Source organism: Oncorhynchus gorbuscha, linkage group LG16 (genome assembly GCF_021184085.1).
Source record: "Oncorhynchus gorbuscha isolate QuinsamMale2020 ecotype Even-year linkage group LG16, OgorEven_v1.0, whole genome shotgun sequence".
Taxonomy (NCBI): Eukaryota; Metazoa; Chordata; class Actinopteri; order Salmoniformes; family Salmonidae; genus Oncorhynchus; species Oncorhynchus gorbuscha.
In genome coordinates, this window is record NC_060188.1 from 2,547,202 (window position 1) to 2,691,380 (window position 144,179).

At 44.8% G+C, this 144,179-nt stretch overlaps 3 protein-coding genes and 1 long non-coding RNA gene across 8 annotated transcripts in view; all 4 read left to right on the plus strand.

Annotated features, from left to right (window-relative positions):
* The first annotated feature begins 4,906 nt into the window (after positions 1–4,906).
* On the plus strand, positions 4,907–61,370 carry tfap4 (transcription factor AP-4 (activating enhancer binding protein 4)). Its single transcript, XM_046305271.1, is given in 8 exon segments — positions 4,907–5,305; positions 7,371–7,578; positions 51,431–51,529; positions 51,870–52,058; positions 56,570–56,668; positions 58,252–58,305; positions 58,307–58,420; positions 58,714–61,370. Coding segments are annotated over 8 exon segments (1,005 nt in total). The 5' UTR covers positions 4,907–5,216; the 3' UTR covers positions 58,867–61,370.
* Positions 61,371–61,376: 6 nt separating this feature from the next.
* On the plus strand, positions 61,377–64,540 carry LOC123999454. The gene is made up of 2 exons (XR_006832456.1): positions 61,377–62,917; positions 62,984–64,540. It is a non-coding gene; the product is annotated as an uncharacterized LOC123999454 (long non-coding RNA).
* A 7,456-nt stretch (positions 64,541–71,996) lies between these two features.
* Positions 71,997–121,367, plus strand: srl (sarcalumenin). 4 transcript variants are annotated; one of them, XM_046305273.1, is made up of 8 exons: positions 71,997–72,106; positions 96,796–96,900; positions 99,454–99,537; positions 99,706–99,801; positions 101,994–102,023; positions 114,668–114,784; positions 116,660–116,893; positions 117,704–121,367. In XM_046305273.1, the coding sequence occupies exons 1-8, from the start codon at positions 72,049–72,051 to the stop codon at positions 118,516–118,518; spliced, it is 1,539 nt and encodes a 512-aa protein (XP_046161229.1). In that variant the 5' UTR covers positions 71,997–72,048; the 3' UTR covers positions 118,519–121,367. The 4 variants fall into 4 exon arrangements, with proteins under 4 accessions (XP_046161229.1, XP_046161230.1, XP_046161231.1 ...); XM_046305274.1 differs by lacking the exon at positions 101,994–102,023; XM_046305275.1 differs by lacking the exon at positions 99,454–99,537.
* Positions 121,368–128,667: 7,300 nt separating this feature from the next.
* LOC123999196 (adenylate cyclase type 9-like) overlaps positions 128,668–144,179 on the plus strand; it is a 101,579-nt gene continuing 86,067 nt past the window's right edge. The window contains exon 1 of one of the 2 annotated variants that reach the window (XM_046304726.1): positions 128,668–132,459. In XM_046304726.1, the coding sequence (XP_046160682.1) occupies positions 130,626–132,459 (1,834 nt within the window). In that variant the 5' untranslated portion in view covers positions 128,668–130,625. The remainder of the gene's footprint in view (positions 132,460–144,179) is intronic. The other variant, XM_046304725.1, reaches the window with a different exon arrangement.

The following is a 144,179-nucleotide window of genomic DNA, read 5'->3' on the forward strand; positions in this document are numbered from 1 at the left end:
TTAACCCACTTTAACTCTTAAAATGAACCATACAGAAAATCATAAGGGATATTTATGTGTTAGGAGACAATTGGTTTGCATGTTTTTAACGCATTTGTGTTACTGGACACGTCTCTGTTTTCCCAAGTTTAAACAGGAAATTGCTGAGCTTCTTTAAAAAAAACTCCTTGCCACATATTTGGTGTTCATATTTAACCCGTTAACTTCTTTATATTCAACAAACGTGTTTCTAGTTGTTTTGGTGTCTTATAAGTGACATTTGCTTATTTTCTATTCATTCGCGTTCAGTTTATTAGAGATGATGGCAGAATATAGTACTATTATAAATATACCTATATAAATGCCTATCTTTTTGTCTATTGTTATTCAATTACTAAATTAATTTAGGAAACGACAGGGACCAATCAATATACTTAGGCTACCTACCAAGTCAATTAATTCCTAATGCAATAGGTGGCACATACCTAGGCCCATAGCCCTAATAATTATTGCAGTGCACCATTAGGTATAGCCCACTTGTGTTGCTTAGGTGGAACTCCGATACACTGCCTCGGAGTACCAAAAACCGCAGAGCAATTATGGTGTTTCAGGTAAGTGCTGAACCAGTAACATTGTTTTACCTCATCCAACCACCAGAGGTCGTGTCAGTAACAGTAAATTGTGAATTTTGACTCTCCAATCTGGTCATGAGCTACAAAGTGAGCAGGTTTTTGTTCCAGCCCATCATTAATACGCCATATTATCTTGACGAGTAGTTAATAATGATACATGTTTAATTGTCACATGCAGTGAAATTGGTTGTTTTACAGGGTCAGACATAGTGGTACAGCACCCATGGAGCAAATTAGATTTAACTGCCTTGCTGAGGAGCACATTGACAGATTTCTGATTTTTCACCTTGTCGGCATGGGTATTCAAACCAGCGATCTTTCGGTTACTCACCCAACACTCTAACCGCTAGGCTACCTGCCGCCCAGTTGTGTCTGGTGTTTTAGTGCTGGGTTGCACATATGTCTAGCTCTCCCAAGACTAGGACTAATGATCAAGTCCAACATAACTTTATAATTGATCATGTAAATTGTGCATGATATTGGGTGAATACGTCTGTCTCTGGGAACATATGGGTGAATACGTCTGTCTCTGGGAACATATGGGTTAATACGTCTGTCTCTGGGAACATATGGGTTAATACGTCTGTCTCTGGGAACATATGGGTGAATACGTCTGTCTCTGGGAACATATGGGTTAATATGTCTGTCTCTGGGAACATATGGGTGAATACGTCTGTCTCTGTCTCTGGGAACATATGAGTGAATACGTCTGTCTCTGGTAACATATGGGTGAATACGTCTGTCTCTGGGAACATATGGGTTAATACGTCTGTCTCTGGGAACATATGGGTGAATACGTCTGTCTCTGGGAACATATGGGTTAATATGTCTGTCTCTGGGAACATATGGGTGAATACGTCTGTCTCTGGGAACATATGAGTGAATACGTCTGTCTCTGGTAACATATGGGTGAATACGTCTGTCTCTGGGAACATATGGGTTAATACGTCTGTCTCTGGGAACATATGGGTTAATACGTCTGTCTCTGGGAACATATGGGTGAATACGTCTGTCTCTGGGAACATATGGGTTAATACGTCTGTCTCTGGGAACATATGGGTGAATATGTCTGTCTCTGGGAACATATGGGTTAATACGTCTGTCTCTGGGAACATATGGGTGAATACGTCTGTCTCTGGGAACATATGGGTTAATACGTCTGTCTCTGGGAACATATGGGTGAATACATCTGTCTCTGGGAACATATGGGTTAAACGTCTGTCTCTGGGAACGTCTGTCTCTGGGAACATATGGGTTAATACGTCTGTCTCTGGGAACATATGGGTGAATATGTCTGTCTCTGGGAACATATGGGTGAATACGTCTGTCTCTGGGAACATATGGGTTAATACGTCTGTCTCTGGGAACATATGGGTGGGAATGGGTTAATACGTCTGTCTCTGGGAACATATGGGTGAATACGTCTGTCTCTGGTAACATATGGGTGAATACGTCTGTCTCTGGGAACATATGGGTTAATACGTCTGTCTCTGGGAACATATGGGTTAATACGTCTGTCTCTGGGAACATATGGGTGAATACGTCTGTCTCTGGGAACATATGGGTTAATACGTCTGTCTCTGGGAACATATGGGTGAATATGTCTGTCTCTGGGAACATATGGGTTAATACGTCTGTCTCTGGGAACATATGGGTGAATACATCTGTCTCTGGGAACATATGGGTTAATACGTCTGTCTCTGGGAACATATGGGTTAATATGTCTGTCTCTGGGAACATATGGGTGAATACGTCTGTCTCTGGGAACATATGGGTTAATACGTCTGTCTCTGGGAACATATGGGTTAATATGTCTGTCTCTGGGAACATATGGGTTAATACGTCTGTCTCTGGGAACATATGGGTTAATATGTCTGGGGCATACGTTAAGTAACGAGGAAGTTATGCAAGACCTATGTTGTGTACAGAACTCTTTGGACCTATAGTGGCTGGTACCTAGTGGTACAGGCAAAAATGTTACATTCATAGGCAAATATAAACATAGCCTATATTAATGTGTACATAATGATTATTGATGAAAACAGCCATGCAAACAGGTTATTTAAGGTGAAGGGTAAGTCATGTGTTGCACCACAGCCACCAGACAGACAGTTATCACATAACTCTAAACAGAATGGCAGGTCGACAACATTACTTGACTGTATAGCCTTTAAGTGTAGGCCTACGTGCATAAATCAGCTTGCGTGAACCTGTTATATTAGAAACTTTGAGATATCAGCTGATGTACGAAGGGCTATATAAATAAATTTGATTTGATTTGATTTATATTAGAAACTTTAAAGTAAATATATGCAAAATACTTGTAACAGATAGCATTATAAATCTGCAGTATAACATATATATATATATTTATATATAACATATACAAATACTTATTTTCCACCATCATTTGCAAATAAATTCATAAAAAATCCTACAATGTGATTTTCTGGATTATTTTCCTCATCTTGTCTGTCATAGTTGAAGTGTATCTATGATGAAAATTACAGGCCTCTCATCTTTTTAAGTGGGAGAACTTAAATAGTTTTTTGCCCAACTGTAACAATAGCCCCCAAGCAACATGTTCACACACATATTACGTTCATGTTAGACTGAAGGGTATGAACATGACACTTAACTAATTCATTATATTCCTGTTCAACTGTGTTGCCTTCGTCCTTTTGTGGTATTATGCCAGTATCCCTGGCTGTCCTCCGGGGCCTGTGTGTGTGTGTGTTACCAGTGTACTGGAGGAGAAGTGTAGCCCTATGAGCAATGATGACTGGTGCAAAAACATGTAGTAACAGATTCATTGCCACCTTTACCGATGTACAGTATGATAGATTTGTTGCAGAGGTTTTTTTCCTATAAAACAAATCTAGTTGTTCATTTGTTTTATGACTAGTTGGACTACTGAATAAACACTGTTGGGAATGCTCAGATTCAGGTGTGAAGGGCAGAATCAGAAATTAGACTGGAGGCACGAGTTTAGGCTCTTAATGGTTAACCATATTAGTTATGTAATAGGCTACTTTGCTTATAATGATGTGTATAGGCTATGCAATTAACAATGTTCTCTGACATAATGCAAAATGCTCTAATCATTCCTGCCCTCCATGTATTACAGGTATGTTATTCAGACCATTCAGATCATATGGGCACACTATTAAAGTTACATAGGAATGTGGAATAGCCTCCCTAGATGATGTCTCTTTAGTAGCTGAAAATAGTTGTGTATTGTCAATGTCATCTGCAATACTGTGTATGTTGCATGGTGCATCACGCTGCAGGACATGCGCCAGGTCTTCCTTTTCCATGGCAGGATCTAACCTGACCACCCAGTGAGCTCCTTTAGCCTAGAAGCAAAACCAGCTGACTGCAGGCTTTCATTTTTTGTCAATGAATCTAGGTCCAGCCTATCTATGATGTCATGTAAAAGCTATTAATCGCGAATAGCATAGGAAAAGCAATAGCTGGGGCGTGTCAATAAGTAGCTAAATGATCCTGTGCTAAACTTGCAGTTTGGGGAGAAAGATGGCGCTATACTATAACGCCGTAATAGCCTTGCATGCAACATTGTACACAGCAACAGCAGCAAGTGTAACAATTGTTGCAGCAGCGACTGATCAGCCGTGAAATTGACCAACATTGTAACATTGCTGCACACGCTTATACTACACACATTTCCGGGTGCAAGGGTAGTGCTCCCATTTTGTGGCTTGAGTTCTGTTCTGCTCGCACAGCACGCACCAACAAGGCAGGAGTGGCGATTAGGTAACTCTCCTCTCCTACACCCAAAATGGTGAACACATTCAGCTGTTCAATGTCAGCCTCTTTCTCTCGGCGCTGTTTCCCTTCGCCCCTCTCCCCACTCGAGCCCCCCACAGTTTGTTGCTGTTTTTGTGAGCCCTGCCAACTCGTCAGCTGATCCCGCTTGTTCGCTTCATAGTGAGAGGAGACCAGTGCCCCTACAACAGACTGGTTTCCTCCGCTCTATCGTTAACATTTCGAAAAACATCGTAGATTTAAAATAACTAAGTGACGCATGCAAAAAAAAATGTTTTTCCTAATTTACGTGGAAAATCCTCATAAAATAGATAATGTCATAATAACTGTAGATTAGGCTACTAGGATTCGAGATATATAGTATCAGTGATCGGTATCACTCAATGGAAACAATTCTACATTTGTGGCTCTCGTCTAATGAACCAGACTCGTGCCTCGCCCCCTCCAGTGTAGATTGAAATAATCCTTTGTTTACATGATGCAGTCCCTCTGTCCGCGGAAGGAGGCTTTTGGTAGTGCTGTGTGATTCCTACCAGCTGTTTCCCGCCTTGAAAGACATCCGATCAGCTGCAACTACACACATACACGTACATGCAGAAGGAAAGAGAGAGAGAGATTGAGAGCGCCACACAACGAGGGAACCCTATCAGCTGGAAGTAGAGTCACGTTTAGATCTCCGACTGCTCTGCTACTACATAAGGAATTTTACGAATTATGAAATTATTCTAGATTTATGAGCAAGGGAATTTGCACCTGAAACTGGAACATATTTTGTGCGTTAATTCGTTTGAACCGGGGGACACAACTGGAGAGGAAAGCATGGAGTATTTCATGGTACCAGCACAGAAGGTGCCCTCCTTGCAACATTTTAGGAAAACGGAGAAGGAAGTGATTGGGGGTCTTTGTAGGTGTGTGTGCACTTTTACTATTTCGCCCTATTGTATACGATAACAATTTGTTTATCTCTGCTGGTGGTGCGCATTTAGCGACTGTGGCGTGGCAACATGCTTGATTTGATCGGTATGTTATTGTGTACTGTACACGACCCACTGTCAAAGAGCGAGACAATTACCTTTATTGAATATCGATTAAGTACTCATATGAGGTAGAAGACGATTCAGTATATTCATATATAACTTAATTTACCGTTACTTTAGCTAAATCTAGACATTTAGTAGCTAACAAACATACCCCACGTGGTTACATGCACACCACGCTGCTGCTCTGTTCCGATAGATCCCTGGCTATTTTGATATTTTCCCAACGGTTATGTTTTGGATAAGTATACTAATTTACATATGAGCAAGAGAGGTAGTACATGTATAACAAAGGTGTCGCACCTTTGTTATGAATGTTTCGTTCACGTCCTAGGGGGTACTGTTTGCTCAGTTCGTTGAGGAGCGCGCTGAAGTTATTGTGGGCAGTGCGGCCATGCTTGTGCTACAGTGGTGAGGGATCTGTCGTAGTCTTCCCTCCAGTATCTTCACATTTCCTGATAATTTATGTAAAATTCACGGTGAAAGTTTAAGTAATCGCATTTCTGCAACGAAATCACAGTTTCGCTGGTATTCTTGGCCACATTTTGGTGCACTCTGGTACCGTATGCACTGCGTCTTTTCTCCCGCAGCTCAGCAATGCCGCCGCATGTAGAGGAAGCAGTCGCATTGTTGTAATGGCGGAGGACTCGATGAGAGGTTTTGAACGCAGCAGTGTGGCGGCGCGACGCATTCTAAAACAGATTGGACCGTATGAAATAGATTGTGACGCCGCGAGGCATTCCGCAACCGATTGAGAAATTAGTAGTGGTCTTTTTAATTAGGGGGTGTGTATAGTGGAAGGCCAGTCGATGCATTTGCAACCTTTAGTAGACAGGGAGGCGGAGATGAAGGATAAAGTGTGGTCTGCGCACGTGGTCTGGGACATGTAGTTCTATTTTCGAATTGTGTAAAAATCCGATTGTAGGATTTTGCATAAAATTGTCCAAGCAACACTCAATTCTAGTCTTTGATGTGCACATTTGGCCATAATACATTGTCAAACATGATTTCTCACTTACAAATGTGTATTTATTATGATAATACTTGTTTATTATGTTGATGTTGCTATAATTTGGGGACTCTGTTTAAAGCAACTCATCTAATATACTGTTCCTAGTCTGTCAAGCTATGGTGGTTGTATTTGTGACTGGGTTCGCTATTCGCTACCACCCAGTCGTGATTTGGCAGAGGCTGTGTTTGCTGGTTTCTGGGTTGTAAGGAAACAGCAGACACGGTCTCTCTCCCCATCTGTGTCTGCACAATTGTTCCCTGTGTTTGCTCTGAGGCAGCTGAGTCAGTACTGATAAGAGCCTTGCTACTAGAAAGCTTCCCAGTGATACTCCCATTAGATACAGAGGATGTGGAAGTTCAATTAGACATTTCCCATCCCAAATGGAATCGGTGTGGGAGCCATGCTGAACAAATCAGGATGACAAACACTTTTATGGTTGGAATTCTCACAGGCTGTGTTCTGTGGGTTCAGAGGTCTGAAACCATGGGGTTTGGCCAGGGGTTCTCGCAGGAACGTCAGCATTATGTTGTGCAGTGGGCCACGTGAAGCGTCTGCTAGGGTGTTATAAGAAAACAGCATCAAAGCCTGTTCTGCACTTTCATGCTGTTTTCTCGGGGCCCAGTCAGCTTGGTAGTAGGAAGCATGGCGGCACATGACATGGTTGTTACTGTATTTTTAGCATCGTAATTGACCATCACAATAGTTCTGTTTTGAAAGCTCAACAAAGCTTTGTTTTCTGGCTTGTTTTGATAGTTCATACATAGCTGCGCTGTTGCTCACAGTAGGTTCATTCATGTTTTGAGTTTATACTCCATTCAAAACTGACCAATAGAGGTCAACTTTAAGATCTCGCATGATATCTACTCTGTGGACCTTTGACCCCTATTGTGTAACCTTACGACCTCTCCCCCCCCCCCCCCCCAGCCTGGCGAACATTCCTCTGACCCCCGAGACGGCGCGCGACCAGGAGCGGCGGATCCGCCGGGAGATCGCCAACAGCAACGAGCGGCGGCGCATGCAGAGCATCAACTCCGGCTTCCAATCGCTCAAGACGCTCATCCCCCACAGCGATGGAGAGAAACTCAGCAAGGTGGGTCCGAGGGAGGAAAGGAAGGGAGAGAAACTCAGCAAGGTAGGTCAGACTTTGACTTGTTTATTACACAATAACAAATTAAAACCGCATTGCAAACTACAACATGCATTAATGAAATTATAAGAGGACACAATAAAGGCAGAAAAGTCCACCACACATTGTGGTCAGCGAGAGAAGGAAATGGAGGGGGAACATTTAGCATGGTCAGATAGGAGGGAGTTGGAGAGAGAGATCAGACAGACAGGGATATTGGGTTAGTAGGTTAGTCTAGAGAGATCAGACAGACAGGGAGATTGGGTTAGTAGGTTAGTAGGTTAGTCTAGAGAGATCATACAGACAGGGAGATTGGGTTAGTGGGTTAGTCTAGAGAGATCAGACAGACAGGGAGATTGGGTTAGTAGGTTAGTCTAGAGAGATCAGACAGACAGGGAGATTGGTTTAGTAGGTTAGTCTAGAGAGATCAGACAGACATGGAGATTGGTTTAGTAGGTTAGTCTAGAGAGATCAGACAGACATGGAGATTGGGTTAGTAGGTTAGTCTAGAGAGATCAGACAGGGATATTGGGTTAGTAGGTTAGTCTAGAGATCAGACAGACAGGGAGATTGGGTTAGTAGGTTAGTCTAGAGAGATCAGACAGACAGGGATATTGTAGGTTAGTAGGTTAGTCTAGAGAGATCAGACAGACAGGGAGATTGGGTTTGGGTTAGTAGGTTAGTAGGTTAGTCTAGAGAGATCAGACAGACAGGGAGATTGGGTTAGTAGGTTAGTCTAGAGAGATCAGACAGACAGGGAGATTGGGTTAGTAGGTTAGTCTAGAGAGATCAGACAGACAGGGAGATTGGTTTAGTAGGTTAGTCTAGAGAGATCAGACAGACATGGATATTGGGTTAGTAGGTTAGTCTAGAGAGATCAGACAGACAGGGATATTGGGTTAGTAGGTTAGTCTAGAGAGATCAGACAGGGATATTGGGTTAGTAGGTTAGTCTAGAGAGATCAGATAGGGATATTGGGTTAGTAGGTTAGTCTAGAGAGATCAGACAGACAGGAGATTATTGGGTTAGTAGGTTAGTCTAGAGAGATCAGACAGACAGGGATATTGGGTTAGTAGGTTAGTCTAGAGAGATCAGACAGACAGGGATATTGGGTTAGTAGGTTAGTCTAGAGAGATCAGATAGGGATATTGGGTTAGTAGGTTAGTCTAGAGAGATCAGACAGACAGGGAGATTGGGTTAGTAGGTTAGTAGGTTAGTCTAGAGAGATCAGACAGACATGGAGATTGGGTTAGTAGGTTAGTCTAGAGAGATCAGACAGACAGGGATATTGGGTTAGTAGGTTAGTCTAGAGAGATCAGACAGACATGGAGATTGGGTTAGTAGGTTAGTCTAGAGAGATCAGACAGACAGGGATATTGGGTTAGTAGGTTAGTCTAGAGAGATCAGACAGACATGGAGATTGGGTTAGTAGGTTAGTCATTGTAATAAGCCTGCCACACACACACTATACAATGTGTTTATTAAACATAAAAATGGGTGTGGAGTTTTTGTCACAACCAGCTCGTGGAAAGTAACAAACAGCTCTTATAGGACCAGAGAACAAATAATAATACAATAATAATCAATCATTTTGCTCTTTATTTAACCATCTTATATATAAAATATTTTTTGTTCATTGGAAATTGTGAATAACTCACCACAGGTTAATGAGAAGGGTGTGCTTGAAGGATGCACAAAACTCTGCAACGTTGGGTTGTATTAGAGAGAGTCAGCCTTAAATAATTTTCCACGCACAGTCTGTGCCTGTATTTAGTTGTCATGCTAGTGAGGGCCAAGAATCCACTCTCACATAGGTACATGGTTGCAAAGGGCATCAGTGTTTTAACAGAGCGACTCCTGGCTTGGCGATATCTAGCAGTGGCTTCTGATTAAATTACATTTTCATAGAACCGCTTGTTGCAATTTCGTTGAGGCTCTTTTGTTCAAGCTGTCAGGCATTCCCTTGGCAGCAAGAGCCTCTCGGTGGAAGCTGCAATGTACCCAAGTGGCGTCGGGAGCAACTGCTTGTACACGCATTACCACTCCTCTATGTCTCCCTGTCATGACTTTTGCTCCATCAGTACAGATACCAACACATCTTGACCACCAAACTGCATTAGATGTCACAAAGCTGTCCAATACTTTAAACATATCCTCTCCTGTTGTCCTGGTTTCCAGTGGTTTGCAGAAGAGGATGTCTTCCTTAATTGACTCCCCATAAACGTAACAGACCAGGAGCTGTGCCAGGCCCGCCACATCTGTTGACTCATCCAGCTGTAACGCATAGAATTCACTGGCTTGTTTGCGAAGCAGTGATTGTTTCAAAACATCTGCCATGTCACTGATGCATCGTGAAACAGTGTTGTTTGATGAAGACATTGTCTGTATCATTTTTTTGGGCCTTTTCCCCCAGCATTGTCCCAGCCATATCCGCAGCAGCAGGAAGAATTCAGTCCTCCACAATAGTCTGGGGCTTGTCTGTGCTAGCCACTCGGTAGCTCACCATATAAGACACTTCTAGCCCCTTCTAATTAATGGTATCAGTTGCTTTTATACATGTCTTACTACTCAAAAGTTGTCTATTCTAGCTCAAACTCCTGTGGCTTATTTTTCAAGTTGACATGTTTTGTTTCTAAATGTCTGCGCAAGATTGAAGGTTTCAACGAGTTGTGAGATATTTTATGACATATAACACACTGTGGCTGAGGAAAGGCACTACTCCCAATTTAAGTGAACCCCAAATCAATGTAGTTCGATGATCCAATGTCCCTGTCTGTTGTTCGGTGCTTTCCCAGGTAAGGAGTCAGTAGCTTTTCGTCTGCATCAGATTCACAACTGTCAGTGTCCATCCTAGCCTGGCTACAACAAATGTAGAATTGCTGATGATGCTAAGCATTGGATGTGCTCGTGGAAGCAGAACAGCTTGTCGTCTACAGGTGCAGGTGTAATACTGCTGGTAGTAACAGTACTACCAGTAGAGCTGGTATGTGTCTCTATGGAAGCAGAACAGCTTGTCGTCTACAGGTGCAGGTGTAATACTGCTGGTAGTAACAGTACTACCAGTAGAGCTGGTATGTGTCTCTATGGAAGCAGAACAGCTTGTCGTCTACAGGTGCAGGTGTAATACTGCTGGTAGTAACAGTACTACCAGTAGAGCTGGTATGTGTCTCTATGGAAGCAGAACAGCTTGTCGTCTACAGGTGCAGGTGTAATACTGCTGGTAGTAACAGTACTACCAGTAGAGCTGGTATGTGTCTCTATGGAAGCAGAACAGCTTGTCGTCTACAGGTGCAGGTGTAATACTGCTGATAGTAACAGTACTACCAGTAGAGCAGGTATGTGTCTCTATGGAAGCAGAACAGCTTGTCGTCTACAGGTGCAGGTGTAATACTGCTGGTAGTAGCAGTACCACCAGTAGAGCAGGTATGTGTCTCTATGGAAGCAGAACAGCTTGTCGTCTACAGGTGCAGGTGTAATACTGCTGGTAGTAGCAGTACCACCAGTAGAGCTGGTATGTGTCTCTATGGAAGCAGAACAGCTTGTCGTCTACAGGTGCAGGTGTAATACTGCTGGTAGTAACAGTACTACCAGTAGAGCTGGTATGTGTCTCTATGGAAGCAGAACAGCTTGTCGTCTACAGGTGCAGGTGTAATACTGCTGGTAGTAACAGTACTACCAGTAGAGCAGGTATGGTATGTGTCTCTATGGAAGCAGAACAGCTTGTCGTCTACAGGTGCAGGTGTAATACTGCTGGTAGTAACAGTACTACCAGTAGAGCTGGTATGTGTCTCTATGGAAGCAGAACAGCTTGTCGTCTACAGGTGCAGGTGTAATACTGCTGGTAGTAACAGTACTACCAGTAGAGCAGGTATGTGTCTCTATGGAAGCAGAACAGCTTGTCGTCTACAGGTGCAGGTGTAATACTGCTGGTAGTAACAGTACTACCAGTAGAGCAGGTATGTGTCTCTATGGAAGCAGGCCTTACTTTTTAAAAACCATTTATCCGTTTGGAGCAAACAGAATGAGCTGCAGCTGCGTTTGGCTACATGTGTACCGTTAGTTTAATTCCGCGAGAGAGTAAAGGTTCATGTGATTGGATGTTAATTATTTGACTAGTCTGCCTGTATTTGACATTGTGTTGTTATTTCACTGATGGCTTCATTTGATTTTTTGCAGTGAAGCGAGGCTACTCAGACGAGAGAGAAAACCTCAGCTACATGTATAGCCCCGGTGGAAAATGAGCTGTTTGAAAATGTGGGAAAAAATTGGTCAACATTTTTATACATGTGAATCACATTTTTATTTGGTGTACCCCAGTTTGGGAATACCTGGTCTAGAGAGATCAGAGAGATTAAGATACTAGGTTACAGTCTAGAGAGATCAGTCAGACAAGACAGAGAGATTAAGATACTAGGTTCAAGTCTAGAGAGATCAGTCAGACAGGTATAGTGGGATAGTAGGTTCAAGTCGAAAGATTAGTCACACAGACAGGGATATTGGGTTAGTGGGTTTGTCTAGAGAGATCATACAGGGATAGTGAGACAGTGGGTTAAAGTTATAGAGATCAGACAGACAGGGATATTGGGTTAGTAGGTTCGTCTAGAGAGATCAGACAGGGATAGTGAGACAGTAGGTTAAAGTTATAGAGATCAGACAGACAGGGATATTGGGTTAGTAGGTTTGTCTAGAGAGATCATACAGGGATAGTGAGACAGTAGGTTAAAGTTATAGAGATCAGACAGACAGGGATATTGGGTTAGTAGGTTCGTCTAGAGAGATCATACAGGGATAGTGAGACAGTAGGTTAAAGTTATAGAGATCAGACAGACAGGGATATTGGGTTAGTAGGTTCGTCTAGAGAGATCAGACAGGGATACTGGGACAGTAGGTTACAGTCTATAGAGATCAGACAGGGATAGTGGGACATTAGGTTAAAGTCTATAGAGATCAGACAGGGATCGTGGGACAGTAGGTTACAGTCTATAGAGATCAGACAGGGATAGTGAGACAGTAGGTTAAAGTTATAGAGATCAGACAGACAGGGATATTGGATTAGTAGGTTCGTCTAGAGAGATCAGACAGGGATAGTGAGACAGTAGGTTAAATTTATAGAGATCAGACAGGCAGGGAGATTGGGTTAGTAGGTTCGTCTAGAGAGATCAGACAGGGATAGTGAGACAGTAGGTTACAGTCTATAGAGATCAGACAGGCAGGGAGATTGGGTTAGTAGGTTCGTCTAGAGAGATCAGACAGGGATAGTGGGACATTAGGTTAAAGTCTATAGAGATCAGTCAGACAGACGGGGAGATTGGGTTAGTAGGTTCGTCTAGAGAGATCAGACAGGGATAGTGAGACAGTAGGTTACAGTCTATAGAGATCAGACAGGCAGGGAGATTGGGTTAGTAGGTTAGTCTAGAGAGATCAGACTATTGGGTTAGTAGGTTAGTCTAGAGAGATCAGACAGACAGGGATATTGGGTTAGTAGGTTAGTCTAGAGAGATCAGACAGACAGGGAGATTGGGTTAGTAGGTTAGTAGGTTAGTCTAGAGAGATCATACAGACAGGGAGATTGGGTTAGTGGGTTAGTCTAGAGAGATCAGACAGACAGGGAGATTGGGTTAGTAGGTTAGTCTAGAGAGATCAGATAGGGATATTGGGTTAGTAGGTTAGTCTAGAGAGATCAGACAGACAGGGAGATTGGGTTAGTAGGTTAGTCTAGAGAGATCAGACAGACATGGAGATTGGGTTAGTAGGTTAGTCTAGAGAGATCAGACAGACAGGGATATTGGGTTAGTAGGTTAGTCTAGAGAGATCAGACAGACATGGAGATTGGGTTAGTAGGTTAGTCATTGTAATAAGCCTGCCACACACACACTATACAATGTGTTTATTAAACATACAAATGGGTGTGGAGTTTTTGTCACAACCGGCTCGTGGGAAGTAACAAACAGCTCTTATAGGACCAGGGAACAAATGATAATATAATAATAATCAATCATTTTGCTCTTTATTTAGCCATCTTATATATAAAATGTTTTTTGTTCATTGGAAATTGTGAATAACTCACCACAGGTTAATGAGAAGGGTGTGCTTGAAGGATGCACAAAACTCTGCAACGTTGGGTTGTACTAGAGAGAGTCAGCCTTAAATAATTTTCCACGCACAGTCTGTGCCTGTATTTAGTTGTCATGCTAGTGAGGGCCAAGAATCCACTCTCACATAGGTACATGGTTGCAAAGGGCATCAGTGTTTTAACAGAGCGACTCCTGGCTTGGCGATATCTAGCAGTGGCTTCTGATTAAATTACATTTTCATAGAACCGCTTGTTGCAATTTCGTTGAGGCTCTTTTGTTCAAGCTGTCAGGCATTCCCTTGGCAGCAAGAGCCTCTCGGTGGAAGCTGCAATGTACCCAAGTGGCGTCGGGAGCAACTGCTTGTACACGCATTACCACTCCTCTATGTCTCCCTGTCATGACTTTTGCTCCATCAGTACAGATACCAACACATCTTGACCACCAAACTGCATTAGATGTCACAAAGCTGTCCAATACTTTAAACATATCCTCTCCTGTTGTCCTGGTTTCCAGTGGTTTGCAGAAGAGGATGTCTTCCTTAATTGACTCCCCATAAACGTAACAGACCAGGAGCTGTGCCAGGCCCGCCACATCTGTTGACTCATCCAGCTGTAACGCATAGAATTCACTGGCTTGTTTGCGAAGCAGTAATTGTTTCAAAACATCTGCCATGTCACTGATGCATCGTGAAACAGTGTTGTTTGATGAAGACATTGTCTGTATCGTTTTTTGTCCTTTTCCCCCAGCATTGTCCCAGCCATATCCGCGGCAGCAGGAAGAATTCAGTCCTCCACAATAGTCTGGGGCTTGTCTGTGCTAGCCACTCGGTAGCTCACCATATAAGACACTTCTAGCCCCTTCTAATTAATGGTATCAGTTGCTTTTATACATGTCTTACTACTCAAAAGTTGTCTATTCTAGCTCAAACTCCTGTGGCTTATTTTTCAAGTTGACATGTTTTGTTTCTAAATGTCTGCGCAAGATTGAAGGTTTCAACGAGTTGTGAGATATTTTATGACATATAACACACTGTGGCTGAGGAAAGGCACTACTCCCAATTTAAGTGAACCCCAAATCAATGTAGTTCGATGATCCAATGTCCCTGTCTGTTGTTCGGTGCTTTCCCAGGTAAGGAGTCAGTAGCTTTTCGTCTGCATCAGATTCACAACTGTCAGTGTCCATCCTAGCCTGGCTACAACAAATGTAGAATTGCTGATGCTAAGCATTGGATGTGCTCGTGGAAGCAGAACAGCTTGTCGTCTACAGGTGCAGGTGTAATACTGCTGGTAGTAACAGTACTACCAGTAGAGCTGGTATGTGTCTCTATGGAAGCAGAACAGCTTGTCGTCTACAGGTGCAGGTGTAATACTGCTGGTAGTAACAGTACTACCAGTAGAGCTGGTATGTGTCTCTATGGAAGCAGAACAGCTTGTCGTCTACAGGTGCAGGTGTAATACTGCTGGTAGTAACAGTACTACCAGTAGAGCTGGTATGTGTCTCTATGGAAGCAGAACAGCTTGTCGTCTACAGGTGCAGGTGTAATACTGCTGGTAGTAACAGTACTACCAGTAGAGCTGGTATGTGTCTCTATGGAAGCAGAACAGCTTGTCGTCTACAGGTGCAGGTGTAATACTGCTGATAGTAACAGTACTACCAGTAGAGCAGGTATGTGTCTCTATGGAAGCAGAACAGCTTGTCGTCTACAGGTGCAGGTGTAATACTGCTGGTAGTAGCAGTACCACCAGTAGAGCTGGTATGTGTCTCTATGGAAGCAGAACAGCTTGTCGTCTACAGGTGCAGGTGTAATACTGCTGGTAGTAGCAGTACCACCAGTAGAGCTGGTATGTGTCTCTATGGAAGCAGAACAGCTTGTCGTCTACAGGTGCAGGTGTAATACTGCTGGTAGTAGCAGTACTACCAGTAGAGCTGGTATGTGTCTCTATGGAAGCAGAACAGCTTGTCGTCTACAGGTGCAGGTGTAATACTGCTGGTAGTAGCAGTACTACCAGTAGAGCTGGTATGTGTCTCTATGGAAGCAGAACAGCTTGTCGTCTACAGGTGCAGGTGTAATACTGCTGGTAGTAACAGTACTACCAGTAGAGCAGGTATGTGTCTCTATGGAAGCAGAACAGCTTGTCGTCTACAGGTGCAGGTGTAATACTGCTGGTAGTAACAGTACTACCAGTAGAGCAGGTATGTGTCTCTATGGAAGCAGAACAGCTTGTCGTCTACAGGTGCAGGTGTAATACTGCTGGTAGTAACAGTACTACCAGTAGAGCTGGTATGTGTCTCTATGGAAGCAGAACAGCTTGTCGTCTACAGGTGCAGGTGTAATACTGCTGGTAGTAACAGTACTACCAGTAGAGCAGGTATGTGTCTCTATGGAAGCAGAACAGCTTGTCGTCTACAGGTGCAGGTGTAATACTGCTGGTAGTAACAGTACTACCAGTAGAGCAGGTATGTGTCTCTATGGAAGCAGGCCTTACTTTTTAAAAACCATTTATCCGTTTGGAGCAAACAGAATGAGCTGCAGCTGCGTTTGGCTACATGTGTACCGTTAGTTTAATTCCCGCGAGAGAGTAAAGGTTCATGTGATTGGATGTTAATTATTTGACTAGTCTGCCTGTATTTGACATTGTGTTGTTATTTCACTGATGGCTTCATTTGATTTTTTGCAGTGAAGCGAGGCTACTCAGACGAGAGAGAAAACCTCCGCTACATGTATAGCCCCGGTGGAAAATGAGCTGTTTGAAAATGTGGGAAAAAAATTGGTCAACATTTTTATACATGTGAATCACATTTTTATTTGGTGTACCCCAGTTTGGGAATACCTGGTCTAGAGAGATCAGAGAGATTAAGATACTAGGTTACAGTCTAGAGAGATCAGTCAGACAAGACAGAGAGATTAAGATACTAGGTTCAAGTCTAGAGAGATCAGTCAGACAGGTATAGTGGGATAGTAGGTTCAAGTCGAAAGATTAGTCACACAGACAGGGATATTGGGTTAGTGGGTTTGTCTAGAGAGATCATACAGGGATAGTGAGACAGTAGGTTAAAGTTATAGAGATCAGACAGACAGGGATATTGGGTTAGTAGGTTCGTCTAGAGAGATCAGACAGGGATAGTGAGACAGTAGGTTAAAGTTATAGAGATCAGACAGACAGGGATATTGGGTTAGTAGGTTTGTCTAGAGAGATCATACAGGGATAGTGAGACAGTAGGTTAAAGTTATAGAGATCAGACAGACAGGGATATTGGGTTAGTAGGTTCGTCTAGAGAGATCATACAGGGATAGTGAGACAGTAGGTTAAAGTTATAGAGATCAGACAGACAGGGATATTGGGTTAGTAGGTTCGTCTAGAGAGATCAGACAGGGATACTGGGACAGTAGGTTACAGTCTATAGAGATCAGACAGGGATAGTGGGACATTAGGTTAAAGTCTATAGAGATCAGACAGGGATCGTGGGACAGTAGGTTACAGTCTATAGAGATCAGACAGGGATAGTGAGACAGTAGGTTAAAGTTATAGAGATCAGACAGACAGGGATATTGGATTAGTAGGTTCGTCTAGAGAGATCAGACAGGGATAGTGAGACAGTAGGTTAAATTTATAGAGATCAGACAGGCAGGGAGATTGGGTTAGTAGGTTCGTCTAGAGAGATCAGACAGGGATAGTGAGACAGTAGGTTACAGTCTATAGAGATCAGACAGGCAGGGAGATTGGGTTAGTAGGTTCGTCTAGAGAGATCAGACAGGGATAGTGGGACAGTAGGTTAAATTTATAGAGATCAGACAGGCAGGGAGATTGGGTTAGTAGGTTCGTCTAGAGAGATCAGACAGGGATAGTGAGACAGTAGGTTACAGTCTATAGAGATCAGACAGGCAGGGAGATTGGGTTAGTAGGTTAGTCTAGAGAGATCAGACAGACAGGGATATTGGGTTAGTAGGAGTCAGATCAGACATACATGGAGATTGGGTTAGTAGGTTAGTCTATTGGGTTAGAGATCAGACAGACAGGGATATTGGGTTAGTAGGTTAGTCTAGAGAGATCAGACAGACAGGGATATTGGGTTAGTAGGTTAGTCTAGAGATCAGACAGACAGGGAGATTGGGTTAGTAGGTTAGTCTAGAGAGATCAGACAGACATATTGGGTTAGTAGGTTAGTCTAGAGAGATCAGACAGACAGGGAGATTGGGTTAGTGGGTTAGGTTAGTCTAGAGAGATCAGACAGACAGGGATTCAGACAGACAGGGGTTAGTAGGTTAGTCTAGAGAGATCAGATAGGGATATTGGGTTAGTAGGTTAGTCTAGAGATCAGACAGACAGGGAGATTGGGTTAGTAGGTTAGTCTAGAGAGATCAGACAGACATGGAGATTGGGTTAGTAGGTTAGTCTAGAGAGATCAGACAGACAGGGATATTGGGTTAGTAGGTTAGTCTAGAGAGATCAGACAGACATGGAGATTGGGTTAGTAGGTTAGTCATTGTAATAAGCCTGCCACACACACACTATACAATGTGTTTATTAAACATACAAATGGGTGTGGAGTTTTGTCACAACGGCTCGTGGGAAGTAACAAACAGCTCTTATAGGACCAGGGAACAAATGATAATATAATAATAATCAATCATTTTGCTCTTTATTTAGCCATCTTATATATAAAATGTTTTTTGTTCATTGGAAATTGTGAATAACTCACCACAGGTTAATGAGAAGGGTGTGCTTGAAGGATGCACAAAACTCTGCAACGTTGGGTTGTACTAGAGAGAGTCAGCCTTAAATAATTTTCCACGCACAGTCTGTGCCTGTATTTAGTTGTCATGCTAGTGAGGGCCAAGAATCCACTCTCACATAGGTACATGGTTGCAAAGGGCATCAGTGTTTTAACAGAGCGACTCCTGGCTTGGCGATATCTAGCAGTGGCTTCTGATTAAATTACATTTTCATAGAACCGCTTGTTGCAATTTCGTTGAGGCTCTTTTGTTCAAGCTGTCAGGCATTCCCTTGGCAGCAAGAGCCTCTCGGTGGAAGCTGCAATGTACCCAAGTGGCGTCGGGAGCAACTGCTTGTACACGCATTACCACTCCTCTATGTCTCCCTGTCATGACTTTTGCTCCATCAGTACAGATACCAACACATCTTGACCACCAAACTGCATTAGATGTCACAAAGCTGTCCAATACTTTAAACATATCCTCTCCTGTTGTCCTGGTTTCCAGTGGTTTGCAGAAGAGGATGTCTTCCTTAATTGACTCCCCATAAACGTAACAGACCAGGAGCTGTGCCAGGCCCGCCACATCTGTTGACTCATCCAGCTGTAACGCATAGAATTCACTGGCTTGTTTGCGAAGCAGTAATTGTTTCAAAACATCTGCCATGTCACTGATGCATCGTGAAACAGTGTTGTTTGATGAAGACATTGTCTGTATCGTTTTTTTGTCCTTTTCCCCCAGCATTGTCCCAGCCATATCCGCGGCAGCAGGAAGAATTCAGTCCTCCACAATAGTCTGGGGCTTGTCTGTGCTAGCCACTCGGTAGCTCACCATATAAGACACTTCTAGCCCCTTCTAATTAATGGTATCAGTTGCTTTTATACATGTCTTACTACTCAAAAGTTGTCTATTCTAGCTCAAACTCCTGTGGCTTATTTTTCAAGTTGACATGTTTTGTTTCTAAATGTCTGCGCAAGATTGAAGGTTTCAACGAGTTGTGAGATATTTTATGACATATAACACACTGTGGCTGAGGAAAGGCACTACTCCCAATTTAAGTGAACCCCAAATCAATGTAGTTCGATGATCCAATGTCCCTGTCTGTTGTTCGGTGCTTTCCCAGGTAAGGAGTCAGTAGCTTTTCGTCTGCATCAGATTCACAACTGTCAGTGTCCATCCTAGCCTGGCTACAACAAATGTAGAATTGCTGATGCTAAGCATTGGATGTGCTCGTGGAAGCAGAACAGCTTGTCGTCTACAGGTGCAGGTGTAATACTGCTGGTAGTAACAGTACTACCAGTAGAGCTGGTATGTGTCTCTATGGAAGCAGAACAGCTTGGTCTACAGGTGCAGGTGTAATACTGCTGGTAGTAACAGTACTACCAGTAGAGCTGGTATGTGTCTCTATGGAAGCAGAACAGCTTGTCGTCTACAGGTGCAGGTGTAATACTGCTGGTAGTAACAGTACTACCAGTAGAGCTGGTATGTGTCTCTATGGAAGCAGAACAGCTTGTCGTCTACAGGTGCAGGTGTAATACTGCTGGTAGTAACAGTACTACCAGTAGAGCTGGTATGTGTCTCTATGGAAGCAGAACAGCTTGTCGTCTACAGGTGCAGGTGTAATACTGCTGATAGTAACAGTACTACCAGTAGAGCAGGTATGTGTCTCTATGGAAGCAGAACAGCTTGTCGTCTACAGGTGCTGGAAGCAGTAACCAGCTGGTAGTGTCTCTATGGAAGCAGAACAGCTTGTCGTCTACAGGTGCAGGTGTAATACTGCTGGTAGTAGCAGTACCACCAGTAGAGCTGGTATGTGTCTCTATGGAAGCAGAACAGCTTGTCAGTCTACAGGTGCAGGTGTAATACTGCTGGTAGTAGCAGTACCACCAGTAGAGCTGGTATGTGTCTCTATGGAAGCAGAACAGCTTGTCGTCTACAGGTGCAGGTGTAATACTGCTGGTAGTAGCAGTACTACCAGTAGAGCTGGTATGTGTCTCTATGGAAGCAGAACAGCTTGTCGTCTACAGGTGCAGGTGTCTCTACTGGAAGCAGAACAGAACAGCTTGTCGTCTACAGGTGCAGGTGTAATACTGCTGGTAGTAGCAGTACTACCAGTAGAGCTGGTATGTGTCTCTATGGAAGCAGAACTGGTAGTAGCAGTACTACCAGTAGAGCTTGTGTCTCTACAGGTGCAGGTGTAATACTGCTGGTAGTAACAGTACTACCAGTAGAGCAGGTATGTGTCTCTATGGAAGCAGAACAGCTTGTCGTCTACAGGTGCAGGTGTAATACTGCTGGTAGTAACAGTACTACCAGTAGAGCAGGTATGTGTCTCTATGGAAGCAGAACAGCTTGTCGTCTACAGGTGCAGGTGTAATACTGCTGGTAGTAACAGTACTACCAGTAGAGCTGGTATGTGTCTCTATGGAAGCAGAACAGCTTGTCGTCTACAGGTGCAGGTGTAATACTGCTGGGTAACAGTACTACCAGTAGAGCAGGTATGTGTCTCTATGGAAGCAGAACAGCTTGTCGTCTACAGGTGCAGGTGTAATACTGCTGGTAGTAACAGTACTACCAGTAGAGCAGGTATGTGTCTCTATGGAAGCAGGCCTTACTTTTTAAAAACCATTTATCCGTTTGGAGCAAACAGAATGAGCTGCAGCTGCGTTTGGCTACATGTGTACCGTTAGTTTAATTCCCCGAGAGAGTAAAGGTTCATGTGATTGGATGTTAATTATTTGACTAGTCTGCCTGTATTTGACATTGTGTTGTTATTTCACTGATGGCTTCATTTGATTTTTTGCAGTGAAGCGAGGCTACTCAGACGAGAGAGAAAACCTCAGCTACATGTATAGCCCCGGTGGAAAATGAGCTGTTTGAAAATGTGGGAAAAAAATTGGTCAACATTTTTATACATGTGAATCACATTTTTATTTGGTGTACCCCAGTTTGGGAATACCTGGTCTAGAGAGATCAGAGAGATTAAGATACTAGGTTACAGTCTAGAGAGATCAGTCAGACAAGACAGAGAGATTAAGATACTAGGTTCAAGTCTAGAGAGATCAGTCAGACAGGTATAGTGGGATAGTAGGTTCAAGTCGAAAGATTAGTCACACAGACAGGGATATTGGGTTAGTGGGTTTGTCTAGAGAGATCATACAGGGATAGTGAGACAGTAGGTTAAAGTTATAGAGATCAGACAGACAGGGATATTGGGTTAGTAGGTTCGTCTAGAGAGATCAGACAGGGATAGTGAGACAGTAGGTTAAAGTTATAGAGATCAGACAGACAGGGATATTGGGTTAGTAGGTTTGTCTAGAGAGATCATACAGGGATAGTGAGACAGTAGGTTAAAGTTATAGAGATCAGACAGACAGGGATATTGGGTTAGTAGGTTCGTCTAGAGAGATCATACAGGGATAGTGAGACAGTAGGTTAAAGTTATAGAGATCAGACAGACAGGGATATTGGGTTAGTAGGTTCGTCTAGAGAGATCAGACAGGGATACTGGGACAGTAGGTTACAGTCTATAGAGATCAGACAGGGATAGTGGGACATTAGGTTAAAGTCTATAGAGATCAGACAGGGATCGTGGGACAGTAGGTTACAGTCTATAGAGATCAGACAGGGATAGTGAGACAGTAGGTTAAAGTTATAGAGATCAGACAGACAGGGATATTGGATTAGTAGGTTCGTCTAGAGAGATCAGACAGGGATAGTGAGACAGTAGGTTAAATTTATAGAGATCAGACAGGCAGGGAGATTGGGTTAGTAGGTTCGTCTAGAGAGATCAGACAGGGATAGTGAGACAGTAGGTTACAGTCTATAGAGATCAGACAGGCAGGGAGATTGGGTTAGTAGGTTCGTCTAGAGAGATCAGACAGGGATAGTGGGACAGTAGGTTAAATTTATAGAGATCAGACAGGCAGGGAGATTGGGTTAGTAGGTTCGTCTAGAGAGATCAGACAGGGATAGTGAGACAGTAGGTTACAGTCTATAGAGATCAGACAGGCAGGGAGATTGGGTTAGTAGGTTAGTCTAGAGAGATCAGACAGACAGGGATATTGGGTTAGTAGGTTAGTCTAGAGAGATCAGACATACATGGAGATTGGGTTAGTAGGTTAGTCTAGAGAGATCAGACAGACAGGGATATTGGGTTAGTAGGTTAGTCTAGAGAGATCAGACAGGGATATTGGGTTAGTAGGTTAGTCTAGAGAGATCAGACAGACAGGGATATTGGGTTAGTAGGTTAGTCTAGAGAGATCAGACAGACAGGGAGATTGGGTTAGTAGGTTAGTAGGTTAGTCTAGAGAGATCATACAGACAGGGAGATTGGGTTAGTGGGTTAGTCTAGAGAGATCAGACAGACAGGGAGATTGGGTTAGTAGGTTAGTCTAGAGAGATCAGACAGACAGGGAGATTGGTTTAGTAGGTTAGTCTAGAGAGATCAGACAGACATGGAGATTGGGTTAGTAGGTTAGTCTAGAGAGATCAGACAGACAGGGAGATTGGGTTAGTAGGTTAGTCTAGAGAGATCAGACATACGTGGAGATTGGGTTAGTAGGTTAGTCTAGAGAGATCAGACATACATGGAGATTGGGTTAGTAGGTTAGTCTAGAGAGATCAGACAGACAGGGATATTGGGTTAGTAGGTTAGTCTAGAGAGATCAGACAGGGATATTGGGTTAGTAGGTTAGTCTAGAGAGATCAGATAGGGATATTGGGTTAGTAGGTTAGTCTAGAGAGATCAGACAGACAGGGAGATTGGGTTAGTAGGTTAGTCTAGAGAGATCAGATAGGGATATTGGGTTAGTAGGTTAGTCTAGAGAGATCAGACAGACAGGGAGATTGGGTTAGTAGGTTAGTCTAGAGAGATCAGACAGACATGGAGATTGGGTTAGTAGGTTAGTCTAGAGAGATCAGACAGACAGGGATATTGGGTTAGTAGGTTAGTCTAGAGAGATCAGACAGACATGGAGATTGGGTTAGTAGGTTAGTCATTGTAATAAGCCTGCCACACACACACTATACAATGTGTTTATTAAACATAAAAATGGGTGTGGAGTTTTGTCACAACCAGCTCGTGGAAAGTAACAAACAGCTCTTATAGGACCAGAGAACAAATAATAATACAATAATAATCAATCATTTTGCTCTTTATTTAACCATCTTATATATAAAATATTTTTTGTTCATTGGAAATTGTGAATAACTCACCACAGGTTAATGAGAAGGGTGTGCTTGAAGGATGCACAAAACTCTGCAACGTTGGGTTGTATTAGAGAGAGTCAGCCTTAAATAATTTTCCACGCACAGTCTGTGCCTGTATTTAGTTGTCATGCTAGTGAGGGCCAAGAATCCACTCTCACATAGGTACATGGTTGCAAAGGGCATCAGTGTTTTAACAGAGCGACTCCTGGCTTGGCGATATCTAGCAGTGGCTTCTGATTAAATTACATTTTCATAGAACCGCTTGTTGCAATTTCGTTGAGGCTCTTTTGTTCAAGCTGTCAGGCATTCCCTTGGCAGCAAGAGCCTCTCGGTGGAAGCTGCAATGTACCCAAGTGGCGTCGGGAGCAACTGCTTGTACACGCATTACCACTCCTCTATGTCTCCCTGTCATGACTTTTGCTCCATCAGTACAGATACCAACACATCTTGACCACCAAACTGCATTAGATGTCACAAAGCTGTCCAATACTTTAAACATATCCTCTCCTGTTGTCCTGGTTTCCAGTGGTTTGCAGAAGAGGATGTCTTCCTTAATTGACTCCCCATAAACGTAACAGACCAGGAGCTGTGCCAGGCCCGCCACATCTGTTGACTCATCCAGCTGTAACGCATAGAATTCACTGGCTTGTTTGCGAAGCAGTAATTGTTTCAAAACATCTGCCATGTCACTGATGCATCGTGAAACAGTGTTGTTTGATGAAGACATTGTCTGTATCGTTTTTTTGTCCTTTTCCCCCAGCATTGTCCCAGCCATATCCGCGGCAGCAGGAAGAATTCAGTCCTCCACAATAGTCTGGGGCTTGCCTGTGCTAGCCACTCGGTAGCTCACCATATAAGACACTTCTAGCCCTTTCTAATTAATGGTATCAGTTGCTTTTATACATGTCTTACTACTCAAAGGTTGTCTATTCTCGCTCAAACTCCTGTGGCTTATTTTTCAAGTTGACATGTTTTGTTTCTAAATGTCTGCGCAAGATTGAAGGTTTCATCGAGCTGTGAGATATTTTATAACATATAACACACTGTGGCTGAGGAAAGGCACTACTCCCAATTTAAGTGAACCCCAAATCAATGTAGTTCGATGGTCCAATGTCCCTGTCTGTTGTTCGGTGCTTTCCCAGGTAAGGAGTCAGTAGCTTTTCGTCTGCATCAGATTCACAACTGTCAGTGTCCATCCTAGCCTGGCTACAACAAATGTAGAATTGCTGATGCTAAGCATTGGATGTGCTCGTGGAAGCAGAACAGCTTGTCGTCTACAGGTGCAGGTGTAATACTGCTGGTAGTAACAGTACTACCAGTAGAGCTGGTATGTGTCTCTATGGAAGCAGAACAGCTTGTCGTCTACAGGTGCAGGTGTAATACTGCTGGTAGTAACAGTACTACCAGTAGAGCTGGTATGTGTCTCTATGGAAGCAGAACAGCTTGTCGTCTACAGGTGCAGGTGTAATACTGCTGGTAGTAACAGTACTACCAGTAGAGCTGGTATGTGTCTCTATGGAAGCAGAACAGCTTGTCGTCTACAGGTGCAGGTGTAATACTGCTGGTAGTAACAGTACTACCAGTAGAGCTGGTATGTGTCTCTATGGAAGCAGAACAGCTTGTCGTCTACAGGTGCAGGTGTAATACTGCTGATAGTAACAGTACTACCAGTAGAGCAGGTATGTGTCTCTATGGAAGCAGAACAGCTTGTCGTCTACAGGTGCAGGTGTAATACTGCTGGTAGTAGCAGTACCACCAGTAGAGCTGGTATGTGTCTCTATGGAAGCAGAACAGCTTGTCGTCTACAGGTGCAGGTGTAATAGAACACTGCTGGTAGTAGCAGTACTACCAGTAGAGCTGGTATGTGTCTCTATGGAAGCAGAACAGCTTGTCGTCTACAGGTGCAGGTGTAATACTGCTGGTAGTATGGAAGCAGTACTACCAGTAGACTGCTGGTAGTGCAGTACTACCAGTAGAGCTGGTATGTGTCTCTATGGAAGCAGAACAGCTTGTCGTCTACAGGTGCAGGTGTAATACTGCTGGTAGTAGCAGTACTACCAGTAGAGCTGGTATGTGTCTCTATGGAAGCAGAACAGCTTGTCGTCTACAGGTGCAGGTGTAATACTGCTGGTAGTAACAGTACTACCAGTAGAGCTGGTATGTGTCTCTATGGAAGCAGAACAGCTTGTCGTCTACAGGTGCAGGTGTAATACTGCTGGTAGTAACAGTACTACCAGTAGAGCTGGTATGTGTCTCTATGGAAGCAGAACAGCTTGTCGTCTACAGGTGCAGGTGTAATACTGCTGGTAGTAACAGTACTACCAGTAGAGCTGGTATGTGTCTCTATGGAAGCAGAACAGCTTGTCGTCTACAGGTGCAGGTGTAATACTGCTGGTAGTAACAGTACTACCAGTAGAGCTGAAGTATGTGTCTCTATGGAAGCAGAACAGCTTGTCGTCTACAGGTGCAGGTGTAATACTGCTGGTAGTAACAGTACTACCAGTAGAGCTGGTATGTGTCTCTATGGAAGCAGAACAGCTTGTCGTCTACAGGTGCAGGTGTAATACTGCTGGTAGTAACAGTACTACCAGTAGAGCTATGTGTCTCTATGGAAGCAGAACAGCTTGTCGTCTACAGGTGCAGGTGTAATACTGCTGGTAGTAACAGTACTACCAGTAGAGCTGGTATGTGTCTCTATGGAAGCAGAACAGCTTGTCGTCTACAGGTGCAGGTGTAATACTGCTGGTAGTAACAGTACTACCAGTAGAGCTGGTATGTGTCTCTATGGAAGCAGAACAGCTTGTCGTCTACAGGTGCAGGTGTAATACTGCTGGTAGTAACAGTACTACCAGTAGAGCTGGTATGTGTCTCTATGGAAGCAGAACAGCTTGTCGTCTACAGGTGCAGGTGTAATACTGCTGGTAGTAGCAGTACCACCAGTAGAGCTGGTATGTGTCTCTATGGAAGCAGAACAGCTTGTCGTCTACAGGTGCAGGTGTAATACTGCTGGTAGTAGCAGTACCACCAGTAGAGCTGGTATGTGTCTCTATGGAAGCAGAACAGCTTGTCGTCTACAGGTGCAGGTGTAATACTGCTGGTAGTAGCAGTACTACCAGTAGAGCTGGTATGTGTCTCTATGGAAGCAGAACAGCTTGTCGTCTAGGTGCAGGTGCTGGTAGTAGCAGTACTACCAGTAAGCTGGTATGTGTCTCTATGGAAGCAGAACAGCTGTCTACAGGTGCAGGTGTAGTAACAGTACTACCAGTAGAGCAGGTATGTGTCTCTATGGAAGCAGAACAGCTTGTCGTCTACAGGTGCAGGTGTAATACTGCTGGTAGTAACAGTACTACCAGTAGAGCAGGTATGTGTCTCTATGGAAGCAGAACAGCTTGTCGTCTACAGGTGCAGGTGTAATACTGCTGGTAGTAACAGTACTACCAGTAGAGCTGGTATGTGTCTCTATGGAAGCAGAACAGCTTGTACCAGTCTATGGAAGCAGGTGCAGGTGTAATACTGCTGGTAGTAACAGTACTACCAGTAGAGCAGGTATGTGTCTCTATGGAAGCAGAACAGCTTGTCGTCTACAGGTGCAGGTGTAATACTGCTGGTAGTAACAGTACTACCAGTAGAGCAGGTATGTGTCTCTATGGAAGCAGGCCTTACTTTTTAAAAACCATTTATCCGTTTGGAGCAAACAGAATGAGCTGCAGCTGCGTTTGGCTACATGTGTACCGTTAGTTTAATTCCTTGAGAGAGTAAAGGTTCATGTGATTGGATGTTAATTATTTGACTAGTCTGCCTGTATTTGACATTGTGTTGTTATTTCACTGATGGCTTCATTTGATTTTTTGCAGTGAAGCGAGGCTACTCAGACGAGAGAGAAAACCTCCGCTACATGTATAGCCCCGGTGGAAAATGAGCTGTTTGAAAATGTGGGAAAAAAATTGGTCAACATTTTTATACATGTGAATCACATTTTTATTTGGTGTACCCCAGTTTGGGAATACCTGGTCTAGAGAGATCAGAGAGATTAAGATACTAGGTTACAGTCTAGAGAGATCAGTCAGACAAGACAGAGAGATTAAGATACTAGGTTCAAGTCTAGAGAGATCAGTCAGACAGGTATAGTGGGATAGTAGGTTCAAGTCGAAAGATTAGTCACACAGACAGGGATATTGGGTTAGTGGGTTTGTCTAGAGAGATCATACAGGGATAGTGAGACAGTAGGTTAAAGTTATAGAGATCAGACAGACAGGGATATTGGGTTAGTAGGTTCGTCTAGAGAGATCAGACAGGGATAGTGAGACAGTAGGTTAAAGTTATAGAGATCAGACAGACAGGGATATTGGGTTAGTAGGTTTGTCTAGAGAGATCATACAGGGATAGTGAGACAGTAGGTTAAAGTTATAGAGATCAGACAGACAGGGATATTGGGTTAGTAGGTTCGTCTAGAGAGATCATACAGGGATAGTGAGACAGTAGGTTAAAGTTATAGAGATCAGACAGACAGGGATATTGGGTTAGTAGGTTCGTCTAGAGAGATCAGACAGGGATACTGGGACAGTAGGTTACAGTCTATAGAGATCAGACAGGGATAGTGGGACATTAGGTTAAAGTCTATAGAGATCAGACAGGGATCGTGGGACAGTAGGTTACAGTCTATAGAGATCAGACAGGGATAGTGAGACAGTAGGTTAAAGTTATAGAGATCAGACAGACAGGGATATTGGATTAGTAGGTTCGTCTAGAGAGATCAGACAGGGATAGTGAGACAGTAGGTTAAATTTATAGAGATCAGACAGGCAGGGAGATTGGGTTAGTAGGTTCGTCTAGAGAGATCAGACAGGGATAGTGAGACAGTAGGTTACAGTCTATAGAGATCAGACAGGCAGGAGATTGGGTTAGTAGGTTCGTCTAGAGAGATCAGACAGGGATAGTGGGACAGTAGGTTAAATTTATAGAGATCAGACAGGCAGGGAGATTGGGTTAGTAGGTTCGTCTAGAGAGATCAGACAGGGATAGTGAGACAGTAGGTTACAGTCTATAGAGATCAGACAGGCAGGGAGATTGGGTTAGTAGGTTAGTCTAGAGAGATCAGACAGACAGGGATATTGGGTTAGTAGGTTAGTCTAGAGAGATCAGACATACATGGAGATTGGGTTAGTAGGTTAGTCTAGAGAGATCAGACAGACAGGGATATTGGGTTAGTAGGTTAGTCTAGAGAGATCAGACAGGGATATTGGGTTAGTAGGTTAGTCTAGAGAGATCAGACAGACAGGGATATTGGGTTAGTAGGTTAGTCTAGAGAGATCAGACAGACAGGGAGATTGGGTTAGTAGGTTAGTAGGTTAGTCTAGAGAGATCATACAGACAGGGAGATTGGGTTAGTGGGTTAGTCTAGAGAGATCAGACAGACAGGGAGATTGGGTTAGTAGGTTAGTCTAGAGAGATCAGATAGGGATATTGGGTTAGTAGGTTAGTCTAGAGAGATCAGACAGACAGGGAGATTGGGTTAGTAGGTTAGTCTAGAGAGATCAGACAGACATGGAGATTGGGTTAGTAGGTTAGTCTAGAGATCAGACAGACAGGGATATTGGGTTAGTAGGTTAGTCTAGAGAGATCAGACAGACATGGAGATTGGGTTAGTAGGTTAGTCATTGTAATAAGCCTGCCACACACACACTATACAATGTGTTTATTAAACATACAAATGGGTGTGGAGTTTTGTCACAACCGGCTCGTGGGAAGTAACAAACAGCTCTTATAGGACCAGGGAACAAATGATAATATAATAATAATCAATCATTTTGCTCTTTATTTAGCCATCTTATATATAAAATGTTTTTTGTTCATTGGAAATTGTGAATAACTCACCACAGGTTAATGAGAAGGGTGTGCTTGAAGGATGCACAAAACTCTGCAACGTTGGGTTGTACTAGAGAGAGTCAGCCTTAAATAATTTTCCACGCACAGTCTGTGCCTGTATTTAGTTGTCATGCTAGTGAGGGCCAAGAATCCACTCTCACATAGGTACATGGTTGCAAAGGGCATCAGTGTTTTAACAGAGCGACTCCTGGCTTGGCGATATCTAGCAGTGGCTTCTGATTAAATTACATTTTCATAGAACCGCTTGTTGCAATTTCGTTGAGGCTCTTTTGTTCAAGCTGTCAGGCATTCCCTTGGCAGCAAGAGCCTCTCGGTGGAAGCTGCAATGTACCCAAGTGGCGTCGGGAGCAACTGCTTGTACACGCATTACCACTCCTCTATGTCTCCCTGTCATGACTTTTGCTCCATCAGTACAGATACCAACACATCTTGACCACCAAACTGCATTAGATGTCACAAAGCTGTCCAATACTTTAAACATATCCTCTCCTGTTGTCCTGGTTTCCAGTGGTTTGCAGAAGAGGATGTCTTCCTTAATTGACTCCCCATAAACGTAACAGACCAGGAGCTGTGCCAGGCCCGCCACATCTGTTGACTCATCCAGCTGTAACGCATAGAATTCACTGGCTTGTTTGCGAAGCAGTAATTGTTTCAAAACATCTGCCATGTCACTGATGCATCGTGAAACAGTGTTGTTTGATGAAGACATTGTCTGTATCGTTTTTTGTCCTTTTCCCCAGCATTGTCCCAGCCATATCCGCGGCAGCAGGAAGAATTCAGTCCTCCACAATAGTCTGGGGCTTGTCTGTGCTAGCCACTCGGTAGCTCACCATATAAGACACTTCTAGCCCCTTCTAATTAATGGTATCAGTTGCTTTTATACATGTCTTACTACTCAAAGTTGTCTATTCTAGCTCAAACTCCTGTGGCTTATTTTTCAAGTTGACATGTTTTGTTTCTAAATGTCTGCGCAAGATTGAAGGTTTCAACGAGTTGTGAGATATTTTATGACATATAACACACTGTGGCTGAGGAAAGGCACTACTCCCAATTTAAGTGAACCCCAAATCAATGTAGTTCGATGATCCAATGTCCCTGTCTGTTGTTCGGTGCTTTCCCAGGTAAGGAGTCAGTAGCTTTTCGTCTGCATCAGATTCACAACTGTCAGTGTCCATCCTAGCCTGGCTACAACAAATGTAGAATTGCTGATGCTAAGCATTGGATGTGCTCGTGGAAGCAGAACAGCTTGTCGTCTACAGGTGCAGGTGTAATACTGCTGGTAGTAACAGTACTACCAGTAGAGCTGGTATGTGTCTCTATGGAAGCAGAACAGCTTGTCGTCTACAGGTGCAGGTGTAATACTGCTGGTAGTAACAGTACTACCAGTAGAGCTGGTATGTGTCTCTATGGAAGCAGAACAGCTTGTCGTCTACAGGTGCAGGTGTAATACTGCTGGTAGTAACAGTACTACCAGTAGAGCTGGTATGTGTCTCTATGGAAGCAGAACAGCTTGTCGTCTACAGGTGCAGGTGTAATACTGCTGGTAGTAACAGTACTACCAGTAGAGCTGGTATGTGTCTCTATGGAAGCAGAACAGCTTGTCGTCTACAGGTGCAGGTGTAATACTGCTGATAGTAACAGTACTACCAGTAGAGCAGGTATGTGTCTCTATGGAAGCAGAACAGCTTGTCGTCTACAGGTGCAGGTGTAATACTGCTGGTAGTAGCAGTACCACCAGTAGAGCTGGTATGTGTCTCTATCGAAGCAGAACAGCTTGTCGTCTACAGGTGCAGGTGTAATACTGCTGGTAGTAGCAGTACCACCAGTAGAGCTGGTATGTGTCTCTATGGAAGCAGAACAGCTTGTCGTCTACAGGTGCAGGTGTAATACTGCTGGTAGTAGCAGTACTACCAGTAGAGCTGGTATGTGTCTCTATGGAAGCAGAACAGCTTGTCGTCTACAGGTGCAGGTGTAATACTGCTGGTAGTAGCAGTACTACCAGTAGAGCTGGTATGTGTCTCTATGGAAGCAGAACAGCTTGTCGTCTACAGGTGCAGGTGTAATACTGCTGGTAGTAACAGTACTACCAGTAGAGCAGGTATGTGTCTCTATGGAAGCAGAACAGCTTGTCGTCTACAGGTGCAGGTGTAATACTGCTGGTAGTAACAGTACTACCAGTAGAGCAGGTATGTGTCTCTATGGAAGCAGAACAGCTTGTCGTCTACAGGTGCAGGTGTAATACTGCTGGTAGTAACAGTACTACCAGTAGAGCTGGTATGTGTCTCTATGGAAGCAGAACAGCTTGTCGTCTACAGGTGCAGGTGTAATACTGCTGGTAGTAACAGTACTACCAGTAGAGCAGGTATGTGTCTCTATGGAAGCAGAACAGCTTGTCGTCTACAGGTGCAGGTGTAATACTGCTGGTAGTAACAGTACTACCAGTAGAGCAGGTATGTGTCTCTATGGAAGCAGGCCTTACTTTTTAAAAACCATTTATCCGTTTGGAGCAAACAGAATGAGCTGCAGCTGCGTTTGGCTACATGTGTACCGTTAGTTTAATTCCGCGAGAGAGTAAAGGTTCATGTGATTGGATGTTAATTATTTGACTAGTCTGCCTGTATTTGACATTGTGTTGTTATTTCACTGATGGCTTCATTTGATTTTTTGCAGTGAAGCGAGGCTACTCAGACGAGAGAGAAAACCTCAGCTACATGTATAGCCCCGGTGGAAAATGAGCTGTTTGAAAATGTGGGAAAAAAATTGGTCAACATTTTTATACATGTGAATCACATTTTTATTTGGTGTACCCCAGTTTGGGAATACCTGGTCTAGAGAGATCAGAGAGATTAAGATACTAGGTTACAGTCTAGAGAGATCAGTCAGACAAGACAGAGAGATTAAGATACTAGGTTCAAGTCTAGAGAGATCAGTCAGACAGGTATAGTGGGATAGTAGGTTCAAGTCGAAAGATTAGTCACACAGACAGGGATATTGGGTTAGTGGGTTTGTCTAGAGAGATCATACAGGGATAGTGAGACAGTAGGTTAAAGTTATAGAGATCAGACAGACAGGGATATTGGGTTAGTAGGTTCGTCTAGAGAGATCAGACAGGGATAGTGAGACAGTAGGTTAAAGTTATAGAGATCAGACAGACAGGGATATTGGGTTAGTAGGTTTGTCTAGAGAGATCATACAGGGATAGTGAGACAGTAGGTTAAAGTTATAGAGATCAGACAGACAGGGATATTGGGTTAGTAGGTTCGTCTAGAGAGATCATACAGGGATAGTGAGACAGTAGGTTAAAGTTATAGAGATCAGACAGACAGGGATATTGGGTTAGTAGGTTCGTCTAGAGAGATCAGACAGGGATACTGGGACAGTAGGTTACAGTCTATAGAGATCAGACAGGGATAGTGGGACATTAGGTTAAAGTCTATAGAGATCAGACAGGGATCGTGGGACAGTAGGTTACAGTCTATAGAGATCAGACAGGGATAGTGAGACAGTAGGTTAAAGTTATAGAGATCAGACAGACAGGGATATTGGATTAGTAGGTTCGTCTAGAGAGATCAGACAGGGATAGTGAGACAGTAGGTTAAATTTATAGAGATCAGACAGGCAGGGAGATTGGGTTAGTAGGTTCGTCTAGAGAGATCAGACAGGGATAGTGAGACAGTAGGTTACAGTCTATAGAGATCAGACAGGCAGGGAGATTGGGTTAGTAGGTTCGTCTAGAGAGATCAGACAGGGATAGTGGGACAGTAGGTTAAATTTATAGAGATCAGACAGGCAGGGAGATTGGGTTAGTAGGTTCGTCTAGAGAGATCAGACAGGGATAGTGAGACAGTAGGTTACAGTCTATAGAGATCAGACAGGCAGGGAGATTGGGTTAGTAGGTTAGTCTAGAGAGATCAGACAGACAGGGATATTGGGTTAGTAGGTTAGTCTAGAGAGATCAGACATACATGGAGATTGGGTTAGTAGGTTAGTCTAGAGAGATCAGACAGACAGGGATATTGGGTTAGTAGGTTAGTCTAGAGAGATCAGACAGGGATATTGGGTTAGTAGGTTAGTCTAGAGAGATCAGACAGACAGGGATATTGGGTTAGTAGGTTAGTCTAGAGAGATCAGACAGACAGGGAGATTGGGTTAGTAGGTTAGTAGGTTAGTCTAGAGAGATCATACAGACAGGGAGATTGGGTTAGTGGGTTAGTCTAGAGAGATCAGACAGACAGGGAGATTGGGTTAGTAGGTTAGTCTAGAGAGATCAGACAGACAGGGAGATTGGTTTAGTAGGTTAGTCTAGAGAGATCAGACAGACATGGAGATTGGGTTAGTAGGTTAGTCTAGAGAGATCAGACAGACAGGGAGATTGGGTTAGTAGGTTAGTCTAGAGAGATCAGACATACGTGGAGATTGGGTTAGTAGGTTAGTCTAGAGAGATCAGACATACATGGAGATTGGGTTAGTAGGTTAGTCTAGAGAGATCAGACAGACAGGGATATTGGGTTAGTAGGTTAGTCTAGAGAGATCAGACAGGGATATTGGGTTAGTAGGTTAGTCTAGAGAGATCAGATAGGGATATTGGGTTAGTAGGTTAGTCTAGAGAGATCAGACAGACAGGGAGATTGGGTTAGTAGGTTAGTCTAGAGAGATCAGATAGGGATATTGGGTTAGTAGGTTAGTCTAGAGAGATCAGACAGACAGGGAGATTGGGTTAGTAGGTTAGTCTAGAGAGATCAGACAGACATGGAGATTGGGTTAGTAGGTTAGTCTAGAGAGATCAGACAGACAGGGATATTGGGTTAGTAGGTTAGTCTAGAGAGATCAGACAGACATGGAGATTGGGTTAGTAGGTTAGTCATTGTAATAAGCCTGCCACACACACACTATACAATGTGTTTATTAAACATAAAAATGGGTGTGGAGTTTTTGTCACAACCAGCTCGTGGAAAGTAACAAACAGCTCTTATAGGACCAGAGAACAAATAATAATACAATAATAATCAATCATTTTGCTCTTTATTTAACCATCTTATATATAAAATATTTTTTGTTCATTGGAAATTGTGAATAACTCACCACAGGTTAATGAGAAGGGTGTGCTTGAAGGATGCACAAAACTCTGCAACGTTGGGTTGTATTAGAGAGAGTCAGCCTTAAATAATTTTCCACGCACAGTCTGTGCCTGTATTTAGTTGTCATGCTAGTGAGGGCCAAGAATCCACTCTCACATAGGTACATGGTTGCAAAGGGCATCAGTGTTTTAACAGAGCGACTCCTGGCTTGGCGATATCTAGCAGTGGCTTCTGATTAAATTACATTTTCATAGAACCGCTTGTTGCAATTTCGTTGAGGCTCTTTTGTTCAAGCTGTCAGGCATTCCCTTGGCAGCAAGAGCCTCTCGGTGGAAGCTGCAATGTACCCAAGTGGCGTCGGGAGCAACTGCTTGTACACGCATTACCACTCCTCTATGTCTCCCTGTCATGACTTTTGCTCCATCAGTACAGATACCAACACATCTTGACCACCAAACTGCATTAGATGTCACAAAGCTGTCCAATACTTTAAACATATCCTCTCCTGTTGTCCTGGTTTCCAGTGGTTTGCAGAAGAGGATGTCTTCCTTAATTGACTCCCCATAAACGTAACAGACCAGGAGCTGTGCCAGGCCCGCCACATCTGTTGACTCATCCAGCTGTAACGCATAGAATTCACTGGCTTGTTTGCGAAGCAGTAATTGTTTCAAAACATCTGCCATGTCACTGATGCATCGTGAAACAGTGTTGTTTGATGAAGACATTGTCTGTATCGTTTTTTTTGTCCTTTTCCCCCAGCATTGTCCCAGCCATATCCGCGGCAGCAGGAAGAATTCAGTCCTCCACAATAGTCTGGGGCTTGCCTGTGCTAGCCACTCGGTAGCTCACCATATAAGACACTTCTAGCCCTTTCTAATTAATGGTATCAGTTGCTTTTATACATGTCTTACTACTCAAAGGTTGTCTATTCTCGCTCAAACTCCTGTGGCTTATTTTTCAAGTTGACATGTTTTGTTTCTAAATGTCTGCGCAAGATTGAAGGTTTCATCGAGCTGTGAGATATTTTATAACATATAACACACTGTGGCTGAGGAAAGGCACTACTCCCAATTTAAGTGAACCCCAAATCAATGTAGTTCGATGGTCCAATGTCCCTGTCTGTTGTTCGGTGCTTTCCCAGGTAAGGAGTCAGTAGCTTTTCGTCTGCATCAGATTCACAACTGTCAGTGTCCATCCTAGCCTGGCTACAACAAATGTAGAATTGCTGATGCTAAGCATTGGATGTGCTCGTGGAAGCAGAACAGCTTGTCGTCTACAGGTGCAGGTGTAATACTGCTGGTAGTAACAGTACTACCAGTAGAGCTGGTATGTGTCTCTATGGAAGCAGAACAGCTTGTCGTCTACAGGTGCAGGTGTAATACTGCTGGTAGTAACAGTACTACCAGTAGAGCTGGTATGTGTCTCTATGGAAGCAGAACAGCTTGTCGTCTACAGGTGCAGGTGTAATACTGCTGGTAGTAACAGTACTACCAGTAGAGCTGGTATGTGTCTCTATGGAAGCAGAACAGCTTGTCGTCTACAGGTGCAGGTGTAATACTGCTGGTAGTAACAGTACTACCAGTAGAGCTGGTATGTGTCTCTATGGAAGCAGAACAGCTTGTCGTCTACAGGTGCAGGTGTAATACTGCTGATAGTAACAGTACTACCAGTAGAGCAGGTATGTGTCTCTATGGAAGCAGAACAGCTTGTCGTCTACAGGTGCAGGTGTAATACTGCTGGTAGTAGCAGTACCACCAGTAGAGCTGGTATGTGTCTCTATGGAAGCAGAACAGCTTGTCGTCTACAGGTGCAGGTGTAATACTGCTGGTAGTAGCAGTACTACCAGTAGAGCTGGTATGTGTCTCTATGGAAGCAGAACAGCTTGTCGTCTACAGGTGCAGGTGTAATACTGCTGGTAGTAACAGTACTACCAGTAGAGCTGGTATGTGTCTCTATGGAAGCAGAACAGCTTGTCGTCTACAGGTGCAGGTGTAATACTGCTGGTAGTAGCAGTACTACCAGTAGAGCTGGTATGTGTCTCTATGGAAGCAGAACAGCTTGTCGTCTACAGGTGCAGGTGTAATACTGCTGGTAGTAGCAGTACTACCAGTAGAGCTGGTATGTGTCTCTATGGAAGCAGAACAGCTTGTCGTCTACAGGTGCAGGTGTAATACTGCTGGTAGTAACAGTACTACCAGTAGAGCTGGTATGTGTCTCTTTGGAAGCAGAACAGCTTGTCGTCTACAGGTGCAGGTGTAATACTGCTGGTAGTAACAGTACTACCAGTAGAGCTGGTATGTGTCTCTATGGAAGCAGAACAGCTTGTCGTCTACAGGTGCAGGTGTAATACTGCTGGTAGTAACAGTACTACCAGTAGAGCTGGTATGTGTCTCTATGGAAGCAGAACAGCTTGTCGTCTACAGGTGCAGGTGTAATACTGCTGGTAGTAACAGTACTACCAGTAGAGCTGGTATGTGTCTCTATGGAAGCAGAACAGCTTGTCGTCTACAGGTGCAGGTGTAATACTGCTGGTAGTAGCAGTACTACCAGTAGAGCTGGTATGTGTCTCTATGGAAGCAGAACAGCTTGTCGTCTACAGGTGCAGGTGTAATACTGCTGGTAGTAACAGTACTACCAGTAGAGCTGGTATGTGTCTCTATGGAAGCAGAACAGCTTGTCGTCTACAGGTGCAGGTGTAATACTGCTGGTAGTAACAGTACTACCAGTAGAGCTGGTATGTGTCTCTATGGAAGCAGAACAGCTTGTCGTCTACAGGTGCAGGTGTAATACTGCTGGTAGTAACAGTACTACCAGTAGAGCTGGTATGTGTCTCTATGGAAGCAGAACAGCTTGTCGTCTACAGGTGCAGGTGTAATACTGCTGGTAGTAACAGTACTACCAGTAGAGCTGGTATGTGTCTTTATGGAAGCAGAACAGCTTGTCGTCTACAGGTGCAGGTGTAATACTGCTGGTAGTAGCAGTACTACCAGTAGAGCTGGTATGTGTCTATGGACGCAGGCCGTACTTTTTAAAAACCATTTATCCGTTTGGAGCAAACGGAATGAGCAGCAGCTACGTTTGGCTACATGTGTACCGTTAGTTTAATTCCCCCGAGAGAGTAACGGTTAATGTGATTGGATGTTAATTATTTGACTAGTCTGCCTGTATTTGACATTGTGTTGTTATTTCACTGATGGCTTCATTTGATTTTTTGCAGTGAAGCGAGGCTACTCAGACGAGAGAGAAAACCTCAGCTACATGTATAGCCCCGGTGGAAAATGAGCTGTTTGAAAATGTGGGAAAAAAATTGGTCAACATTTTTATATATGTGAATCACATTTTTATTTGGTGTACCCCAGTTTGGGAATACCTGGTCTAGAGAGATCAGAGAGATTAAGATACTAGGTTACAGTCTAGAGAGATCAGTCAGACAAGACAGAGAGATTAAGATACTAGGTTCAAGTCTAGAGAGATCAGTCAGACAGGTATAGTGGGATAGTAGGTTCAAGTCGAAAGATTAGTCACACAGACAGGGATATTGGGTTAGTGGGTTCGTCTAGAGAGATCAGACAGGGATAGTGAGACAGTAGGTTACAGTTATAGAGATCAGACAGATTGGGTTAGTAGGTTCGTCTAGAGAGATCATAATATAATAATAATATAATAATAATAATATATATAATATGATCAGACAGGGATAGTGGGACATTAGGTTAAAGTCTATAGAGATCAGACAGGGATAGTGAGACAGTAGGTTACAGTCTATAGAGATCAGACAGGGATAGTGGGACGGTAGGTTACAGTCTATAGAGATCAGACAGGGATAGTGAGACAGTAGGTTAAAGATCAGACAGACAGGGATATTGGGTTAGTAGGTTCGTCTAGAGAGATCAGACAGACGGGGATATTGGGTTAGTAGGTCCGTCTAGAGAGATCAGACAGACAGGGAGATTGGGTTAGTAGGTTCGTCTAGAGAGATCAGACAGGGATAGTGAGACATTAGGTTACAGTCTATAGAGATCAGACAGACAGGGAGATTGGGTTAGTAGGTTCGTCTAGAGAGATCAGACAGACAGGGATATTGGGTTAGTAGGTTCGTCTAGAGAGATCAGACAGGGATAGTGAGACATTAGGTTAAAGTCTATAGAGATCAGTCAGACAGACGGAGATATTGGGTTAGTAGGTTCGTCTAGAGAGATCAGACAGGGATAGTGGGACATTAGGTTAAAGTCTATAGAGATCAGTCAGACAGACGGGGATATTGCCATGTCTGTTCAACTCCCAGTACATATGATTCTAGATATGTACAGTGCTGCTTGAAAGAATGCAAACCCTACAGGCTGGTTATTTATTCTGCTATAAAATATTAAAATAAACACATTAACCCCATTTCGTAATACATACATTCCATGTAAATGACAGAAACAAAAAATATATATATTTTCATTGTTTATTTAACAAAAGTGGTTTATTTAACAGAAACTCAGATTTGATGTGTGCTCAAATATGTGAGCCCCTTCAGTCAATAGTTATTAGCAGCGATAACTTGGAGTAACTGTCTCCTATAGCCAGTGATCAGTCTCTGACGTCTGTTTTGAGGGATATTTGCCCAATCCTTCTTACAGAACTCAGCCAATTGAGTGAGGTTTGAGGGGTGTCTGGCATGACCTGCCCGCTTCAGGTCCTGCCACAGCATCTCGGTTGGATTTAGGTCAGGACTTGGCCAATCCAAAACACAAATCTTCTTTCCCCTGAGCTATTCTCTGGCAGATTTGCTTTAATGCTTTGGATCTTTGTCTTGTTGGAAAACCCACTTCCGGCCCAGCTTTAGCTCTTTGACTGATGGCATGACGTTCTGTTCCAGAATCTCCTGGTTTACCTCAGAATTCATGGTTCCCTTAGTGATGTGGAGTCGTCCCGGTTCAGAGGAGTAAAAGCAGCCCCAGATCTTGACATTCCCATCACCATGCTTGACGTTGGGATAAGGTTATTTTGGTGGTAGACAGGGTTGGGTTTTCGCCAAACATAGCAGTGTTGATTGTGACCAAAAAGGTCCATTTTGGACTCATCGGTCCAGAGAATAGACTTCCAGAAACCTTCAGGTTTGTCCAGGTGGTCTCTGGAAAAGTTAAGACGGGCAGTTTGGTTCTTTTTTGACAGCAGAGGCTTCTTCCTAGCAACCCTCCCATGAATGGCATTTGGATTCAGTGTTCTTCTTATTGTTGAAGCACATTTACCTGAGATGCAGCAAGGGAGGTCTACAAATCTCTAGATGTTATATTTGGGTTGGTTCTTACCAGATTTATTATTGTTCTTCCCCCCCGACTGATGTGCTCTCAATACCCACGTCCTGATGTCCTCTGAGATCTCATTTCCTCTCAGCATGGCTTGCTTTGACTTCACCTGGTTGGGTTGTCATGCAGGTGAAAGAGGACCCAAAAGCGACTTAACAGAAACAGAGTTTATTTAAGTCCAAACAGGGAATAACAGAAATCCTCTAGTCTGTAGAGGGGAATAACTGGAGAAGCGGCCACAGACTGCAGGTCGCTTCGGGTAGGCGCAGGCCGTAGTAGACAGAGACACCTGCTCACACGCAGCATCTGATGAAGGCAAAAAACACGACAGGACAGGGCGATACACAATCACAGCAAAAACACGACAGGACAGGGCGAAACGCAATCACAGCATGGTGAATACTAAACAAGGAACCGACGGGACAGGAACGGAACACAAAGGAATAAATAGGGACTCTAATCAGGGGAAAGGATCGGGAACAGGTGTGGGAAGACTAAAAGATGATTAGGGGAATAGGAACAGCTGGGAGCAGGAACGGAACGATAGAGAGAAGAGAGAGCGAGAGAGTGAGAGGGGAGGGGGAGAGAGAGGGATAGAAAGAGGGAAAGAACCCAATAAGACCAGCAGAGGGAAACGAACAGAATGGGGAGCACAGGGACAAGACATGATAATAAATGACAAACATGACAGTACCCCCCACTCACCGAGCGCCTCCTGGCGCACTCGAGGAGGAATCCTGGCGGCAACGGAGGAAATCATCGATGAGTGAACGGTCCAGCACGTCCCGAGACGGAACCCAACTCCTCTCCTCAGGACCGTAACCCTCCCAATCCACTAAGTATTGGTGACCCCGTCCCCGAGAACGCATGTCCATGATCTTATGTACCTTGTAAATAGGTGCGCTCTCGACAAGGACGGGAGGGGGAGGGAAGACGAACGGGGGTGCGAAGAAAGGGCTTAACACAGGAGACATGGAAGACAGGATGGACGCGACGAAGATGTCGCGGAAGAAGCAGTCGCACAGCGACAGGATTGACGACCTGGGAGACACGGAACGGACCAATGAACCGCGGAGTCAACTTACGAGAAGCTGTCGTAAGAGGAAGGTTGCGAGTGGAAAGCCACACTCTCTGGCCGCAACAATACCTTGGACTCTTAATCCTGCGTTTATTGGCGGCTCTCACAGTCTTCCCCGCAGACAAAGGCAGACCGGTAGTGAAGCCTAAGGCGATGTGAGACCATGGTCGAGAAGGAATGGGGAGCGGTCTGAGACGACCGGCAGGAGGAGAGTTACCCGACTTAGTCTGCGCGCAGTCCGAACAAGCAGCCACGAAACGGCGCGTGTCACGCTCCTGAGTCGGCCACCAAAAGCGCTGGCGAATAGACGCAAGAGTGCCTCGAACACCGGGATGACCAGCTAACTTGGCAGAGTGAGCCCACTGAAGAACAGCCAGACGAGTGGAAACAGGAACGAAAAGGAGGTTACTAGGACAAGCGCGCGGCGACGCAGTGTGCGTGAATGCTTGCTTAACCTGTCTTTCAATTCCCCAGACTGTTAACCCGACAACACGCCCATAAGGAAGAATCCCCTCGGGATCAGTAGAAGCCACAGAAGAACTAAACAGACGGGATAAGGCATCAGGCTTGGTGTTCTTGCTACCCGGACGGTAAGAAATCACAAACTCGAAACGAGCGAAAAACAACGCCCAACGAGCTTGACGGGCATTAAGTCGTTTGGCAGAACGGATGTACTCAAGGTTCTTATGGTCTGTCCAAACGACAAAAGGAACGGTCGCCCCCTCCAACCACTGTCGCCATTCGCCTAGGGCTAAGCGGATGGCGAGCAGTTCACGGTTACCCACATCATAGTTGCGCTCAGATGGCGACAGGCGATGAGAAAAATAAGCGCAAGGATGAACCTTATCGTCAGACTGGAAGCGCTGGGATAGAATGGCTCCCACGCCTACCTCTGAAGGCGTCAACCTCGACAATGAATTGTCTAGTGACGTCAGGAGTAACGAGGATAGGAGCGGACGTAAAACGTTCTTTTAGAAGATCAAAAGCTCCTGGGCGGAACCGGACCACTTAAAACACGTCTTGACAGAAGTAAGAGCTGTGAGAGGAGCAGCAACTTGACCGAAATTACGAATGAAACGCCGATAGAAATTAGCGAAACCTAAAAAGCGCTGCAACTCGACACGTGACCTTGGAACGGGCCAATCACTGACAGCTTGGACCTTAGCGGAATCCATCTGAATGCCTTCAGCGGAAATAACGGAACCGAGAAAAGTAACGGAGGAGACATGAAAAGAGCACTTCTCAGCCTTTACGTAGAGACAATTCTCTAAAAGGCGCTGTAGAACACGTCGAACGTGCTGAACATGAATCTCGAGTGACGGAGAAAAAATCAGGATATCGTCAAGATAGACAAAAACAAAGATGTTCAGCATGTCTCTCAGAACATCATTAACTAATGCCTGAAAAACAGCTGGCACATTGGCGAGACCGAACGGCAGAACCCGGTACTCAAAATGCCCTAACGGAGTGTTAAACGCCGTTTTCCACTCGTCCCCCTCTCTGATGCGCACGAGATGGTAAGCGTTACGAAGGTCCAACTTAGTAAAGCACCTGGCTCCTGCAGAATCTCGAAGGCTGATGACATAAGGGGAAGCGGATAACGATTCTTAACCGTTATGTCATTCAGCCCTCGATAATCCACGCAGGGGCGCAGAGTACCGTCCTTCTTCTTAACAAAAAGAACCCCGCCCCGGCCGGAGAAGAAGAAGGCACTATGGTACCGGCGTCAAGAGACACAGACAAATAATCCTCGAGAGCCTTACGTTCGGGAGCCGACAGAGAGTATAGTCTACCTCGAGGAGGAGTGGTCCCCGGAAGGAGATCAATACTACAATCATACGACCGGTGAGGAGGAAGGGAGTTGGCTCGGGACCGACTGAAGACCGTGCGCAGATCATGATATTCCTCCGGCACTCCTGTCAAATCGCCAGGTTCCTCCTGAGAAGTAGGGACAGAAGAAACGGGAGGGATGGCAGACATTAAACACTTCACATGACAAGAAACGTTCCAGGATAGGATAGAATTACTAGACCAATTAATAGAAGGATTATGACATACTAGCCAGGGATGACCCAAAACAACAGGTGTAAACGGTGAACGGAAAATCAAAAAGAAATAGTCTCACTGTGGTTACCAGATACTGTGAGAGTTAAAGGTAGTGTCTCAAATTTGATACTGGGAAGATGACTACCATCTAAGGCAAACATGGGCGTAGGCTTGTCTAACGGTCTGAAAGGAATGTTATGTTTCCGAACCCATGCTTCGTCCATGAAACAACCCTCAGCCCCAGAGTCAATCAAGGCACTGCATGTAGCACCCGAACCGGTCCAGCGTAGATGGACCGACATAGTAGTACAAGATCTAGATGAAGAGACCTGAGTAGTAGCGCTCACCAGTAGCCCTCCGCTTACTGATGGGCTCTGGCCTCTTACTGGACATGAATTAACAAAATGTCCAGCAACTCCGCAATAGAGGCACAGGCGGTTGGTGATCCTCCGTTCCCTCTCCTTAGTCGAGATGCGAATCCCTCCCAGCTGCATGGGCTCAGTCTCAAAGCCAGAGGAGGGAGATGGTTGCGATGCGGAGCAGGGAAACACCGTTGATGCGAGCTCTCTTCCACGAGCCCGGTGACGAAGATCTACCCGTCGTTCTATGCGGATGGCGAGAGCAATCAAAGAGTCCACATCTGAAGGAACCTCCCGGGAGAGAATCTCATCCTTAACCACTGCGTGGAGTCCCTCCAGAAAACGAGCGAGCAGCGCCGGCTCGTTCCACTCACTAGAGGCAGCAAGAGTGCGAAACTCAATAGAATAATCCGTTATGGACCGTTCACCTTGGCATAAGGAAGCCAGGGCCCTAGAAGCCTCCCTACCAAAAACTGAACGGTCAAAAACCCGAATCATCTCCTCTTTAAAGTTCTGGAACTTGTTAGAGCAATCAGCCCTTGCCTCCCAGATAGCTGTGCCCCATTCTCGAGCCCGGCCAGTAAGGAGTGAAATGACGTAAGCAACCCGAGCTCTCTCTCTAGAGTATGTGTTGGGTTGGAGAGAGAACACAATCTCACACTGCGTGAGAAAGGAGCGGCACTCAGTGGGCTGCCCGGAGTGTTATGCAGGTGAAGGAGGACCCAAACGCGACTTAACAGAAACAGAGTTTATTAATGCTCAAAACCGAATAACTGAAATCCTCTAGATAGTAGAGGGGAAAACAACTGGAGAAGCGGCCACAGACTGCAGGTCGCTTCGGGTAGGCGCAGGCCGTAGTCAACTGAGACACCTGCTCACACGCAGCGTCTGAAGAAGGCACAAAACACGACAGGACAGGGTGATACACAATCACGGCAAAAAACACGACAGGACAGGGCGAAACGCAATTACAGCATGGAATACAAAACAAGGAACCGATGGAACAGGAACGGATCACAAAGGAATAAATAGGGAGTCTAATCAGGGGAAAGGATCGGGAACAGGTGTGGGAAGGCTAAATGATGATTAGGGGAATAGGAACAGCTGGGAGCAGGAACGGAACGACAGAGAGAAGAGAGAGCGAGAGAGTGAAAGGGGAGGGGGAGAGAGAGGGATAGAACCAAACAAGACCAGCAGAGGGAAACGAATAGCATGGGGAGCACAGGGACAAGACATGACAATAAATGACAAACATGACAGTACCCCCCCACTCACCGAGCGCCTCCTGGCGCACTCGAGGAGGAATCCTGGCGGCAACGGAGGAAATCATCGATGAGCGAACGGTCCAGCACGTCCCGAGACGGAACCCAACTCCTCTCCTCAGGACCGTAACCCTCCCAATCCACTAGGTATTGGTGACCCCGTCCCCGAGAACGCATGTCCATAATTTTATGTACCTTGTAAATAGGTGCGCTCTCGACAAGGACGGGAGGGGGGAGGGAAGACGAACGGGGGTGCGAAGAAAGGGCTTAACACAGGAGACATGGAAGACAGGATGGACGCGACGAAGATGTCGCGGAAGAAGCAGTCGCACAGCGACAGGATTGACGACCTGGGAGACACGGAACGGACCAATGAACCGCGGAGTCAACTTACGAGAAGCTGTCGTAAGAGGAAGGTTGCGAGTGGAAAGCCACACTCTCTGGCCGCAACAATACCTTGGACTCTTAATCCTGCGTTTATTGGCGGCTCTCACCGTCTGTGCCCTGTAACGGCAAAGTGCAGACCTCACCCTCCTCCAGGTGCGCTCACAACGTTGGACAAACGCTTGAGCGGAGGGAACGCTGGACTCGGCAAGCTGGGATGAGAACAGAGGAGGCTGGTAACCCAGACTACTCTGAAACGGAGATAACCCGGTAGCAGACGAAGGAAGCGAATTGTGAGCGTATTCTGCCCAGGGAGCTGTTCTGCCCAAGACGCAGGGTTCCTGAAAGAAAGGCTGCGTAGTATGCGACCAATCGTCTGATTGGCCCTCTCTGCTTGACCGTTAGACTGGGGATGAAACCCGGAAGAGAGACTGACGGACGCACCAATCAAACGACAGAACTCCCTCCAAAACTGTGACGTGAATTGCGGACCTCTGTCTGAAACGGCGTCTAACGGGAGGCCATGAATTCTGAATACATTCTCAATAATGATTTGTGCCGTCTCCTTAGCGGAAGGAAGTTTAGCGAGGGGAATGAAATGTGCCGCCTTAGAGAACCTATCGACAACCGTCAGAATCACAGTCTTCCCCGCAGACAAAGGCAGACCGGTAATGAAGTCTAAGGCAATGTGAGACCATGGTCGAGAAGGAATGGGGAGCGGTCTGAGACGACCGGCAGGAGGAGAGTTACCCGACTTAGTCTGCGCGCAGTCCGAACAGGCAGCCACGAAACGGCGCGTGTCACGCTCCTGAGTCGGCCACCAAAAGCGCTGGCGAATAGACGCAAGAGTGCCTCGAACACCGGGATGACCCGCTAACTTGGCAGAGTGAGCCCACTGAAGAACAGCCAGACGAGTGGAAACAGGAACGAAAAGGAGGTTACTAGGACAAGCGCGCGGCGACGCAGTGTGCGTGAGTGCTTGCTTAACCTGTCTTTCAATTCCCCAGACTGTTAACCCGACAACACGCCCATAAGGAAGAATCCCCTCGGGATCAGTAGAAGCCACAGAAGAACTAAACAGACGGGATAAGGCATCAGGCTTGGTGTTCTTGCTACCCGGACGGTAAGAAATCACAAACTCGAAACGAGCGAAAAACAACGCCCAACGAGCTTGACGGGCATTAAGTCGTTTGGCAGAACGGATGTACTCAAGGTTCTTATGGTCTGTCCAAACGACAAAAGGAACGGTCGCCCCTCCAACCACTGTCGCCATTCGCCTAGGGCTAAGCGGATGGCGAGCAGTTCACGGTTACCCACATCATAGTTGCGCTCAGATGGCGACAGGCGATGAGAAAAATAAGCGCAAGGATGAACCTTATCGTCAGACTGGGAGCGCTGGGATAGAATGGCTCCCACGCCTACCTCTGAAGCGTCAACCTCGACAATGAATTGTCTAGTGACGTCAGGAGTAACGAGGATAGGAGCGGACGTAAAACGTTCTTTTAGAAGATCAAAAGCTCCCTGGGCGGAACCGGACCACTTAAAACACGTCTTGACAGAAGTAAGAGCTGTGAGAGGGGCAGCAACTTGACCGAAATTACGAATGAAACGCCGATAGAAATTAGCGAAACCTAAGAAGCGCTGCAACTCGACACGTGACCTTGGAACGGGCCAATCACTGACAGCTTGGACCTTAGCGGAATCCATCTGAATGCCTTCAGCGGAAATAACGGAACCGAGAAAAGTAACGGAGGAGACATGAAAAGAGCACTTCTCAGCCTTTACGTAGAGACAATTTTCTAAAAGGCGCTGTAGAACACGTCGAACGTGCTGAACATGAATCTCGAGTGACGGAGAAAAAATCAGGATATCGTCAAGATAGACAAAAACAAAAATGTTCAGCATGTCTCTCAGAACATCATTAACTAATGCCTGAAAAACAGCTGGCGCATTGGCGAGACCGAACGGCAGAACCCGGTACTCAAAATGCCCTAACGGAGTATTAAACGCCGTTTTCCACTCGTCCCCCTCTCTGATGCGCACGAGATGGTAAGCGTTACGAAGGTCCAACTTAGTAAAGCACCTGGCTCCCTGCAGAATCTCGAAGGCTGATGACATAAGGGGAAGCGGATAACGATTCTTAACCGTTATGTCATTCAGCCCTCGATAATCCACGCAGGGGCGCAGAGTACCGTCCTTCTTCTTAACAAAAAGAACCCCGCCCCGGCCGGAGAGGAAGAAGGCACTATGGTACCGCGTCAAGAGACACAGACAAATAATCCTCGAGAGCCTTACGTTCGGGAGCCGACAGAGAGTATAGTCTACCTCGAGGAGGAGTGGTCCCTGGAAGGAGATCAATACTACAATCATACGACCGGTGAGGAGGAAGGGAGTTGGCTCGGGACCGACTGAAGACCGTGCGCAGATCATGATATTCCTCCGGCACTCCTGTCAAATCGCCAGGTTCCTCCTGAGAAGTAGGGACAGAAGAAATGGGAGGGATGGCAGACATTAAACACTTCACATGACAAGAAACGTTCCAGGATAGGATAGAATTACTAGACCAATTAATAGAAGGATTATGACATACAAGCCAGGGGTGACCCAAAACAACAGGTGTAAACGGTGAACGGAAAATCAAAAAAGACATAGTCTCACTGTGGTTACCAGATACTGTGAGAGTTAAAGGTAGTGTCTCAAATTTGATACTGGGAAGATGACTACCATCTAAGGCAAACATGGGCGTAGGCCTGTCTAACGGTCTGAAAGGAATGTTATGTTTCCGAGCCCATGCTTCGTCCATGAAACAACCCTCAGCCCCAGAGTCAATCAAAGCACTGCATGTAGCACCCGAACCGGTCCAGCGTAGATGGACCGACATAGTAGTACAAGATCTAGATGAAGGGACCTGAGTAGTAGCGCTCACCAGTAGCCCTCCGCTTACTGATGGGCTCTGGCCTCTTACTGGACATGAAATAACAAAATGTCCAGCAACTCCGCAATAGAGGCACAGGCGGTTGGTGATCCTCTGTTCCCTCTCCTTATTCGAGATGCGAATCCCTCCCAGCTGCATGGGCTCAGTCTCAAAGCCAGAGGGAGATGGTTGCGATGCGGAGCAGGGAAACACCGTAGATGCGAGCTCTCTTCCACGAGCCCGGTGACGAAGATCTACCCGTCGTTCTATGCGGATGGCGAGAGCAATCAAGGAGTCCACATCTGAAGGAACCTCCCGGGAGAGAATCTCATCCTTAACCACTGCGTGGAGTCCCTCCAGAAAACGAGCGAGCAGCGCCGGCTCGTTCCACTCACTAGAGGCAGCAAGAGTGCGAAACTCAATGGAATAATCCGTTATGGACCGTTCACCTTGGCATAAGGAAGCCAGGGCCCTAGAAGCCTCCTCACCAAAAACTGAACGGTCAAAAACCCGAATCATCTCCTCCTTAAAGTTCTGGAATCTGTTAGAGCAATCAGCCCTTGCCTCCCAGATAGCTGTGCCCCATTCTCGAGCCCGGCCAGTAAGGAGTGAAATGACGAAAGCAACCCGAGCTCTCTCTCTAGAGTATGTGTGGGGTTGGAGAGAGAACACAATCTCACACTGCGTGAGAAAGGAGCGGCACTCAGTGGGCTGCCCGGAGTAGCAAGGTGGGTTATTAACCCTGGGTTCAGGAGGCTCGGCAGGCCAGGGAGTAACAGGTGGCACGAGACGTAGACTCTGGAACTGTCCAGAGAGGTCGGAAACCTGAGCGGCCAGGTTCTCCACGGCATGACGAGCAGCAGACAATTCCTGCTCGTGTCTGCCGAGCATGGCTCCTTGGATCTCGACGGCAGTGTAACGAGCGTCTGAAGTCGCTGGGTCCATTCTTTGATCGGTTCCTTCTGTTATGCAGGTGAAGGAGGACCCAAACGCGACTTAACAGAAACAGAGTTTATTAATGCTCAAAACCGAATAACTGAAATCCTCTAGATAGTAGAGGGGAAAACAACTGGAGAAGCGGCCACAGACTGCAGGTCGCTTCGGGTAGGCGCAGGCCGTAGTCAACTGAGACACCTGCTCACACGCAGCGTCTGAAGAAGGCACAAAACACGACAGGACAGGGTGATACACAATCACGGCAAAAACACGACAGGACAGGGCGAAACGCAATTACAGCATGGAATACAAAACAAGGAACCGATGGAACAGGAACGGATCACAAAGGAATAAATAGGGAGTCTAATCAGGGGAAAGGATCGGGAACAGGTGTGGGAAGGCTAAATGATGATTAGGGGAATAGGAACAGCTGGGAGCAGGAACGGAACGACAGAGAGAAGAGAGAGCGAGAGAGTGAAAGGGGGAAGGGGAGAGAGAGGGATAGAACCAAACAAGACCAGCAGAGGGAAACGAATAGCATGGGGAGCACAGGGACAAGACATGACAATAAATGACAAACATGACACGGAGTAGCAAGGTGGGTTATTAACCCTAGGTTCTGGAGGCTCGGCAGGCCAGGAAGTAACAGGTGGCACGAGACGTAGACTCTGGAACTGTCCAGAGAGGTCGGAAACCTGAGCGGCCAGGTTCTCCACGGCATGGCGAGCAGCAGACAATTCCTGCTCGTGTCTGCCGAGCATGGCTCCTTGGATCCTGACGGCAGTGTAACGAGCGTCTGAAGTCGCTGGGTCCATTCCTTGGTCGGTTCCTTCTGTCGTGCAGGTGAAAGAGGACCCAAAAGCGACTTAACAGAAACAGAGTTTATTTAAGTCCAAACAGGGAATAACAGAAATCCTCTAGTCTGTAGAGGGGAATAACTGGAGAAGCGGCCACAGACTGCAGGTCGCTTCGGGTAGGCGCAGGCCGTAGTAGACAGAGACACCTGCTCACACGCAGCATCTGATGAAGGCAAAAAACACGACAGGACAGGGCGATACACAATCACAGCAAAAACACGACAGGACAGGGCGAAACGCAATCACAGCATGGTGAATACTAAACAAGGAACCGACGGGACAGGAACGGAACACAAAGGAATAAATAGGGACTCTAATCAGGGGAAAGGATCGGGAACAGGTGTGGGAAGACTAAAAGATGATTAGGGGAATAGGAACAGCTGGGAGCAGGAACGGAACGATAGAGAGAAGAGAGAGCGAGAGAGTGAGAGGGGGAGGGGGAGAGAGAGGGATAGAAAGAGGGAAAGAACCCAATAAGACCAGCAGAGGGAAACGAACAGAATGGGGAGCACAGGGACAAGACATGATAATAAATGACAAACATGACATGGGTAACACCAAACTGACCAGGTTTCTTATCTCTATTTGTCAGAGTCCCACCCAAACTCTTTCCTAACGACCTCTCCTTTGATTGGGTCATTTGGTACCAAATGATTTTACCCACCTGATTCTACATACCTACTTGATTTAACCAATGCAACTTGTGGTTCACTTATTTTTGCACCTGCACTAATTCCATTTTTAATGTTGTTTTTCTATTACAAGCATCATTTCCTCTACACCAACATATGGTATTGGTAAATATAAACCTGTTATGTCAGATCAAAAAGACTGGTTCTGATTAAATGAATATTTTATGGTAAAAACTAAACACATCTGTAATAGAACAATGGGCTCACTAACTTTCAAGCAGACCTGTAACACCTACTGATAAGTTGATAGACAAGTCTTCCCTTTGAAGTTGTACAGGCTCTTGTTGCTGCTACAGCACCAGTCAAGAGGCTCTAGTTGCTGCTACAGCACCAGTCAAGAGGCTCTAGTTGCTGCTACAGCACCAGTCAAGAGGCTCTAGTTGCTGCTACAGCACCAGTCAAGAGGCTCTAGTTGCTGCTACAGCACCAGTCAAGAGGCTCTAGTTGCTGCTACAGCACCAGTCAAGAGGCTCTAGTTGCTGCTACAGCACCAGCCAAGAGGCTCTAGTTGCTGCTACAGCACCAGTCAAGAGGCTCTAGTTGCTGCTACAGCACCAGTCAAGAGGCTCTAGTTGCTGCTACAGCACCAGTCAAGAGGCTTTAGTTGCTGCTACAGCACCAGCCAAGAGGCTCTAGTTGCTGCTACAGCACCAGTCAAGAGGCTCTAGTTGCTGCTACAGCACCAGCCAAGAGGCTCTAGTTGCTGCTACAGCACCAGCCAAGAGGCTCTAGTTGCTGCTACAGCACCAGCCAAGAGGCTCTAGTTGCTGCTACAGCACCAGCCAAGAGGCTCTAGTTGCTGCTACAGCACCAGCCAAGAGGCTCTAGTTGCTGCTACAGCACCAGCCAATAGGCTCCAGTTGCTGCTACATCACCAGTCAAGAGGCTCTTGTTGCTGTTACAGCACCAGTCAAGAGGCTCTAGGTGCTTCTACAGCACCAGTCAAGAGGCTCTTGTTGCTTCTACAGTACCAGCCAAGAGGCTCTTGTTGCTTCTACAGCACCAGCCAAGAGGCTCTTGTTACTGCTATGTAACATTTTGTCGTAGTTATAACAATGTTCACTCCTCTACAGGCGGCCATCTTGCAGCAGACAGCAGAGTACATCTTCGCTCTGGAGCAGGAGAAGACACGGCTACTGCAACAGAACAGCCAGCTCAAACGCTTCATTCAGGTGAGACACCGTCATCATTTGGTGTCACTAGTGTGCACCCCCCCCCCATTAAGTTTAGATACGCAGTTGTTCCTACCAGCATGTGGCTCTCTAGACACACTACTGTGCTCAGAATCATTACTTTGTTTTTTAACAATAGTAATCTGGCCTCAGTAGATGAGAAATGTTCTACTATTCTCAGCACTTAAAATTCAGTTTACTTTCCTGTGTCCATTCCTTAGTTCATAGACTGTTCATCAAACACACTACAATGGAAGGAATCACCTGTCGTAGTCCAAATCAACCCTATCTTAGTCCTCCATGACTTACTCTCCCTCTGCTCCCTCTCTTGCTCCAACAGGAGTTCAGCGGCTCCTCCCCAAAGAGGAGGCGCGGGGCGGAGGAGAAGGATGAAGGGATCGGTTCCCCAGACATTTTGGAGGAGGAGAAGACGGATGACCTGCGGAGGGAGATGGTGGAGCTGAGACAGCAGCTGGACAAGGAGCGCTCTGTCCGCATGATGCTGGAGGAGCATTTGAGACAGGAGGGGGTAGGAACAGAGACACACAACCACAAGTAATTGTCAGGAACCTCCGTATTCAGGGTTTGCACAGCGTGTTTGTTTGAAGTGATTGAAGTACTTGAATTTGGAGCTCAGAAAATCAAGTACTGGAAAACCTTGAGTTGAAAATCAGTCATTTCCTCAATTTGGTCATTAAAAAGTCCCTGAAAATAGGCTATTTATAAACTCTCCTGCTCCAATATAATTATCCAATGATTTTGATTTTTGATCCGTTTTTGTGAGAGTTTCCCAGCGTTTCAATTGACGGGTGTTGGGCTAGTTTGTTGAGGTCAACAGCATATTGACTTCAACTTGGCGTTCCATGACAAAGGAAACCGTTTTTTGTTGTTGCTTTCTTGTTTGAAAAACATGACACAAAACTAGAGGTCGACCAACTATGATTTTTCAACGCCGATGCCGATATTGGAGGACCAAAAAAGCCGATACTGATTAATCAGCCGATTTGTATATATACACTGCTCAAAAAAACACTAAAATAAGGGAACACTAAAATAACACATCCTAGATCTGAATGAACGAAAGATTCTTATTAATTACTTTTTTCTTTACATAGTTGAATGTGCTGACAACAAAATCACACAAAAATTATCAATGGAAATCAAATTTATCAACCCATGGCGGTCTGGATTTGGAGTCACACTCAAAATTAAAGTGGAAAACCACACTACAGGCTGATCCAACTTTGATGTAATGTTCTTAAAACAAGTCAAAATGAGGCTCAGTAGTGTGTGTGGCCTCCACGTGCCTGTATGACCTCCCTACAACGCCTGGGCATGCTCCTGATGAGGTGGCGGATGGTCTCCTGAGGGATCTCCTCCCAGACCTGGACTAAAGCATCCGCCAACTCCTGGACAGTCTGTGGTGCAACGTGGTGTTGGTGGATGGAGCGAGACATGATGTCCCAGATGTGCTCAATTGGATTCAGGTCTGGGGAACGGGCGGGCCAGTCCATGGCATCAATTCCTTCCTCTTGCAGGAACTGCTGACACACTCCAGCCACATGAGGTCTAGCATTGTCTTGCATTAGGAGGAACCCAGGGCCAACCGCACCAGCATATGGTCTCACAAGGGGACTGAGGATCTCATCTCGGTACCTAATGGCAGTCAGGCTACCTCTGGCGATCACATGGAGGGCTGTGCGGCTCCCCAAAGAAATGCCACCCCACATCATGACTGACCCATCGCCAAACCGGTCATGCTGGAGGATGTTGCAGGCAGCAGAACGTTCTCCACGGCGTCTCCAGACTCTGTCACATCTGTCACATGTGCTCAGTGTGAACCTGCTTTCTTCTGTGAAGAGCACAGGGCGCCAGTGGCAAATTTGCCAAACTTGGTGTTCTCTGGCAAATGACAAAACGTCCTGCACGGTGTTGGGCTATAAGCACAACCCCCACCTGTGGACGTCGGGCCCTCATACCACACTCATGGAGTCTGTTTCTGACCGTTTGAGCAGACACGTGCACATTTGTGGCCTGCTGGGAGTCATTTTGCAGGGCTCTGGCAGTGCTCCTCCTTGCACAAAGGCAGAGGTAGCGGTCCTGCTGCTGGGTTGTTGCCTTCCTACGGCCTCCTCCACGTCTCCTGATGTACTGGCCTGTCTCCTGGTAGCGCCTCCATGCTCTGGACACTACGCTGACAGACACAGCAAACCTTCTTGCCACAGCTCGCATTGATGTGCCATCCTGGATGAGCTGCACTACCTGAGGCACTTGTGTGGGTTGTAGACTCCGTCTCATGCTACCACTAGAGTGAAAGCCAACGCCAGCATTCAAAAGTGACCAAAACATCAGCCAGGAAGCATAGGAACTGAGAAGTGTTCTGTGGTTATAACCTGCAGAACCACTCCTTTATTGGGGGTGTCTTGCTAATTGCCTATAATTTCCACCTGTTGTCTATTCCATTTGCACAACAGCATGTGAAATTTATTGTCAATCAATGTTGCTTCCTAAGTGGACAGTTTGATTTCACAGAAGTGTGATTGACTTGGAGTTACATTGTGTTGTTTAAGTGTTCCCTTTATTTTTTTTTAACAGTGTATAATAACACATAAATAGGAGCCTTATGTCATTTAATATGGTCAAAACCTTGAAACTTTCATTTCGAAAACAAAACGTTTATTCTTTCAGTGAAATACAGAACCGTTCCGTATTACAAAGTCCCTAGTTAAAATTAAATTCATGTTAATTTTGCATCCCTAAGTCTAAATATTGCTGTTACATTGTACAATCTTCAATGTTATGTTATAATTATTTACAATTCTGGCAAGTTAATTATGGTCTTTGCTCGGAATAAATGGACTTCACACAGTTTTCAACGAGCCAAACTGGTGCATAAACCCGGACTCTGCTTGCACGGAACACAAGAGAAGTGACACAATTTCCCTAGTTAAAATGAAATTCATGTTTGAAGGCAATATTAACTAAATATGCAGGTTTAAAAAATATATACTTGTGTATTGATTTTAAGGAAGGCATTGATATTTATGGTTAGGTACACATTGGTGCAACAACAGTGCTTTTTTCGAGAATGCGCTTGTTAAATCATCACCCATTTGGTGAAGTAGGCTGTGATTCGATGATAAATTAACAGGCACCGCATCGATTATATGCAACGCAGGACAAGCTAGTTAAACTAGTAATATCATCAACCATGTGTAGTTAGCTAGTGACTATGTTAAGATTGATTGTTTTTCATAAGATCAGTTTAATGCTAGTGAGCAACTTACCTTGGCTTCTTGCTGCAGTCACATAACAGGTAGTCAGCCTGCCACGCAGTCTCCTCGTTGAGTGCAATGTAATCGGCCATAATCGGTGTCCAAAAATGGCGATCGCCGATTGTTATGAAAACTTGAAATCGGTCCTAATTAATCGGCCATTCCGATTAATCGGTCGACCTCTATACAAAACCCTTATACATCTGAAATGGCGAGGGTGAGATTAATGCTACTGTTAGCCTACATGGACAGGGTGAGATTAATGCTACTGGTAGTCTCCATGGACAGGGTGAGATTAATGCTACTGGTAGCCTACATGGACAGGGTGAGATTAATGCTACTGGTAGCCTACACGGACAGGTTGAGATTAATGCTACTGGTAGCCTACATGGACAGGGTGAGATTAATGCTACTGGTAGTCTACATGGACAGGGTGAGATTAATGCTACTGTTAGCCTACATGGACAAGGTGAGATTAATGCTACTGGTAGCCTACGTGGACAGGGTGAGATTAATGCTACTGTTAGCCTACATGGACAAGGGGAGATTAATGCTACTGGTAGCCTACATGGACAGGGTGAGATTAATGCTACTGTTAGCATACATGGACAAGGTGAGATTAATGCTACTGGTAGCCTACATGGACAAGGTGAGATTAATGCTACTGGTAGCCTACATGGACAGGGTGAGATTAATGCTACTGGTAGTTACCACGACAGGGTGAGATTAATGCTACTGGTAGCCTACATGGACAGGGTGAGATGAATGCTACTGGTAGCCTACATGGACAGGGTGAGATGAATGCTACTGGTAGTTACCACGACAGGGTGAGATTAATGCTACTGGTAGCCTACATGGACAGGGTGAGATGAATGCTACTGGTAGTCCGCATGGACAGGGTGAGATTAATGCTACTGGTAGCCTACATGGACAGGGTGAGATTATTGCTACTGGTAGCCTACATGGACAAGGTGAGATTAATGCTACTGGTAGTCTACCACGACAGGGTGAGATTATTGCTACTGGTAGCCTACATGGACAGGCTTTATCAGTGTGCTTGCATCACCAACATCTCTACTGGTAGGCTGTAAAATTCAGTCTATTTGAATGCCAATGCAAAGTATCATTGGGAAGGCCTATAAAATGCACCTCATGTTTTAGCATGATAATACACAGCCTCATGTCCCAAGGATCTGTACACAATTCCTGGAAGCTGAAACTGTGCCAGTTCTTCTATGGCCTGCATACTCACCAGACGTGTCACCCATTGAGCATGTTTGGGATGCTCTGGATGGACGTGTACGACAGCGTGTTCCAATTCCCGCCAATGTCCAGCAACTTCGCACAGCCAATGTAGAGGAGTGGGGCAACATTCCACAGGCCACAATCAACTGCCTGAGCAACTCTATGTGAAGGAGATGTGTCACGCTGCATGAGGCAAATGGTGTCACACCAGATACTGACTGGTTTTCTGATCCACGACCCTTCTTTTTTCCCCAACAGATTTATATCTGTATTCCCAATCATGTGAAATCCATCAATTAGGGCCTAATTAATTTATCTCAATTGATTGATTTCCTTATAAAGTCTTTGTAATTGTTGCATGTTGCGTTTATATTTATGTTAGTATATAAAGACCAATCCAAGGCTTTAATGACCATATTCATTAGCAACGTTGTGCAGAGATAATAGATATGACGGTGCATATTCAGTAATGGCCGTGTTGTTGTCTCCAGTCTGAGTCCTACCTCTGTTAACCACTCAGGTCTGCTGTGTTGTGGTTGGTGGTACTCAGCCTGAACATGTGTTAGGAACTCACTCCGAGCAGCAGGAGAGAGCCAGCACCCCAGCCCACAGCCCACAGGTGAGAGAAAGAGACTGAGACATACAATCACACTCACATATCAACACACACACACTAGTGATGTGACATACATTATTGTCTCCAGAGGCGTCAGGAAGACTCTAAATCGCCACAGCGGAAACGCATCAACACAGCACCCGTCTGAGAGTAACATATATCTGAGCTCAAGGTTTACCGCGGTCAACAGCTCTGACACATTTACAGTCGACTCTCCATTACTGGCGCACAGATCACTACGTTTCAGTCACATCCTTGACAGCCCGGAAATCATTCTAGTCCCATATTTTAGTTGTTATTGCTTTTTCCTGATTCTGTTTTGCTTTTAAAATCACACATGTTTTAATAGGAAAACGACACAACTGGATGTTGTAAGTCCACAATAATACTGAGACCAAACCGGGAGACAACTTCTGAGGTGTGGGAAAATGCACGGTTGATTTTGGTTACCCTTTAATTGAGCTGCACACCAGCCAGAGACTGTTGTTTGGGTAGCAATGTCTCTGTAGCGCTCATTTGATGGCAGAGTTTACAAAACAGATGTCCCCCCGATTGATATAGTCATATAGGCCACTTTTTTAGTTGACATTTAGTTGATAAGGTTTTTGGGAACCATTTCTATCTACCAGAAGACTGTTGTCATGACATTAGCACCACTAGCGGCTACACAAAGTGGTAGACAAACGTGCGCACACATACGGGCGTTCCTGTGCTGTTGCCTCTTCAGGAAGTTGAAGGAAAATACGAATCACTGATGCATTTTGTTCATTTTAAATGGCCCTAGAAATCCCGTCTCTGCGGTGACGGTCTCTCCCTCCCTCACGGTGGCATCTCAGGTTGAATAGGGAACAGCATGATGACAGTGTCACTAGGGCTCAGGCTAGAGAATATGTAGTGAGAGGGACATAGTAAGGTGTATGGTAGTTGTATTGTTGTCCACCAGAGGGCAGCAGAAGCTCCTAGGAAAGGGGTGTTGGGAAGATGAGTCTGCTGGTGTGTTTTGTTGTTATTAAATAATAAAGCTGGGATATAATCTGTTGTTAGTCATCATGTGGCGTTTTAGGATGACTGAACCAAATGTCTTGCTCTTTCTAAAAATTCACTGAGTGCGATTGTCAACCAGTGTGTTTTCGGGGACCTTTTCCACATTTTGTTACGTTACAGCCTTATTCTAAAATGGATAAAATGTACTATTTTACTCATCAATCTACACACAATATCCAATAAGGACATAATGAAACAGGGTTTTAGACATTTTAGCAAATATATTCAAAATAAACAACTGAAATATTATATTTACATAATTATTCAGACCCTTTACCCAATGCTTTGTTGAAGCACCTGTTTTTTCTTTGTCATTGTGGGGTATTATGTGTAGATTGGTGGGGGGGGGGGACAATGTAATACATTTTAGAACACGGCTTTAACATAACAGAAATGTGGAAAAAGTCAAGGGGTCTGAATACACTGTAGTTATTTGGGATGCAAGGTGATTTGTAATTCTGTGTAGTCTGAATCTACTGTAGTCAATCTCTAACATGCACAATGTATATCTGTGTGACCTTTTCATCCTCCTGTCCCTCCAGGTGCTGGCCCCCAGGTCGTCCCCCGCCCCCACCCACCACCCCACGGTCATCGTCCCAGCCCCCCGCACCAGCCCCGCCTCCCCATCACGTCACCGTGGTAACCATGGGCCCGGCCTCTGTCATCAACACAGCCTCCACGTCTCGCCAGAACCTGGACACCATTGTGCAGGTGAGCCAAAGAAGAACACTAGTGGAGAAATTGTAGTTGTATCAAACCCAGGGAGAAAAAACTCTCTGAATTTATGCAACTGTTATCTTTGGTATGTTGCAGATAGATTTTTCTTCTGTCGGTTTGTAAAACACTTGGTAGTTCTATGGGAAGTGTCCATAAAAAGTGTCAATTGTCAGTGCATTTCCACGTGTGAACACCAGATGGTGGTGTAGTCACTGCGTCTGCCACTGCTGTTTTTCACTCACTCTCTGCTTCCCTCCATATCTGTCTCTCCCTCCCTCCATCTCCAGGCCATCCAGCACATTGAGAGCATCCAGGAGAGGGTGGGGGAGGAGGAACAGCGCCGGGCGGTGATCGTCACCCAGGGGCGCGCCCTCACAGACACAGCGGGGTCCGACACAGCGTCCGACAGCGAGTGGCCAGAGGACTGCTCACTGCCCTGAGGCCTCCCATCACACACAGGGGCCACGAGAGGGGGCCCTGTACAACACCCACAATACTCTGATTATATGGCCATTTATTAGGTTGGATAGACGGATCAGACTCACACACACACTGAACTAGGATAGTCTACTGTAACTGGAGAATTACACATACACACTTCTTTCTGTCTCCCTTTTCTGCTTTCTTGCTTTTTCTCAAACCGGACAAAAAACATCAGTAGAAAGGTGATGGGTTGACCTGACAGTTCCACATAGCTCAAGCGTCCAGCAGCCTTCCCATCGGTCACGAAACACCCATCCAACCCACTCCCTCTCTGGGTCTTGCTCCTCCAGAGGGCTGCCTGAGGATGGAAGTGTCACACCTATCCAACCCACTCCCTCTCTGGGTCTTGCTCCTCCAGAGGGCTGCCTGAGGATGGAAGTGTCACACCCAGGTCCAGCCCGGTCCCTTGACTCAGTTGTCCAATGGAGACTCTTTCTCACCTTCTCCAAAACCAAATAAGCAACTTCTCCCCAGCGAGCAGGAGAGCGCGCCTGGACAGGACAGGTGTACCCCAACCAGCAGCACAGCCATCCCAGGTGACCCCATACCCCCCATACTAGAGATCATTTCTACAAGAAATCTTCTACTTCCTGTATCTCTTCACCATATTTCTACCCAGGGGAATCTCCCCTGAGCGACGAGACACTGTGAGCATTCAAAGACACATCAGTTCCAACACACCTTTTGGCTCCTTAGTAAGAGGAAATGTTGTTGTTTTGCTGTTGTACTTTACAAAGAATTTGTAAGAGTTTGCGTTACAGGTTTTCGTTTTGATCTTGTGTTCTGCTCAGTGGCTCTGGTCGATAAATCACAGGGATTGAAATGAAACGTGACAACACAGAAACGGCCCATATTGACGCAGTTAGAGGTCTGTTCATTTCAGTGGTGCTGTTAGGAGACAGAGCTAAGCTTACTATGGAAGGAGGAGGAGTGCACTTCCCGTTCCCTCTTTGTCTTTTTGTGCCATCCCACTTTTTACTGGGCTGGGTTCCCAGTTGACATTTATACAGGCGACACTCTCCCCTAATTAGTAGTACAGATGAAAACCTGTAACACCGATTCACCCTTTCGTCTGTTGCTTCTGACATTTTGGCATCTTGCTTGTTGATTAAGCTAATCGATGGGTACGTCTTGAGTTTTAAAACCCTTTGTGTGTTTTTGCTGTTGTACACAGGGTAGGGTGGTGTATCTAGCTCCACGCTGTAATTAGGTGGGTTGTGTCCGGGGTTAGGAAAGCCCTGTATTTGGGACAGGCCTCTGTTTGATATCGTAGGAGAACACACACACCCCCCTGTGCAATTAATGGTCCCAGATCTGATAAAGCTCCTCCCATCATTTGTCCTTGAATTTTGGAAACGTCTCTGATGTTTTTGAGTTTAGATCCTTAACTGCCAATGATATTGGTTGACTGTGCATTTGACTCTATGTTTCCACTAATAGGAACACGCGTCCTGGGGGGGGGGTCAGGTATCTCTGGTATCACCATACTACTCGGCATCGTGATACTTGGCGTGGTATCACATCATTAGTAAAATGTTGATATTGTGACAACCCCACTCTGAAAATAGGCACATTTTCTTGCGGTTTTTATTGTGCTTTTCAGCGTAGCGTGTTTCATTCTCTCTGTGAAGTCTGTCTATGATGGTTTTGTTGTGCCCCAGATATGACAGTGGTTTTACAGGGATCACAGACACTTTTTCAAAAGCATGAGTTTTCCCAGGCTGACCTGATTGAAACCTTGTTGTTTTGGGGGTTCTCCTATCCCGTGGAGTGAGGGGGGAATGCAGACACACATGTACAGTCACACACATACACACACACACACACACAGACCTGCCTCCTCCCTCCCTAGACCTAGTTTATGTGTCAGATCCTTACAATACTTACAGAAATTATTTAGAATAATCCCATCTGGGTTGCACCCAGGATAACACGCTGCCTGGGGTGTGTGGCGAGAGAGAGAGAGGGGCAGCGGTTTGCCATAACACAGCTTCTAATGTGCAGGGTAGGCACCATGAGGCCAGCCTTAACTCAACCCTGGAGTCAGAGCGAGAAAGAGGTAGAGGCTGGCCACACCTATATAGAGAAAGCCTTAACTCAACCCTGGAGTCAGAGCGAGAAAGAGGTAGAGGCTGGCCACCTATATAGAGAAAGCCTTAACTCAACCCTGGAGTCAGAGCGAGAAAGGTAGAGGCTGGCCACCTATATAGAGAAAGCCTTAACTCAACCCTGGAGTCAGAGCGAGAAAGCGGTAGAGGCTGGCCACACCTATATAGAGAAAGCCTTAACTCAACCCTGGAGTCAGAGCGAGAAAGAGGTAGAGGCTGGCCACCTATATAGAGAAAGCCTTAACTCAACCCTGGAGTCAGAGCGAGAAAGAGGTAGAGGCTGGCCACACCTATATAGAGAAAGCCTTAACTCAACCCTGGAGTCAGAGCGAGAAAGAGGTAGAGGCTGGCCACCTATATAAGAAAGCCTTAACTCAACCCTGGAGTCAGAGCGAGAAAGAGGTAGAGGCTGGCCACACCTATATAGAGAAAGCCTTAACTCAAGCCTGGAGTCAGAGTGAGAAAGAGGTAGAGGCTGGCCACACCTATATAGAGAAAGCCTTAACTCAACCCTGGAGTCAGAGCGAGAAAGAGGTAGAGGCTGGCCACCTATATAGAGAAAGCCTTAACTCAACCCTGGAGTCAGAGCGAGAAAGAGGTAGAGGCTGGCCACCTATATAGAGAAAGCCTTAACTCAACCCTGGAGTCAGAGCGAGAAAGAGGTAGAGGCTGGCCACACCTATATAGAGAAAGCCTTAACTCAACCCTGGAGTCAGAGCGAGAAAGAGGTAGAGGCTGGCCACCTATATAGAGAAAGCCTTAACTCAACCCTGGAGTCAGAGCGAGAAAGAGGTAGAGGCTGGCCACCTATATAGAGAAAGCCTTAACTCAACCCTGGAGTCAGAGCGAGAAAGAGGTAGAGGCTGGCCACACCTATATAGAGAAAGCCTTAACTCAAGCCTGGAGTCAGAGTGAGAAAGAGGTAGAGGCTGGCCACACCTATATAGAGAAAGCCTTAACTCAACCCTGGAGTCAGAGCGAGAAAGAGGTAGAGGCTGGCCACCTATATAGAGAAAGCCTTAACTCAACCCTGGAGTCAGAGCGAGAAAGAGGTAGAGGCTGGCCACCTATATAGAGAAAGCCTTAACTCAACCCTGGAGTCAGAGCGAGAAAGAGGTAGAGGCTGGCCACACCTATATAGAGAAAGCCTTAACTCAACCCTGGAGTCAGAGCGAGAAAGAGGTAGAGGCTGGCCACCTATATAGAGAAAGCCTTAACTCAACCCTGGAGTCAGAGCGAGAAAGAGGTAGAGGCTGGCCACACCTATATAGAGAAAGCCTTAACTCAAGCCTGGAGTCAGAGTGAGAAAGAGGTAGAGGCTGGCCACACCTATATAGAGAAAGCCTTAACTCAACCCTGGAGTCAGAGCGAGAAAGAGGTAGAGGCTGGCCACCTATATAGAGAAAGCCTTAACTCAACCCTGGAGTCAGAGCGAGAAAGAGGTAGAGGCTGGCCACACCTATATAGAGAAAGCCTTAACTCAACCCTGGAGTCAGAGCGAGAAAGAGGTAGAGGCTGGCCACCTATATAGAGAAAGCCTTAACTCAACCCTGGAGTCAGAGCGAGAAAGAGGTAGAGGCTGGCCACACCTATATAGAGAAAGCCTTAACTCAAGCCTGGAGTCAGAGTGAGAAAGAGGTAGAGGCTGGCCACACCTATATAGAGAAAGCCTTAACTCAACCCTGGAGTCAGAGCGAGAAAGAGGTAGAGGCTGGCCACCTATATAGAGAAAGCCTTAACTCAACCCTGGAGTCAGAGCGAGAAAGAGGTAGAGGCTGGCCACACCTATATAGAGAAAGCCTTAACTCAAGCCTGGAGTCAGAGCGAGAAAGAGGTAGAGGCTGGCCACACCTATATAGAGAAAGCCTTAACTCAACCCTGGAGTCAGAGCGAGAAAGAGGTAGAGGCTGGCCACACCTATATAGAGAAAGCCTTAACTCAACCCTGGAGTCAGAGCGAGAAAGAGGTAGAGGCTGGCCACCTATATAGAGAAAGCCTGAACACTGCTCAATAGGATTGATACTGTAAACCTTTATGTCCAGAACCTCCCAATATAAATACACACTTGGTGGCTTATGCTTGGTTTTAGTGTGCTGCGGTTTCCAAAAGGAGATGTGGATGCATTGTTTTTAGACATTCCAGAAGATTCCACCAGTATCTTTAGCATCTTTAACTGGCACTTTTCAAGAGCAAAAAGCAACGATTTTGTCTGTGGTTATTTTTGGCCACAATACGGAATCGTTTTTAATGTAAAATGATTTGATGGTAAATTGTATTGATTTGTTGATTGTCCCTTATGTCTTCCCTTTGAGTGTAGAGGGAGTCCTTTTACTGCTGGTCAGATGAGACACATCTCCCTCCTATCCTTCCTTCTTGGTATTTACAGTGGATTCACACTGGCCACGTTCAAGGCCACTTCATTGCAGTCGCATGCCAGAACCTCACAATGCCTGGATAGGTGTTTCTGTATCAGCTTATCACAAAATGACACCGCCAACTGATGGCGGACTGGAAAGTCAGTGAGGTGTCACGCAGCCACAGGTTGCTGCATGCAGTGCGACTGTAATGTAGTCAGCCTGGAACGCGACCACTGTGTTCACCCAGGGAATAAACCAACTTAGCCATGTTGAGTTCCATTATCTGGAAATGGTCAGTGATTCTTGAGGTGTGCCCTCTATAAACCTTATAATCTGGATGGGTAGGGGCAGTCCTCTGGATGGGTAGGGGCAGTCCTCTGGATGGGTAGGGGCAGTCCTCTGATCCAGTCCTATTGATTTGCTGAACAACATGTTGTTTTGGTTTGGTTGCGCTTTATGCCATGTCCGTAGTAAAGCCCTTTTCACTACCTGTGTTCAAACATTTTCTCTGCTGATGACAAGCACTGTCCCATAGATGTTTTGTGTGTCTTCTATACGATATCTCTGTTAGATACATAACAGATTGCCTGTGAGGTGGGCAGGGGTCAGGGGGGGGGGGGGGTCAGTGAATGGAGGGGGTTACGGTTCTAAAGCACTTACTGTACTATATGGGAGAGGGTTCCTCTTATTTTTCTGAAAGGGGGCCTCTCCTCGGCTGAAGCTCTTGATATGTTGTGAGACTAAAACCACACAGCTGTGTATTTCCCCTTTTCCCTGTGTCTGACCCGGTCATATACCCTGGGTGTATTCATTAGGCACCAAACGGAAGAAAATGGGCTGAAACAGGGAGATACTACCTGACCTTGCCCAATTTTCCATTGCTACGGTGTGCCCTAGTGAATACAACCCCTGTCCCATGTCTCTTTGTCTGTCTGTAGTCGACACAAGACTCTCATCCTGTCTTCCCTCTCCGTCTCTCACGCCCTCCTCTCCTCCCCAGCTCCTCTTTATCTGTTGTCTTATGTTTTGTTGGACTGTCAGTCCACACGGTCGTTGAGAAGCTATTATATTTAGAGGTTTTTTTAAGAAGAAACTTGTGGGTGGATAAAGAAGAGGCTTGTGCCTTTTGTAAAGACAGAATAATAAAGTTTGTACTTCATTTTTTACATGTTTGTCTCGTTTCTGTTTATCACTATCACTTTGTGTAACTAGAACATTAGCATTTAAGAGCAGTTTAACTGTTACATATCTGATTTTAAATGTATTACATTTTTACGGCAGTGCAATTTCTATAACACCGGTGACATTACAGTGGGGCAAAAAAGTATTTAGTCAGCCACCAATTGTGCAAGTTCTCCCACTTACAAAGATGAGAGAGGCCTGTAATTTTCATCATAGGTACACTTCAACTATGACAGACAAAATTAGGGGGAAATCCAGATAATCACATTGTAGGATTTTTAATGAATTTATTTGCAAATTGTGGTGGAAATAAATATTTGGTCACCTACAAACAAGCAAGATTTCTGGCTCTCACAGACCTGTAACTTCTTCTTTAAGAGGTTCCTCTGTCCTCCACTCGTTACCTGTATTAATGGCACCTGTTTGAACTTGTTATCAGTATAAAAGATACCTGTCCACAACCTCAAACAGTCACACTCCAAACTCCACTATGGCCAAGACCAAAGAGCTGTCAAAGGACACCAGAAACAAAATTGTAGACCAGCACCAGGCTGGGAAGACTGAATCTGCAATAGGTAAGCAGCTTGGTTTGAAGAAATCAATTGGGAGCAATTATTAGGAAATGGAAGACATACAAGACCACTGATAATCTCCCTTGATCTGGGGCTCCACGCAAGATCTCACCCCGTAGGGTCAAAATGATCACAAGAACGGTGAGCAAAAATCCCAGAACCACACGGGGGGACCTAGTGAATGACCTGCAGAGAGCTGGGACCAAAGTAACAAAGCCTACCATGTGTTCTGTAGTCATGAAACAGGTTTTATTGAACGTGGCCCAGGTTCTCGCTCTCCTTCCTTCCCTCCTGTTGGTTCACTCCAGCTCTCTGGTTTATGTACATGTGTCCCTTTTGTGATTGGTTGTCGTGCCAGAAGCTCCCCGCCCGTCCCCTGGGCAGACCCATAGTCAGGCTGGCCTGGTGCTAAATAAAGATGGCCCACCGTCACCATCGGCGTCTGTGACAGTTTGCAGCACTAGTGACTCCAGTAGGTGGCATGTCACTGTCCTCTAGTACTCCAGTGTCTATGCAGTGTTCATTTTCAGTCTCTCTCTCTGTCTCTCATTCCCTCACTCGTTCTTTCTCGACCTGTCTAGCTCACAGGTTCACACTAGATATGTGATCGCCATTCAAAAATGTCCCATTGGAATTCTGGAATGGTAAGTGTTCTGGTGCCCAGTCCCACTCTGAATCATGCCCCCATGATGGTACTGCAGGGATAGTGACACTCGCCATGTTATGACAGGCACTATCCATGCTGTCTGGGTGGAAATTAGCAGCTGTCAAATGGCAGATTTGATTGTCAAAAGAAAGGATTCTCAATGACTCCATTGTTTGCTCAAGCTATAATTGAAGCTCTAGAAGTTTCTGAATCTAGATGTTTCTGAAACTACAAGTTCTCAAACCAAGTGACACCTTTTGACATCAGTGCTCTGCAGGATTGGAGTCTATTCCATTTCAATTCAAGAAGTACACTGAAATTCCTATTCTCAATGTTATTCAATTAGGAAAATGTGGAATTGGAATTTAGTTTACCTCCTGGAATTGAAAGGGAATTGGATCACAATCCTGGTGCTCTGTTATTCAGAGATATTCTAGGTAGGGCTAGGAGTTTATCTTATCACTTGACCTGATTGGACCTCAACATGTACCTGGTGGTGACTGGGACCCAACATGTACCTGGCCTGATTGGGCCTCAACATGTACCTGGTCTGACTGGGCCCCAACATGTACCTGGTCTGACTGGGCCCCAACATGTGACTGGGCCCCAACATGTACCTGGTGGTGACTGGGAACCAACATGTACCTGGTCTGATTGGGCCCCAACATATACCTGGTCTGACTGGGCCCCAACATGTGCCTGGTCTGACTGGGCCCCAACATGTACCTTGTCTGATTGGGCCCCAACATGTACCTGTTTTGACTGGGCCCCAACATGTACCTGGTGGTGACTGGGACCCAACATGTACCTGGTCTGACTGGGCCTCAACATGTACCTGGTCTGGCTGGGCCTCAACATGTACCTGGTCTGACTGGGCCCCAACCTGTACCTGGTCTGACTGGGCCCCAACCTGTACCTGTTCTGACTGGGCCTCAACATGTACCTGGTCTGACTGGGCCCCAACATGTACCTGGATTGCTAGGTCACATGATCAGGGAAACTCCTGGTCATTAGAATACACACAAAATACACACTGGTCTGAATACACACAAAACAATCAGCACATTCTAGACTGGGGTAGTGCCAAGTCAACACAGCAGGAGGTGGAGAATGTCCACAATGACTAAGGTTGTGTTTCTCTGCACAGACGTTGCTGGAGCATGCCAGAACTTACAATGCCTGGATAGGTATTTTATGTTCTAGCAATCTCGTGCGTGACGGCACAGTCTGACGTGGCACACAACCATTGGTTGATGCATGTACCGTCTGAGCAGGGGAACACAACATAAATAAACATGATAGTACCAGACTGTGAAGTTGGAGCAGGTCTCTTGTGACACACTTGACTTCAACTGTTTTATTCCTTTGGTGAGCAGAGGTCATCCATGAATGATCTCCACCTCCACCATTTTGTTTGCTTCTTTCCATGAATACTTCTGTTCTTCCATCTAGGTGTTCCTTGGTCTTCCACGGTTTATTTTGTCCAGTGGTTTCCTTGTCAGGGACCAGGGTCTGGTGAAGATGGATGTTCCCTAGTGGTCGATCCAGCCCCATTATCTGCATTTTATTTGGATACAACAACAGGAATGTTTTTGTTTATATTTGGCCAATGTATCCCCAGAATGATCCATGGACGTGTTTGGTCTTGAAACAAACAAATAACATGAGTTGATTGATTAGGTTCCGAGATGATGTTGCGGAGCACATGCACATGGTCGCGGAGGCACAGAATGTACAGACCATGTGTAAACGAGACAGATCTGAGTCTGGAGAACATGAACATCACACACACCGAGAGGTGAGAACAAAAGTCACCCATAAGAAGGACAGTATCCTGGCATAGAGATGGCCCGAAGGGACATGGGGAAATTGCGAGTTTGTTTGAGGTAGTTAAGTAGCTAGGTTCAGTCAATTAACCATGCTTCGCTCCTCTCCAGTCACGGCCATCCATGCAACCAGAGCCAGTCTTCTCTTTGGGGTCAGAGGTCATCCTCTCTGGATACTATATTTATGGAGGAACTGCAGGGAGGAACCCGAGTGTGCCTCTTAGAACACCCGGCACTATAGTGCACTGCAGGGACAGGACAGGAACGTATCCTGCCTACATGAATGGCTAAACCCCTGTCTCTTCCCAACTCTACCCCCAGCCACAGACTCACAATGTTGTTCACCTGCTGCAGCTCGACACCAGTGAAGTAAGTAACTAACCACCTGTGGAGATCTACTTTACACCACACATGGTACGTTCCATCTGATGGGTGCTGTGTGTCTTTGTTTTAGGGGGAGAAACAACCTCTTCATTGTTGTGTAAATTATGGCATTAATGTAGTGTGGGATAGCCAGGGACTTTAATGATAAATTAATGCTTTAATGCTAAATTACTACATTTCTATCAGCATGTTAAATGTGCAACCAGAGGGGAAAAAACTCTGGACCACTTTTACTCAACACACAGACACATACAAAGCTCTCACTCGCCCTCCATTTGGCAAATCTGATCATAATTCTATCCTCCTGATTCCTGCTTACAAGCAAAAATTAAAGCAGGAAGCACCAGTGACCCAGTCAATAAAAAAGTGGTCAGATGAAGCAGATGCTAAACTACAGGACTGTTTTTCTAGCACAGACTGGAATATGTTCCAGGATTCCTCCGATGGCATTGAGGAGTACACCACATCAGTAACTGGCTTTATCAATAAGTGCATCGAGGACGTCGTCCCCACAGTAACTGTACGTACATACCCCAACCAGAAGCCATGGATTACAGGCAACATCCGCACTGAGCTGAAGGCTAGAGCTGCTGCTTTCATGGAGCGGGACTCTAACCCGGTAGCTTATAAGAAATTCCGCTATGCCCTCTGACAAACCATCAAACAGGACTAAGATCGAATCATACTACACAGGCTCTGACGCTCGTCGGATGTCGGAGACCATGTGTGGGGTTGCTTCTCAGCCAAGGGAGTGGGCTCACTCACAAGAACACAGCCATCAATAAAGAATGGTACCAGCACATCCTCCGAGAGCAACTTCTCCCAACCATCCAGGAACAGTTTGGAGACGAACAATGCCTTTTCCAGCATGATGAATCTTGCCATAAGGCAAAAGTGATAACTAAGTGGCTCGGGGAAAACATCAATATTTTGGGTCCATGGCCAGGAAACTCCCCAGAACTTAATCCCATTGAGAACTTGTGGTCAATCCTCAAGAGGCAGGTGGACAAACAAAACCCCACAAATTCTGACAAACTCCAAGCATTGATTATGCAAGAATGGACTGCCATCAGTCAGGATGTGGCCCAGAAGTTAATTGACTGCATGCCAGGGCGGAATGCAGAGGTCTTGAAAAAGAAGGGTCAACACTGCAAATATTGACTCTTTGCATCAACTTTATGTAATTGTCAATAAAAGCCTTTAACACTTGTGAAATGCTTGTAATTATACTTCAGTATTGCATAGTAACATCTGACAAAAATATCTAAAGACACTGAAGCAACAAACTTGGTGAAATTTAAAATATTTGTGTCATTCTCAAAACTTTTGGTCACGACTGTATGTTCACTTCGAGAGGAGGCGGTCAGAGACCTTGCCGTTTGGTGCCAGAACAACAACCTCTCCCTCAACGTGATCAAGACAAAGGAGGTGATTGTGGACTACAAAAAAAAATGCCCCCATTCTCATCAACGGGGCTGCAGTGGAGCGGGTAGAGAGCTTCAAGTTCCTTGGTGTCCACATCACCAACAAACTAACATGGTCCAAGCACACCAAGACAGTCGCAAAGAGGGTACGACAAAGCTACTTCACCTCAGGAGACTGAAAAGATTTGGCATGGGTCCTCAGAATCTCAAAAGGTTCTACAGCTGCACCATCGAGAGCATCAATGCCTGGTATGGCAACTGCTCGGCCTTTGACCGCAAGGCACTACAGAGGGTAGTGTGAACGGCCCAGTACATCACTGGGGCCAAGCTTCCTGCCATCCAGGACCTCTATACCAGGCAGTGTCAGAGGAAGTCCCTAAAAATTGTGAAAGGCTCCAGCCACCCTAGTCATAGACTGTTCTCTCTGCTACCTCACGGCAAGCGGTACCGGAGCGCCACGTCTAGGTCCAAGAGGCTTCTAAACAGCTCCTACCCCCAAGCCATAAGACTCCTGAACAGATAATCAAATGGCTTCACAGACTATTTGCATTGCCCCCACTTCTACACCGCTGCTATTCTCTGTTATTATCATCTATGCATAGTCACTTTATAACTCTACCTACATGTACATATTACCTCAACTAACCGGTTCCCCCACACATTGACTCTGTTCCGGTGCCCCCTGTACATGGTATCTCTATTGTTATCATCTATGCATAGTCACTTTATAACTCTACCTACATTAACTCAACTAACCGGTTCCCCCGCACATTGACTCTGTACTGGTACCCCCCTGTACATGGTCTCTCTATTGTTATCATCTATAACTCTACCTACATTACCTCAACTAACTGGTGCCCCCGCACATTGACTCTGTACTGGTACCCCCCTGTACATGGTATCTCTATTGTTATCATCTATAACTCTACCTACATTACCTCAACTAACTGGTGCCCCTCCACATTTACTCTGTTCCAGTACCCCCTGTACATGGTCTCGCTATTGTTATTTTACTGTTGCTCTTTAATTACTTGTTACATTTCTCTCTTATTCTTATCTGTGTTTTTTTAAACTACATTGTTGGTTAGTGGCTTGTAAGTGAGCATTTCACTGTAAGGTGTTGTATTTGGCACGTGACAAATAACATTTGATTTGATATGTTTAGTTGTCTACTACTTCTGCTCAATGCCTGGTGGTGTTCAGAGTAGAGCACTCACACTCTGTAAGTCTCCGCTCTATTTAACAGGGAGGGTGAATGTGTACCCTAAGTCCTCAAGAAAGAGATGTCCCTGTGTAAGACACGTTCATGAATTTCCTCCTGTGATACAATAAGTCCATCTAACCAGCACCAAACTGCCATGGTCAAACTAAAGCCCACCATCTTCTCCAGTTTCAGAAGGTATTGTACTGTACAGTACAGAGCAGAAATTAAATCCATTTTTGGGCTTTAATCAAATTTGAAGTACCATTTTTAACCCTCCATATTTGAGGATTCATTTGCGGTTAGACATTAACTCCGACTGAGTTGTTGTGAGATTATTTTCACCACAGTGTCTGGTTCACTGTGATAAAATACTAAGCCCCCATCACGCTGTTTTGGAGAGCCATGGTGACTGTGGTCTTGCTGTGCCAGCCAATACACACACACACACACACACACACACACACACACACACACACACACACACACACACACACACACACACACACACACACACACACACACACACACACACACACAGCCATAAACAAAACACACACACACACACACACACACACACACACACACACACACACACACACACACACACACACACACACACACACACACACACACACACAGCCATAAACAAACACACACACACACACACACACACGCACACACAGTCAAGCTCTGTCACATTTATGATTGATAACCCCCAAACATGACATCCAAATGGACATAATTCTTTATTTTTAACAGACCTAGAGTGAGTTCGACAGCTCATTTCAACGCCAGAATCAACCTCGTTAAATGAAAATTATTTATTGTGAATAGTTTGTGTAGTAAAAGTGATACAACTGTCACAGCTCCAGTACTTGCTAATTGCATTCTGTTGTTGACAGGGCGTTGTTGCTCATTCTGTTTTCATGTTGATCAGATAATGGGTGTAATTTGTGAATATGGTTTATCGTAATTATTATTTTAATTATCCCTAAATCCTAAAAGATCATAATTTGCTCAGTGGGTGTAGAATGTAAATGAGTTGATTTTACCACTCATTCAACCTTCTGAATGTATCAGCAGTCCCAGTTTGTACAGCATCTAATATTACATGCTATTTTAATCCATATACCATTGTATAATATAATTGAGGAATGATTTGACAAGGAAATGCTAAACCTCTGTCCCTATGTGTTGACCTCAGTGCCCAAACTGCCTGTCTATCTGAACGAGAGACAGTCAGCTGCCACTACGCACAAGGCCCCGTGTGGCAGCTCTGACGCCCGTGATGCCTGCCACACACACACACACCCTCCACCCAACGGCCCTCTCTCTTTCTCGCTCTGTCCCGCCCCCTGTGCTACCTCATACCCTTTAACTTTCTTACCTTGGTATATATAGTCAGTGAGGCTATCAGAGTTCTCCTGGCAGCCATCATGAAGGGTATAGTCTCAATCTGCTGCTTCTTCAGCCTGCTTGTCCTGGCCTTAGCAGGTAAGGGGCCTCACACCTCATCTACCGTTTTATATGTTTATGTGGATGTCGATATAAATAGATGTTGTATGGGTGTGTGTTTATAGGCTTATTAGTGCTTTTGGGCGTTGGAAGACTACAGTGCTGGACTGTACATGTCCTGGGGTACAGCTCATGTATCAAATGTATGAGATGTGGCATGGTTGGGTTGGATGTCTTGGCTGTCTGCATGCTTTCATTGTCCAGTCAATTTACTGGCTTGTAGACAGACACACACACTGGATCTGTTTTTACTGATCCAACATACTTTATTTTTATTCAAACTGGGAAAGTCTGAGATCTCTATACCGATACTTCCAGACATTCTTTTCAGTGGACTAAACTATCTTACTCTTCGTGCTTTTAGCAACTATGCAGATAGATTGTTCTGTCAGTCAGTGGTGTGGGTTTATAGGGACAGAGAAGGTACTGTAGAAATGTAGATTTTGTATTTTGTTTAGTGTTGTAGTTTAAGCCAGGACGTGCAGGGGTCCTGTGGCGGTCACCTGGACGCAGGCATGAGCATAGACACCCGTGTCCCTCTCTCTCTGCTACCCTGCAGCACTATTTAAAAGGGTTTCAAATTAAATGTGGTAGAATGCTGGGTTCAATCAGGACAGAATATTTTAAGGTCTCATCTTTTTAGAAAAACACATTTTAAAATGGTGCCAACTTGGCACATCTTGTCGTCTCTCGTTATTTTTACTGTGTGTGAATATATTTCTGTATTAAGCCTCATCGAGATCTTTATTGGTCTCACACACACACACACACACACACACACACACACACACACACACACACACACACACACACACACACACACACACACACACACACACACACACACACACACACACACACACACACACACACACACACACACACACACACACACACACACACACACACACACACACACAGTCAGTGTGACTTTAATAAACCAGAAGCTTTTGGCGTGGTGACGGTGTGTCAGCTGTCCTAAAGCATGGCACCAGCTGATGGAACGTCTCAGACTGTACTAGAGAGAAGAGCTTGTATTCCCTCACTGTACCACTCTCTCACTTTCTTTGATTATTTTCTCTCTCACTTTGTCTCCTTTTCTTAAATTTCTCTCCCCCCCTCTCTTTCCCTTTCTTAGAATGTCTCTCCCTCCCCTCTCTGTCCTTGCTGACAAGTAGATGTCGTAGGGACATGTTTGATCCTTGTATCTATTGACTGATTAGCTTTACATTTTTGGATGATTCATATATATTACATACTTGTATTTTCAAGTGATTACATGTATTGTCCATAGCTTTATCTGCCTTTGTGATGAAATAAAATGCCCAGATTACATCCAGATCAGCCTCTCCAGAAATGTGGTGGAGGGATCTCTCGAAAGTAAAACCGTTTCTTCCTGTTACCCTTGTCCGTCCTTGGGCTCCGCTCAGCACCAGGGCGACATGCTTTCCTATCCCAATCCCAGCCTGCTGTCAGATGTCTAGGATTGGAAGGCAGGCGTCCCGTAACCGGACACCGTCCACTATAGGTCCCCCATCCCTCCCCCCGGCCCCCTTCCACCCCTCCCCAGATCCAACACTACCCTTTAGCCACATTGCCTTCACAGCTGCTGTCACCCCAATGACAATTTATTCCCAGCAGCTGGCCTTATAGGGACATGCATTATCGAGTCAGGCGGGGCCGGAGGAGGGAGGAGGCCGGAGCAGGAGCACACAGACCCTGCTAGAGGTTCTGACTAGAGGGACTACAGCTACGGCTGAAAGCTACTTTTTCGTAACAGGTTAGGAGAATTTATACAGCAGGTTAGGAGAATTAACGTGACAGGTTAGGAGACTTAGGTTAAGGTTAGGAAAGGGGTTAGGGTTAGTTAAAATGGTCTCCTAACCTGCTACTGAAAGTAACTTCCGGTTGTAGCTGTACTCCTCTAGTCACAACCCCTGCTAGCTTAGCTTGGGCCTAGTCTGGTCCAGCAGCGTGGGTGGCCAGCTATGTAGCGTTGAATAGCAAAGCAAGGTGGCTAATGCTAGCAGAGGAGGCTGGTGGGACGAGCTATAGGAGGGGTTCATTGTAATGGCTGGAAAGGGAATGTCTGTGTTTGATAGCGTTCCATTTATCCCATTCCAGCCATTACAATGAGCCCCTCCTATAGCTGGGTTTGTTAGTGTGTAACACTGATTCCATGGAGCGCTACTGTAGGGTGATGTTGTTGTTCCTGTGGATGGCTTGTTCATGTGAGTGGAGAAGGACTGACAGGAAGTTCGCCTGGGCTAACGAGGTTAGCATTAGCCTACTTTAGGCTCATGTTAGCATCGCCTAGATTACACTGTAAAACTGAACTGTGGGGATGTCGTCCGTATTTAACTAACTGGTTGCCAGTAAATGTTGTTTCCTTGGTATGCATGAGGTCCTTCAAAGCCCATGGAAACAGTAGTGGTAACGACTAAGAGTAGTGTACTGTAGCGGAAGTGTTGGAGTGATACACTGGTTAAGAGATTGGAGCGTCCAGATGGAAATTCCACACCGTCATGTTCAGTTAGGCTATTGTATGTCATCAGCAAATTATATTACTGCAATGATTATAAATGACATGGCTCCTTTAATTGGATTCATCACTGCTACAAAGGGAGACTTGTTATCCTGACAATGTTAATGGCTATTTCTACAGGCCACCTGTTTAACCAGGAGTGGTGCTCAGAAAGTGTACTGCTCATTCAGACCAGGGTTGGTCTTCCTGTTGTGCTAACTGGACCATTTGCTATTCTCTTACTTAAAGCAGAATCCGGATTTTGGATGATTTCTGCATTGAAGTCAGTGGGAGATCAGTGTTAACAGTTGATTTCTGTGTTGAAGTCAGTGGGAGATCAGTGTTAACAGTTGATTTCTGTATTGAAGTCAATGGGAGATCAGTGTTAACAGTTGATTTCTGCATTGAAGTCAGTGGGAGATCAGTGTTAACAGTTGATTTCTGCATTGAAGTCAGTGGGAGATCAGTGTTAACAGTTGATTTCTGCATTGAAGTCAGTGGGAGATCAGTGTTAACAGTTGATTGCTGTATTGTCCTGTGTTCCTGACTATTTACACTAGAAGCCATAATACTTGCTGGATCGAATCCCTGAGCTGACAAGGTAAAAATCTGTCGTTCTGCCCCTGAGCAAGTTCCCCTGGCGTGGGTGACGTGGATGTCGATTAAGGCAGCCCCTCGCTTCTCTCTGATTCAGAGGGGTTGGGTTAAATGCTGAAGAAACATTTCAGTTGAAGTCATTCATTTGTACAACTGACAAGGTCTCCCCCTTTCCTTTCCCTACTAATCAGAGAAGTAACACGAAACAGAATGCTTTTGGCCCAACCTGAAGTATGAGGAGATATGGGGTGACACAGGCAATCTTTCCCTCTGTGTCCCCCATTGATGGCAAGCAGTAGGCCCGGGGGCCTGGGGCATCCCTCCAGTGCTGGCAGTGGGGACACACGACCCCCTCCTCCCCCTCTTGGACAAGCCCCTCAGTCCCCTCAGCCTCAAGGTCGGTCACCTGGTGAGTCTCTGTGGATCAGTGACAGGACTGCTGGGAGAGTAGAGTCAGATCAACACCCCAGCGTAAAGTGCCCTCGCAACCCCCCCGCCCCCCGCCATCATGTGTCACTACACTGTGTCCTCAGACTGATCCTCATGGTCCTCGCCCCCCTTCTGTGGAATTACCAACCGGACATGCCCTCCATCGGCCAGCTCCTAGCATCCAGAACCACGTCACCAAGAGTGCTTACACTGTGGCCTGTGACATTGGCCAGCGTAGCCTTTAAGCCATGAAATTCTTTTAAGATGTATCCCTAAAAACAGCCCCGGTCCAGGAGTCCTTCGAACGTTCTTTATCTGTAAAATGGCATGAACTCTGTGTTTCCATTTTTGACACACGTTGACAATTGGTTTGCCCTTCGTCTGGAGTCTATGTATGGGTTTGTACATATGGAGAGAGCTTGTGTGCCCTGTGTATTTGAGTTTAAATGTGTTTTAAGGTATGTACATGAGTATGAGTGTGATGATTGTGCCAAGGAATGTTTCCTGATCATGTGACCTGACCAGGAAGAACACTGAGATTAGATTACCTGGTTCTCCAAGATGGCTGTATCACAACTATCATGAGGCTAAACGGTTCCTTATTCTGAATCAAGATGTTGGGGGGTGACAGAGGGCTGTTTGGAATGCACTCAGAGCAGCCAAAACACTCTCATAATCACTCCTGCATCCATTTAGTGAAGTAGGCCAACTGGTCTCCGGCACGGAGGGCTGTCTGAGACTGAACAGGAATGTAAACATAAGACAGTGAAAACAACCAGTAGTAGTGTGTTCCCAGCATGGCAGTTTTACCTGATACTGGCTTGTTGCTTGGCGACCACACTTACAGCTACTGATAGGATATGGGACTTCTTCTTTACCAGTATCAGACCACCACTACAACCAACATACCCCAAGGACCATTACATTCTGTTGCAACAATTAGAAGGGGGTTATAGGGTCAGAAAATCCGCTCCATGTTCAGAAAGTTGCTGATAGAAATAGGAAGTAAAGAGCAGGCCTAATTCTCACCTTGAAGAGAGCGCCCACTCTGTGTATTACATTTCTATTTGACAAGAACTCCTGAACGTTGCATCCCTATGTGTAAGACATTTTGGTTCAATGCATTCAGTTCTACAACTGGCCAGTTAACCCCTTTCCCTTATTTGGAATGCATCATTGAGTGTCATGTGGTTTGTCAACGGCCTCTTGAGTAGCTGCTTCAGACTTGTTAACACCTCCCTAATCATCCTCACCCTCTAGCCTACATATAGCCCAGTATAATATAGAGATGTAGAAAATATATCCTCACCCTCTAGCCTACATATAGCCCAGTATAATATAGAGATGTAGAAAATATATCCTCACCCTCTAGCCTACATATAGCCCAGTATAATATAGAGATGTAGAAAATATATCCTCACCCTCTAGCCTACATATAGCCCAGTATAATATAGAGATGTAGAAAATATATCCTCACCCTCTAGCCTACATATAGCCCAGTATAATATAGAGATGTAGAAAATATATCCTCACCCTCTAGCCTACATATAGCCCAGTATAATATAGAGATGTAGAAAATATATCCTCACCCTCTAGCCTACATATAGCCCAGTATAATATAGAGATGTAGAAAATATATCCTCACCCTCTAGCCTACATATAGCCCAGTATAATATAGAGATGTAGAAAATATATCCTCACCCTCTAGCCTACATATAGCCCAGTATAATATAGAGATGTAGAAAATATATCCTCACCCTCTAGCCTACATATAGCCCAGTATAATATAGAGATGTAGAAAATATATCCTCACCCTCTAGCCTACATATAGCCCAGTATAATATAGAGATGTAGAAAATATATCCTCACCCTCTAGCCTACATATAGCCCAGTATAATATAGAGATGTAGAAAATATATCCTCACCCTCTAGCCTACATATAGCCCAGTATAATATAGAGATGTAGAAAATATATCCTCACCCTCTAGCCTACATATAGCCCAGTATAATATAGAGATGTAGAAAATATATCCTCACCCTCTAGCCTACATATAGCCCAGTATAATATAGAGATGTAGAAAATATATCCTCACCCTCTAGCCTACATATAGCCCAGTATAATATAGAGATGTAGAAAATATATCCTCACCCTCTAGCCTACATATAGCCCAGTATAATATAGAGATGTAGAAAATATATCCTCACCCTCTAGCCTACATATAGCCCAGCATAATATAGAGATGTAGAAAATATATCCTCACCCTCTAGCCTACATATAGCCCAGCATAATATAGAGATGTAGAAAATAGATCCTCACCCTCAAGCCTACATACGCTGAGTGTACGAAACCTTAGGAACACCTTCCTAATATTGAGTTGCACCCCCTTTTGCCCTCATAACAGCATCATTTCATCTGGGCATGGACTCACACAGGGAACTGTTGAGCGTGGAAAACCCAGCAGCGTTGTAGTTCTTGACACACTCAAACTGGTTCGCCTGGCACCTACTGCCATTCCCCAGTCAAAGGCACCAGTGGTGGCTGTTGAGGGGAGGACGGCTCATGATAATGGCTGGAACGGGGCAAATGGAATGGCATCAAACACATGGAAACACGTGTTTGATGTGTTTGACAACATTCCACTTACTCCACTCCAGCCATTACCAAGAGCCCGTCCTCCCCAATTAAGGTGCCACCAACCTCCTGTGAAAAACAATTACATCTTTTGTCTTGCCCATTTACCCTCTGAATGACACACATACACAATCCATGTCTCAATTGTCTCAGGTTTAAAAATGATTCTTTAATCTGTCTCCTCCCTTTAAATTTACACTGATTGTAAGCATTTCACTGTTCGTCTACACCTGCTGTTTACGAAGCATGTGACAATAACAACTTGATTTGATTGATGTGGATTTAACAAGTGACCTCAGTAAGGGATCATAGCTTTCACCTGGTCAGTCTATGTCATGGAAAGAGCAGGTGTTCCTAATGTCTTGTACACTTAGTGTATAGCCCAGCATAATATAGAGCTGTAGAAAATAAATCGAACCCTCTACCCTACCCAGAATATAGAGCTTTAGAAAATACATCTGGACTTAACACCTCCCCGCCTAATCATCCATACCCTCTAGCCGACATCCAGCATCGAGCTGTAGAATATAGATCAGAGAGAGAGGACTTCTTGCCTGTTGCCTCTGGATGTCGTTACTGTAGTTTGCATCAACCCCCGTACCTCTGCACTCTCTAAATTAACCCCCCAAGGCGCCAGGCGAACCTTCTGATATGAACCCCAGGACGTCTGTCACCCGGACCATGTGTCTGTCCTAGTTGAGCCTGTTGCCAGGCAACCGTAGTTCAGTTTGGAGAAACATTCCAACAGGCGACAGGCAGCACTTCCAGTCAGAATGCTGCGGGTAGAGCTGCCGATGATGGTGTAGGCTCTGGGCTTTTGGGGACGGGTGAGACACGCCCTGATGTTCTTCAGGCTTTAGAGGCCAGGGCTGGGGGAAATTCTGTGTCACGCCTCAACTTTAGCAGTTCATTATCTCACTGATGCGCCCCAACAGAAGGAAATGTTACAATATTCCTGATACTGGTGGCAGATTCATCTCTCTCTCAATCAATACTGTGAAAGTACCAGTTCTGAGCCCTGTTATTCCCTGCTATGGCTGCATGCTCCATTATTATGGGGGCATATCAAGTACTGTAGAGGAGGTTCATGAAGTTCATAAACTTAGTTGGTCCAAGGGTCACTGGGGGACAGATAACAGAGGATAAAGAGAATCTAACCTTCAAAGCACTGGCAGTCATTTCAATAGTGTATGCAGCATACAATACAGTATATTTGTATAGTGTACCAACAGTATGCATGTAATACATTACAGTACATTTGTATCGTGTAAGAAAAGTATGCAATACATTACAGTATATTCTCTAGTACTCTCAGGTATGTAAAGATTGCACATACAGTGCCTTGCAAAAGTACTCACCCCCTTGGTGTTTTTCCTATATTATTTCATTACAACCTGTATTTTACATGTATTTTTATTTGGATTTCATGTAATGGACATAGACAAAATAATGAAATGAAAAAACATAACTTGTTTCAGAAAATTCAAAAAAATAAAAAACGGAAAGGGGTGCAGGCCAATATATTCACCCCCTTTTCTATGAAGCCCCTAAATAAGATCTGGTGCAACCTATTACTTTCAGAAGTCACATAATTCATTAAATAAAGTCCACCTGTGTGCAATCTAAGTGTCAAATGATCTGTCACATGATCTCAGTATATGTTCTGTTCTGAAAGACCCCAGAGTCTGCAACACCACTAAGCAAGGGGCACCACCAAGCAAGCGGCATCATGAAGACCAAGGAGCTCTCCAAACAGGTCAGGGACAACGTTGTGGAGAAGTACAGATCAGAGTTGGGTTATAAAAAATATCTGAAACTTTGAACATCCCACTGAGCACCATTAAATCCATTATTCAAAAATGGAAAGAATATGGCACCACAACAAACCTGCCAAGAGACTCAAGGACCAGGCAAGGAGGGCATTAATCAGAGAGGCAACAAAGAGACCAAGGATAACCCTGAAGAAGCTGCAAAGCTCCACAGCGGAGATTGGAGTATCTGTCCGTAGGACCACTTTAAGCCGTACACTCCACAGAGCTGGGCTGTAAGAAAGAGTGGTCAGAAAAAAGCCATTCCTTAAAGAAAGAAAATAAGCAAACACGTTTGGTGTTCGACAAATGGCATGTGGGAAACTTCCCATACATATGAAATAAGGTACTCTGGTCAGATGAGACTACACTTAAGCTTTTTTGCTATCAAGGAACATGCTATGTCTGACACAAACTCAATACCTCTCATCACCCCAAGAATATCATCCCCACAGTGAAGCATGGTGGTGGCAGCGTCATGCGTTGGGGATGTTTTCATCGGCAGGGACTGGGAAACTGGTCAGAATTGAAGGAATAATGGATGGCGCTAAATAGAGGGAAACCTGTTTCAGTCTTCCAGAGATTTGAGACTGGGACAGAGGTTCACCTTCCAGCAGGACAATGACCCTAAGCATACTGCTAAAGCAACACTCGAGTGGTTTAAGGGGAAACATTTAAATGTCTTGGACTGACCTAGTCAAAGCCCAGACCTCAATCCAATTGAGATTCTGTGGAAATACTTAAAGATTGCTGTACACCAGCGGAACCCATCCAACTTGAAGGAGCTGGAGCAGTTTTGCCTTGAAGAATGGGCCAAAATCCCAGTGGCTAGATGTGCCAAGCTTACAGAGACATACCCCAAGAGACTTGCAGCTGTAATTGCTGCAAAAGGTGGCTCTACAAAGTATTGACTTTGGGGGGTGAATAGTTTTGCAAGCTCAAGTTTTCCGTTTTTTTTGTCACATTTCTTATTTATTTCACAATAAAAATATTATGCATCTTCAAAGTGGTAGGCATGTAAATAAAATTATAAAACCCCCCCAAAATCTATTTTAATTCCAGGTTGTAAAACAACAAAATAGGAAAAATGCCAAGGGGGGTGAATACTTTTGCAAGGCACTGTAAACGTCCTGCTTCGATTGCAGTGTCTTGTCCATGTGAGTGAGTGTGTGTGTATGTGTGTGTGTGTGTGTGTGCTATAGTGTGTGTCTGAGTGTGTGCTATAGTGTGTGTCTGAGTGTGTGCTATAGTGTGTGTCTGAGTGTGTGCTCTCATACACATCTAATATCAGTGTAAAACCTCCAGATGAAGTTCTGCTGTGCTTGCTGCACCACCAGGGAGCAGAGGTCAATTAAATTAGCGTTGACATGATTAGCCCGCTGGGTCTTTAAACCCTGCGGATTTACTCTGGGCCACGGGGAGTTTCAGGCAACCTTTACACCGGGCCAGGGGATTTCCATTAGAGAGGAGCAGCATCACTATCTAAAATACACTCATTACTAAGAGATGATTATTAACCACACTATTCATCTCCATGGATGGAATACTCTGATCCACATATGACTGTCAAACCCATGTGACACTGATCTAGTGTCATCGATAACAGAGACAAGTCATTCTGTGAATGATCATTATAGACTGTAAAATTAGTGAAGTTAGGCCCAACTCCTATTCTGAAAAAGTTAAGGAAAAAAATAAGAACATTTATTTAATATAGAGTTTCTGTGGTTCATTCCCGCGCTTATAACAAAAATGGCTGATGTGTAGCTGACAACAACACATTCCAGGGTCAGGGGTCAGGGGAGCATGGCTGGACACAGAGGCTTGTGCAGGGCATGGTTGGTTGCTGGGGGGTAGCAACAGGTGCTAAAGCGTTTGGAGCTGGTACCCCCTGTGGCCAGAAATAGCCCTACAATGGGTCAAGGGATGGAAGGAGGAGGGGGGCAGAGAATTCTCCACTCTATTTTATTAAGACCTAGAGTGTTAGCCGGTCTGGAGACTCACAGACATCCCCAGGCCTCACCGATCTTCATTCACTGTAACTTGCCTCTATATCAAACCACTTTAACAGGCCTCTGTACCAGACCACTTTAACAGGCCTCTGTACCAGACCACTTTAACAGGCCTCTGTACCAGACCACTTTAACAGGCCTCTGTACCAGACCACTTTAACAGGCCTCTGTACCAGACAACTTTAACAGACCTCTGTACCAGACCACTTTAACAGACCTCTGTACCAGGTATCAGACCACTGTAACTTGCCTCTGTACCAGACCACTTTAACAGGCCTCTGTACCAGACCACTTTAACAGGCCTCTGTACCAGACCACTTTAACAGACCTCTGTACCAGACCACTTTAACAGGCCTCTGTACCAGACCACAGTAACAGACATGTGTACTAGACCACTTTAACAGACCTCTGTACCAGACCACTTTAACAGACCTCTGTGCCAGACCACTTTAACAGATCTCTGTACCAGACCACTTTAACAGATCTCTGTACCAGACCACATTAACAGATCTCTGTACCAGACCACTTTAACAGATCTCTGTACCAGACCACTTTAACAGGCCTCTGTACCAGACCACTTTAACAGGCCTCTGTACCAGACCACTTTAACAGATCTCTGTACTAGACCACTTTAACAGACCTCTGTGCCAGACCACTTTAACAGATCTCTGTACCAGACCACTTTAACAGATCTCTGTACCAGACCACATTAACAGATCTCTGTACCAGACCACTTTAACAGATCTCTGTACCAGACCACTTTAACAGGCCTCTGTACCAGACCACTTTAACAGGCCTCTGTACCAGACCACTTTAACAGGCCTCTGTACCAGACCACTTTAACAGGCCTCTGTACCAGACCACGTCAACAGATCTCTGTACCAGACCACTTTAACAGGCCTCTGTACCAGACCACTTTAACAGGCCTCTGTACCAGACCACGTTAACAGACCTCTGTACCAGACCACGTTAACAGACCTCTGTGCCAGACCACTTTTTAACAGATCTCTGTACCAGGTATCAGACTATCAAAGACACTCTTTATGCAGATACAATACACTATTGTTGTTGAAGCTGTTGAAAGGCACTATTTTGTCCTATCCTCCCTTTTTTCCACCCTGCTAACCTTTGGTTGTTGGTTGTTCTTGGGCCGTGCTGAGAGCAACATTCTGCAGTCTTTATTTTTAGCAGGTTGACTCCACTATCATGGCAGTGAAGAAGTACGCCTTAACCAGGCAGCATGTGTCATCACTACCATGGCGCTGCCACCAGCAGCCTACCGGCGCTGAAAGGAGCATCTGTCTAGCATTCATTTTAAGTCTGAGCGCTAGAATATGCTCATAACAATTATTTGCTGTGGCATGTTGTAGCATTCACTATCCTCTCACTTCTTACTCTGGCACAAGACAGTTTCAAGGCCCCCCGTAATCACTTCCCTTGGTTAGCGTTCACACAATGCTACAGTGTCTGTCTTTACCATTCAACAGTTGACACTGGTGGAGAGCGTAGGGAGGCGGAGTCAAAGCAGCAGGAGGCCTGTGTCTATAGGAGGACTGTGATTGTATGTTTAACATGGGACGCCCGTTCCTCTGGGGTTTTATGTGGTATAATGTGGTAGTAGCTCTTTCCTGAAGTCAAATGACCTAGTGGCCTCATGGGTGGAATGTTTTCATATTTTTCATAATTTCATAATTAATAAACATATATTTATTTTTCTATTTAGAAAATCCGTTGTTTGTATGTCACACGGTTTTGTTATATTTCAGTCTACTGTGATGTATATAAAGTGTACTATTGGGATGCAAACTCAAAATGGAATACATTTCAACTCTGTATCTGACATGGTACAGGTGCTTTTTGTTTTTAGCCTGTAGCCATGTGTGTGAGGTGGATACTTTTGTAGATGTGTTTAAGACTGCTAAGAAACACTCTGTGTGACCCTGATTTAGCCCACTGCACTAAAAGCTTACATTTACATTTACATTTAAGTCATTTAGCAGACGCTCTTATCCAGAGCGACTTACAAATTGGTGCATTCACCTTATGACATCCAGTGGAACAGCCACTTTACAATAGTGCATCTAAATATTTTAAGGGGGGGGGGGGTGAGAAGGATTACTTTATCCTATCCTAAGTATTCCTTAAAGAGGTGGGGTTTCAGGTGTCTCCGGAAGGTGGTGATTGACTCCGCTGTCCTGGCGTCGTAACGGATGTTTGCCGTTTGTAATGTCTGCTCAGTGTAAACACAGTTCCATCCGTACCTTCTAACAGCAGATGTACTCTACGACTCCCAATCAGAGCTGATGCTGTTGAGTATGTTCATTTGAAAATGAAAATCATCAACAGTCTAAATGTTAATACAATATGTTAACTGCAGGAGCTAGTTAACAAATAACTCCGATGCCCAGTGGCCACTACGTCGTTGTTCTGGGTCATTTGATGCAGCTTTCCTTTGAGACTTGGCCAATACAAATGAAGCCAAAGAAAGCAGTAGTATATGTCTTGTGGATTGAGTCCAAAGCCTTGCAACTAGAGTCAGAGGTCCAGGCCTTTGGCCTCAACACCATGCCCACCAGGAAGGCTCAGTCCTCCCGTGGTTGGTATCATGACTCGGGGTTGTGTTCATTAGGCACCAAACAGAAGAAAGTGGACAAAAAAAGGTACTTCCTTGTCCAATAAGAAACACTCATTTTCGTTTTGTGTTGCAGAATGTTTTGAAACGGATAACGCTGCATGCCCTAATGAACATGACCCTGCTGTAGCCAAGGAACAGTCCAGTTAGCCAGAGGATCTCTTTAGCGCCTGGGGGGCATGTGGGCAGTGTTGGGGGTGAGGTGTTGAATGATAGGGGTGAGGCGGATCCCCCCCCCCCCCCCACCCCAGCTAAGTGGAGAGGGGAGTTTAGAAGGTCACGTATCCTCATCCTAGCTGGTTTCTTCTGGAACTTTAAACCTGAGATCCAGCTGGTCGACGGCCTCGGGGATCCTACATGGCTTAGATGTTCTACTTTCATTCCAAGTATTTCTGTAAAAGATCACTGGACTGTGGAAGTCACTCGATAGCTTAAATCTGTTGTCATTCAAGATATGTGTTAGAATGATGTTAAATGTGAGAAATGCTCATTTGTGATTGAATGGTTTCAATTACAGACATGAAGACACAAATGTGATAGTATGTGTTCTGGTATTAATTGATTTCCATATGATTCATTATTCTGGTAGATCGGTGAACATTTCAGTGTCTCAAATAAAATGTACATCCAACTGAGGAAAATTAAAACAACTAAATATAGTGTTGTTTATGTGTTTGTTCAATGAAATGAGCACAAGGAGCAGTCATTATGGCAGAAGTAAAGTTGTGTTGTTTATGTGTTTGTTCAATGAAATGAGCACAAGGAGCAGTCATTATGGCTGAAGTAAAGTTGTGTTGTTTATGTGTTTGTTCAATGAAATGAGCACAAGGAGCAGTCATTATGGCTGAAGTAAAGTTGTGTTGTTTATGTGTTTGTTCAATGAAATGAGCACAAGGAGCAGTCATTATGGCTGAAGTAAAGTTGTGTTGTTTATGTGTTTGTTCAATGAAATGAGCACAAGGAGCAGTCATTATGGCTGAAGTAAAGTTGTGTTGTTTATGTGTTTGTTCAATGAAATGAGCACAAGGAACAGTCATTATGGCTGAAGTAAAGTTGTGTTGTTTATGTGTTTGTTCAATGAAATGAGCACAAGGAACAGTCATTATGGCTGAAGTAAAGTTGTGTTGTTTATGTGTTTGTTCAATGAAATGAGCACAAGGAACAGTCATTATGGCTGAAGTAAAGTTGTGTTGTTTGTGTTTGTTCAATGAAATGAGCACAAGGAACAGTCATTATGGCTGAAGTAAAGTTGTGTTGTTTATGTGTTTGTTCAATGAAATGAGCACAAGGAACAGTCATTATGGCTGAAGTAAAGTTGTGTTGTTTATGTGTTTGTTCAATGAAATGAGCACAAGGAACAGTCATTATGGCTGAAGTAAAGTTGTGTTGTTTATGTGTTTGTTCAATGAAATGAGCACAAGGAGCAGTCATTATGGCTGAAGTAAAGTTGTGTTGTTTATGTGTTTGTTCAATGAAATGAGCACAAGGAGCAGTCATTATGGCTGAAGTAAAGTTGTGTTGTTTATGTGTTTGTTCAATGAAATGAGCACAAGGAACAGTCATTATGGCTGAAGTAAAGTTGTGTTGTTTATGTGTTTGTTCAATGAAATGAGCACAAGGAACAGTCATTATGGCTGAAGTAAAGTTGTGTTGTTTATGTGTTTGTTCAATGAAATGAGCACAAGGAACAGTCATTATGGCTGAAGTAAAGTTGTGTTGTTTATGTGTTTGTTCAATGAAATGAGCACAAGGAACAGTCATTATGGCTGAAGTAAAGTTGTGTTGTTTATGTGTTTGTTCAATGAAATGAGCACAAGGAGCAGTCATTATGGCTGAAGTAAAGTTGTGTTGTTTATGTGTTTGTTCAATGAAATGAGCACAAGGAGCAGTCATTATGGCAGAAGTAAAGTTGTGTTGTTTATGTGTTTGTTCAATGAAATGAGCACAAGGAGCAGTCATTATGGCTGAAGTAAAGTTGTGTTGTTTATGTGTTTGTTCAATGAAATGAGCACAAGGAACAGTCATTATGGCTGAAGTAAAGTTGTGTTGTTTATGTGTTTGTTCAATGAAATGAGCACAAGGAACAGTCATTATGGCTGAAGTAAAGTTGTGTTGTTTATGTGTTTGTTCAATGAAATGAGCACAAGGAGCAGTCATTATGGCTGAAGTAAAGTTGTGTTGTTTATGTGTTTGTTCAATGAAATGAGCACAAGGAACAGTCATTATGGCTGAAGTAAAGTTGTGTTGTTTATGTGTTTGTTCAATGAAATGCATAGTCATTATGGCTGAAGTAAACCATGTTATGTGTTTGTTCAAGAAATCAGTCATTATGGCTGAAGTAAAGTTGTGTTGTTTATGTGTTTGTTCAATGAAATGAGCACAAGGAGCAGTCATTATGGCTGAAGTAAAGTTGTGTTGTTTATGTGTTTGTTCAATGAAATGAGCACAAGGACAGTCATTATGGCTGAAGTAAAGTTGTGTTGTTTATGTGTTTGTTCAATGAAATGAGCACAAGGAACAGTCATTATGGCTGAAGTAAAGTTGTGTTTCCGTGACACTCAAGGCAGGTTATAAAGCTCTATACTGTGTAATGACACTCCTATTACATATGCTGTAATAGATGTATTTCAGATTGTGTCCATCTGTAATATGTACTAGATGGGATCATGTCCCCGGAATGTCACAATCCTTTAAAAGGGATACTCTGTGTGCTCCACATGTACAGTGATGACATAAAATCCCCTCTCATATATAGGGCTGAATTTCTATTCAAATGACCAAACTTGACCAACAGCAGACTCCTGAACAGGTAATCAAATGGCTACCCGGACTATTTGCATTGTGTGCCCCCCCCCTCACAAACCCTCTTTTACACTGCTACTACTCTCTGTTTATCATATATGCATAGCCACTTTAACTATACCTTCATGTACATACTACCTCAATTAGCCCGACCAACCGTTGCTCCTGCACATTGGCTACCTGGACTATCTGCATTGTGTCCCGCCACCCACCACCTGCCAACCCCTCTTTTACGCTACTGCTACTCTCTGTTTATCATATATGCATAGTCACTTAAACCATATCTACAAGACATCTACATACTACCTCAATCAGCCTGACTAACCAGTGCCTGTATGTAGCCTCACTACTGTTATAACCTCGCTACTGTTATAGCCTCGCTACTGTATATAGCCTCGCTACTGTTATAGCCTCGCTACTGTATATAGCCTCTCTACTGTTATAGCCTCGCTACTGTATATAGCCTCGCTACTGTATATAGCCTCTCTACTGTATATAGCCTCTCACTACTGTATATAGCCTACTCTACTGTATATAGCCTCACTACTGTATTTAGCCTCTCTACTGTATATAGCCTCACTCTACTGTATATAGCCTCTCTACTGTATATATAGCCTCACTACTGTATATAGCCTCTCTACTGTATATAGCCTCACTACTGTATATAGCCTCACTACTGTATATAGCCTCTCTACTGTATATAGCCTCTCTACTGTATATAGCCTCTCTACTGTATATAGCCTCTCTACTGTATATAGCCTCACTACTGTATATAGCCTCTCACTACTGTATATAGCCTCTCTACTGTATATAGCCTCTCTACTGTATATAGCCTCACTACTGTATATAGCCTCTCTACTGTATATAGCCTCACTACTGTATATAGCCTCTCTACTGTATATAGCCTCACTACTGTATATAGCCTCTCTACTGTATATAGCCTCTCTACTGTATATAGCCTCTCTACTGTATATAGCCTCTCTACTGTATATAGCCTCTCTACTGTATATAGCCTCTCTACTGTATATAGCCTCTCTACTGTATATAGCCTCACTACTGTATATAGCCTCTCTACTGTATATAGCCTCTCTACTGTATATAGCCTCTCTACTGTATATAGCCTCTCTACTGTATATAGCCTCTCTACTGTATATAGCCTCTCTACTGTATATAGCCTCACTACTGTATATAGCCTCTCTACTGTATATAGCCTCTCTACTGTATATAGCCTCTCTACTGTATATAGCCTCTCTACTGTATATAGCCTCACTACTGTATATAGCCTCTCTACTGTATATAGCCTCTCTACTGTATATAGCCTCACTACTGTATATAGCCTCTCTACTGTATATAGCCTCTCTACTGTATATAGCCTCTCTACTGTATATAGCCTCTCTACTGTTATTTTTCATTATTTTTTACTGTTTTTATTTTTTACTTATCTATTGTTCACCTAATACTTTCTTTTTTTTACTTAGAAATTTCACTGTTGGTTAGAGGCTGTAAGTAAGTATTTCACTCTAAGGTCTACACCTGTTGTATTCGGCACACGTGACAAATGCACTTTGATTTGATTTGACCCACAGCTGTACAAAAAATAGTCTCTCCTCTTTGACCAAGTCTGACTTATGTGACCAGTTTTGTGGTCCAGTTATTGATGAGATCTTCTCTGAGCCTCTGCCACACATCGGTCACCACCAGCCGTGTGATTTGTGACAATTACACAAGCAACCTGGCATGACCTCCATTCTCCAGGCCCACGCCCCTCCTCGTAGTTTAGTTACCAGCTCAGATGACAAAACCATGGCAAGAGCAATATTACTAGATGTTATTCCTTTTGATCCTTGGTTCAGCTTGATCTGGACAGACATCTCCAACATTATACCTCCCAGGGCCAGAGCTTTGGGACATTTTCTGCTCTCCGTTTGTGGGCGAACATTTGGTGGTGACTGGACTGAGGGGGAAGTACAGAGGAATGCATGTGGTCTGATCATGTTTGAAAGGAAGAGAACTTGATGTCTGGCTTTTTCACGTTCATTCTGACAACATTTTTAGGAGGTACAATTTTGGTAACCACGACTGATTGATAGGTGAAAATGAACGGTACTTGCTGACAGGATGTCATTTATGACTTTGTGTTATTTAGATGATTCAGTTCAAAATAACAATGTATGATTCAATAATAAATATCTTCTCTGTTTACTGTCTAGGTAAACCCTTTGTCAATATGTTCAGTTATGAAGGAGAAACAATGCAGTACAGAATTTGCATCCATTGTTCTGTTCCTATAGTTTAGGGTGTAGTTTGTTCTAGCCATGTAGTTTAGGGTGTAGTTTGTTCTAGCCATATAGTTTAGGGTGTAGTTTGTTCTAGCCATATAGTTTAGGGTGTAGTTTGTTCTGTCCATATAGTTTAGGGTGTAGTTTGTTCTAGCCATATAGTTTAGGGTGTAGTTTGTTCTAGCCATATAGTTTAGGGTGCAGTCTGTTCTGTCCATATAGTTTAGGGTGTAGTTTGTTCTAGCCATATAGTTTAGCGTGTAGTTTGTTCTGTTCATATAGTTTAGGGTGTAGTTTGTTCTATATATATGGTTTAGGGTGCAGTCTGTTCTGTCCATATAGTTTAGGGTGCAGTCTGTTCTGTCCATATAGTTTAGGGTGTGGTTTTCGGTATAAATAAGCTTTACACTTTGTCTTAGACACTGAGCAATTCAGAACATAAAAATGACATCCACTGTTTTACTGGAGGCCCATGTGTCAAGCAGCCAAGGGTGGATAGGTACTGGACTACGCCACGTAGATGTGTGTATGAGTACTCCAGCATGGCCACCTATCACCTGGGTGGATAGGTACTGGACTACGCCACGTAGATGTGTGTATGAGTACTCCAGCATGGCCACCTATCACCTGGGTGGATAGGTACTGGACTACGCCACGTAGATGTGTGTATGAGTACTCCAGCATGGCCACCTGTCACCTGGGTGGATAGGTACTGGACTACGCCACGTAGATGTGTGTATGAGTACTCCAGCATGGCCACCTGTCACCTGGGTGGATAGGTACTGGACTACGCCACGTAGATGTGTGTATGAGTACTCCAGCATGGCCACCTGTCACCTGGGTGGATAGGTACTGGACTACGCCACGTAGATGTGTGTATGAGTACTCCAGCATGGCCACCTGTCACCTGGGTGGATAGGTACTGGACTACGCCACGTAGATGTGTGTATGAGTACTCCAGCATGGCCACCTGTCACCTGGGTGGATAGGTACTGGACTACGCCACGTAGATGTGTGTATGAGTACTCCAGCATGGCCACCTGTCACCTGGGTGGATAGGTACTGGACTACGCCACGTAGATGTGTGTATGAGTACTCCAGCATGGCCACCTGTCACCTGGGTGGATAGGTACTGGACTACGCCACGTAGATGTGTGTATGAGTACTCCAGCATGGCCACCTGTCACCTGGGTGGATAGGTACTGGACTACGCCACGTAGATGTGTGTATGAGTACTCCAGCATGGCCACCTGTCACCTGGGTGGATAGGTACTGGACTACGCCACGTAGATGTGTGTATGAGTACTCCAGCATGGCCACCTGTCACCTGGGTGGATAGGTACTGGACTACGCCACGTAGATGTGTGTATGAGTACTCCAGCATGGCCACCTGTCACCTGGGTGGATAGGTACTGGACTACGCCACGTAGATGTGTGTATGAGTACTCCAGCATGGCCACCTGTCACCTGGGTGGATAGGTACTGGACTACGCCACGTAGAGATGTGTGTATGAGTACTCCAGCATGGCCACCTGTCACCTGGGTGGATAGGTACTGGACTACGCCACGTAGATGTGTGTATGAGTACTCCAGCATGGCCACCTGTCACCTGGGTGGATAGGTACTGGACTCACCATGGCCACCTGTCACCTGGGTGGATAGGTACTGGACTACGCCATGAAGATGTGTGTATGGTACTCCAGCATGGCCACCTGTCACCTGGGTGGATAGGTACTGGACTACGCCACGTAGATGTGTGTATGAGTACTCCAGCATGGCCACCTGTCACCTGGGTGGATAGGTACTGGACTACGCCACGTAGATGTGTGTATGAGTACTCCAGCATGGCCACCTGTCACCTGGGTGGATAGGTACTGGACTACGCCACGTAGATGTGTGTATGAGTACTCCAGCATGGCCACCTGTCACCTGGGTGGATAGGTACTGGACTACGCCACGTAGATGTGTGTATGAGTACTCCAGCATGGCCACCTGTCACCTGGGTGGATAGGTACTGGACTACGCCACGTAGATGTGTGTATGAGTACTCCAGCATGGCCACCTATCACCTGGGTGTCTTTCAACTTCTGAAACTTGTGAATGACTTTATAAATGGAAATACCTCGACTAAGAGTCAAATACCGATCTCCCGTGACAGGACCAACAACGAAGGCAGCATCCGAGTTTCACAACCCCCTGGGTGTAGCAGTATGAATCAGGGTGATATCCCAGCTGCCCCTAAATATAGCTCTGCTCTGTAGCTGTAGTCATAGAATTATAATTACATCCCTCCCGGGTGGCGCAGTGATCTCTGTGCCACCAGAGATTCTGGGTTCGAGTCCAGGCTCTGCCGCAGCCGGCCGCGACCGGGAGGCTCATGGGGCGACACACAATTGGACCAGGTCGCTGGGTTAGGGAGGGTTTGGCCGGGACTAGCGACTCCTGTGGCGGGCCGGGCGCAGTGCATGCTGACCAGGTCGCTAGGTGTACGGTGTTTCCTCCGACACGTTGGTGCGGCTGGCTTCCGGGTTGGATGTGCGTTGTGTCAAGAAGCAGTGCGGCTTGGTTGGGTTGTTTCGGAGGATGCACGACTCTCGACATTCACCTCTCCCGAGTCTGTACTGGAGTTGCAGCGATGAGACAAGACAGTAACTACTACCAATTGGATACCACGAAAAAGGGTTAAAAAAATAGATTAACAAATTAGAAATATAATTACTAGAACAGTCAAAGCCCCTCCGACCACCTCAGAATGGGTACACTCAATATGACTGACATCGTATTACTCCTGTGGGTACAGTCAATATGGCCACTGGTCCACCCATCACATTGACTTGAATGGGAAAACCTGTTCTAGTAGTTATATTTCTATGGATGTAGTGCTGCTGTGTAACCTGACCTGGTTGTGGGCCCCTAGTGGCCCCTGTACCGTACAGTCAGGGGCCATAAAAGGATGGTTGTTCCTGGGTAATGGGCACACAAGGACAGTCCTAACAGAGGGTTATATTTGGAGGAGGTGAAGCAGAGGGGTACAGAAAGTCTGACGTGTTCTCCCCTCTTTATGACAATGGGGTTGTTAGGGTGTAGAGCAGAGAGAGAGAGAGAGAGAGAGAGAGAGAGAGAGAGAGAGAGTGTGTGTGTGTGCGTGCACACTCCTATCTCAGGTTGTTATGAAACTGGGGTTTCCCCCACCACACACACAAACACTATCTATGGTGGTATTGTGAAACCATGGCTATGTGAAACAAACCTGTATTTTCAGCAGTCCGTCTAATTAAAGAACTGATCATACTGTAGTAGCAGCTGTGATCAAATGCAATAAATAACATAGATATTCAAATGTAGAGCGCACACACACACACACACACACACACACACACACACACACACACACACACACACACACACACACACACACACACACACACACACACACACACACACACACACACACACACACACACACACACACACACACACACACACACACACAGAATGCTAAAATGCTAATGAATGGGGACACTTCTAAATTTAACCCTCCTGGAGGAATTGTTCATCCCACAGCCATGTAACTGGATATAAATATCTCTCATTCAACATCCCCTCTTCTCTCCACTTACAGTATGTCTCTGGGCCTGGGAGACAGAAATCTCTCTGGTTCTGGGAGACAGATAAACAGGAATCTCTCTGGGCCTGGGAGACAGATAGACAGGAATCTCTCTGGGCCTGGGAGACAGATAGACAGGAATCTCTCTGGGCCTGGGAGACAGATAGACAGGAATCTCTCTGGGCCTGGGAGACAGATAGACAGGAATCTCTCTGGGCCTGGGAGACAGATAGACAGGAATCTCTCTGGGCCTGGGAGATAGATAGACAGGAATCTCTCTGGGCCTGGGAGACAGATAGACAGGAATCTCTCTGGGCCTGGGAGACAGATAGACAGGAATCTCTCTGGGCCTGGGAGACAGATAGACAGGAATCTCTCTGGGCCTGGGAGACAGATAGACCGGTATCTCTCTGGGCCTGGGAGACAGATAGACCGGTATCTCTCTGGGCTTGGGAGACAGATAGACAGGAATCTCTCTGGGCCTGGGAGACAGATAGACAGGAATCTCTCTGGGCCTGGGAGACAGATAGACAGGAATCTCTCTGGGCCTGGGAGACAGATAGACCGGTATCTCTCTGGGCTTGGGAGACAGATAGACAGGAATCTCTCTGGGCCTGGGAGACAGATAGACAGGAATCTCTCTGGGCCTGGGAGACAGATAGACAGGAATCTCTCTGGGCCTGGGAGACAGATAGACCGGTATCTCTCTGGGCCTGGGAGACAGATAGACCGGTATCTCTCTGGGCCTGGGAGACAGATAGACCGGTATCTCTCTGGGCCTGGGAGACAGATAGACCGGTATCTCTCTGGGCCTGGGAGACAGATAGACAGGAATCTCTCTGGGCCTGGGAGACAGATAGACAGGAATCTCTCTGGGCCTGGGAGACAGATAGACAGGAATCTCTCTGGGCCTGGGAGATAGATAGACAGGAATCTCTCTGGGCCTGGGAGACAGATAGACAGGAATCTCTCTGGGCCTGGGAGACAGATAGACAGGAATCTCTCTGGGCCTGGGAGACAGATAGACAGGAATCTCTCTGGGCCTGGGAGACAGATAGACCGGTATCTCTCTGGGCCTGGGAGACAGATAGACCGGTATCTCTCTGGGCTTGGGAGACAGATAGACAGGAATCTCTCTGGGCCTGGGAGACAGATAGACAGGAATCTCTCTGGGCCTGGGAGACAGATAGACAGGAATCTCTCTGGGCCTGGGAGACAGATAGACCGGTATCTCTCTGGGCTTGGGAGACAGATAGACAGGAATCTCTCTGGGCCTGGGAGACAGATAGACAGGAATCTCTCTGGGCCTGGGAGACAGATAGACAGGAATCTCTCTGGGCCTGGGAGACAGATAGACCGGTATCTCTCTGGGCCTGGGAGACAGATAGACCAGTATCTCTCTGGGCCTGGGAGACAGATAGACCGGTATCTCTCTGGGCCTGGGAGACAGATAGACCGGTATCTCTCTGGGCCTGGGAGACAGATAGACCGGTATCTCTCTGGGCCTGGGAGACAGATAGACCGGTATCTCTCTGGGCCTGGGAGACCGGTATCAATTATTCGATTTTACCTGTTATATACCGCTGCACTGTTGGATCTAGAAGCATAAGAATTTCTACACTCACAATAACATCTGCTAACCATGTGTATGTGACCAATAACATCTGCTAACCATGTGTATGTGACCAAAACATTTGATTTGATTTTGATTGGATTTGACATCACACAAGTTGTTTTCCTCAGTTTATACAACAGAACATATCACTTCTATTCATCCTCTGGCTTTGTTATTCACATACTGTATGGTGCCACTGACTGACTTTTCACAGTTGTTCATTTCGTAGTTGTTGTTTCTTATGCTTTAGAATCCATCGGTCATTTTATTTCTAGATTGACACCCATCCCTGTAGACCTCAGCAATAGAGAGAGAGACAGAGACAGCGCGTTTACTGATTGACACCCATCCCTGTAGACCTCAGCAATAGAGAGAGAGACAGAGACAGCGCGTTTACTAGATTGACACCCATCCCTGTAGACCCCAGCAATAGAGAGAGAGACAGAGACAGCGCGTTTACTAGATTGACACCCATCCCTGTAGACCCCAGCAATAGAGAGAGAGACAGAGACAGCGCGTTTACTAGATTGACACCCATCCCTGTAGACCCCAGCAATAGAGAGAGAGACAGAGACAGCGCGTTTACTAGATTGACACCCCCATCCCTGTAGACTCCAGCAATAGAGAGAGATAGAGACAGCGCGTTTACTGATTGACACCCATCCCTGTAGACCCCAGCAATAGAGAGAGAGACAGAGACAGCGCGTTTACTAGATTGACACCCATCCCTGTAGACCTCAGCAATAGAGAGAGAGACAGAGACAGCGCGTTTACTAGATTGACACCCCCATCCCTGTAGACTCCAGCAATAGAGAGAGATAGAGACAGCGCGTTTACTGATTGACACCCATCCCTGTAGACCCCAGCAATAGAGAGAGATAGAGACAGCGCGTTTACTGATTGACACCCATCCCTGTAGACCCCAGCAATAGAGACAGAGACAGAGACAGCGTGTTTACTGATTGACACCCATCCCTGTAGACCCCAGCAATAGAGAGAGACAGAGACAGCGCGTTTACTAGATTGACACCCATCCCTGTAGACCCCAGCAATAGAGAGAGAGACAGAGACAGCGCGTTTACTAGATTGACACCCATCCCTGTAGACCCCAGCAATAGAGAGAGAGACAGAGACAGCGCGTTTACTAGATTGACACCCATCCCTGTAGACCCCAGCAATAGAGAGAGAGACAGAGACAGCGCGTTTACTAGATTGACACCCATCCCTGTAGACCCCAGCAATAGAGAGAGAGACAGAGACAGCGCGTTTACTGATTGAAATGACCCTTGATATAGCAGGGTGGTAATTGGCCACTGTAGAGCCTCTACTGGAACATTTAGGACACGTAACAGTCAGCACCTCTCTCTCTGTCAATTCAGTTACATTTAAAGGGCTTTATTGTCATGGGAAACATATGTTTACATTGCCAATGCAAGTGATATAGATAATTAACAGTCACACACACATGTTTTGTCCTAAAGCAGGATTTACAATCTCAGGAAGTAGTGCACTATGTAGGGAATAGGGAACCATTTGGGAGGCCGCAGCCATAGAGGGGGGTCATACCAGTAAATTATGCCACTTTTGGGCTGTGATTGCAAATAATGTTTTAGCACATACAAACCTTTCCCATTTCCCCCCTACCAGCCTCTGTCATGCCAGTTAATCCAGTCCAATGTGCAAAGATTCACTAGCAGAGACTGACTTCAGATCTGCTGTTTCTCTCCACAGAGGAGGAGGTGGAGGATGTCCTGAGCCACATCCTGAGAGACAGATCACACATCGACGAGACACTGAGGCTGGCCTCTGAGGAGAACGCAGCAGAACACTATCATGGTAGATAATATGTTAAATATATTACTGAGGCTTAGAGTTGTTCCTGGTCAGGTCACGTGGTAAAGAAAAACTCCTGTCCCTAAATATCAAGTATGATCACATCTTAATAGGCTTTAGAGCTTTAGATATTGTTGACGTTATCAAATGTCATTGTTGAGCATTAGCATTATTACAAAGATATTGTGAGATACAAGAAGACATGCAGTAGAGCACTTTGCAGATATTCACAAGACATTTTTGCACCTGGTGTGACATGGGACATGTACCAAATAGCATCATATTCCCTGTGTAGTGCACTTTCTTTGAGCAGGGCCCATATGGCTTTGATCAAAAGTAGTGCACTAAATAGGGAATAGGATGCCATTCGGGGTGCACATTTGGTTCTGAATTTGTCCTGTGATGTCTATTAATTACCTGTCAAATACCAGTAGTGTTATTACAGAGAAAAATGAATATTTCTGTTTGGATAAATGTCCTCAGTATGTTCCCTGTCCTGCTCTGATGTGTCATTATACTAATCTATGGGTTAATGAAGCACATCGTAGAAAGTAATGATGGGTGATCCTCTATGGGTCTGTGGGTACTTGCCTGTGTATGGGTGCGTTACAGATTACACCCTAGTCCGTATATAGTGCACTACTTTTCACCAGGCTCATATGTCTCTGGTAAAAAGTAGTGCACTATATAACGAATAGGGTGTTTTTTGGCACGCAGCCTATAGCTTTAGTTAGAGAAAGAAGCACGTGGTGCCAGAGCCTTAATGAACCTCTTCTCCATTAGCGCTAATGGGTAACATCGTTAGTGTTAACGAGTCCCAAATCTTCTGTTTTTAATCTGTTTTCCTTTTATCTCCTCTCACACTCTCTGCCCTCTCCCTCCCTCCCTCTCTCTCTCTCTCTCTCTCTCTCTCTCTCTCTCTCTCTCTCTCTCTCTCTCTCTCTCTCTCTCTCTCTCTCTCTCTCTCTCTCTCTCTCTCTCTCTCCATCCCCCTCTCTCTCTCTCTCCCCTCTCTCTCCATCCCTCTCTCTCTCTCTCCATCCTTCTCGGTCTCTCTCCCCTCTCTCACTCCCTCTCTCTCTCTCCCTCCCTCTCTCCATCCCTCTCTCTCTCTCTCTCTCTCGCTCTCCCCTCTCTCTCACTCCCTCTCTCTCCCCTCTCTCTCCATCCCTCTCTCTCTCTCTCTCCCTCCCTCTTCTCTCTCCCCTCTCTCTCACTCCCTCTCTCTCTCCCCTCTCTCTCCATCCCTCTCTCTCTCTCCTCTCTCTCCATCCCTCTCTCTCTCTCCCTCCCTCTTCTCTCTCCGCTCTCTCTCTCTCTGAACTCTCCAACTCATTCTCATTCTATAATGACTTGTTTGTTATTTAATCTAACATTTTCTTACCATTCTTCCTCTCCTGTTTAACTGAAACTCCTGTACTCTACCTCTCTTTCTCCTTTCTTTCATCTACACTCCTTATCATCTCATTATGTTTCCTTCTCTTACCCGTGTCTTACCTTCTCTTATCTTCTCTTATCTTCTCTTACCCGTGTCTTACCTTCTCTTATCTTCTCTTACCCGTGTCTTACCTTCTCTTATCTTCTCTTACCCGTGTCTTATCTTCTCTTACCCGTGTCTTACCTTCTCTTATCTTCTCTTACCCGTGTCTTACCTTCTCTTATCTTCTCTTACCCGTGTCTTACCTTCTCTTACCTGTGTCTTACCTTCTCTTATCTTCTCTTACCCGTGTCTTACGTTCTCTTATCTTCTCTTACCTGTGTCTTACCTTCTCTTACCTTCTCTTACCCGTGTCTTACCTTCTCTTATCTTCTCTTACCCGTGTCTTACCTTCTCTTACCTTCTCTTACCCGTGTCTTACCTTCTCTTACCTTCTCTTACCCGTGTCTTACCTTCTCTTACCTTCTCTTACCCGTGTCTTACCTTCTCTTACCCGTGTCTTATCTTCTCTTACCCGTGTCTTACCTTCTCTTACCCGTGTCTTACCTTCTCTTACCCGTGTCTTACCTTCTCTTATCTTCTCTTACCCGTGTCTTACCTTCTCTTATCTTCTCTTACCCGTGTCTTACCTTCTCTTACCTTCTCTTACCCGTGTCTTACCTTCTCTTATCTTCTCTTACCTGTGTCTTACCTTCTCTTATCTTCTCTTACCCGTGTCTTACCTTCTCTTACCTTCTCTTACCCGTGTCTTACCTTCTCTTATCTTCTCTTACCCGTATCTTACCTTCTCTTACCTTCTCTTACCCGTGTCTTACCTTCTCTTACCTGTGTCTTACCTTCTCTTATCTTCTCTTACCCATGTCTTACCTTCTCTTATCTTCTCTTACCCGTGTCTTATCTTCTCTTACCTTCTCTTACCTTCTCTTATCTTCTCTTACCCGTGTCTTATCTTCTCTTATCTTGTCTTACCTTCTCTTACCCGTGTCTTACCTTCTCTTACCCGTGTCTTACCTTGTCTTATCTTCTCTCACCATTCTACCCTTCTTCTTCCATGAATCAACTCTACCTCCCTCCCTCTATCTCATTCCATCTACATTCCTTCTTACCATGGATACCAGGGTTCAAATACTTTGACTCTTGGGGGTGCCCAATACCACACTTAAAATATATAGACTCTTGGGGTTGCCCGAAGCCACTTGGGGGTGCCCAACATTGATATTTTTGAGAATTATGGGGGGGCTTACATTGATATTTAAATTCATATGGTGGCCCTAATAGTTATGGGGGATGCCCAGCCTCTCCTATCCCCCACTGTAATTTGAACCCTGTTCTTACCATCCTCCCCTCATTCTCTTTCTCTCCTCCTCCAGCTGCTATTCAGAAGTTACGTAAGATCTACCACTCAGCCATCAAGCCCATGGAACAGGCCTATAAGTACAACGAGCTCAGAGCACATGAGATCTCAGGTACAGTGAGGGCTTTGCTTAGCACACTGTTTCAGATTGTTAGTGTGTGTTGGCTTGATCTCAGATCTGTTTGTGCCTTCATGTCACCTTTTCATTTATTAGTTGACATGATAGCAAACAGATCTGAGATCAGGCATAGTGTGTGTGTGTGTGTGTGTGTGTGTGTGTGTGTGTGTGTGTGTGTGTGTGTGTGTGTGTGTGTGTGTGTGTGTGTGTGTGTGTGTGTGTGTGTGTGTGTGTGTGTGTGTGTGTGTGTGTGTGTGTGTGTGTGTGTGTGTGTGTGTGTGTGTGTGTGTGTGTGTGTGTGTGTGTGCGCGGACTGGTTTCCTTGTTTGGGTTGACATGGTGACTAAGTGTAGGCATGTTAAACTTTTTTGATTTTGTTTTCAAAGATTTTTTAAAGGTTTAAAAGTTAAGTACCTTAATATAACTCTTATTGCAGTATTGTTATAGATGTTACTAAGCAGTTATTATAACCCATGTTGTGCATTATAATGTATTATGCACAGCCCATAAGGCATTAGAAAAGGCATTATAATGCATTATAAACAGGATAGGAGGTGTTAATGTTATTTTTGATAACATGTCTTCGGGGGGAAGACGTTCCCTCCTCCCTTGGTCAACCTGTGCAGACCCAACTGCACTTCCCCATCTTGAAGCAAAGCTCGCCCTCTTGTGGCCTGGCATGGTCTTTAACCTACATAGAAATACTGAACCTCCTGACACAATCAGAATAGAAGGTTTTATATGAAGCGCTAAGCCATCCCAGAATACTCAGATACTGTGTTAGAACGGTTTAGAGGGAGCCAGGTGTTATCGAAGCAATGGTTTGTTCCCTTGACTGAGAAATTCCTTGAAGATGTTGCTTTGTCTCTCTCTTCACTGTAATTTGACTAACTGTCACATCATGAAGTGAACTGTGTGGAGTGCAGTGCACAGGAAGGAACACATAATGAATTGAACTGTGTGGAGTGCAGTGCACAGGAAGGAACACATAATGAATTTAACTGTGTGGAGTGCAGTGCACAGGAAGGAACACATAATGAATTGAACTGTGTGGAGTGCAGTGCACAGGGAGGAACACATAATGAATTGAACTGTGTGGAGTGCAGTGCACAGGAAGGAACACATAATGAATTGAACTGTGTGGAGTGCAGTGCACAGGAAGGAACACATAATGAATTGAACTGTGTGGAGTGCAGTGCACAGGAAGGAACACATAATGAATTGAACTGTGTGGAGTGCAGTGCACAGGAAGGAACACATAATGAATTGAACTGTATGGAGTGCAGTGCACAGGAAGGAACACATAATGAATTGAACTGTATGGAGTGCAGTGCACAGGAAGGAACACATAATGAATTGAACTGTGTGGAGTGCAGTGTACAGGAAGGAACACATAATGAATTGAACTGTGTGGAGTGCAGTGCACAGGAAGGAACACATAATGAATTGAACTGTGTGGAGTGCAGTGTACAGGAAGGAACACATAATGAATTGAACTGTGTGGAGTGCAGTGCACAGGAAGGAACACATAATGAATTGAACTGTGTGGAGTGCAGTGCACAGGAAGGAACACATAATGAATTGAACTGTGTGGAGTGCAGTGCACAGGAAGGAACACATAATGAATTGAACTGTGTGGAGTGCAGTGCACAGGAAGGAACACATAATGAATTGAACTGTGTGGAGTGCAGTGCACAGGAAGGAACACATAATGAATTGAACTGTGTGGAGTGCAGTGCACAGGAAGGAACACATAATGAATTGAACTGTGTGGAGTGCAGTGTACAGGAAGGAACACATAATGAATTGAACTGTGTGGAGTGCAGTGCACAGGAAGGAACACATAATGAATTGAACTGTGTGGAGTGCAGTGCACAGGAAGGAACACATAATGAATTGAACTGTGTGGAGTGCAGTGCACAGGAAGGAACACATAATGAATTGAACTGTGTGGAGTGCAGTGCACAGGAAGGAATGATTGATCTGGATCCCACAGATCCCCCCCCCCCACCCGCCGCCACCTGTTGTCAAGTGACCTTCAACTTCATCCATTATAGATCTGCATGTTTGACACTTCCAGTTTAACATGATTATGCCCCGACATCTCTCCTTCCCTCTCACTTACCCTCCCTCATCCCCACCTCATCCCCACCTCATCCCCACCTCATCCCCACCTCACCTAACAGGCGGACGAACACTGGGGGATGGGAACACAGGTTAGTATAGTGGGGGGACCTTTGCCGAAGCATGGCACTGGCTGAAGTGCTCACCCCCCCTTTCACACTCCCGGGACCCCAGCCATTGGTCCTTGGTATGGACCAGTTTGGTTGTTTGGCGCAACCAAATTATCCTGTATGTCACAATTGTCATCAGTTGTGACATAGGCATTTTCATTCACATCACTTTGAACTGCTGTAAACGTGAGCAGAAATCATTTGCATTTCAAAGAACTACTGTAATGGAAAATTAAAGTAATGTACGAGGTCATTTTATGAATCTGATTATATGACTGAACGTTCACAAAACAATTGAGGGACATATTTCCCCTTGATACTAAGTAAATACAGTATACAATTCTAACTCAGTCTCTTAGTTCTATACTAATCATTTAGGGGAGATCCTCAATCTGCAGTTACACATGAAAGGATTCCCTGAGGTCTGGTCCATTACAATTTGGATGCTTAAAGGCACTACCCCATTGGATCAAAGATGTAAAGAGTCCTACAGCATTCAAACATGCCTTTAGTGTCAACAACCGGCATGGACATGTCTGGGGGAGGGTCGGGGTTCAGGTGGTGCAATGGGGGGTGCATGTGCAGCACTGGCTTCAGCTAAATAAGCAGGTAAGGGTGGGAGAGAGGGACATAAAATACAAGGAAATGACCTTGACAGCATGTTTTGGAACTGAATTACATTTGCCAAACTTCTGATCATTTTCTAGCCTTTGTATGTGGATCATATCTTAGACAGTCTTTTAATCATCAATGGATACAAGACTCCACATTAAGTGTTTTGTTCACAAAACATGAAAACATTGTTTCCATCAGAAGAGAAAAAATGTAAATATGTTCAATGCTTCTGACAATGAACAAATACAAGGACACAAGGTTGTACAAAGCATCATCAGTATTACATCCTATACAACCTGGGGGAAGTTCTATACTATAGATCTAATCAACCATCAGTATTACATCCTATACAACCTGAGGGAAGTTCTATACTATAGATCTAATCAACCATCAGTATTACATCCTATACAACCTGGGGGAAGTTCTATACTATAGATCTAATCAACCATCAGTATTACATCCTATACAACCTGGGGGAAGTTCTATACTATAGATCTAATCAACCATCAGTATTACATCCTATACAACCTGGGGGAAGTTCTATACTATAGATCTAATCAACCATCAGTATTACATCCTATACAACCTGGGGGAAGTTCTATACTATAGATCTAATCAACCATCAGTATTACATCCTATACAACCTGGGGAAGTTCTATACTATAGATCTAATCAACCATCAGTATTACATCCTATACAACCTGGGGGAAGTTCTATACTATAGATCTAATCAACCATCAGTATTACATCCTATACAACCTGGGGGAAGTTCTAAAGATCTCATCAACCATCAGTATTACATCCTATACAACCTGGGGGAAGTTCTATACTATAGATCTAATCAACTTTCAGTATTACATCCTATACAACCTGGGGGAAGTACTAAATATCTCATCAACCATCAGTATTACATCCTATACAACCTGGGGGAAGTTCTATACTATAGATCTAATCAACCATCAGTATTACATCCTATACAACCTGGGGGAAGTTCTATGCTATAGATCTAATCAACCATCAGTATTACATCCTATACAACCTGGGGGAAGTTCTATACTATAGATCTAATCAACCATCAGTATTACATCCTATACAACCTGGGGGAAGTTCTATACTATAGATCTAATCAACCATCAGTATTACATCCTATACAACCTGGGGGAAGTTCTATACTATAGATCTAATCAACCATCAGTATTACATCCTATACAACCTGGGGAAGTTCTATACTATAGATCTAATCAACCATCAGTATTACATCCTATACAACCTGGGGGAAGTTCTATACTATAGATCTAATCAACCATCAGTATTACATCCTATACAACCTGGGGGAAGTTCTATACTATAGATCTAATCAACCATCAATATTACATCCTATACAACCTGGGGGAAGTTCTATACTATAGATCTAATCAACCATCAGTATTACATCCTATACAACCTGGGGGAAGTTCTAAAGATCTCATCAACCATCAGTATTACATCCTATACAACCTGGGGGAAGTTCTATACTATAGATCTAATCAACCATCAGTATTACATCCTATACAACCTGGGGGAAGTTCTATACTATAGATCTAATCAACCATCAGTATTACATCCTATACAACCTGGGGGAAGTTCTATACTATAGATCTCATCAACCATCAGTATTACATCCTATACAACCTGGGGGAAGTTCTATACTATAGATCTCATCAACCATCAGTATTACATCCTATACAACCTGGGGGAAGTTCTATACTATAGATCTAATCAACCATCAGTATTACATCCTATACAACCTGGGGGAAGTTCTATACTATAGATCTAATCAACCATCAGTATTACATCCTATACAACCTGGGGAAGTTCTATACTATAGATCTAATCAACCATCAGTATTACATCCTATACAACCTGGGGAAGTTCTATACTATAGATCTAATCAACCATCAATATTACATCCTATACAACCTGGGGGAAGTTCTATACTATAGATCTAATCAACCATCAGTATTACATCCTATACAACCTGGGGGAGGTCTAAAGATCTCATCAACCATCAGTATTACATCCTATACAACCTGGGGGAAGTTCTATACTATAGATCTAATCAACTTTCAGTATTACATCCTATACAACCTGGGGGAAGTTCTAAAGATCTCATCAACCATCAGTATTACATCCTATACAACCTGGGGGAAGTTCTAAAGATCTAATCAACTTTCAGTATTACATCCTATACAACCTGGGGGAAGTTCTAAAGATCTAATCAACCATCAGTATTACATCCTATACAACCTGGGGGAAGTTCTAAAGATCTAATCAACCATCAGTATTACATCCTATACAACCTGGGGGAAGTTCTAAAGATCTAATCAACTTTCACTATTACATCCTATACAACCTGGGGGAAGTTCTATAGATCTAATCAACTTTCAGTATTACATCCTATACAACCTGGGGGAAGTTCTATAGATCTAATCAACTTTCAGTATTACATCCTATACAACCTGGGGGAAGTTCTAAAGATCTAATCAACCATCAGTATTACATCCTATACAACCTGGGGGAAGTTCTAAAGATCTAATCAACTTTCAGTATTACATCCTATACAACCTGGGGGAAGTTCTAAAGATCTAATCAACCATCAGTATTACATCCTATACAACCTGGGGGAAGTTCTAAAGATCTAATCAACCATCAGTATTACATCCTATACAACCTGGGGGAAGTTCTATACTATAGATCTAATCAACCATCAGTATTACATCCTATACAACCTGGGGGAAGTTCTAAAGATCTAATCAACCATCAGTATTACATCCTATACAACCTGGGGGAAGTTCTATACTATAGATCTAATCAACCATCAGTATTACATCCTATACAACCTGGGGGAAGTACTAAATATCTAATCAACCATCAGTATTACATCCTATACAACCTGGGGGAAGTTCTATACTATAGATCTAATCAACCATCAGTATTACATCCTATACAACCTGGGGGAAGTACTAAATATCTAATCAACCATCAGTATTACATCCTATACAACCTGGGGGAAGTTCTAAAGATCTAATCAACCATCAGTATTACATCCTATACAACCTGGGGGAAGTTCTATACTATAGATCTCATCAACCATCAGTATTACATCCTATACAACCTGGGGGAAGTTCTTCTATAGATCTAATCAACCATCAGATACAACCTGGGGGAATCAACTATAGATCTAATCAACCATCAGTATTACATCCTATACAACCTGGGGGAAGTTCTAAAGATCTCATCAACCATCAGTATTACATCCTATACAACCTGGGGGAAGTTCTAAAGATCTCATCAACCATCAGTATTACATCCTATACAACCTGGGGGAAGTTCTAAAGATCTAATCAACTTTCAGTATTACATCCTATACAACCTGGGGGAAGTTCTAAAGATCTAATCAACCATCAGTATTACATCCTATACAACCTGGGGGAAGTTCTAAAGATCTAATCAACCATCAGTATTACATCCTATACAACCTGGGGGAAGTTCTAAAGATCTAATCAACCTTCACTATTACATCCTATACAACCTGGGGGAAGTTCTATAGATCGAATCAACTTTCAATATTACATCCTATACAACCTGGGGGAAGTTCTATAGATCTAATCAACTTTCAGTATTACATCCTATACAACCTGGGGGAAGTTCTAAAGATCTAATCAACCATCAGTATTACATCCTATACAACCTGGGGGAAGTTCTAAAGATCTAATCAACTTTCAGTATTACATCCTATACAACCTGGGGGGGAAGTTCTATACAACCTGGGGGAAGTTCTAAAGATCTAATGAACCATCAGTATTACATCCTATACAACCTGGGGAAGTTCTATACTATAGATCTAATCAACCATCAGTATTACATCCTATACAACCTGGGGAAGTTCTAAAGATCTAATCAACCATCAGTATTACATCCTATACAACCTGGGGAAGTTCTATACTAGATCTAATCAACCATCAGTATTACATCCTATACAACCTGGGGGAAGTACTAAATATCTAATCAACCATCAGTATTACATCCTATACAACCTGGGGGAAGTTCTATACTATAGATCTAATCAACCATCAGTATTACATCCTATACAACCTGGGGGGAACTAAATATCTAATCAACCATCAGTATTACATCCTATACAACCTGGGGAAGTTCTATACTATAGATCTAATCAACCATCAGTATTACATCCTATACAACCTGGGGAAGTTCTATACTATAGATCTAATCAACCATCAGTATTACATCCTATACAACCTGGGGGAAGTTCTATACTATAGATCTAATCAACCATCAGTATTACATCCTATACAACCTGGGGGAAGTTCTATAGATCTAATCAACCATCAGATACAACCTGGGGGAAATCAACCATCAGTATTACATCCTATACAACCTGGGAAGTTCTATAGATCTAATCAACTTTCAGTATTACATCCTATACAAGTTCTATACTATAGATCTAATCAACCATCAGTATTACATCCTATACAACCTGGGGAAGTACTAAAGATCTAATCAACCATCAACCATCAGTACTTAGATCTAATCCATCAGTATTACATCCTATACAACCTGGGGAAGTTCTAAAGATCTAATCAACCATCAGTATTACATCCTATACAACCTGGGGGAAGTTCTATACTATAGATCTAATCAACCATCAGTATTACATCCTATACAACCTGGGGGAAGTACTAAATATCTAATCAACCATCAGTATTACATCCTATACAACCTGGGGGAAGTTCTAAAGATCTAATCAACCATCAGTATTACATCCTATACAACCTGGGGGAAGTTCTATACTATAGATCTAATCAACCATCAGTATTACATCCTATACAACCTGGGGGAAGTTCTAAAGATCTAATCAACCATCAGTATTACATCCTATACAACCTGGGGAAGTTCTTACTATAGATCTAATCAACCATCAGTATTACATCCTATACAACCTGGGGGAAGTACTAAAGATCTAATCAACCATCAGTATTACATCCTATACAACCTGGGGGAAGTTCTATACTATAGATCTAATCAACCATCAGTATTACATCCTATACAACCTGGGGGAAGTTCTAAAGATCTAATCAACCATCAGTATTACATCCTATACAACCTGGGGGAAGTTCTATACTATAGATCTAATCAACCATCAGTATTACATCCTATACAACCTGGGGGAAGTACTAAATATCTAATCAACCATCAGTATTACATCCTATACAACCTGGGGGAAGTTCTATACTATAGATCTAATCAACCATCAGTATTACATCCTATACAACCTGGGGGAAGTTCTATACTATAGATCTAATCAACCATCAGTATTACATCCTATACAACCTGGGGGAAGTTCTAAAGATCTAATCAACTATCAGTATTACATCCTATACAACCTGGGGGAAGTTCTATACTAAAGATCTAATCAACTTTCAGTATTACATCCTATACAACCTGGGGGAAGTTCTAAAGATCTAATCAACTTTCAGTATTACATCCTATACAACCTGGGGGAAGTTCTAAAGATCTCATCAACCATCAGTATTACATCCTATACAACCTAGGGGAAGTTCTAAAGATCTAATAAACTTTCAGTATTACATCCTATACAACCTGGGGGAAGTTCTAAAGATCTAATCAACTTTCAGTATTACATCCTATACAACCTGGGGGAAGTTCTAAAGATCTAATCAACTTTCAGTATTACATCCTATACAACCTGGGGGAAGTTCTAAAGATCTAATCAACTTTCAGTGTTACATCCTATACAACCTGGGGGAAGTTCTAAAGATCTCATCAACTTTCAGTATTACATCCTATACAACCTGGGGGAAGTTCTAAAGATCTAATCAACTTTCAGTATTACATCCTATACAACCTGGGGGAAGTTCTAAAGATCTCATCAACTTTCAGTATTACATCCTATACAACCTGGGGGAAGTTCTAAAGATCTCATCAACTTTCAGTATTACATCCTATACAACCTGGGGGAAGTTCTATACTAAAGATCTAATCAACTTTCAGTATTACATCCTATACAACCTGGGGGAAGTTCTATACTAAAGATCTAATCAACATTCAGTATTACATCCTATACAACCTGGGGGAAGTTCTAAAGATCTAATCAACTTTCAGTATTACATCCTATACAACCTGGGGGAAGTTCTAAAGATCTCATCAACTTTCAGTATTACATCCTATACAACCTGGGGAAGTTCTATACTAAAGATCTAATCAACTTTCAGTATTACATCCTATACAACCTGGGGAAGTTCTAAAGATCTAATCAACTTTCAGTATTACATCCTATACAACCTGGGGGAAGTTCTAAAGATCTAATCAACTTTCAGTATTACATCCTATACAACCTGGGGAAGTTCTAAAGATCTCATCAACTTTCAGTATTACATCTATACAACCTGGGGAAGTTCTAAAGATCTAATCAACTTTCAGTATTACATCCTATACAACCTGGGGGATGTTCTAAAGATCTAATCAACTTTCAGTATTACATCCTATACAACCTGGGGGAAGTTCTATACTAAAGATCTAATCAACTTTCAGTATTACATCCTATACAACCTGGGGGAAGTTCTATACTAAAGATCTAATCAACTTTCAGTATTACATCCTATACAACCTGGGGGAAGTTCTATACTAAAGATCTAATCAACTTTCAGTATTACATCCTATACAACCTGGGGGAAGTTCTATACTAAAGATCTAATCAACTTTCAGTATTACATCCTATACAACCTGGGGGAAGTTCTAAATATCTAATCAACTTTCAGTATTACATCCTATACAACCTGGGGGAAGTTCTAAAGATCTCATCAACTTTCAGTATTACATCCTATACAACCTGGGGGAAGTTCTAAAGATCTAATCAACTTTCAGTATTACATCCTATACAACCTGGGGGAAGTTCTAAAGATCTCATCAACTTTCAGTATTACATCCTATACAACCTGGGGGAAGTTCTATACTAAAGATCTAATCAACTTTCAGTATTACATCCTATACAACCTAGTTCAACTAAAGATCTAATCAACTTTCAGTATTACATCCTATACAACCTGGGGGAAGTTCTATACTAAAGATCTAATCAACTTTCAGTATTACATCCTATACAACCTGGGGAAGTTCTATACTAAAGATCTAATCAACTTTCAGTATTACATCCTATACAACCTGGGGGGAAGTTCTATACTAAAGATCTAATCAACTTTCAGTATTACATCCTATACAACCTGGGGGAAGTTCTATACTATAGATCTAATCAACTTTCAGTATTACATCCTATACAACCTGGGGGAAGTTCTATACTAAAGATCTAATCAACTTTCAGTATTACATCCTATACAACCTGGGGGAAGTTCTATACTAAAGATCTAATCAACTTTCAGTATTACATCCTATACAACCTGGGGGAAGTTCTATACTAAAGATCTAATCAACTTTCAGTATTACATCCTATACAACCTGGGGGAAGTTCTATACTAAAGATCTAATCAACTTTCAGTATTACATCCTATACAACCTGGGGGAAGTTCTAAAGATCTAATCAACTTTCAGTATTACATCCTATACAACCTGGGGGAAGTTCTATACTATAGATCTAATCAACTTTCAGTATTACATCCTATACAACCTGGGGGAAGTTCTATACTAAAGATCTAATCAACTTTCAGTATTACATCCTATACAACCTGGGGGAAGTTCTAAAGATCTAATCAACTTTCAGTATTACATCCTATACAACCTGGGGAAGTTCTAAAGATCTAATCAACTTTCAGTATTACATCCTATACAACCTGGGGGAAGTTCTATACTATAGATCTAATCAACTTTCAGTATTACATCCTATACAACCTGGGGGAAGTTCTAAAGATCTCATCAACCATCAGTATTACATCCTATACAACCTGGGGGAAGTTCTAAAGATCTAATCAACTTTCAGTATTACATCCTATACAACCTGGGGGAAGTTCTAAAGATCTAATCAACTTTCAGTATTACATCCTATACAACCTGGGGGAAGTTCTAAAGATCTAATCAACTTTCAGACTCTCTCTGTAATTCTGACATGCAGAGACACAGACAACATCATCTCCGACAACCTTCCATTACAAAGCTTTGGTTTGGTTGAAGGCCGATCCTTTCATTTCATAGGTTATATATCCTCCTCTGCGTTCACCTTTCCTTTTTACCACTGGGGCTTGTTTTTCTGCTTGGCGATGAACAGTCACCAGACCTTCTCCAGTCTATGGCAGCAGAACAGCCTCAGGTACAATACAGGGGATTGGACTGTGATGATACATGTGCCAATGAATGGATCAGGCCTCAATATTATCAAGTGACTGCAAAGAAATACATAGATTTCTTAAAAGACAGACTAACGTTCTGTTTTGTCAGCATGGCGGACGACACATGAAGGCTGTGCTCATCTTTAATCAGGCATTATGTTATGTTGATGAATGCATTTGCAGTTTTGAGTGTTTCATATCGTTTTTCTGAATGTAATTACTGTTTTGAATCGGAAACTCGTTTTTGAAAATGCTTTTAAAATGCAGTTCTATATCTTGTGTTCACCGTTCCGACAATCGGACAATATTATTCCAAGAAATGATTTCAAGAGGTTTAGAAAAACTGTGATTGGATGGCGTCATGGGTATAATTGGTCATCCCTGGATCATCTTATAGAACCCCTCCTTGAATGAAAATTGGCCATTTCTTTACTTCTGTCCCATGTTTTGGGAAGGGATCACCATTACCTGGCTTTCCAACCAAGGTGCATGACTTGAGGAGCGAAAGAGGAAATTCAGCAACACTCCCATGTTTTGGACTCAACTTTTCCATCCACTGTGAGTGACAGAATAGTTTCGCAACACATTCGACAGACAGTGGGTTCATTTTTCTACAAAACGTCCTGCTTTTTAGTCTCTTTCTTCCCTTTTTTAATGATTATTTTTTACACTTTTTAAGTCTTTTTACTTCTGACTGAATTACAAATAGATCTACACAGACAGGACATAGTGATCCTGACCAGCCCAACAAACACTATGTCCACTCACTCACCCTTTCATGTGCCTGTTCTGTCTGTCATGTCGCTGTTCTGTCTGTCATGTTCCTGTTCTGTCTGTCATGTTCCTGTTCTGTCTGTCATGTTGCCTGTTCTGTCTGTCATGTTGCTGTTCTGTCTGTCATGTTGCTGTTCTGTCTGTCATGTTGCTGTTCTGTCTGTCATGTTCCTGTTCTGTCTGTCATGTTGCTGTTCTGTCTGTCGTGTTCCTGTTCTGTCTGTCATGTTGCTGTTCTGTCTGTCATGTTCCTGTTCTGTCTGTCTGTGTTCCTGTTCTGTCTGTCATGTTGCTGTTCTGTCTGTCATGTTCCTGTTCTGTCTGTCATGTCGCTGTTCTGTCTGTCATGTTGCTGTTCTGTCTGTCATGTGCCTGTTCTGTCTGTCATGTTGCTGTTCTGTCTGTCATGTTGCTGTTCTGTCTGTCATGTTGCTGTTCTGTCTGTCATGTTCCTGTTCTGTCTGTGTTCCTGTTCTGTCTGTCATGTTCCTGTTCTGTCTGTGTTCCTGTTCTGTCTGTCATGTTGCTGTTCTGTCTGTCATGTTGCTGTTCTGTCTGTCATGTTGCTGTTCTGTCTGTCATGTTCCTGTTCTGTCTGTCATGTTCCTGTTCTGTCTGTCATGTTCCTGTTCTGTCTGTCATGTTCCTGTTCTGTCTGTCATGTTCCTGTTCTGTCTGTCATGTTCCTGTTCTGTCTGTCATGTTGCTGTTCTGTCTGTCATGTTGCTGTTCTGTCTGTCATGTTGCTGTTCTGTCTGTCATGTGCCTGTTCTGTCTGTCATGTTGCTGTTCTGTCTGTCATGTTCCTGTTCTGTCTGTCATGTTCCTGTTCTGTCTGTCATGTTCCTGTTCTGTCTGTCATGTTGCTGTTCTGTCTGTCATGTTGCTGTTCTGTCTGTCATGTTGCTGTTCTGTCTGTCATGTTCCTGTTCTGTCTGTCATGTTCCTGTTCTGTCTGTCATGTTCCTGTTCTGTCTGTCATGTTCCTGTTCTGTCTGTCATGTTCCTGTTCTGTCTGTCATGTTGCTGTTCTGTCTGTCATGTTGCTGTTCTGTCTGTCATGTTCCTGTTCTGTCTGTCATGTTGCTGTTCTGTCTGTCATGTTCCTGTTCTGTCTGTCATGTTGCTGTTCCTGTTCTGTCTGTCATGTTCCTGTTCTGTCTGTCATGTTGCTGTTCTGTCTGTCATGTTGCTGTTCTGTCTGTCATGTTGCTGTTCTGTCTGTCATGTTCCTGTTCTGTCTGTCATGTTGCTGTTCTGTCTGTCATGTTGCTGTTCTGTCTGTCATGTTGCTGTTCTGTCTGTCATGTTCCTGTTCTGTCTGTCATGTTGCTGTTCTGTCTGTCATGTTGCTGTTCTGTCTGTCATGTTGCTGTTCTGTCTGTCATGTTGCTGTTCTGTCTGTCTGTGTTCCTGTTCTGTCTGTCATGTTGCTGTTCTGTCTGTCATGTGCCTGTTCTGTCTGTCATGTTGCTGTTCTGTCTGTCATGTTGCTGTTCTGTCTGTCATGTTGCCGTTCTGTCTGTCATGTTGCTGTTCTGTCTGTCATGTCCTCTGTGTTTGTCTGAGATCATTGGCAGTATGCTGCTGCTAAGATATATTTAGTTTTTTGTCCAGTAACTAGGCTGTCTTACTATGTTTAGTGAATCCTCTGCGCAGCACAGACTTGGGATGCATCTGCACCCTACACCCTATATAGTGCACTACTGAGGACAAAGTACAATACACTGACTGTACAAAACATTAAGAACACATTCCTAATATTGAGATGCACCTAATTCTCCCCTCAGAACAGCCTTAATTCATCCGGGCATGGACTCTACAAGGTTGTCAAAAGCGTTCCACAGGGTTGCTGGGCCATGTTGACCCCAATGCTTCCCACAGTTGTGTCAAGTTGGCAGGATGTCCATTGGTTGGTGGACCATTTGTGATACACATGGGAAACTGTTGAGTGTGAAAAACCCTGCAGCGTTGCAGTTCTTTACACACCCAAATCTGTGTGCTTGGCACTTACTGCCATACTCTGTTCAAAGGCACTTAAATATTTTGTCTTGTTTATTCACCCTCTGAATAGCACGCATACACAATCTATGTCTCAATTGTCTCAAGGCTTAAAAATCCTCCTTTAACCTGTCTCTTACCCTTTGATTGAAGTAGATTTAACAAGTGACATCAATAAGGGATCATAGCTTTCACCTGGATTCACCTGTTCAGTTTCTCTCATGGAAAGAGCAGGTGTTCATAATGTTTTGTCCACTCAGTGCATGCCTGCGCTCTGTGCCAGACATAGAAATGGGAATGCCACAATGCAGGGCATGTCTAACATTCTGTATAGAAATTGCATCACCATCAAACTAATGAAAGAAACTCCGGTGAAGAACTACAATTTCTATAGTTGCACGTGGTCTAGCTTTGCTGTCATATGCTACTTTATTGTCTGTCACCTACAAGCATGTGCACCATGCAGCCTGTGGTTGAGGAAGCATCAATCCTGCATCCCATTGGCCATTGCACTGGTTCCTGACCCCTACAGTTGAGAAACATGTTCTCAGACACAGAGAGGTCCGGAACCTTTGCAATACATGCTGGAATTTCTACGTTGTCAGCTGGCCAGCTTAGAACAACTCAAGTTTTCGTTGACCATCTTAAGAACATCGACTTACTTTCAGGGAAGCGTCTCATTCTCTTTATTTGAGTGTAATTGTAGGTAACAGTATGCCAGCGGTTGTTTCCATTTGAATACACTCCCGGTGAACAGGCTGTTGTGATTGATCAGATTAGGTTTCAGACGTACTGGAGTGGCTCTATGTCTCTGGTCTTCCATGTCGTCATGACTGCAGTGAACCTCCATGGCTCTCACCACCTCCTCTCTCTACCTGACAGATGGGGAGATCACCTCCAAGCCCATGGTGTTGTTCCTTGGGCCCTGGAGTGTAGGCAAGTCCTCCATGATCAACTACCTGCTTGGCCTGAAGGACAGCCCCTACCAGCTGTACACAGGTAAGCCCCTTCAAACTTCACCTGGTTTCTGATATACATGTTTTTTCACCTGGTTTCTGATGCACCTGTTTTTTCACCTGGTTTCTGATGTTTTTCAAATCAAATCAATATATTTGTCACATGTGCGGAATACAACAGGTGTAGATCTTACTGTGAAATGCTTACTTACAAGCCCTTAACCAACAATGCAGTTATAAGAAAATATAGTTAAGAAAATTTAGTAAATTTAGTAAATAAAGTTGTTTTTAAAGTTACACAATAAAATATAAATAACGAGGCTATATACAGGAGGTACCAGTACCGAGTCAATGTGCGGTTAGTTGAGGTAATTGAAGTCATTTAGGTTTTTCACCTGGTTTCTGATGTACTTAACTCTTCACTCTACCTACTTATTCCTCCTCTTCTGCTCTATCATCTTCTCTCATTCTTCTCTGCATCTTCTCCTCTTTCCTGTTCCCCTTTTCCTTCCCCCTCTCTCACATCTTTCCTGTTCCCCTTTTCCTTCCCCTCTCTCACATCTTTCCTGTTCCCCTTTTCCATCCCCTCTCTCACATCTTTCCTGATCCCCTTTTCCTTCCCCCCTCTCCCCTTTCCTTCCCCCTCTCTCACATCTTTCCTGTTCCCCTTTTCCTTCCCCCCTCTCTCTCATCTTTCCTGTTCCCCCCCTTTTCTTTCCTGTTCCCCCATCTCTCTCTCATCTTTCCTGTTCCCCTTTTCCATCCCCCTCTCTCACATCTTTCCTGTTCCCCTTTTCCATCCCCCTCTCTCACATCTTTCCTGTTCCCCTTTTCCATCCCCTCTCTCACATCTTTCCTGTTCCCCTTTTCCATCCCCTCTCTCACATCTTTCCTGTTCTCTCACATCCCTTTTCCATCCCCCCTCTCTCACATCTTTCCTGTTCCCCTTTTCCATCCCCCTCTCTCACATCTTTCCTGTTCCCCTTTTCCATCCCCTCTCTCACATCTTTCCTGTTCCCCTTTTCCATCCCCCTCTCTCTCACATCTTTCCTGTTCCCCTTTTCCATCCCCCTCTCTCACATCTTTCCTGTTCCCCTTTTCCTTCCCCCTCTCTCACATCTTTCCTGTTCCCCTTTTCCATCCCCTCTCTCACATCTTTCCTGTTCCCCTTTTCCTTCCCCCTCTCTCTCATCTTTCCTGTTCCCCTTTTCCATCCCCTCTCTCACATCTTTCCTGTTCCCCTTTCCTGTTCCCCCATCCCCTCTCTCATCTTTCCTGTTCCCCTTTTCCTTCCCCTCTCTCACATCTTTCCTGTTCCCCTTTTTTTCATCTTTCCTGTTCCCCTTTTCCCTCTCTCTCATCTTTCCTGTTCCCCTTTTCCATCCCCCCTCTCTCACATCTTTCCTGTTCCCCTTTTCCTTCTTTCCCCCCTCTCTCTCATCTTTCCTGTTCCCCTTTTCCTTCCCCCTCTCTCACATCTTTCCTGTTCCCCTTTTCCATCCCCCTCTCTCACATCTTTCCTGTTTCCCCTTTTCCTTCCCCCCCCATCTTTCACATCTTTCCTGTTCATCCCTTTTCCTTTTCCCCCTCTCTCACATCTTTCCTGTTCCCCTTTTTTCCCCTTTTCCCCCCTCTCTCACATCTTTCCTGTTCCCCTTTTCCTTCTCCCTCTCTCACATCTTTCCTGTTCCCCTTTGCCATCCCCCTCTCTCACATCTTTCCTGTTCCCCTTTTCCATCCCCTCTCTCACATCTTTCCTGTTCCCCTTTGCCATCCCCCTCTCCCACATCTTTCCTGTTCCCCTTTTCTACCCCCCTCTCTCACATCTTTCCTGTTTCCCTTTTCCATCCCCCTCTCTCACATCCTTCTCTTCCCCTGTGTCATCCCTCTCCCGTCTTTCTCTCCCTCTGTATGCCAGGTGCTGAGCCCACTACCTCTGAGTTCACTGTGATCATGCACGGCGAGAAGACCCGCTCCATAGAGGGTATCGTCATGGCGGCCGACAGCTCGCGCTCCTTCTCGCCCCTGGAGAAGTTTGGGCAGAGCTTTCTTGAGAAGCTGATTGGCATTGAGATGCCCCACAAGCTGCTGGAGCGCGTGACCTTCGTGGACACGCCTGGAATCATTGAGAACCGCAAGCAGCAGGAGAGAGGTAAGGCACACAGAGAGCAGGAGCGCTGAAGATCTTGTAGCAAATTCAGGCGGTAGTACAACCGGGGCTCAAACACAAGTCATTGCGACTGTCAGTCCAACAGCTTTGCCATGGCTGTTTCTCTAAGTTTCATCGCTACAGTATCTTCAGTTCAAATTCACATGAACATGAAATATTAAACATGATCACCTCTTATCATCAGATAGACTGAGGAATTTTAAGACAGTGGTGACCCCTAAAAACCTGTCAACCTCTAAGATTTATGTTACACAATTAGACCTATACATCTATCTGCATCAATAAATAATAATCAGTGTTATGTAATAATAATCTACATTCATTTTAAGATGTAAGTCGCTCTGGATAAGAGCGTCTGATAAATGCCTAAAATAGAAAATAGAAAAATTTACATTTAGAATCAATCTAGCCTCAATTGTGTTAAATGGCATGCAACTGTGACTCCTGACTGTTCAAGACATTGGTGTTAAATGGAATGCAACATGACTCCTGACTGTCAAGACATTGGTGTTAAATGAATGCATTGGTGTTAAATGGAATGCAACCATGACTCCTGACTGTTCAAGACATTGGTGTTAAATGGAATGCAACCATGACTCCTGACTGTTCAAGACATTGGTGTTAAATGAAATGCAACCATGACTCCTGACTGTTCAAGACATTGGTGTTAAATGGAATGCAACCATGACTCCTGACTGTTCAAGACATTGGTGTTAAATGGAATGCAACCGTGACTCCTGACTGTCCAAGATATTCATGTTAAATTACCCTGTTTCTACCTCCTCCCTCCAGGCTATCCCTTCAACGATGTGTGCCAGTGGTTCATCGATCGTGCCGACCTCATCTTTGTGACCTTTGACCCCACCAAGCTGGACGTGGGCCTGGAGCTGGAGATGCTCTTCCGCCAGCTGAAGGGCCGTGAGTCCCAGATCCGCATCATCCTCAACAAGGCAGACAACCTGGCCACCCAGGACTTGATGCGTGTCTATGGTGCCCTCTTCTGGTCGCTAGCACCCCTCATCAACGTCACAGAGCCCCCAAGGGTCTACGTCAGCTCTTTCTGGCCTTTCGACTACGCACCCGACACCAGTCGCGAGCTGTTTAAGCGTGAGGAGATCTCCCTCTTGGAAGACCTCAACCAGGTGATCGAGAACCGCATGGAGAACAAGATCGCCTTCATCCGCCAGCATGCCATCCGGGTGCGCATCCATGCACTTCTGGTGGACCGCTACGTTCAGACCTTCAAGGACAAGATGAGCTACTTCAGTGACCCAGACCTGGTGTTCAAGGAGATCGTGGACGACCCGGACAAGTTCTTCATCTTCAAGTCCATCCTGGCCAAGACCAACGTGAGCAAGTTCGACCTGCCCAACCGTGAAGCCTACCAGGACTTCTTCGGTGTGAATCCGATTGGCAGTTTCAAGTCCCTGTCCGCCCAGTGCTCCTACTCAGGCGGCTGCCTGCTGGACAAGATCGAGAAGGCCATCACCAGTGAGCTGCCAGGTCTTCTAAGCAGCATCAACCCAGGCAAGGCCCCCCCCGGCCTGTCCTCCTGCGAGGCCACTGGATGCGGAGACAAGCCTAAGAACCGCTATCGGAAAAACTGACAGAATACGAGAGAAAGGAGGAGGGAAGAGAAGAGAAAAAAGGAAGAAGAGGAGGTGTGAAGGAGTGATAAAGGAAAAAGCGGAACGGTGACATTGGTCAGACCCCTGATCTTGTCAGACCCCTGGTCTTGTCAGACCCCGGTCTTGTCAGAAGCCTGTAATGTTGTTGTTTGAGGAGACAGAGAAGGGTAGGGTTCATTTAGAGGGTTGTTTCTCAGGAGAACAAGAGGTGGTGGTGTGTTGAGGGTTTGGGGAGAGGAAGAGATGGAGGGAGGAAGGGTTTGTGTGTATGATTTGGCAGCTGAGAATAATAGTTGCTTGGAGAGATGAGAAGATTACAGAATAACTCATCTCCCTCCTCTCTTCCTTGCACAACCACAATGAACTGTCTGTGATTGCAGGAAAAATATGTAAAATTGTATAAAAAAAAATATTTGTGAGACTGAAACAGTCAACCACCAGCTCCCTTGTATGTGAATAAAATGGGAAATTGGAAACAGGAGTTGCCAATTTGTTTTACAAAATCTTATTTGAAAAAATGCATTGCAGCAGGTCTCAATTCTCTGCGACGTTCTTTGTCTTTCTTTTTGAAGTCTGGGTTCAGTCCTTTCCACAGACATTAGATCTGGATCTTTTTTCTCCCCTATGAAGGCATTATAAGCTCAGCCTTTAGGTGTAATAACACTGTCAAGATATCTTTTAACACTGCATGTTAGATGACAGGTGGTATTTATTTAATAACAGATGATATCATAGGTGCATGTATTTACCTTTCTCACTTTGAACTTTCAATAATGTTCCCTTAAACAACTGACAAACCTTATGGTGCAGTCCCAACAAACTCTATGTACGGTGCAGTAAGATGGTCCACTCTCTTGGCCATCTTTGTTTTATATGCTTCTTCTCACTCTCAGGTTGTTGACAGCCTGTGATATGAGCAGAGACGAAAGAGGAAGCAAGACATCCTACTCCCTTATTTTTTCTGGTTCATATGCAGTCCATGAACTAAGTAGACCAGACCCAGCTGTTATCACATTGGTGTCTATGGGAGAACACCCCTTAAGCAGACCGGAACTGTGACCATTTTTTTCAATGGTAAAAGGCCCGAGTGGGACATCTTCATTTATCCACCATCTTTGATATGAGCAGTGTCTTGAATGCAGATGACAGGGTCATGATCTTCACATCCTATTGGTGGTAGGGTGGGGTGATGGGTGGGGGTTTGGGTGTACTCTGATTCACTTCTTAACTATGCTTACTTTGCTGTTGTTGTTTGAGTATATACATTTGCTGGCTTAGTTGCCAGGTCTGTTTGTGCTTTAGCCCTTCTATCATATCGCATGACAAAGTACAAACAGAGAAGAGTTGGCTAAAGCACAAACAAGTCTGGCAACCCATCCATGAATCTTCCATTGTCTGATAGGAATTCAATATTGTATTTCAAAGTTCTTTCTCCTTTAAAATGATACGCTTGCCAGCTTTTTAGCTGAATGACCAACAGGATATAAAAGGGAAACAGGTTACACGAATGATGGAGAACCTTCTCATGGTGTGACAGTAAATAAACCAAATGATGTGTGTTTGAGTGTGACATGTATGTCTTTATCCATTTCTTCTGCAGGTTAGCGAGCCATTTACAGGTCTTGTAATAATTATGTATCTTTCAACCCCAATGTACATAGTTCAACATAGGTCATTGATTACACGAGTAGCCAATCATTACAAAACATAGATTGTTACACAGTTATATATTTATTACACAGTATAATGACACATTGCAACACACAAAAACTAGTGCCAAGAGGTTGTATTGGGTTTTCTGAGAAAGATTGTTGAGTAACTCCCTCTCAGAGGATGCATCCTTTAGTTCAAGTTTAATTTATTGCCTTCATGCGCTCTAGAACAGCAGAACTTCCTCTGCTCTTTAGGGAGAGGTAAAGAAGAGAAGTAGAAGGGAGGAGTGAACAGATTCATTACTATTGGTAGCCCTTTGACCCCTGACCTCTGTGAGAGTTGAGGGCTATGGGTAGAAGTCACCCAAAGGCTCAGATCTAGGATCAGCTTACCCTCACCTAACCTTAACCATCAGGGGGAAGAATGCAACACTGACCTCAGATCAGGGTCTAGGTGCACCTTCATCCTACTCTAAGCTGAGGCTGCTGAGCTGAACTCCAGACCTGAGGTCACTCCTCTCCTGCTACAGCCAGGTGGGGATCAACTGGGGTCTATTCAGTGATGTGAAACATTCTAAATGTTGTTGATTGAAGTAGAATGAATAGAGCTGACATGATTCCCTGTTCTATCTGACAGGCAATCAGATTTGTTCTACTCAAAACATTTCTATCAGATTTGTTCTACTCAAAACATTTCTATCTGAATGTTCTGCAACATTACATCCTCTTGAACAGGCCTCTGATGCTGCATGGGAGGTGCATGGCTCACGAACAACATTAGAATGAGTAATTGGTGTCCTCAACTCTATAGTTTGTAGTAGCAATAATCATTTGGGGTGCCGGGTTCAAAAGGCAAAATACACTGGACAAAAGGAAAAATCTGGGAGTTTGAATGTATTTTTTTAGCAGCAGAGCGTTTTGGCAACAGCCTTCGTCTGAACAATATTATTTTATTCTCCACTAACATTAGACGTCCAATCCCTTCTGTTAACAAACTAGTCACTTATCCTCACCCCGTCTTCCTAACCTTCACTAACTATTGTTGATCAACAGGCCCTACAATGTTTTATTGCAAAAAGGGAAAAAAGGAAGAAATAAATCTGTGAGAATTTTCCTGCAGTAATAAAAAATGGATTCCCCTAAATAAAGCATGTGTACAATACTGTGCCTCTGTCAGCTCTGCTCTCCATGCACTGTGTTCAACACGTTTGGTTTGGTGTTTGTAGACCTTGTAGTTAACTGTAGTTACAGGGAATGTCCAGCAGAGAGAGATATGTGGTACAGTAGCCTACAGACCACATGGTTCAGTACAGTAGCCTACAGTACACATGATTCAGTACAGTAGCCTACAGAACACATGATTCAGTACAGTAGCCTACAGTACACATGATTCAGTACAGTAGCCTACAGAACACATGATTCAGTACAGTAGCCTACAGTACACATGATTCAGTACAGTATCCTACAGAACACATGATTCAGTACAGTAGCCTACAGTACACATGATTCAGTACAGTAGCCTACAGAACACATGATTCAGTACAGTAGCCTACAGAACACATGATTCAGTACAGTAGCCTACAGTACACATGATTCAGTACAGTAGCCTACAGTACACATGATTCAGTACAGTATCCTACAGAACACATGATTCAGTACAGTAGTAGAACACATGATTCAGTACAGTAGCCACATGATTCAGTACAGTAGCCTACAGAACACATGATTCAGTACAGTAGCCTACAGTACACATGATTCAGTACAGTAGCCTACAGTACACATGATTCAGTACAGTAGCCTACAGAACACATGATTCAGTACAGTAGCCTACAGAACACATGATTCAGTACAGTAGTCTACAGAACACATGATTCAGTACAATAGCCTACAGTACACATGATTCAGTACAGTAGCCTACAGAACACATGGTTCAGTACAGTAGCCTACAGAACACATGATTCAGTACAGTAGCCTACAGTACACATGATTCAGTACAATAGCTGACAGTACACATGATTCAGTACAATAGCTGACAGTTCACATGATTCAGTAAAATAGCTGACAGTACATAATGTATCTGATTCAGTTTCAGCATGTCTACATTGTGCATATATTCTGCTTAGCCTGATGGTGAGATCATAGCTCCCCACTTTGAAAGAGAGGTAAGCCCAATAACATGAACACAGGTATATTTACACAAAAGTAGTTTTGTTCACTGTTCTCTAATGAAAGGGAAAGTGAAAGGGGATACAAGTGTCAAGGTGCCTTCTGGTTGTAGTTGTTGTTTACGTTTACTGTGGTAACTAAGAGACACACAATGCATGCAGACACACACACATACTGCACATATTCATAGTTCTTCACATCTCAAGTCACCTCCAGATTGAGTTCTCTCAAGTCCTGACCCTCTCTCTCCCTCCCCTTCCTCTTTCATCTCCTCTTCCTCCCTCATCTGCCGTTCTCCTTCATCTCCTCTTTCACTCCTCTCCCTGGAATGTGTAATACTCTGACGTCTGAGAATGTCTGAACTCATTACTGGTGTGAACATGCTGGACAGGCTGAGGATTTTCCTCTCGTTCTGTTAGGAGGGGATAACCTGCATGCCTGTCTGTCTGTGTGTGTCTGGCTACCTAACTGCCTGTGCATGTGTGCATGTGTCTCTGCGTGCATGTGTGTGTGTGCGTACTTGTACCTGCATCCATGTGTGATCTCTCTACCACCTTTACAGGTTATTATACACGAGCCAAGTGTGTCTGTAAGCACTCTCTCTAATCCTCATCCATCTCCAAGCTTTATCTTGGCCGGGTCGCAGTTGTAAGTGAGAACTTGTTCTCAACTGGCCTACCTGGTTAAAGGTGAAATAACTAAATAAAGCCTGACCAGGTTCAGGTGAGCTCTAAAGGTGTCCTCCCTCTCTCTCTCACACACACACACACACACACACACACACACACACACACACACACACACACACACACACACACACACACACACACACACACACACACACACACACACACACACACACACACACACACACACACACACACACACACACACACACACACACACACACGATTCAGTACAATAGCTTACAGAACTAAATAAAGCCTGACCAGGTGAGCTCTAAAGGTGTCCTCCTCTGTTCTGTTTAATATAATCCACTCTCTGATATCCTCAACCCTACAGGGCTACAGACTGGAAAGACCAAACAGGAGACAGTAATCCCACTGCCAGCCTGATCTCTCAACCTGACACACACACACACACACACACACACACACACACACACACACACACACACACACACACACACACACACACACACACACACACATCATTTGAGTCATCAGTCTACAGTAAAGGGCTGACTCAGCAGGGGTTTTACTGGAGTGTGAGGTGAGTGTGTGTCACATACTGCAACTTCAATCATTAATTTATTTTTATTTTTATTTTACCTTTATTTAACCAGGCAAGTCCAGTTAAGAAAACATTCTTAATGTTATTTTCAATGATGGCCTGGGAACAGTGGGTTAACTGCCTGTTCAGGGGCAGAACAACAGATTTGTACCTTGTCAGCTTGCGGGTTTGAACTCGCAACCTTCCGGTTACTAGTCCAACGCTCTAACCACTAGGCTAGCCTGGGCTAAGGGCTCAATCATTGAGGAATCTGTAACACATGAGCTTTACAGATTTAATAGAGCCCTAAATTTAGGGTGGGTGTACATTAGTGGGGATATTTAGAATAAATCTCCTGAGATGGAAGATAACTCAGGAGAAGTGGTTGTGAATAAACCAGGGCATAATACAGTCATATTAACCACATCCAAAATGGCACCCTGTTCCCTTTGTAGTACATTATGTTTGATCCCGGCCCATAGGGCTCTGGTTAAAAGTAGTGCACTTTATAGGGAATTTGGTGCCCTTTGGGGCATACATTTCATGTTGATTATAGCATATTCCATGGGTGCAATTTTGGTTTTTGTGGGGGGGAATCATTTGTAATCCAGTCGGATTAACACTCCAAACAGCCTACCCGACCAATTGGAGGCGTCCACATGGTCCTAAAGCACACCGTTGCCTCGTTTTGTATCACATTCCAATGACAAAACTGCAGTGAAAGTTGCGCCCATGGCATATTAAATGTTTGCAGATGAGAGTTATCTTCTTAATAATAAAGAGGAGCGACCCATGTTGTGATGTGAGACAGAGCTGGTAGCAGCAACGGCCCTGGCTGACAGAGCTGGTAGCAGCAACGGCCCTGGCTGACAGAGCTGGTAGCAGCAACGGCCCTGGCTGACAGAGCTGGTAGCAGCAACGGCCCTGGCTGACAGAGCTGGTAGCAGCAACGGCCCTGGCAGACAGAGCTGGTAGCAGCAACAGGCTGGTGACAGCAGCAACGGCCCTGGCTGACAGAGCTGGTAGCAGCAACGGCCCTGGCTGCAGACAGAGCTGGTAGCAGCAACGGCCCTGGCAGACAGAGCTGGTAGCAGCAACGGCCCTGGCAGACAGAGCTGGTAGCAGCAACGGCCCTGGCTGACAGAGCTGGTAGTAGCAACGGCCCTGGCTGACAGAGCTGGTAGCAGCAACGGCCCTGGCTGACAGAGCTGGTAGCAGCAACGGCCCTGGCAGACAGAGCTGGTAGCAGCAACGGCCCTGGCTGACAGAGCTGGTAGCAGCAACGGCCCTGGCTGACAGAGCTGGTAGCAGCAACTGCCCTGGCAGACAGAGCTGGTAGCAGCAATGGCCCTGGCTGACAGAGCTGGTAGCAGCAACGGCCCTGGCTGACAGAGCTGGTAGCAGCAACGGCCTATCCCTGGCTGTCAGATGTCCCTCCGTTGTTTGCTGTGTTAGTTTGCCTAGAGATTCTTTATATAGCCGTGGCTGAAAGCCTGGCACCCTTCTCTTCTGTCTCTATGTTTGGGATACAGTGCTTGACAACAAAGCGCAGGGCAGGTTATTTGTCGTTCCCACGAATCCAACCGGACAGAGCAGGAAGTTACTCAAAACTGTACTTCCCTTCGCACGTCAAGCGGATGGCCTCAATATTCCATTGATGGAAAAAGGTCATCAAATGTCATACTTGAGTAAAAGTAAAGAAATGACTCAAGTAAAAGTCACCCAGTAAAGTACTACTTGAGTAAACATATTTGGTTTTACATATACTTAAGTATCAAAAGTAAATGTAATTGCTAAAACATACTTAAGTATCGAAATTAAGAGGCATTTGTATAAATTATTTCAAATTACTTATATTAAGCAAACCAGACCCGACAATTGTTTTTAATTATTTTTATTTTATGGATAGCCAGGGTAGTGGCGATTTTAGCATGTAAATCTTGGTGGGGCAAACCTTTCATTGTTTTTTAGATTGCACTATAACTAACTATAACTTTGACAAACGGTGCCAACAATCTGTTAGGGCCTACATAAAGATGTCCCAACAGCAGAGCTTTCTTTTCAGCACCATGGAGTGAATCCTTACCACCGCTACACCTGGCTATCAGCGGAGCCTTGTCTGGCAGCGAAACAATTCATTCAGCCTCGTTTATTGCCTTTTTAAAAAACATAGCTGATACGGCTGACATGCTTAAAGAAATGTGGTTTTAAGATCTACAAACTATGGCGTAAGGGAACGATGAGCGGATAAGAGGCCATCCTTAATTCCGATTAAGACATTAATGAGCGAGCTAAGATGAACGTAGTCAATATAACTATCTGTTCATCACTTTTTAAATGTATTCAGAACATGGGCAGCTCTTATAGTATTCTCCCTGTACACCAAGTCAGAACAGTAGGATAAGTACAGGGGATATATAAGCAGACAATGAAAGCTCTTACAATACTTGATGATGACATTTCTCTAAAACAGATTATAGGCTACATGTGCACCACCAAGTCAGAACAGTAGGCTAAAGTTATGAGGGGGAAAGAGACCAAATAATTAAGGTGAGGCACATGGGCTACGAACAGCTTACTAAATAACATACACTTAGTATTACTTTATTGGCGACAGTATACATTTCTCCCTGGCATATTACATCACTTATGCAGCAGCATACAATACATTTTTGGACTCACCGCTGCACTGTGCTCACTTGAACAGGAAGGTGGTGCGGCAGTCCTTCTTGTGGGCAAATCTGGGAAGCTTTGTCATCAATGTCTGGCATTCTCTGGATTCATGACAACTGCTTTCAAGACAACTGGGAACTTTGAAAAAACAAGGTTGAATCATAATGTCAGTGATCTTCAGATTGGAGCTCTAGAAAGAAGCCCGAGTTCCAGACTTGGAATTCCGAGCTGGATGACCGATCAAACCTTTTTTTCCCAGTCGGAGCTGTATTTTTTCAGAGTTCCCAGTTGTCTTGAACTCACTGAAGTCTGATATTTCCCAGTTCAGAGTTCCCAGTTGTCTTGAACTCACTGAAGTCTGATATTTCCCAGTTCAGAGTTCCCAGTTGTCCTGAACTCACTGAAGAATAGCAGGCAGGGGAATAGCAGGCAGGGGAATAGCAGGCAGGGGAATAGCAGGCAGGGGAATAGCAGGCAGGGGAATAGCAGGCAGGGGAATAGCAGGCAGGGGAATAGCAGGCAGGGGAATAGCAGGCAGGGGAATAGCAGGCAGGGGAATAGCAGGCAGGGGAATAGCAGGCAGGGGAATAGCAGGCAGGGGAATAGCAGGAAGGAGAATAGCAGGAAGGGGAATAGCAGGCAGGGGAATAGCAGGCAGGGGAATAGCAGGAAGGGGAATAGCAGGAAGGAGAATAGCAGGCAGGGGAATAGCAGGCAGGAGAATAGCAGGCAGGGGAATAGCAGGAAGGGGAATAGCAGGCAAGGGAATAGCAGGAAGGGGAATAGCAGGCAGGGGAATAGCAGGAAGGAGAATAGCAGGCAGGGGAAGCGAAATACTAATTGCTTTGCAACGCTTGCAGTTGCCACTGATTCCTTCCAAACCACTCATTGTTGAATTTGCAATTTCCAACTTGTTGTGTAATGTTTATGTCCAATGGCCGATGACCACCAATATGTTTTATCTAGAATCTATCTTCATATAACAAGGATGGAAAACGATTTGCCAGTGTCAATGTGATTAATGATGATGACTACTTGTCTTGCTTGCTAGCTAAGATTTTGAAAGTATGATGTTGACATGTACAATCAAAGCTACGGTAGATATAATGTGATTTGACGTCATTTTATCCGTGGCCAATGACCTTGAGCCTTTTTGGATGGGCACTTCTATGTAAATCTATGGCAGCACCCAAGGGGCTTGAACTTTCTAGCTCTGCCTGTAGATTTTGCAGTGATGTAGTGTCCCCATGAGTGACGGAACACTGAGCTGATCACGGTGCAACTAGAGAACATTACCAACCCCTACACTCTGTTTTTTCCACTGGCTGCCCCTCCACCACAAAAAGCACTGAACCAGGCTGAAACACCTGCAAATGTGTTTTTACATTGTTTGCAAACTGATGTGTCCCACAGTAATGCTAAAATAACATGCGAAACAGGCAGGGCTCAAACCAGGTGGGACTCTGCCCCACCAGCCCTGATTGACGGGTCGCCACTGAGCCAGGGGTAAACTCCAACACTTAGACACCATGTACAAACAAAGCATTTGTGTTCAGTGAGTCTGCCAGATCAGAGGCAGTAGGGATGACTAGGGATGTTCTCTTGATAAGTGTGTGAATTGGACCATTTCCCTTCCTGCTAAGCATTCAAAATGCAATGAGTACTCTTGGGTGTCAGGGAACATGTAAAAAGTACATTATTTTCTTCAGGATGGTAGTAAAGTTGTCAAAAATATCAATAGAACCTCAAAAACAGCTTCAGTCATTCTTTAAAGTACTTTTACTTAAGTAATTTACACCACTGCAATATTCAACTGTAAAGTTCACTCCTAGACTACAGTTGAAGCCTACATACAGTACAATTAAAATAAAAACCTTCCAATGTCACTTTCTAAGTCTATAATGAATGCATGGGGAGGAGTGCATCATAAATAGTGAATAAATCGAGCAATAGAAATGACAGGTGATATTAATAGATTTAGTGGGCTATCATTTCCCATGACATTTGATTGTAATAGTTTGTTCCCAATATTGAAGCCTGGGGACATGGCACCGTTAATAATATGATAAGGGAGCTGTTCTCTCTGGGGGTTGCTGCTGTCTTTGTTCAAGGCAGCACCCCGCCCTAGCACGCCTCCATACTCACTTTGTCATGGTTCCCCGAATACCCCCCACACTACGGATAAAAACACCGGTGGTCTCGGTAACATCGGTGGTAGTGAGTGAGAAGCACACATCTCTTCGAGAATGTGTCTGGCGAGGTGAGGGCGTGCTCCGAAGCGCTCCGACGCGCTCACTGCGGGTAAAAAAGAAAAGGACACCCCACCTACCCCTGAATACGTGCTCGCCACCCTCCAGTCTTTCCCTTTCTCGCTTTTGCGTGCACGCACCTAAACACGTACGCCCCCCTGTCACTACTCTCGTCCCTCTCTGACCCACAGTCAGTCGCACACATTTATACACATGCGGGTGGACGGCGGATTCTGAAATCTCCGCGAAGATGGTGGTACCGGGGACGTTTTTTTAACTGTGCTTGGATAGCTCACATAACGCTTTACAGCGGTATCCATTGTGCCTCTTCTGGAAAGAAAGACCGGCGAATGGCCAGACAACCGGGAATATAAGAACATCTCAAAGGGATAGAGAGGATCGGACGGGAAGTCCGTTTAAATAGCTAAACCAGCAAATCTGTCTTGAATACAATTGAAGTATTTGAACAGAAGAAACAGACGCCTGCTTCTTCATGCAATTGAGTTAAAGTGGGGGATCAAGGAGCCGCTTGTCTGTTCAGGGAGGACTCGGTGTCCGGGGGATACGAGGAGGGGAGAAAGCTGGTAATTAGCCCATATTCTCCACTTGCTATTCGTCTGCGACTCAATGGGAAGAATAGTGGCGTGGGAAAAGTTTCCATCAAACGAGCAAAGGAGGACGGAAAGGGGCTACATACAACCAAGACTGGCTTCCGCCGTGGCCCTGTATGGATGGCAGACTGAAGTTTACTGACAATTCAATTGCCGGTCACTCGTGGAATTATGGGAGAAACCAGTGCCAGTTATCAGGAAATTAAAATAAATGTTATGTTGACTTGACTGTTCTTGTATAATCAAAACAATATTTACTCAACACAGACTGAGCATGGGCTGGATCTAACAAAGTAGGTATTTGCGCGTGTAGGCCTACACTTGATCTCCAATTAAATTGTAGGTCTACTACATTTTGCAGCTCTTTGCTCTATTCTGCCACCTCGTCCTCTTCAAATTGCCCACTTCTATCAGCGTGGATCCCCGGGGATTGGAGGCGCAGCTTTGGAAATTCCGGAGAGGGACCTTAGGAAAGGACGGGGCTCCATCCATGGAAATACTTAGAATGGGCCTTTTCCCAATCACAGCAAGAGCATGTGGGTAAAGAAGGATAATGGGCATTAGACGTCAGTGGTTGTTTACTCTTTCTTGTTTATGGGAAGACATTTCTGCCTTAAATAACCCAGCACATGTCAAACAATAGTTCCGTAACTGTGGCTTTTCTTGCGATGCCTTTACAACGCCGGCGCGTGGGTTTATTTGGGGAATACGGGATAAAGTTCTACACACACTAAGTATTTACGCGTGCAGTTTGAAATGATTATTTTTCTTTTATATCACTGTAAATTGGAAGCAATTTCTGAATGCATTATAGTCTACTTTCTTGAAAGCATTACCATGTAATATATAACATATAAGAGAGGACAGGCAGGAGGCTACAGTTCTGTAGAGACAAATATAAATGCAGACGGGATCTAAAATCGATAGAGGATTATTTTGACAGTGCATGTAGAAAGAATGGCTATGCAGACAGCCAAGTAGTGAGAGCATGAAGGAATTTGATCCAGGTTTCAGTTGTCATTATCTGAAGAATTTGTCCCAATATACCAGTAGTCTACAGTCGGCTATTTAGTCAGTGGAGAGCCTTGGAAATACTACTGAAATGCTACTGAATACTACTAAAGTAGTATTACACAGCTAGGTTTCTACAGTCAACATAATTATGTTATGTCAGATTTTGAGTTCTCCCCAAATCTTTTTCAATGAGTCAAAAACAGTTGTCAGTACTTGGACTGGAACAGAATGAACTGTGCCAACACAAGTCAAAACAGAGGGAAGGTATAGGAAAGCCAGTATTGACATCACGAGGGGCAATAATTAACAGATCAAAATTCAGTACAGGCTAACTGTCAGACTTTTTCTTTGGAGATGTTTTCTGTTAGTGCATAATTTATCTGTTCTAGTCTAGAGGGTACCACACTCAATACATTCATAGCCTACATTGCCTTGCAAATAGCAATTCGCTCTATTGTTGTCGAATTTCTGTTAGATTAAAAAGCAACATGGCATCCCCCCAACATCAGCAGCTGCTGCCTCACAACACAGAGGTGAGCTGTGACTCAAGCGGCGAGGGCAGCGTCTCCGTGAGGATCAGCAGTAGTGTCAAACACAAGCACGGAGGAGGAGCCGGGGCGCTGGGTGGCATGGGAGGAGGCTTCATGGGGAGTGGGTCCAAACACTGCAAGTACAGCATCTCCTCTAGCTGCAGCTCGGGAGAGTCCGGGGTCCTCAGGCCCGTGGTTAAGGGGCTGCGAACCCAGAGGAAGATGCCCCAGCTGTTTGAACGGTCTGCTGGGCACTTCTGGGACCCAAAGTTTGACTCTCCCATCCTGGAGGAGGCATGCAGGGAGAGGTGCTTTCCCCAGACCCAGCGGAGGTTCCGCTACGTCCTCTTCTACCTGTTCGCCGCCAGCCTCCTCTGGGGGGTGTACTTCAGTGCCAACCCCGACCGGTGTGACCGAACTGTCTTCCTCGTCCCCACCGCCTGCTTCCTCCTCTTCTGCCTCCTCCTCTTCCTTTTGACGTTCACAAGGATCTACGTCCGCTGCTACAACCAGGCATCGCTGCTGCTCATCGTGGTGACCTTTGCCCTCACCCTGGCACCCCAGATCCAGACAGCCGGCTACAGGGACCTGGAGACCCACCCTCCTGAGGATGTGGTGGAGGATGCGGAGGACTTCAGTGGCATGGAGCCCAGAAATGTGACCTTCAACCGGGACTTACCCACGGGCAGCGCCTGCCTATCTCCAGTAGGGACCTTCTCCCTGGGCATGGAGGTGCTACTGCTACTCTACAGCGTCCTCCACGTCCGACTCTATGCCTCGGTGCTACTGGGACTTCTCTACTCTGTGCTCTTTGAGGCTCTGGGATGGCTTCACCTCACCCAGGCTGCTGGGGATGGTTGGAGCCAGGCCTTGGAGGGGTCTGACTGGGACACTCTACGCTGGCTGGGGCCAGCCAAAGCTTTGCTCCACCTGTGCGCCCATGCCATCGGCATCCACCTTTTCATCATGTCTGAGGTGCGATCGCGAAGTACCTTCCTCAAGGTGGGACAGGCCATCATGCACGGCAAGGACCTGGAGGTGGAGAAGGCGCTGAAAGAACGCATGATCCACTCTGTGATGCCTCGGAGGGTGGCCGACGACCTGATGAAGCAGGGCGACGAGGAAGGCTTGGCGGGCGGGAACTCGGCCAAGCGCTACTCCAGCAGCGGCGCGGCGGCCGTCATCTCCAGTCCCAAGAACAACAAGAGGAATAAGACCTCAATCCCGAGAGGCCAGATCATCTTCAGACCCTTCAACATGAAGCGCATGGAGCCCGTCAGCATCCTCTTCGCGGATATCGTAGGCTTCACCAAGATGTCTGCCAACAAGTCGGCCCACGCCTTGGTGGGGCTCCTCAATGACCTCTTTGGACGTTTTGACCGGCTGTGTGAGCTGACGTGCTGTGAGAAGATAAGCACCCTTGGGGACTGCTACTACTGCGTGGCAGGCTGCCCTGAGCCTCGGGCTGACCATGCCTACTGCTGCGTAGAGATGGGGCTGGGCATGATCCAAGCCATCGAACAGTTCTGCCAGGAGAAGAGCGAGATGGTTAACATGAGGGTGGGCGTCCACACGGGAACTGTCCTGTGCGGTATCCTCGGGATGAAGCGATTTAAGTTCGACGTGTGGTCCAACGACGTGAACCTGGCCAATTTGATGGAGCAACTGGGCGTGGCCGGGAAGGTGCACCTATCAGAGGCCACCGCCAACTTTTTGGATGACCGGTACCAGCGGGAGAACGGACGGGTCACTGAGAGGGTTGGACAGAGCGTGGTGGTGGACCAGCTGAAAGGTACGTGACCAGCTGGTTGCAAGGCGGGGATTGCACATCTGTGGGAATGGGTTGTGATTTATGTGATTGCTTTCAGTGGTGGAAATTACCCAATTGTCATACTTGAGCAAAAGTAAAGACACCTTTAATAGAAAATTACTCAAGTCACCCAGTAAAATACAACTTGAGTAAGTCTAAAAGTATTTGGTTTTAAATATACTTAAGTATGAAAAGTAAGTGCAATTGCTAAAATATACTTAAGTATCAAAAGTAAAAGTATAAATCATTTCACATTCTATGTATTAAGCAAACCAGACAGCACGTTTTCTTCTTTTTTAAATTTACGGCTAGCAAGGAGAATATACTAACACTCAGACATTTACAAATGACGCCAGATCAGAGTCAGTAGGAGTGACCCGGGATTTTCTCTTGGTAAGTGAGTGAATTGGTATTCAAAATGTAACAAGTACTTTTGGGGTGTTAGCTAAACTGTACAGAGTAAAAACTACATCATTTAAAAAAATGTGTGTAGTGAAGTATAAGTTGTCAAAAATGTTAATAGTGAAGCACAGATACCCCAAAAAACGACTCGAAAGTACTTTTCCTTAAGCTTTCCAGTATTGCCTGGCTGTCAGGAGTTAAGCACAGATTGAGATGTTTTAGTGATTGCTAAATGTAACATGATATCCAGTCTTGTGTATTTGTTTAGCATGGCATGGAGAGAGTCAGAAGCAGTATTGATATTGATCTCTCTATGCAGTGGAACATTTTAACATACGCTGGGACTTTTCTTGTTCTGCTTGTTCTGCCTTACTGACGGCCTCTCTATCAAATAAAATGTTATTTGTCACATGCGCCGAATACAACAGGTGTAGCCTTTACCATGAAATGCTGACTTACAAGCCCTTAACCAACAATGCAGTTTAAGAAATAGAGTTAAGAAAATATTTACTGAATAAACTAAAGTAAAAAAATGTAATCAAAAGGTAACACAAGGAAATGACATAACAACAACGAGGCAATGTACAGGGGGTACCGGTACCGAGTCAATGTGCAGGGGGTACCGGTACCGAGTCAATGTGCAGGGGGTACCGGTACCGAGTCAATGTGCAGGGGGTACCGGTACCGAGTCAATGTACAGGGGGTACCGGTACCGAGTCAATGTGCGGGGGGTACCGGTACCGAGTCAATGTGCGGGGGGTACCGGTACCGAGTCAATGTGCGGGGGGTACCGGTACCGAGTCAATGTGCGAGGGGTACCGGTACCGAGTCAATGTGCGGGGGTACCGGTACCGAGTCAATGTGCACGGGGTACCGGTACCGAGTCAATGTACAGGGGGTACAGGTTAGTCGAGGTCATTTGACGGTAGGGGTAAAGTGACTATGCATGGATAAATAAGGCGAGTAGCAGCAGTGTAGAACAAAGGTGTGGGGGGGTCAATGTAAATAGTCTGGGTGACCATTTGATTGACTGTAATCTATCGGTCCTCTACTGATGCAGCAAGGTCACCTAACGGCAGTTTCGCAACACAGGCAGCAGTAATAAGGACATTACGGCTGTTCATTTTCACTTAGTAAACTTATGTAGTTTGAATGAAAACACCTTTATGCTGTGTTGTTTATGTGCTGCAGTACGGTGCACACATTTCTGTTCTGAATGAGAGCTTTATACAGGGCCAGTCGGGACACTACATCAAAGGTGATTGGTGGTTCCCTCTTTGTTGTCCGTGATTACGAGACAGCCTGCCACTGGTCAAGGTCAGCACCTGTTTCACAGTGTCATATGTCATATGTTGGGGACATCAGGGACAGGGGGGTTCAGTCTGTCGGGAGGTGCCCTTTGTGGCTGACTGGGTGTTGGTTTTATCTGACACTGAACCACAAACAGACTGTTGTACCCCTCTGTCCCCCGTCCTCCCCCTTATTTCTGTTCCCTGTTCAGTTATACTGCCTGCCTGCCTGTCTGCCACCCAGACGTCTTCCTCAATGTGACCCTGTTCTCTTACCCTGGCTCTGAACCTCCAAGGGATTGTCTTACCTTAGTGAGACAATTTCCTTAGGGGGAGACACTACAGACCCAAACTGTTACAGAACTATATCTATCCTACCCTGCCTTTCTAAAGTCTTCAAATCCCACTGTACCTTCTGCGCTATGCAATTTGGTTTCCGCGAGGGTCATGGGTGCACCTCAGCCACATTCAAGGTCCTAAACGATATCATAACCACCATCGATAAAAGACAATACTGTGCAGCCGTCTTCATCGACTTGGCCAAGGCATTCGACTCTGTCAATCACCCCATTCTTATCAGCAGACGCAACAGCCTTGGTTTCTCAAATGACTACCTTGCCTGGTTCAACAACTACTTCTCAGATAGAGTTCAGTGTGTCAAATCATAGGGCCTGTTGTCCGGACCTCTGGCAGTCTCTATGGGGGTACCACAGGCTTCAATTTTCGGGCTGATTCTTTTCTCTGTATACATCAATGATGTCGCACTTGCTGCTGGTGATTCTCTGATCCACCTCTATGCAGACATCATTCTGTATACTTCTGGCCCTTCTTTGGACACTGTGTTAACTAACCTCCAGACGAGCTTCAATGCCACACAACTCTCCTTCCATGGCCTCTAACTACTCTTAAATGTAAGTGAAACTAAATGCATCCTACCAATCCTTGACTTCGGCGATGTCATTTACAAAATAGCCTCCAACACTCTACTCAGCAAATTGGATGTAGTCAATCACAGTGCCATCCGTTTTGTCACCAAAGCCCCATATACTACCCACCACTGCGATGCTCTTGTTGGCTGGCCCAATGCTCTCGTTGGCTGGCCCTCGCTTTATATTCGTAGCCAAAACCACTGGCTCCAGGTCATCTATAAGTCTTTGCTAGGTAAAGCCACGCCTTATCTCAGCTCACTGGTCACCATAGCAACACCCACCCGTAGCACGCACTCCAACATGTATATTTCACGGGTCATCCCCAAAGCCAACTCGTCTTTTGGCCGCCTTTCCTTCCAGTTCTCTGCTGCCAATGACTGGAACGAATGCAAAAATCACTGAAGCTGGAGTCTTATATCTCCCTCACTAAATTTAAGCATCAGCTGTCAGAGCAGCTTACTGATCATTGCACTTGTACACAGCCCATCTCTAAATAGCCTACCCAACTACCTCATCCCCATATTGTTTTTGTTTTTTTGCTACATTGCACCCCAGTATCTCTACTTGCACATTAATCTTCTGCACTATCCATCACTCCAGTGTTTAATTGCTAAATTGTCATTATTTCGCCACTATGGGCTATTTATTGCCTTACCTCCCTAATCTTACTACATTTGCACTCACCGTATATAAACCTTTCTATTGTGTTATTGACTATACGTTTGTTTACTCCATGTGTAACTCTGTGTTTGTGTCGCACTGCTTTGCTTTATCTTGGCCAGGTCGCAGTTGTAAATGAGAACGTGTTCTCAACTGGCCTACCTGGTTAAATAAAGGTGTTCTCAACTGGCCTACCTGGTTAAATAAAGGTGTTCTCAACTGGCCTACCTGGTTAAATAAAGGTGTTCTCAACTGGCCTACCTGGTTAAATAAAGGTGTTCTCAACTGGCCTACCTGGTTAAATAAAGGTGTTCTCAACTGGCCTACCTGGTTAAATAAAGGTGTTCTCACCTGGCCTACCTGGTTAAATAAAGGTGTTCTCAACTGGCCTACCTGGTTAAATAAAGGTGTTGTCAACTGGCCTACCTGGTTAAATAAAGGTGTTCTCAACTGGCCTACCTGGTTAAATAAAGGTGTTCTCAACTGGCCTACCTGGTTAAATAAAGGTGTTCTCAACTGGCCAACCTGGTTAAATAAAGGTGTTCTCAACTGGCCTACCTGGTTAAATAAAGGTGTTCTCAACTAGCCTACCTGGTTAAATAAAGGTGTTCTCAACTGGCCTACCTGGTTAAATAAAGGTGTTCTCAACTGGCCTACCTGGTTAAATAAAGGTGTTCTCAACTGGCCTACCTGGTTAAATAAAGGTGTTCTCAACTAGCCTACCTGGTTAAATAAAGGTGTTCTCAACTGGCCTACCTGGTTAAATAAAGGTGTTCTCAACTGGCCTACCTGGTTAAATAAAGGTGTTCTCAACTAGCCTACCTGGTTAAATAAAGGTGTTCTCAACTAGCCACCTGGTTAAATAAAGGTGAAATAAAAATAAATAAATATGTATAACTGTTTATGTAACAGCTTTTCTTTATAAATGGAGATGTCAGCAATTTACAGTGCATCTGCTCCGCCTCGTTTCAGCCTGACTCTTCTCTCTCTCTCTCCGTCTCCATTATCTCTCTCTCTCCGTCTCCATTATCTCTCTCTCCGTCTCCATTATCTCTCTCCCTCCGTCTCCATTATCTCTCTCTCTCTGTCTCATTATCTCTCTCTCTCTCCGTCTCCATTATCTCTCTCCGTCTCCATTATCTCTCTCTCCGTCTCCATTATCTCTCTCTCTCTCTCCGTCTCCATGATCTCTCTCTCCATTATCTCTCTCTCTCTCTCTTCGTTTCCTTTTCACGCTCTCTATTCCTCACACTGTCCCTCTCTCCCTGATAAATCACATAACCCCAGAGAGACCAGTAATTCGGTTTTATTTGATGCATTTATGCAAATACCTCTGATGGAACTAAAACGCTGGCTTAATGGCTCTTTTCATCACCTGGAGAATCAGTACATTATCACCTAGCAGTAATAAAGTTATGGTGAAAACGTAGCTGTGTTTGAAAGGCTGAGGGATTGAACCGCCACTAAAATGAAAATCCCCTTTAATTCTGGTCTCGACCTGCTTCTCTCTCCAGCCATAGCAGTATCAGAGGCTCACACTACACAACTGTCATTGTGGGCAATGATCGGACCTACCATGTTTTGATTCAGTGAGATTGTTGTTGGTGCGTCGTGGAGTCATGTATATCATGAATATGCGGAACTACCAGTATTATTTTACCTTGATTTAACTTTGCAAGTCAGTTAAGAACAAATTCTTATTTTCAATGACTGCCTAGGAACAGTGGGTTAACTGGTCTAGGAACAGTGGGTTAACTGGTCTAGGAACAGTGGGTTAACTGGTCTAGGAACAGTGGGTTAACTGGTCTAGGAACAGTGGGTTAACTGGTCTAGGAACAGTGGGTTAACTGGTCTAGGAACAGTGGGTTAACTGGTCTAGGAACAGTGGGTTAACTGGTCTAGGAACAGTGGGTTAACTGCCTTGTTCAGGGGCAGATCGACAGATTCCATCTTGCAACCTTTCGGTCCAACGCTCTAACCACTAGGCTACGCTTCCGCCCCATACTCTACCAGTATACTCTACCAATATACTCTGCAGTGTATAGTCAGGGTTTTCAGGTCAAAAGGACGAGTCACCTCGCTCATTCCCACGACCCCGCGTCCCACATGCAAGGGGAAAGTCCCCTTCACAGCCAGTAGGTGGATGCTGTGCTGGCTGACCTGTGTGTCACATCTCATCATTTTAGACTCTGGGCGAGGAACTCTGCAGAACGAAACATTGAGGCCTTCACATATATACATTAGGGGAAAGTCCTTTCCCAGCTCGTAGGTAGATGCTGGTTTGGCTGACCTGTGTAGTTAAGAAATTAACAATGTCATGCAGTACATCACATGATTCTGAGCTTCTGGCTGAGACACTGCAGAAAGAAATACTGAGATTCTTATTCCAACTTTAATAGTGACAACGTTTTGGTATAAGGAAGGACTATATATCCTGCATGCCTTTTTGTGTCTCTAGGCCAATGTTGGATCACAGTGGAGCCAACCAGGGTAAATGCCTGTGTGTGATTCCAGAGCATGAAGACAATCTGAGCATTGTCATAGCATTATAGCGGCGGGCTGGTGGCGGGGGCTGGTGGCGGGCTGGTGGCGGGCTGGTGGCGGGGGCTGGTGGCGGGCTGGTGGCGGGGCTGGTGGCGGGCTGGTGGCGGGGGCTGGTGGCGGGGGCTGGTGGCGGGCTGGTGGCGGGCTGGTGGGGGCTGGTGGCGGGCTGGTGGCGGGGGCTGGTGGAGGGCTGGTGGCGGGGGCTGGTAGCGGGGGCTGGTGGCGGGCTGGTGGCGGGGGCTGGTGGCGGGCTGGTGGCGGGGGCTGACTCCTCAGCAGGTGCAGCTGGTCAGCTGGAAATGATGGATGATGGCGGGAAGGAATGAAGATTCTTCTCTGTCAGAGACCACCGCTCCCGTTTGTCAGGCAGCCCCTGGAGTGTCTTTAGTAGGACACACACACCAGCAGGCCTGAAAAAGCTTTGAAACCCAACGATGGTTGAATTTTTTATGGAGTGGTCGGGCCCGTTATGCTCTCTCCATCTGAGGGAAAATGGTGTCTTTTAACGGGTCCCCAGGCGCCTGTCCTAGACCGTCTATATAGTGTTGGTTTCCCTTCTCAATCTCTCCCTCCCTCCCTTCATCTATCTCTCATCCATCTCTCTCTCTTCTCTCCCTCTGTCCCTCTCCATTCTCACTGCCTCTGCTTCTCTCTCCCTCCCTCCCTTCATCTATCTCTCATCCATCTCTCTCTCTTCTCTCCCTCTGTCCCTCTCCATTCTCACTGCCTCTGCTTCTCTCTCCCTCCCTTCATCTATCTCTCATCAATCTCTCTCTCTTCTCTCCCTCTGTCCCTCTCCATTCTCACTGCCTCTGCTTCTCTCTGCCTCCCTTCATCTATCTCTCATCCATCTCTCTCTCTTCTCTCCCTCTGTCCCTCTCCATTCTCACTGCCTCTGCTCTCTCCCTCCCTCCCTTCATCTATCTCTCATTCTCTCTCTTCTCTCCCTCTGTCCCTCTCCATTCTCACTGCCTCTGCTTCTCTCTCCCTCCCTCCCTTCATCTATCTCTCATCCATCTCTCTCTCTTCTCTCCCTCTGTCCCTCTCCATTCTCACTGCCTCTGCTTCTCTCTCCCTCCCTCCCTTCATCTATCTCTCATCCATCTCTCTCTCTGTCTCTCATTCTCCCTCTGTCCCTCTCCATTCTCACTGCCTCTGCTTCTCTCTCCCTCCCTCCCTTCATCAATCTCTCATCCATCTCTCTCTCCCTCAGTCCCTCTCCATTCTCACTGCCTCTGTTCTCTTTCTCTTCCTCCCTCCCTTCATCTATCTCCTCTCCCTCTGTCCCTCTCCATTCTCACTGCCTCTGCTTTTCTCTCCCTCCCCCCTCTCTCCCCCACCCCCCCCCTCTCTCCTTCTTCCTCATCCTCTCACTGATACTGTCTGTTAGGGCCATTTCACACTGCATCTTTGTGTGGGCGTGTTGCTCTCTGTGTGACTTTACCATCATTCCATTTCTCAACACCATGACTCATGGTTACAGTCAGGTCATTGTAACATTGCGTAGTGAGAACAAACCTTCAAGATTTGTGTATTTTAGTCAGCATATATAGTGTGCCAAGTAGCCTGTCTCTGTCTATACACTGCACAGCTATAGCAGCAGTCTCTGTCTATACATTGCACAGCTATAGCAGCAGTCTCTGTCTATACATTGCACAGCTATAGCAGCAGTCTCTGTCAATACATTGCACAGCTATAGCAGCAGTCTGTCTATACATTGCACAGCTATAGCAGCAGTCTCTGTCTATACATTACACAGCTATAGCAGCAGTCTCTGTCTATACATTGCACAGCTATAGCAGCAGTCTGTCTATACATTGCACAGCTATAGCAGCAGTCTCTGTCTATACATTGCACAGCTATAGCAGCAGTCTCTGTCTATACATTGCACAGCTATAGCAGCAGTCTCTGTCTGTACACTGCACAGCTATAGCAGCAGTCTCTGTCTATACATTGCACAGCTATAGCAGCAGTCTCTGTCTATACATTGCACAGCTATAGCAGCAGTCTCTGTCTATACATTGCACAGCTATAGCAGCAGTCTCTGTCTATACATTGCACAGCTATAGCAGCAGTCTCTGTCTATACATTGCACAGCTATAGCAGCAGTCTGTCTATACATTGCACAGCTATAGCAGCAGTCTGTCTATACATTGCACAGCTATAGCAGCAGTCTGTCTATACATTGCACAGCTATAGCAGCAGTCTGTCTATACATTGCACAGCTATAGCAGCAGTCTGTCTATACATTGCACAGCTATAGCAGCAGTCTGTCTATACATTGCACAGCTATAGCAGCAGTCTCTGTCTATACATTGCACAGCTATAGCAGCAGTCTGTCTATACATTGCACAGCTATAGCAGCAGTCTGTCTATACATTGCACAGCTATAGCAGCAGTCTCTGTCTATACATTGCACAGCTATAGCAGCAGTCTCTGTCTATACATTGCACAGCTATAGCAGCAGTCTGTCTATACATTGCACAGCTATAGCAGCAGTCTCTGTCTATATACTGCACAGCTATAGCAGCAGTCTCTGTCTACACTGTCTAGCAGCAGTCTCTGTTGCACTGCACAGCTATAGCAGCAGTCTCTGTCTATACACATTGCACTGTCTGTACTGCACAGCTATAGCAGCAGTCTCTGTCTATACATTGCACAGCTATAGCAGCAGTCTCTGTCTATACATTGCACAGCTATAGCAGCAGTCTCTGTCTGTACACTGCACAGCTATAGCAGCAGTCTCTGTCTGTACACTGCACAGCTATAGCAGCAGTCTCTGTCTATACATTGCACAGCTATAGCAGCAGTCTCTGTCTATACATTGCACAGCTATAGCAGCAGTCTCTGTCTATACATTGCACAGCTATAGCAGCAGTCTGTCTATACATTGCACAGCTATAGCAGCAGTCTGTCTATACATTGCACAGCTATAGCAGCAGTCTGTCTATACATTGCACAGCTATAGCAGCAGCAGTCTGTCTATACATTGCACAGCTTAGCACAGTCTCTGTCTATAGCAGCAGTCTGTCTATACATTGCACAGCTATAGCAGCAGTCTGTCTATACATTGCACAGCTATAGCAGCAGTCTGTCTATACATTGCACAGCTATAGCAGCAGTCTCTGTCTATACATTGCACAGCTATAGCAGCAGTCTCTGTCTATACATTGCACAGCTATAGCAGCAGTCTGTCTATACATTGCACAGCTATAGCAGCAGTCTCTGTCTATACATTGCACAGCTATAGCAGCAGTCTCTGTCTATACATTGCACAGCTATAGCAGCAGTCTGTCTATACATTGCACAGCTATAGCAGCAGTCTGTCTATACATTGCACAGCTATAGCAGCAGTCTCTGTGCACAGCTATAGCAGCAGTCTGTCTATACATTGCACAGCTATAGCAGCAGTCTCTGTCTATACATTGCACAGCTATAGCAGCAGTCTGTCTATACATTGCACAGCTATAGCAGCAGTCTCTGTCTATACATTGCACAGCTATAGCAGCAGTCTCTGTCTATACATTGCACAGCTATAGCAGCAGTCTCTGTCTATACATTGCACAGCTATAGCAGCAGTCTCTGTCTATACATTGCACAGCTATAGCAGCAGTCTCTGTCTATACATTGCACAGCTATAGCAGCAGTCTCTGTCTACATACATTGCAGCAGCTGCACAGCTAGCAGCAGTCTCTGTCTATACATTGCACAGCTATAGCAGCAGTCTGTCTATACATTGCACAGCTATAGCAGCAGTCTGTCTATACATTGCACAGCTATAGCAGCAGTCTGTCTATACATTGCACAGCTATAGCAGCAGTCTGTCTATACATTGCACAGCTATAGCAGCAGTCTGTCTATACATTGCACAGCTATAGCAGCAGTCTGTCTATACATTGCACAGCTATAGCAGCAGTCTGTCTATACATTGCACAGCTATAGCAGCAGTCTGTCTATACATTGCACAGCTATAGCAGCAGTCTGTCTATACATTGCAGCAGTCTGTCTATACATTGCACAGCTATAGCAGCAGTCTGTCTATACATTGCACAGCTATAGCAGCAGTCTGTCTATACATTGCACAGCTATAGCAGCAGTCTGTCTAGCAGCATACATTGCACAGCTATAGCAGCAGTCTGTCTATACATTGCACAGCTATAGCAGCAGTCTGTCTATACATTGCACAGCTATAGCAGCAGTCTGTCTATACATTGCACAGCTATAGCAGCAGTCTGTCTATACATTGCACAGCTATAGCAGCAGTCTGTCTATACATTGCACAGCTATAGCAGCAGTCTGTCTATACATTGCACAGCTATAGCAGCAGTCTGTCTATACATTGCACAGCTTGCACAGCTATAGCAGCAGTCTGTCTATACATTGCACAGCTATAGCAGCAGTCTCTGTCTATACATTGCACAGCTATAGCAGCAGTCTGTCTGTACATTGCACAGCTATAGCAGCAGTCTGTCTATACATTGCACAGCTATAGCAGCAGTCTGTCTATACATTGCACAGCTATAGCAGCAGTCTGTCTATACATTGCACAGCTATAGCAGCAGTCTGTCTATACATTGCACAGCTATAGCAGCAGTCTGTCTATACATTGCACAGCTATAGCAGCAGTCTGTCTATACATTGCACAGCTATAGCAGCAGTCTGTCTATACATTGCACAGCTATAGCAGCAGTCTCTGTACATTGCACAGCTATAGCAGCAGTCTGTCTATACATTGCACAGCTATAGCAGCAGTCTGTCTATACATTGCACAGCTATAGCAGCAGTCTCTAGCTATAGCAGCAGTCTGTCTATACATTGCACAGCTATAGCAGCAGTCTGTCTATACATTGCACAGCTATAGCAGCAGTCTGTCTATACATTGCACACAGCTATAGCAGCATACATTGCACAGCTATAGCAGCAGTCTGTCTATACATTGCACAGCTATAGCAGCAGTCTGTCTATACATTGCACAGCTATAGCAGCAGTCTGTCTATACATTGCACAGCTATAGCAGCAGTCTGTCTATACATTGCACAGCTATAGCAGCAGTCTGTCTATACATTGCACAGCTATAGCAGCAGTCTGTCTATACATTGCACAGCTATACATTGCACAGCTATAGCAGCAGTCTGTCTATACATTGCACAGCTATAGCAGCAGTCTGTCTATACATTGCACAGCTATAGCAGCAGTCTGTCTATACATTGCACAGCTATAGCAGCAGTCTGTCTATACATTGCACAGCTATAGCAGCAGTCTGTCTACATTGCACATTGCACAGCTATAGCAGCAGTCTGTCTATACATTGCACAGCTATAGCAGCAGTCTGTCTATACATTGCACAGCTATAGCAGCAGTCTGTCTATACATTGCACAGCTATAGCAGCAGTCTGTCTATACATTGCACAGCTATAGCAGCAGTCTGTCTATACATTGCACAGCTATAGCAGCAGTCTGTCTGTACATTGCACAGCTGTAGCAGCAGTGTGTCTATACATTGCACAGCTATAGCAGCAGTCTGTCTATACACTGCACAGCTATAGCAGCAGTCTGTCTATACATTGTACAGCTATAGCAGGAGTCTTCAGCAGTCAGCGTGTTATGAGCTTGCCAGGTGAGTAATAAGCTATATTTACATTTTAGTCATTTAGCAGACATTTTTATCCAGAGTGACTTACAGGAACAATTAGGGGTCAAGGGCACAATGACAGATTTGTCACCTAGTTGGCTCGTGAATTATAAATAGCAACCTTTCGGTTACTGGCCCAACACCCTTAACCAATAGGCTACCATAAGTGCCCTTTACTTAACGGCCAGAGGAAGAAATGATTTACAGCGCAACATTTCTCGCTCGTTAATTAGATTGATGAGGGCG

Bases quoted from the DNA above. Each gene is read 5' to 3' on its own strand.
- srl (XM_046305273.1), top strand. From the start codon at position 72,049: ATGAAGGGTATAGTCTCAATCTGCTGCTTCTTCAGCCTGCTTGTCCTG. The intron at 96,901-99,453 runs GTAGATAATATG...CATGGATACCAG, and splicing joins CGCAGCAGAACACTATCATG to GGTTCAAATACTTTGACTCT. The intron at 116,894-117,703 runs GTAAGGCACACA...TCCTCCCTCCAG, and splicing joins CCGCAAGCAGCAGGAGAGAG to GCTATCCCTTCAACGATGTG.